Here is a 144179-nt window from a genome sequence, read left to right on the forward strand (position 1 = left end):
TTACTGTATCCCTCGGACATTCTTATTGACGATGAAACACAGAAATTGCATCGGAATTAAATAAAAAAGGCGAAATGCCGACATGAGTACACGAAGACTGACTCTTCTTACTGTCTATGCTTTGAACCATTCCTGTGACACTAGTTATAGATTCCCATGCTACACCACAGGTTTACTCCATCCCTTGGACCATCTTATTGACGATGAAACACAGAAATTGCGTCGGAATTAAATACAAAAGGCACAATGCCGACTTAAGAACAAGAAGACTGACTGTTCTTACTGACTATGTTTGAACCATTCCTGTGACACTAGTTATAGATTCCGATGCTTCACTTCAGGTTTATTGTATCCCTTTGACCATCTTATTGACGATCAAACACAGAAATTGCATCGGAATTAAATAGAAAAGGAACAATGTCGACTTAAGTACAACAAGACTTACTCTTCTTTCTGCCTATGTTTTGAACCATTCCTGTGACACTAGTTATAGATTCCGATGCTTCACTCTAGGTTTACTGTATCCCTTGGACCTTCTTATTGACGATGAACACAGAAATTGCATCGGAATTAAATAAAAAAGGCACAATGCCGACTTAAGTACAAGAAGACTGACTCTTCTTACTGACTATGTTTTGAACCATTCCTGTGACACTAGTTATAGATTCCGATGCTTCACTTCAGGTTTACTGTATACCTTGCACCATCTTATTGACGATGAAACACAGAAATTGCATCGGAATTAAATACAAAAGGCACAGTGCCGACTTAAATACAAGAAGACTGACTCTACTTACTGACTATGAATTGAACCATTCCTGTGACACTTGTTATAGTTTCCGATGCTTCACTCCAGGTTTATTGTATCCCTTGGACCTTCTTATTGACATTGAAACAAAAAATTGCATCGGAATTAAATACAAGAGGCACAATGCTGACTTATGGACCGGAAGACTGACTCTTCCTACTGACTATGTTTTGAACCATTCCTGTGACACTAGTTACAGATTCCGATGCTTCACTTCAGGTTTCCTGTATCCCTCTGACCTTCTTATTGCCGGTGAAACACAGAAATTGCATCGGAATTAAATACGAAAGGCACAATGCCAACTTAAGTACAAGAAGACTTACTCTTCTTACTGACTATGTTTTGAACCATTCCTGTGACACTAGTTATAGATTCCGATGCATCACTTCAGGTTTACTGTATCCCTTGGACCCTCTTATTGACGATGAAACACAGAAATTGCATCGGAATTAAATAGAAAAGGCACAATTAAGACTTAAGTACAAGAAGACTGACTCTTCTTACTGACTATGTTTTGAACCATCCTTGTTACACTAGTTATAGGTTCCGATGATTCACTTCAGGTTTACTGTATCCCTTGGACACTCTTATTCACGATGAAGCACAGAAATTGCATCGGAATGAAATAGAAAAGGCGAAATGAAGACTTAAGTACACGAAGACAGACTCGTCTTACTGTCTATGTTTTGAACCATTCCTGTGACACTAGTTATAGATTCCGATGCCTCACTCCAGGTTTACTGTATCTCTTGGCCCTTCTTATTGACGATGATACACAGAAATTGCATCGAAATGGAATAGAAAAGGCACAGTGCTGACTTAAGTACAAGAAGACTGACTCTTCTTACTGACTATGTTTTGAACCATTCCTGTGACACTAGTTATAGATTCCGATGCTTCACTTCAGGTTTACTGTATACCTTGAACCTTCTTATTGACGATGAAACACATAAATTGCATCGGATTTAAATACAACAGGCACAGTACCGACTTAAGTACAAAAAGACTGACTCTTCCTACTGTCTACGTTTTGAACCATTCCTGTGACACTAGTTATAGATTCCGATTCTTCACTTCAGGTTTACTGCATCCCTCTGACCTTATTGCCGATGAAACACAGAAATTGCATCGGAATTAAATACAAAAGGCACAATGCCGACATAAGGACAAGAAGACTGTCTCTTCTTACTGTCTATGTTTTGAACCGTCCCTGTGACACTAGTTATAGATTCCGATGCTTCACTTCAGGGTTACTGTATCCCGTGGACCTTCTTATAGACGATGAAACACAGAAATTGCATCGGAATTAAATACAAAAGGCAAAATGCCGTCTTAAGTACAAGAAGTCTGACTCTTCTTACTGACTATGCTTTGAACCATTCTTGTGGCACTAGTTATGGATTCCGATGCTTCACTTCAGGTTTACTGTATCCCTCTGACCTTCTTATTGCGGTGAAACACAAAAATTGCATCGGATTTAAATACGAAATGCACAATGCAAACTTAAGTAAAAGAAGTCTGACTCTTCTTACTGTCTATGATTTGAACCATTCCTGTGACACTAGTTATAGATTCCGATGCTTCACTCCAGGTTTACTGTATCCCTTGGTCCTTCTTATTGACGATGAAACACAGAAATTGCATCAGAATCTAATAGAATATGCACAATGATGACTTTAGTGCAAGAAGACTTACTATTCTTACTGACTATGTTTTGAACCATTCCTGTGACACTAGTTATAGATTCCGATGCTTCACTCCAGGTTTACTGTATCCCTTGGTCCTTCTTATTGACGATGAAACACAGAAATTGCTTCGGAATTAAATACAAAATGCACAATGCCGACTTAAGTACAAGAAGACTGACTCTTCTTACTATGTTTTGAACCTTTCCAGTGACACTAGTTATAAATTCCGATGCTTCACGTCAGGTTTACTCTATCCCTTGGACCTTCTTATTGACGATGAAACACAGAAATTGCATCTGAATTGAATACAAAGGGCACAATGCAGAATTAAGTACGAGAAGACAGACTCTTCTTACTGACTATGTTTTGAACGATTCCTGTGACACTAGTTATAGATTCCGATGCTTCACTTCAGGTTTACTATACCCCTCTGATCTTCTTATTGACGATGAAACACAGAAATTTCATCGGAATTAAATAGAAAAGGCACAATGCCGACTTAAGTACAAGAAGGCTGACTCTTCTTACTGTCTATGTTTTGAACCATTCCTGTGACATAACTTACAGATTCCGATGCTTAACTTCAGGTTTACTGTATCCTTTGCACCTTCTTATTGGCGACGAAACACAGAAATTGCATCGGAATTAAATAGGAAAGGCACAATGCCGACTTAAGTACAAGAAGACTGACACTTCCTACTGTCTATGTTTTGAACCATTCCTGTGACACTAGTTATAGATTCCGATGCTTCACCTCCGGTTTACTGTATCCCTGTGACCTTCTTATTTACGATGAAACACAGAAATTCCATCGGAATTAAAAAGAAAAGGCACAATGAAGACTTAAGTGCAAGAAGACTGACTCTTCTTACTGACTATGTTTTGAACCATCCCTGTGACACTACTTATAGATTCCAATGCTTCACAACAGGTTTACTGTATCCCTTGGACCTTCTTATTGACGATGAAACACAGAAATTGCATCGGAATTAAATAGAAAAGGCACAATGCCGACTTAAGTACGAGAAGACTGGCTCTTCTAACTGACTATGATTTCAACCATTCCTGTGACACTAGTTATAGATTCCGATGCTTCACTTCAGGTTTATCGTATACCTTGGACCTTCTTATTGACGATGAAACACAGAAATTGCATCGGAATTAAATATAAAAGCACAGTGCCGACTTAAATACAAGAAGACTGACTCTTCTTACTGACTATGTTTTGAACCATTCCTGTGACACTCGTTATACATTCCGATGCTTCACTTCAGGTTTACTGTATACCTTGGACCTTCGTATTTATGATGAAACACAGAAATTGCATCGGAATTAAATACAAAAGAAACAATGCCGACTTAAGGTCAAGAAGACTGACTGTTCTTACTGACTATGTTTGAACCATTCCTGTGACACTAGTTACAGATTCCGATGCTTCACTCCAGGTTTACTGCATTACTTGGACCTTCTTATTGACGATGAAACACAGAAATTGCATCAGAATTAAATACAAAAGCACAATGCCGACTTAAGTACAAGAAGACTGACTCTTCTTACTGTCTATGCTTTGAACCATTCCATTGACACTAGTTATAGATTCCGATGCTTCACTCCAGGTTTACTGTTTCCCTTGGACCTTCTTATTGACGATGAAACACAGAAATTGCATCGGAATTAAATAGAAAAGGCACAATGAAGACATAAGTACAAGAAGACTGACTCTTCTTACTGTTTAAGTTTTGAACCATTCCTGTGACACTAGTTACAGATTCCAATGCTTCACTTCAGGTATACTGTATCCCTCGGACCTTCTTATTGACGATGAAACACAGAAAATGCATCGGAATTAAATACAAAATGCACGATGCCTACTTAAGGACAAGAAAACTGACTCTTCATACTGACTATGTTTTGAACCATGCCTGTGACACTAGTTATAGCTTCCGATGCTTTACTTCAGGTTTACTGTTTCCCTCTGACCTTCCTATTGACGATGAAACACAGAAATTGCATCGGAATTAAATAGAAAAGGCACAATGCCGATTGAAGTACAAGAAGGCTGACTCTACTACTGTCTATGTTTTGAACCATTTCTGTGACACTAGTTATACAGTCCGATGCTTCACTTCAGGTTTACTGTATCACTTGGGGATTCTTATTGACGATGAATCACATAAATTGCATCGGAATTAATTACAAAAGGCACAATGCCGACTTAAGTACAAGAAGACTGACTCTTCTTGCTGTCTATATTTTGAACCATTCCAGGGACACTAGTTATAGATTCCGATGCTTCACTTCAGGTTTACTGTATCCCTTGGACCTTCTTATTGACGATGAAACACAGAAATTGCATCGGAAATAAATCCCAAAGGCACAATGCCTACTTAAGTACAAGACGTCTGACTCTTCTTACTGTCTATGTTATGAACCATTACTGTGACACTAGTTATAGATTCCGATGCTTCACTCCAGGTTTACAGTATCCCTTGGAACCTCTTATTGACGATGAAACACAGAAATTGCATCGGAATTAAATACAAGAGGCACAATGTCGACTTAAGGCCAAGAAGACTGACTCTTCTTTCTGTCTATGTTTGGACCATTCCTGTGACACTAGTTATAGATTCCGATGCTTCACTTCAGGTTTCCTGTATCCCTTTGACCTTCTTATTGCCGGTGAAACACAGAAATTGTATCGGAATTAAATACGAAATGCACAATGCCAACTTAAGTACAAGAAGACAGACTCTTCTTACTGACTATGTTTTGAACGATTCCTGTGACACTAGTTGTAGATTCCGATGCTGCACTTCAGGTTTACTGTACCCCTCTGACCTTCTTATTGACGATGAAACACAGAAATTGCATCGGAATTAAATAGAAAAGGCACAATGCCGACTTAAGTACAAGAGGGCTGACTCTTCTTAGTGTCTGTTCTTTGAACCATGCCTGTGACACAAGTTGTACATTCCGGTGCTTCACTTCAGGTTCACTGTATCCCTTGGACCTTCTTATTGACGATGAAACACAGAAATTGCATCAGAATTACATACAAAAGGCACAATGCCGACTTAAGGACAAGAAGACTGACTCTTCTTACTGTCTAAGTTTTGAACCATTCCTGTGACATTACTTATAGATTCCGATGCTTAACTTCAGGTTTGCTGTATCCTTTGCACCTTCTTATTGGCGACGAAACACAGAAATTGCATCGGAATTAAATAGAAAAGGCACAATGCCGACTTAAGTACTAGAAGACTGACACTTCCTACTGTCTATGTTTTGAACCATTCCTGTGACACTAGTTATAGATTCCGATGCTTCACCTCCGGTTTACTGTATCCCTGTGACCTTCTTATTTACGATGAAACACAGAAATTGCATCGGAATTAAATAGAAAAGGCACAATGCCGACTTAAGTACAAGAAGACTGGCTCTTCTTACTGACTATGATTTCAACCATTCCTGTGACACTAGTTATAGATTCCGATGCTTCACTTCAGGTTTATCGTATACCTTGGACCTTCTTATTGACGATGAAACACAGAAATGGCATCGGAATAAATTACAAAAGGCACAGTGCCGACTTAAATACAAGAAGACTGACTCTACTTACTGACTATGATTTGAATAATTCCTGTGACACTTGTTATAGATCCGATGCTTCACTTCAGGTTTACTGTATGCCTTGGACCTTCTTATTGACGATGAAACACAGAAATTGCATCGGAAATAAATCCAAAAGGCACAATGCCGACTTAAGTACAAGACGTCTGACTCTTCTTACTGTCTATGTTTTGAACCATTACTGTGACACTAGTTATAGATTCCGATGCTTCACTCCAGGTTTACAGTATCCCTTGGAACCTCTTATTGACGATGAAACACAGAAATTGCATCGGAATTAAATACAAGAGGCACAATGCCGACTTAAGGTCAAGAAGACTGACTCTTCTTACTGTCTATGTTTGGACCATTCCTGTGACACTAGTTATAGATTCCGATGCTTCACTTCAGGTTTCCTGTATTCCTTTGACCTTCTTATTGCCGGTGAAACACAGATATTGTATCGGAATTAAATACGAAATGCACAATGCCAACTTAAGTACAAGAAGACAGACTCTTCTTACTGACTATGTTTTGAACGATTCCTGTGACACAAGTTATAGATTCCGATGCTTCACTTCAGGTTTACTGTACCCCTCTGACCTTCTTATTGACGATGAAACACAGAAATTGCATCGGAATTAAATAGAAAAGGCACAATGCCGACTTAAGTACAAGAGGGCTGACTCTTCTTAGTGTCTATGGTTTGAACCATTCCTGTGACACTAGTTGTACATTCCGATGCTTCACTTCAGGTTCACTGTATCCCTTGGACCTCCTTATTGACGATGAAACACAGAAATTGCATCAGAATTAAATACAAAACGCACAATGCCGACTTAAGGACAAGAAGACTGACTCTTCTTACTGTCTATGTTTTGAACCATTCCTGTGACATTACTTATAGATTCCGATGCTTAACTTCAGGTTTACTGTATCCTTTGCACCTTCGTATTGGCGACGAAACACAGAAATTGCATCGGAATTAAATAGAAAAGGCACAATGCCGACTTAAGTACAAGAAGACTGACACTTCCTACTGTCTATGTTTTGAACCATTCCTGTGACACTAGTTATAGATTCCGATGCCTCACCTCCGGTTTACTGTATCCCTGTGACCTTCTTATTTACGATGAAACACAGAAATTGCATCGGAATAAAATAGAAAAGGCACAATGAAGACTTAAGTACAAGAAGACTGACTCTTCTTACTGACTATGCTTTGAACCATTCCTGCGACACTAGTTATAGATTCCAATGCTTCACTTCAGGTTTACTGTATCCCTTGGACCTTCTTATTGACGATGAAACACAGAAATTGCATCGGAATTAAATACAAAAGGCGAAATGCCGACATGAGTACACGAAGACTGACTCTTCTTACTGTCTATGTTTTGAACCATTCCTGTGACACTTGTTATAGATTCCCATGCTACACTCCAGGTTTACTCCATCCCTTGGACCATCTTATTGACGTTAAAACACAGAAATTGCATCGGAATTAAATAGAAAATGCACGATGCCGACTTAAGTACAAGAAGACAGACTCTTCTCACTGACTATGTTTTGAACCATTCCTGTGACACTAGTTATAGATTCCGATGCTTCGCTTCAGGTTTATCGTATACCTTGGACCTTCGTATTGATGATGAAACACAGAAATTGCATCGGAATAAAATACAAAAGGCACAATGCCGACTTAAGCGCAAGAAGACTGACTGTTCTTACTGACTATGTTTGAACCATTCCTGTGACACTAGTTATAGATTCCGATGCTTCACTCCTGGTTTACTGTATCCCTTGGACCTTCTTATTGACGATGAAACACAGAAATTGCATCGGAATTAAATATAAAAGGCACAATGCCGACTTAAGTACAAGAAGACTGACTCTTCTTACTGTCTATGCTTTGAACCATTCCATTGACACTAGTTATAGATTCCGATGCTTCACTCCAGGTTTACTGTTTCCCTTGGACCCTCTTATTGACGATGAAACACAGAAATTGCATCGGAATTAAATAGAAAAGGCACAATGAAGACATAAGTACAAGAAGACTGACTCTTCTTACTGACTATGTTTTGAACCATTCCTGTGACACTTGTTATAGATTCCCATGCTACACTCCAGGTTTACTCCATCCCTTGGACCATCTTATTGACGTTAAAACACAGAAATTGCGTCGGAATTAATTACAAAAGGCACAATGCCGACTTAAGAACAAGAATACTGACTGTTCTTACTGACCATGTTTGAACCATTCCTGTGACACTAGTTATAGATTCCGATGCTTCACTTCAGGTTTACTGTACCCCTCTGACCTTCTTATTGACGATGAACCACAGAAATTGCATCGGAATTAAATACAAGCGGCACAATGCCGACTTAAGGTCAAGAAGACTGACTCTTCTTACTGTCTATGTTTGGACCATTCCTGTGACACTAGTTATAGATTCCGATGCTTCACTTCAGGTTTCCTGTATCCCTTTGACCTTCTTATTGCCGGTGAAACACAGAAATTGTATCGGAATTAAATACGAAATGCACAATGCCAACTTAAGTACAAGAAGACAGACTCTTCTTACTGACTATGTTTTGAACGATTCCTGTGACACTAGTTATAGATTCCAATTCTTCACTTCAGGTTTACTGTACACCTCTGACCTTCTTATTGACGATGAAACACAGAAATTGCATCGGAATAAAATAGAAAAGGCACAATGCCGACTTAAGTACAAGAAGGCTGACTCTTCTTAGTGTCTCTGATTTGAACTATTCCTGTGACACTAGTTGTACATTCCGATGCTTCACTACAGGTTCACTGTACCCCTTGGACCTTCTTATTGACGATGAAACACAGAAATTGCATCAGAATTAAATACAAAAGGCACAATGCCAACTTAAGGACAAGAAGACTAACTCTTCTTACTGTCTATGTTTTGAACCATTCCTGTGACATTACTTACAGATTTCGATGCTGAACTTCAGGTTTACTGTATCCTTTGCACCTTCTTATTGGCGACGAAACACAGAAATTGCATCGGAATTGAATAGGAAAGGCAGAATGTGGACTTAAGTACAAGAAGACTGACACTTCCTACTGTTTTTTTTTTTTTTTTGAACCATTCCTGTGACACTAATTATAGATTCCGATCGATGCTTCACCTCCGGTTTACTGTATCCCTGTGACCTTCTTATTTACGATGAAACACAGAAATTGCATCGGAATTAAATAGAAAAAGCATAAGAAGACTTAAGTGCAAGAAGACTGACTCTTCTTACTGACTATGTTTTGAACCGTTCCTGTGACACTAGTTATAGATTCCAATGCTTCACTTCAGGTTTACTGTATCCCTTGGACCTTCTTCTTGACAATGAAACACAGAAATTTCGTCGGAATTAAATACAAAAGGCACAATGTCGACTTAAGTACAAGAAAACTGACTCTTCTTACTGTCTATGTTTTGAACCACTCCTGTGACACTAGTTATAGATTCCGATGCTTCACTCAAGGTTTACTGTATCTTGGACCTTCTTGTTGACGATGAAACACAGAAATTGCATCGGAATTAAATAGAAAAGGCACAATGCCGACTTAAGTACAAGAAGACTGACTCTTCTTACTGACTATGTTTTGAACCATTCCTGTGACACTAGTTATAGATTCCGATGCTTCTCTTCAGGTTTATCGTATACCTTGGACTTTCTTATTGACGATGAAACACAGAAATTGCATCGGAATTAAATACAAAAGCACAGTGCCGACTTAAATACAAGAAGACTGACCCTTGTTACTGACTATGTTTTGAACCATTCCTGTGACACTCGTTATAGATTCCGATGCTTCACTTCAGGTTTACTGTATACCTTGGACCTTCTTATTGATGATGAAACACAGAAATTGCATCGGAATTAAATACAAAAGGCACAATGTCGACTTAAGGACAAAAAGACTGACTGTTCTTACTGACTATGTTTGAACCATTCCTGTGACACTAGTTATAGATTCCGATGCTTCACTCCAGGTTTACTGTATCCCTTGGACCTTCTTATTGACGATGAAACACAGAAATTGCACCGGAATTAAATTGAAAAGGCACAATGAAGACATAAGTACAAGAAGACTGACTCTTCTAACTGACTATGTTTTGAACCATTCCTGTGACACTACTTATAGATTCCAATGCTTCACTTCAGGTTTACTGTATCCCTCGGACCTTCTTATTGACGATGAAACACAGAAATTGCATCGGAATTAAATAAAAAAGGGGAAATGCCGACATGAGTACAGGAAGACTGACTCTTCTTACTGTCTATGCTTTGAACCATTCCTGTGACACTAGTTATAGATTCCCATGCAACACTCCAGGTTTACTCCATCCCTTGGACCATCTTATTGACGACGACACACAGAAATTGCGTCGGAATTAAATACAAAAGGCACAATGCCGACTTAAGAACAAGAAGACTGACTGTTCTTACTGACTATGTTTGAACCATTCCTGTGACACTAGTTATAGATTCCGATGCTTCACTTCAGGTTTATTGTATCCCTCTGACCTTCTTATTGACGATCAAACACAGAAATTGCATCGGAATTAAATAGAAAAGGCACAATGTCGACTTAAGTACAACAAGACTTACTCTTCTTACTGTCTATGTTTTGAACCATTGCTGTGACACTAGTTATAGATTCCGATGCTTCACTCTAGGTTTACTGTATCCCTTGGACCTTCTTATTGACGATGAACACAGAAATTGCATCGGAATTAAATAAAAAAGGCACAATGCCGACTTAAGTACAAGAAGACTGACTCTTCTTACTGACTATGTTTTGAACCATTCCAGTGACGCTAGTTCTGGATTCCGATGCTTCACTTCAGGTTAACTGTATCCCTTGGACCTTCTAATTGACGATGAAGCACAGAAATTGCATCGGAATTAAATACAAAAGGCACAATGCCGACTTAAGTACATGACGTCTGACTCTTCTTACTGTCTATGTTTTGAACCATTACTGTGACACTAGTTGTAGATTCCGATGCTTCACTTCAGGTTTACTGTATACCTTGCACCTTCTTATTGACGATGAAACCCATAAATTGCATCAGATTTAAATACAACAGGCACAGTACCGACTTAAGTACAAGAAGACTGACTCTTCTTACTGACTATGTTTTGAACCATCCTTGTGACACTAGTTATAGGTTCCGATGATTCACTTCAGGTTACCTGTATCCCTCTGACCTTCTTATTGCCGGTGAAACACAGAAATTGCATCGGAATTAAATACGAAAGGCACAATGACAACTTAAGTACAAGAAGACTTACTCTTCTTACTGACTATGTTTTGAACCATTCCTGTGACACTAGTTATAGATTCCGATGCTTTACTTCAGGTTTACTCTATCCCTCTGACCTTCTTATTGACGATGAAACACAGAAATTGCATCGCAATTAAATTGAAATGGCACAATGCCGACTTTAGTACAAGAAGACTGACTCTTCTAACTGTCTATGATTTGGACCATTCCTGTGACACTAATTGTAGATTCCGATGATTCACTTCAGGTTTACTGTATCCCTTGGTCACTCTTATTCACGATGAAGCACAGAAATTGCATCGGAATTAAATAGAAAAGGCGAAATGAAGACTTAAGTACACGAAGACTGACTCGTCTTACTGTCTATGTTTTGAACCATTCCTGTGACACTAGTTATAGATTCCGATGCTTCACTCCAGGTTTACTGTATCTCTTGGCCCTTCTTATTGACGATGATACACAGAAATTGCATCGGAATGGAATAGAATAGGCACAATGCTGACTTAAGTACAAGAAGACTGACTCTTCTTACTGACTATGTTTTGAACCATTCCTGTGACACTAGTTATAGATTCCGATGCTTCACTTCAGGTTTACTGTATACCTTGCACCTTCTTATTGACGATGAAACACATAAATTGCATCGGATTTAAATACAACAGGCACAGTACCGACTTAAGTACAAGAAGACTGACTCTTCCTACTGTCTATGTTTTGAACCATTCCTGTGACACTAGTTATAGATTCCGATTCTTCACTTCAGGTTTACTGCATCCCTCTGACCTTATTGCCGATGAAACACAGAAATTGCATCGGAATTAAATACAAAAGGCACAATGCCGACATAAGGACAAGAAGACTGTCTCTTCTTACTGTCTATGTTTTGAACCGTCCCTGTGACACTAGTTATAGATTCCGATGCTTCACTTCAGGGTTACTGTATCCCGTGGACCTTCTTATAGACGATGAAACACAGAAATTGCATCGGAATTAAATACAAAAGGCAAAATGCCGTCTTAAGTACAAGAAGTCTGACTCTTCTTACTGACTATGCTTTGAACCATTCTTGTGGCACTAGTTATGGATTCCGATGCTTCACTTCAGGTTTACTGTATCCCTCTGACCTTCTTATTGCGGTGAAACACAAAAATTGCATCGGAATTAAATACGAAAGGCACAATGCAAACTTAAGTAAAAGAAGTCTGACTCTTCTTACTGTCTATGATTTGAACCATTCCTGTGACACTAGTTATAGATTCCGATGCTTCACTCCAGGTTTACTGAATCCCTTGGTCCTTCTTATTGACGATGAAACACAGAAATTGCATCAGAATCTAATAGAATATGCACAATGATGACTTTAGTGCAAGAAGACTTACTATTCTTACTGACTATGTTTTGAACCATTCCTGTGACACTAGTTATAAGTTCCGATGCTTCACTCCAGGTTTACTGTATCCCTTGGTCCTTCTTATTGACGATGAAACACAGAAATAGCTTCGGAATTAAATACAAAATGCACAATGCCGACTTAAGTACAAGAGGACTGACTCTTCTTACTATGTTTTGAACCTTTCCTGTGACACTAGTTATAAATTCCGATGCTTCACGTCAGGTTTACTCTATCCCTTGGACCTTCTTATTGACGATGAAACACAGAAATTGCATCTGAATTGAATACAAAGGGCACAATGCAGAATTAAGTACGAGAAGACTGACTCTTCTTACTGTCTATGTTTTGAACCATTCCTGTGACATTACTTACAGATTCCGATGCTGAACTTCAGGTTTACTGTATCCTTTGCACCTTCTTATTGGCGACGAAACACAGAAATTGCATCGGAATTGAATAGGAAAGGCACAATGTGGACTTAAGTACAAGAAGACTGACACTTCCTACTGTTTCTTTTTTTTTGAACCATTCCTGTGACATTAGTTATAGATTCCGATGCTTCACCTCCGGTTTACTGTATCCCTGTGACCTTCTTATTGACGATGAAACACAGAAATTGCATCGGAATTAAATAGAAAAGGCATAAGAAGACTTAAGTGCAAGAAGACTGACTCTTCTTACAGACTATGTTTTGAACCATTCCTGTGACACTAGTTATTGATTCCAATGCTTCACTTCAGGTTTACTGTATCCCTTGGACCTTCTTCTTGACGATGAAACACAGAAATTGCGTCGGAATTTAATACAAAAGGCACAATGCCGACTTAAGGACAAGAAGACTGACTGTTCTTACTGACTATGTTGGAACCATTCCTGTGACACTAGTTATAGATTCCGATGCTTCACTTCAGGTTTATTGTATCCCTCTGTCCTTCTTATTGACGATCAAAGACAGAAATTGCATCGGAATTAAGTAGAAAAGGCACAATGTCGACTTAAGTACAAGAAGACTGACTCTTCTTACTAACTATGTTTTGAACCATTCCTGTGACTCTAGTTATAGATTCCGATGCTTCACTCAAGGTTTACTGTATCCCTTGGACTTTCTTGTTGACGATGAAACACATAAATTGTATCGGAATTAAATAGAAAAGGCACAATGCCGACTTAAGTACAAGAAGACTGACTCTTCTTACTGACTATGTTTTGAACCATTCCTGTGAAACTAGTTATAGATTCCGATGCTTCTCTTCAGGTTTATCGTATACCTTGGACCTTCTTATTGACGATGAAACACAGAAATTGCATCGGAATTAAATACAAAAGCACAGTGCCGACTTAAATACAAGAAGACTGACTCTTGTTACTGACTATGTTTTGAACCATTCCTGTGACACTAGTTATAGATTCCAATGCTTCACTTCAGGTTTACTGTATCCCTCGGACATTCTTATTGACGATGAAACACAGAAATTGCATCGGAATTAAATAAAAAAGGCTAAATGCCGACATGAGTACACGAAGACTGACTCTTCTTACTGTCTATGCTTTGAACCATTCCTGTGACACTAGTTATAGATTCCCATGCTACACCACAGGTTTACTCCATCCCTTGGACCATCTTATTGACGATGAAACACAGAAATTGCGTCGGAATTAAATACAAAAGGCACAATGCCGACTTAAGAACAAGAAGACTGACTGTTCTTACTGACTATGTTTGAACCATTCCTGTGACACTAGTTATAGATTCCGATGCTTCACTTCAGGTTTATTGTATCCCTTTGACCATCTTATTGACGATCAAACACAGAAATTGCATCGGAATTAAATAGAAAAGGAACAATGTCGACTTAAGTACAACAAGACTTACTCTTCTTTCTGCCTATGTTTTGAACCATTCCTGTGACACTAGTTATAGATTCCGATGCTTCACTCTAGGTTTACTGTATCCCTTGGACCTTCTTATTGACGATGAACACAGAAATTGCATCGGAATTAAATAAAAAAGGCACAATGCCGACTTAAGTACAAGAAGACTGACTCTTCTTACTGACTATGTTTTGAACCATTCCTGTGACACTAGTTATAGATTCCGATGCTTCACTTCAGGTTTACTGTATACCTTGCACCATCTTATTGACGATGAAACACAGAAATTGCATCGGAATTAAATACAAAAGGCACAGTGCCGACTTAAATACAAGAAGACTGACTCTACTTACTGACTATGAATTGAACCATTCCTGTGACACTTGTTATAGTTTCCGATGCTTCACTCCAGGTTTATTGTATCCCTTGGACCTTCTTATTGACATTGAAACAAAGAAATTGCATCGGAATTAAATACAAGAGGCACAATGCTGACTTATGGACCGGAAGACTGACTCTTCCTACTGACTATGTTTTGAACCATTCCTGTGACACTAGTTACAGATTCCGATGCTTCACTTCAGGTTTCCTGTATCCCTCTGACCTTCTTATTGCCGGTGAAACACAGAAATTGCATCGGAATTAAATACGAAAGGCACAATGCCAACTTAAGTACAAGAAGACTTACTCTTCTTACTGACTATGTTTTGAACCATTCCTGTGACACTAGTTATAGATTCCGATGCATCACTTCAGGTTTACTGTATCCCTTGGACCCTCTTATTGACGATGAAACACAGAAATTGCATCGGAATTAAATAGAAAAGGCACAATTAAGACTTAAGTACAAGAAGACTGACTCTTCTTACTGACTATGTTTTGAACCATCCTTGTTACACTAGTTATAGGTTCCGATGATTCACTTCAGGTTTACTGTATCCCTTGGACACTCTTATTCACGATGAAGCACAGAAATTGCATCGGAATTAAATAGAAAAGGCGAAATGAAGACTTAAGTACACGAAGACAGACTCGTCTTACTGTCTATGTTTTGAACCATTCCTGTGACACTAGTTATAGATTCCGATGCCTCACTCCAGGTTTACTGTATCTCTTGGCCCTTCTTATTGACGATGAAACACAGAAAATGCATCGGAATGGAATAGAAAAAGCACAGTGCTGACTTAAGTACAAGAAGACTGACTCTTCTTACTGACTATGTTTTGAACCATTCCTGTGACACTAGTTATAGATTCCGATGCTTCACTTCAGGTTTACTGTATACCTTGAACCTTCTTATTGACGATGAAACACATAAATTGCATCGGATTTAAATACAACAGGCACAGTACCGACTTAAGTACAAAAAGACTGACTCTTCCTACTGTCTACGTTTTGAACCATTCCTGTGACACTAGTTATAGATTCCGATTCTTCACTTCAGGTTTACTGCATCCCTCTGACCTTATTGCCGATGAAACACAGAAATTGCATCGGAATTAAATACAAAAGGCACAATGCCGACATAAGGACAAGAAGACTGTCTCTTCTTACTGTCTATGTTTTGAACCGTCCCTGTGACACTAGTTATAGATTCCGATGCTTCACTTCAGGGTTACTGTATCCCGTGGACCTTCTTATAGACGATGAAACACAGAAATTGCATCGGAATTAAATACAAAAGGCAAAATGCCGTCTTAAGTACAAGACGTCTGACTCTTCTTACTGACTATGCTTTGAACCATTCTTGTGGCACTAGTTATGGATTCCGATGCTTCACTTTAGGTTTACTGTATCCCTCTGACCTTCTTATTGCGGTGAAACACAAAAATTGCATCGGATTTAAATACGAAATGCACAATGCAAACTTAAGTAAAAGAAGTCTGACTCTTCTTACTGTCTATGATTTGAACCATTCCTGTGACACTAGTTATAGATTCCGATGCTTCACTCCAGGTTTACTGTATCCCTTGGTCCTTCTTATTGACGATGAAACACAGAAATTGCATCAGAATCTAATAGAATATGCACAATGATGACTTTAGTGCAAGAAGACTTACTATTCTTACTGACTATGTTTTGAACCATTCCTGTGACACTAGTTATAGATTCCGATGCTTCACTCCAGGTTTACTGTATCCCTTGGTCCTTCTTATTGACGATGAAACACAGAAATTGCTTCGGAATTAAATACAAAATGCACAATGCCGACTTAAGTACAAGAAGACTGACTCTTCTTACTATGTTTTGAACCTTTCCAGTGACACTAGTTATAAATTCCGATGCTTCACGTCAGGTTTACTCTATCCCTTGGACCTTCTTATTGACGATGAAACACAGAAATTGCATCTGAATTGAATACAAAGGGCACAATGCAGAATTAAGTACGAGAAGACTGACTCTTCTTACTGTCTATGTTTTGAACCATTCCTGTGACATTACTTACAGATTCCGATGCTGAACTTCAGGTTTACTGTATCCTTTGCACCTTCTTATTGGCGACGAAACACAGAAATTGCATCGGAATTGAATAGGAAAGGCACAATGTGGACTTAAATACAAGAAGACTGACACTTCCTACTGTTTTTTTTTTTTTTTGAACCATTCCTGTGACGCTAGTTATAGATTCCGATGCTTCACCTCCGGTTTACTGTATCCCTGTGACCTTCTTATTTACGATGAAACACAGAAATTGCATCGGAATTAAATAGAAAAGGCATAAGAAGACTTAAGTGCAAGAAGACTGACTCTTCTTACAGACTATGTTTTGAACCATTCCTGTGACACTAGTTATAGATTCCAATGCTTCACTTCAGGTTTACTGTATCCCTTGGACCTTCTTCTTGACGATGAAACACAGAAATTGCGTCGGAATTAAATACAAAAGGCACAATGCCGACTTAAGGACAAGAAGACTGACTGTTCTTACTGACTATGTTTGAACCATTCCTGTGACACTAGTTATAGATTCCGATGCTTCACTTCAGGTTTATTGTATCCCTCTGTCCTTCTTATTGACGATCAAAGACAGAAATTGCATCGGAATTAAGTAGAAAAGGCACAATGTCGACTTAAGTACAAGAAGACTGACTCTTCTTATTGACTATGTTTTGAACCATTCCTGTGACACTAGTTATAGATTCCGATGCTTCACTCAAGGTTTACTGTATCCCTTGGACCTTCGTGTTGACGATGAAACACAGAAATTGTATCGGAATTAAATAGAAAAGGCACAATGCCGACTTAAGTACAAGAAGACTGACTCTTCTTACTGACTATGTTTTGAACCATTTCTGTGACACTAGTTATAGATTCCGATGCTTCTCTTCAGGTTTATCGTATACCTTGGACCTTCTTATTGACGATGAAACACAGAAATTGCATCGGAATTAAATACAAAAGCACAGTGCCGACTTAAATACAAGAAGACTGACTCTTGTTACTGACTATGTTTTGAACCATTCCTGTGACACTAGTTATAGATTCCAATGCTTCACTTCAGGTTTACTGTATCCCTCGGACCTTCTTATTGACGATGAAACACAGAAATTGCATCGGAATTAAATAAAAAAGGCGAAATGCCGACATGAGTACACGAAGACTGACTCTTCTTACTGTCTATGCTTTGAACCATTCCAGTGACACTAGTTATAGATTCCCATGCTACACTCCAGGTTTACTCCATCCCTTGGACCACCTTATTGACGATGAAACACAGAAATTGCGTCGGAATTAAATACAAAAGGCACAATGCCGACTTAAGATCAAGAAGACTGACGGTTCTTACTGACTATGTTTGAACCATTCCTGTGACACTAGTTATAGATTCCGATGCTTCACTTCAGGTTTATTGTATCCCTCTGACCTTCTTATTGACGATCAAACACAGAAATTGCATCGGAATTAAATAGAAAAGGCACAATGTCGACTTAAGTACAACAAGACTTACTCTTCTTACTGCCTATGTTTTGAACCATTCCTGTGACACTAGTTATAGATTCCGATGCTTCACTCTAGGTTTACTGTATCCCTTGGACCTTCTTATTGACGATGAACACAGAAATTGCATCGGAATTAAATAAAAAAGGCACAATGCCGACTTAAGTACAAGAAGACTGACTCTTCTTACTGACTATGTTTGAACCATTCCTGTGACACTAGTTATAGATTCCGATGCTTCACTTCAGGTTTACTGTATACCTTGCACCTTCTTATTGACGATGAAACACAGAAATTGCATCGGAATTAAATACAAAAGGCACAGTGCCGACTTAAATACAAGAAGACTGACTCCACTTACTGACTATGATTTGAACCATTCCTGTGACACTTGTTATAGTTTCCGATGCTTCACTCCAGGTTTACTGTATCCCTTGGACCTTCTTATTGACATTGAAACAAAGAAATTGCATCGGAATTAAATACAAGAGGCACAATGCTGACTTATGGACCGGAAGACTGACTCTTCCTACTGACTATGTTTTGAACCATTCCTGTGACACTAGTCATAGATTCCGATGCTTCACTTCAGGTTTACTGTATCCCTCTGACTTCCCTATTGACGATGAAACATAGAAATTGCATCGGAATTAAAAACAAAAGGCACAATGCCGACTTAAGTACATGAAGACTGACTCTTCTTACTGTCTACGTATGAACCATTCCTGTGACTCTAGTTATAGATTCCGGTGCTTCACTTCAGGTTTCCTGTATCCCTCTGACCTTCTTATTGCCGGTGAAACACAGAAATTGCATCGGAATTAAATACGAAAGGCACAATGCCAACTTAAGTACAAGAAGACTTACTCTTCTTACTGACTATGTTTTGAACCATTCCTGTGACACTAGTTATAGATTCCGATGCTTTACTTCAGGTTTACTCTATCCCGCTGACCTTCTTATTGACGATGAAACACAGAAATTGCATCGGAATTAAATAGAAATGGCACAATGCCGACTTAAGTACAAGAAGACTGACTCATCTAAGTGTCTATGATTTGAACCATTCCTGCGACACTAGTTGTAGATTCCGATGCATCACTTCAGGTTTACTGTATCCCTTGGACCCTCTTATTGACGATGAAACACAGAATTTGCATCGGAATTAAATAGAAAAGGCACAATTAAGACTTAAGTACAAGAAGACTGACTCTTCTTACTGACTATGTTTTGAACCATCCTTGTTACACTAGTTATAGGTTCCGATGATTCACTTCAGGTTTACTGTATCCCTTGGACACTCTTATTCACGATGAAGCACAGAAATTGCATCGGAATTAAATAGAAAAGGCGAAATGAAGACTTAAGTACACGAAGACTGACTCTTCTTACTGACTATGCTTTGAACCATTCTTGTGGCACTAGTTATAGATTCCGATGCTTCACTTCAGGTTTACTGTATCCCTCTGACCTTCTTATTGCGGTGAAACACAGAAATTGCATCGGAATTAAATACGAAAGGCACAATGCAAACTTAAGTAAAAGAAGTCTGACTCTTCTTACTGTCTATGATTTGAACCATTCCTGTGACACTAGTTATAGATTCCGATGTTTCACTCCAGGTTTACTGTATCCCTAGGTCCTTCTTATTGATGATGAAACACCGAAATTGCATCAGAATCTAATAGAATATGCACAATGATGACTTTAGTGCAAGAAGACTTACTATTCTTACTGACTATGATTTGAACCATTCCTGTGACACTAGTTATAGATTCCGATGCTTCACTCCATGTTTACTGTATCCCTTGGTCCTTCTTAATGACGATGAAACACAGAAATAGCTTCGGAATTAAATACAAAATGCACAATGCCGACTTAAGTACAAGAAGACTGACTCTTCTTACTGTCTATGTTTAGAACCACTCCTGAGACACTAGTTGTAGATTCCGATGCTTCACTTCAGGTTTACTGTATCCCTTGGACCTTCTTATTGACGATGAAACACAGAAAATGCATCGGAATTGAATACAAAGGGCACAATGCAGAATTAAGTACGAGAAGACTGACTCTTCTTACTGTCTATGTTTTGAACCACTTCTGTGACTCTAGTTATGGATTCCGATGCTTCAATCCATGTTTACTGTATCCCTTGGACCTTCTTATTGACGATGAAACACAGAAATTGCATCGGAATCAAATAGAAAAGGCACAATGCCGACTTAAGTACAAGAAGACTGACTCTTCTTACTGTCTATGTTTAGAACCACTCCTGAGACACTAGTTGTAGATTCCGATGCTTCACTTCAGGTTTACTGTATCCCTTGGACCTTCTTATTGACGATGAAACACAGAAATTGCATCGGAATTAAATACAAAAGGCATAATGCCGACTTAAGTATAAGAAGACTGACTCTTCTTACTCTCTATGCTTTGAACCATACCTGTGACACTAGTTATAGTTTCCGATGCTTCACTTCAGGGTTACTGTATCCCTCTGACCGTCCTATTTACGATGAAACATAGAAATTGCATCGGAATTAAATTGAAAAGGCACAATGCCGACTTAAGTACTAGAACTCTGACTCTTCCTACTGTCTATGCCTTGAACCATACCTGTGACACTAGTTATAGATTCCGATGTTTCACTTCAGGTTTACTGTATCACTTGGACCTACTTATTGACGATGAAACACAGAAATTGCATCGGAATTCAATACAAAAGGCACAATGCCGACTTAAGCACAAGAAGACTGACTCTTCTTACTGACTATGTTTTGAACCATTCCATTGACACTTGTTATAGATTCCGATGCTTCACTCCAGATTTACTGTATCCCTTGGACCTTGTTATTGACGAAGAAATATAGAAATCGCGTCGGAATTAAATAGAAAAGGTACAATGCCGACTTAAGTACAAGAAGACTGACTCTTATTACTGACTATGTTTTGAACCATTCCTGTGACAATAGTTATAGATTCCGATGCTTCACCTCAGGTTTACTGTATCCCTTGGACCTGCTTATTGACGATGAAACACAGAAATTTCCTCGGAATTAAATACAGAAGGCACAATGCCGACTTAAGTACAAGAAGACTGACTCTTCCTACTGTCTATGTTTGAACCATACCTGTGACACTAGTTTTAGATTCCGATGCTTCACTTCAGGTTTGCTGTATCCCTCTGACCTTCTTAATGACGATAAAACACAGAAATTGCAGCGGAATTAAATAGAAAAGGCACAATGCCGACTTAAGTACAAGAAGACTGACTCTTCCTACTGTCTATGTTTTGAACCATTCCTGTGACACTAGTTATGGATTCCGATGCTTCACTTCAGGTTTACTGTATCCCTTGGACCTGCTTATTGACGATGAAACACAGAAATTTCCTCGGAATTAAATACAGAAGGCACAATGCCGACTTAAGTACAAGAAGACTGACTCTTCCTACTGTCTATGTTTGAACCATACCTGTGACACTAGTTTTAGATTCCGATGCTTCACTTCAGGTTTGCTGTATCCCTCTGACCTTCTTATTGACGATGACACACAGAAATTGCATCGGAATTAAATAGAAAAGGCACAATGCCGACTTAAGTACATGAAGACCGACTCTTCCTACTGACGATGTTTTGAACCATTCCTGTGACACTAGTTATAGATTCCGATGCTTCACTTGAGGTTTACTGTATCCCTTGGACCTTCTTATTGACGATGAGACACAGAAATTGCATCGGAATTAAATACAAAAGCCATAATGCCGACTTAAGTACACGAAGACTGACTCTTCTTACAGTCTATGATTTGAACCATTCCTGTGACACTAGTTATAGACTCCGATGCTACACTCCAGGTTTACTGTATCCCATGGACCTTCTTATTGACGATGAAACACAGAAATTGCATCGCAATTAAATCCAAAAGGCACAATGCCGACTTAAAGATAAGAAGACTGGCTCTTTTTACTGACTTTGCTTCAACCATTCCTGTGACACTAGTTATACATTCCGATGCTTCACTTCAGGTTTACTGTATCGCTTGGACCGTCCTACTGACGATGAAACACGGAAATTGCATCGGAATTAAATACAAAAGGCACAGTGTCGACTTAAGTACAAGAAGACTGACACTTCCGACAGTCTATGTTTGAACCATTCCGGTGTCACTAGTTCCAGATTACGATGCTTCACTTCAGGTTCACTGTATCCCTTGGACCTTCTTATTGACGATGAAACATAGAAATTGCATCGGAAATAAATACAAAAGGCACAATGCAGACATAAGTACATGAAGACCAACTCTTCCTACTGACTATGTTTGAACCGTTCCTGTGACACTAGTTATAGATTCCGATGCTTCACTTGAGGTTTACTGTATCCCTTGGACCTTCTTATTGACGATGAAACACAGATATTGCATCGGAATTAAATACAAAAGGCACAACGCCGACTTAAGTACAAGAAGACTGACTCTTCCCACTGTCTATGTTTTGAACCATTCCTGTGACACTAGTTATAGATTCCGATGCTTCACTTGAGGTTTACTGTATCCCTTGGACCTTCTTATTGACGATGAAACACAGAAATTGCATCGGAATTAAATAGAAAAGGCACAATGCCGTTTTAAGTACAAGAAGACTGATCCTTCTTAGTGTCTATGATTTGAACCATTCCTGTGACACTAGTTATAGATTCCGATGCGTCATTTCAGGTTTACTGTATCCCTCGGACCTTCTTATTGACGATGAAACACAGAAATTGCATCGGAATTAAATACAAAAGGCTCAATGCCGACTTAAGTACAAGAAGACTGACTCTTCTTACTGACTATGATTTGAACAATTCCTGTGACACTAGTTATAGATTGCAATGCTTCACTTCAGGTTTACTGTATCCATCTGACCTTCTTATTGACGATGAAACACAGAAATTGCATCGGAATTAAATACAAAAGTCTCAATGCCGACTTAAGTACAAGAAGACTGACTCTTCTTACTGACTATGATTTGAACCATTCCTGTGACACTGGTTATAGATTGCAATGCTTCACTTCAGGTTTACTGTACCCCTCTGACCTTCTTATTGACGATGAAACACAGAAATTGCATCGGAATTAAATAGAAAAGGCACAATGCCGACTTAAGTACAAGAAGACTGACTCTTATACTGTCTATGTTTTGAACCATTTCTGTGGCACTAGTTATAGAGTCCGATGCTTCACTTCAGGTTTACTGTATCCCTTGGGCCATCTTAGTGACGATGAATCACAGAAATTGCATCGGAATTAAATACAAAGGGCACAATGCCGACTTAAGTACAAGAAGACCGACTCTTCTTACTGTCTATATTTTGAACCATTCCAGTGACACTAGTAATGGATTCCGATGCTTCACTGCAGGTCTACTGTATCCCTTGGGTCTTCTTTTTGACGATAATACACAGATATTGCATCGGAATTAAATACAAAAGGCACAATGCCGACTTAAGTACAAGACGTCTGACTCTTCTTACTGTCTATCTTTTGAACCATTGCTGTGACACTAGTTATAGATTCCGATGCTTCACTCCAGGTTTACTGTAACCCCTTGCACCTTCTTATTGACGATGAAACACAGAAATTTCATCGGAATTAAATACAAAAGGAAGAATGCCGTCTTAAGTACTAGAAGACTGACTCTTCTTACTTTCTATGTTTTGAAACATTCCATTGACACTAGTTATAGATTCCGATGCTTCACTCCAGGTTTGTTGTATCCCTGGGACCTTGTTATTGACGATGAAACACAGAAATTGCATCGGAATTAAATAGAAAAGGCACAATGCCGACGTAAGTACAAGAAGACTGACTCTTCTTACTGACTATGTTTTGACCATTCCTGTGACACTAGTTACAGATTCCGATGCTACACTTCGGGTTTACTGTATCCCCTGGACCTCCTTATTGACGATGAAACACAGAAATTGCATCGGAATTAAAAACAAAAGGCACAATGCCGACTTAAGGATAAGAAGACTGGCTCTTCTTACTGACTATGTTTTGAACCATTCCATTGACACTAGTTATAGATTCCGATGCTTCACTCCAGGTTTACTGTATCCCTTGGATATCGTTATTGACGATGAAACACAGAAAGTGCATCGGAATTAAATAGAAAAGGCACAATGCCGACTTAAGTACAAGAAGACTGACTCTTCTTACTGACTTTGTTTTGAACCATTCCTGTGACACTAGTTATAGATTCCGATGTTTCAATTCAGGTTTACTGTATCGCTTGGACCGTCCTATTGACGATGAAACACAGAAATTGCATCGGAATTAAATACAAAAGGCACAGTGCCGACTTAAGTACAAGAAGACTGACTCTTCCTACAGTCTATGTTTGAAACCATTCCTGTGTCACTAGTTATAGATTACGATGCTTCACTTCAGGTTTACTGTATCCCTTGGACCTTCTTATTGACGATGAAACACAGAAATTGCATCGGAATTAAATACAAAAGGCACAATGCCGACATAAGTACATGAAGACTAACTCTTCCTACTGACTATGTTTGAACCGTTCCTGTGACACTAGTTATAGATTTCGATGCTTCACTTGAGGTTTACTGTATCCCTTGGACCTTCTTATTGACGATGAAACACAGAAATTGCATCGGAATTAAATACAAAAGGCACAATGCCGACTTAAGTGGAAGAAGACTGACTCTTCTTACTGTCTATGTTTTTAACCATTCCTGTGACCCTAGTTATAGATTCGGATGCTTCACTTCAGGTTTACTGTATCCCTCTGACCTTCTTATTGACGATGAAACACAGAAATTGCATCGGAATTGATTAGAAAAGGCACAATGCCGACTTAAGTACAAGACGACTGACTTTTCTTACTGTCTATATTTTGAACCATTGCAGTGACACTAGTAATCGATTCCGATGCTTCCCTGCAGGTCTACTGTATCCCTTGGGTCTTCGTTTTGACGATGAAACACAGAAATTGCATCGGAATTAAATACAAAAGGCACAATGCCGACTTAAGTACAAGACGTCTGACTCTTTTTACTGTCTATGTTTTGAACCATTACTGTGACACTAGTTATAGATTCCGATGCTTTACTCCAGGTTTACTGTAACCCCTTGGACCTTGTTATTGACGATGAAACACAGAAATTGCATCGGAATTAAATAGAAAAGGCACAATGGCGACGTAAGTACAAGAAGACTGACTCTTCTTACTGACTATGTTTTGACCATTCCTGTGACAATAGTTATAGATTCCGATGCTTCACTTGAGGTTTACTGTATCCCCTGGACCTTCGTATTGACGATGAAACACAGAAATTGCATCGGAATTAAAAACAAAAGGCACAATGCCGACTTAAGGATAAGAAGACTGGCTCTTCTTACTGACTTTGTTTTGAACCATTCCTGTGACACTAGTTATAGATTCCGATGCTTCATTTGAGGTTTACTGTATCCCTTGGACCTTCTTATTGACGATGAAACACAGAAATTGCATCGGAATTAAATACAAAAGGCACAGTGCCGACTTAAGTACAAGAAGACTGACTCTTCATACAGTCCATGTTTTGAACCATTCCTGTGTCACTAGTTATAGATTACGATGCTTCACTTCAGGTTTACTGTAGCCCTTGGACCTTCTTATTGACGATGAAACACAGATATTGCATCGGAATGAAATACAAAAGGCACAATGCCGACATAAGTACATGAAGACCAACTCTTCCTACTGACTATGTTTGAACCGTTCCTGTGACACTAGTTATAGATTCCGATGCTTCATTTGAGGTTTACTGTATCCCTTGGACCTTCTTATTGACGATGAAACACAGAAATTGCATCGGAATTAAATACAAAATGCACAATGCCGACTTAAGTTAAAGAAAACTGACTCTTCTTACTGTCTATGATTTGAACCATTCCTGTGACCCTAGTTATAGATTCGGATGCTTCACTTCAGGTTTATTGTATCCCTCGGACCTTCTTATTGATGATGAAACACAGAAATTGCATCGGAATTAAATAGAAAAGGCACAATGCCGACTTAAGTACAAGACGACTGACTTTTCTTACTGTCTATGTTTTGAACCATTCCTGTGACACTAGTAATAGATTCTGATGCTTCACTTCAGGTTTACTGTATCCCTTTGACCTTCTTATTGACGATGAAACACAGAAATTGCATCGGAATTAAATACAAAAGGCACAATGCCGTCTTAAGTACAAGAAGACTGACCCTTCTTACTGTCTATGCTTTGAACCATTCCTGTGACACTAGTTATAGATTGCGATGCGTCATTTCAGGTTTACTGTATCCCTCGGACCTTCTTAGTGTCGATGAATCACTAAAATTGCATCGGAACTAAATGCAAAAGGCACAATGCCGACTTAAGTACAAGAAGACTGACTCTTATTACTGACTATGTTTTGAACCATTCCTGTGACACTAGTTATAGATTCCGATGCGTCATTTCAGGTTTACTGTATCCCTCGGACCTTCTTATTGACGATGAAACACAGAAATTGCATCGGAATTAAATACAAAAGGCTCAATGCCGACTTAAGTACAAGAAGACTGACTCTTCTTACTGACTATGATTTGAACCATTCCTGTGACACTAGTTATAGATTGCAATGCTTCACTTCAGGTTTACTGTATCCATCTGACCTTCTTATTGACGATGAAACACAGAAATTGCATCGGAATTAAATCCAAAAGGCTCAATGCCGACTTAAGTACAAGAAGACTGACTCTTCTTACTGTCTATGATTTGAACCATTCCTGTGACACTAGTTATAGATTGCAATGCTTCACTTCAGGTTTACTGTATCCCTCTGACCTTCTTATTGACGATGAAACACAGAAATTGCATCGGAATTAAATAGAAAAGGCACAATACCGACTTAAGTACAAGAAGACTGACTCTTATACTGTCTATGCTTTGAACCATTTCTGTGGCACTAGTTATAGAGTCCGATGCTTCACTTCAGGTTTACTGTATCCCTTGGGCCTTCTTAGTGACGATGAATCACATAAATTGCATCGGAATTGAATACAAAGTGCACAATGCCGACTTAAGTACAAGAAGACCGACTCTTCTTACTGTCTATATTTTGAACCATTCCAGTGACACTAGTAATCGATTCCGATGCTTCACTGCAGGTCTACTGTATCCCTTGGGTCTTCTTTTTGACGATAAAACACAGAAATTGCATCGGAATTAAATACAAAAGGCACAATGCCGACTTAAGTACAAGACGTCTGCCTCTTCTTACTGTCTATCTTTTGAACCATTGCTGTGACACTACTTATAGATTCCGATGCTTCACTCCAGGTTTACTGTAACTCCTTGCACCTTCTTATTGACGATGAAACACAGAAATTTCATCGGAATTAAATACAAAAGGAAGAATGCCGTCTTAAGTACAAGAAGACTGACTCTTCTTACTGTCTATGTTTTGAACCATTCCATTGACACTAGTTATAGATTCCGATGCTTCACTCCAGGTTTGTTGTATCCCTGGGACCTTGTTATTGACGATGAAACACAGAAATTGCATCGGAATTAAATAGAAAAGGCACAATGCCGACGTAAGTACAAGAAGACTGACTCTTCTTACTGACTATGTTTTGACCATTCCTGTGACACTAGTTATAGATTCCGATGCTTCACTTCGGGTTTACTGTATCCCCTGGACCTTCTTATTGACTATGAAACACAGAAATTGCATCGGAATTAAAAACAAAAGGCACAATGCCGACTTAAGGATAAGAAGACTGGCTCTTCTTACTGACTATGTTTTGAACCATTCCATTGACACTAGTTATAGATTCCGATGCATCACTCCAGGTTTACTGTATCCCTTGGACATCGTTATTGACGATGAAACACAGAAAGTGCATCGGAATTAAATAGAAAAGGCACAATGCCGACTTAAGTACATGAAGACCTACTCTTCCTACTGACTATGTTTGAACCGTTCCTGTGACACTAGTTATAGATTTCGATGCTTCACTTGAGGTTTACTGTATCCCTTGGACCTTCTTATTGACGATGAAACACAGAAATTGCATCGGAATTAAATACAAAAGGCACAATGCCGACTTAAGTGGAAGAAGACTGACTCTTCTTACTGTCGATGTTTTGAACCATTCCTGTGACCCTAGATATAGATTCGGATGCTTCACTTCAGGTTTACTGTATCCCTCTGACCTTCTTATTGACGATGAAACACAGAAATTGCATCGGAATTAATTAGAAAAGGCACAATGCCGACTTAAGTACAAGACGACTGACTTTTCTTACTGTCTATGTTTTGAACCATTCCTGTGACACTAGTAATTGATTCTGATACTTCACTTCAGGTTTACTGTACCCCTTGGACCTTCTTATTGACGATGAAACAAAGAAATTGCATCGGAACTAAATACAAAAGGCACAATGCCGACTTAAGTACAAGAAGACTGACTCTTCTTACTGTCTATGATTTGAACCATTCCTGTGACACTAGTTGTAGATTGCAATGCTTCACTTCAGGTTTACTGTATCCCTCTGACCTTTTTATTGACGATGAAACACAGAAATTTGATCGGAATTAAATACAAAAGGCACAATGCCGACTTAAGTACAAGAAGACTGACTCTTATACTGTCTATGTTTTGAACCATTTCTGTGACACTAGTTATAGAGTCCGATGCTTCATTTCAGGTTTACTGTATCCCTTGGGCCTTCTTAGTGGCGATGAATCACAGAAATTGCATCGGAATTAAATACAAAACGCACAATGCCGACTTAAGTACAAGAAGACTGACTCTTCTTACTGTCTATATTTTGAACCATTCCAGTGACACTAGTAATCGATTCCGATGCTTCACTGCAGGTCTACTGTATCCCTTGGGTCTTCGTTTTGACGGTGAAACACAGACATTGCATCGGAATTAAATACAAAAGGCACAATGCGCACTTAAGTACAAGACGTCTGACTCTTCTTACTGTCTATGCTTTGCACCATTACTGTGACACTAGTTATAGATTCCGATGCTTTACTCCAGGTTTACTGTAACACCTTGGACCTTCTTATTGACGATGAAACTCAGAAATTGCATCGGAATTAAATACAAAAGGCACAATGCCGACTTAAGTACAAGACGTCTGACTCTGCTTACTGTCTATGTTTTGAACCATTCCATTGACACTAGTTATAGATTCCGATGCTCCACTCCAGGTTTACAGTATCCCTTGGACCTTGTTATTGACGATGAAACACAGAAATTGCTTCGGAATTAAATAGAAAAGGCACAATGGCGACGTAAGTACAAGAAGACTGACTCTTCTTACTGACTATGTTTTGACCATTCCTGTGACAATAGTTATAGATTCCGATGCTTCACTTGACGTTTTCTGTATCCCCTGGACCTTCGTATTGACGATGAAATACAGAAATTGCATCGGAATTAAAAACAAAAGGCACAATGCCGACTTAAGGATAAGAAGACTGGCTCTTCTTACTAACTTTGTTTTGAACCATTCCTGTGACACTAGTTATAGATTCCGATGCTTCACTTCAGGTTTACTGTATCGCTTGGACCGTCCTATTGACGATGAAACACAGAAATTGCATTGGAATTAAATACAAAAGGCACAGTGCCGACTTAAGTACAAGAAGACTGACTCTTCATACAGTCCATGTTTTGAACCATTCCTGTGTCACTAGTTATAGATTACGATGCTTCACTTCAGGTTTACTGTAGCCCTTGGACCTTCTTATTGACGATGAAACACAGATATTGCATCGGAATGAAATACAAAAGGCACAATGCCGACATAAGTACATGAAGACCAACTCTTCCTACTGACTATGTTTGAACCGTTCCTGTGACACTAGTTATAGATTCCGATGCTTCACTTGAGGTTTACTGTATCCATTGGACCTTCTTATTGACGATGAAACACAGAAATTGCATCGGAATTAAATACAAAAGGCACAATGCCGACTTAACTGGAAGAAACTGACTCTTCTTAGTCTCTATGTTTTGAACCATTCCTGTGACCCTAGTTATAGATTCGGATGCTTCTCTTCAGGTTTACTGTATCCCTCTGACCTTCTTATTGATGATGAAACACAGAAATTGCATCGGAATTAAATAGAAAAGGCACAATGCCGACTTAAGTACAAGACGACTGACTTTTCTTACTGTCTATGTTTTGAACCATTCCTGTGACACTAGTAATAGATTCTGATGCTTCACTTCAGGTTTACTGTATCCCTCTGACCTTCTTATTGACGATGAAACTCAGAAATTGCATCGGAATTAAATACAAAAGGCACAATGCCGACTTAAGTACAAGACGTCTGACTCTGCTTACTGTCTATGCTTTGAACCATTCCTGTGACACTAGTTGTAGATTCCGATGCGTCATTTCAGGTTTACTGTATCCCTCGGACCTTCTTAGTGTCGATGAATCACTGAAATTGCATCGGATCTAAATACAAATGGCACAATGCCGACTTAAGTACAAGAAGACTGACTCTTATTACTGACTATGTTTTGAACCGTTCCTGTGACACTAGTTATAGGTTCCGACGCTTCACTCCTGGTTTACTGTATCCCTTGGACCTTGTTATTGACCTTGAAACACAGAAATTGCATCGGAATTGAATACAAAAGGCACAATGCCGACTTAAGTACAAGAAGACTGACTCTTCCTACTGTCTATTTTGAACCATACCTGTGACACTAGTTTTAGATTCCGATGCTTCACTTCAGGTTTGCTGTATCCCTCTGACCTTCTTATTGACGATGACACACAGAAATTGCATCGGAATTAAATAGAAAAGGCACAATGCCGACTTAAGTACATGAAGACCGACTCTTCCTACTGACGATGTTTTGAACCATTCCTGTGACACTAGTTATAGATTCCGATGCTTCACTTGAGGTTTACTGTATCCCTTGGACCTTCTTATTGACGATGAGACACAGAAATTGCATCGGAATTAAATACAAAAGGCATAATGCCGACTTAAGTACACGAAGACTGACTCTTCTTACAGTCTATGATTTGAACCATTCCTGTGACACTAGTTATAGACTCCGATGCTACACTCCAGGTTTACTGTATCCCATGGACCTTCTTATTGACGATGAAACACAGAAATTGCATCGCAATTAAATCCAAAAGGCACAATGCCGACTTAAAGATAAGAAGACTGGCTCTTTTTACTGACTTTGCTTGAACCATTCCTGTGACACTAGTTATACATTCCGATGCTTCACTTCAGGTTTACTGTATCGCTTGGACAGTCCTACTGACGATGAAACACGGAAATTGCATCGGAATTAAATACAAAAGGCACAGTGTCGACTTAAGTACAAGAAGACTGACTCTTCCTACAGTCTATGTTTTGAACCATTCCTGTGTCACTAGTTACAGATTACGATGCTTCACTTCAGGTTCACTGTATCCCTTGGACCTTCTTATTGACGATGAAACATAGAAATTGCATCGGAAATAAATACAAAAGGCACAATGCCAACATAAGTACATGAAGACCAACTCTTCCTACTGACTATGTTTGAACCGTTCCTGTGACACTAGTTATAGATTCCGATGCTTCACTTGAGGTTTACTGTATCCCTTGGACTTCTTATTGACGATGAAACACAGATATTGCATCGGAATTAAATACAAAAGGCACAATGCCGACTTAAGTACAAGAAGACTGACTCTTAACACTGTCTATGTTTTGAACCATTCCTGTGACACTAGTTATAGATTCCGATGCTTCACTTGAGGTTTACTGTATCCCTTGGACCTTCTTATTGACGATGAAACACAGAAATTGCATCGGAATTAAATAGAAAAGGCACAATGCCGTTTTAAGTACAAGAAGACTGATCCTTCTTAGTGTCTATGTTTTGAACCATTCCTGTGACACTAGTTATAGATTCCGATGCGTCATTTCAGCTTTACTGTATCCCTCGGACCTTCTTATTGACGATGAAACACAGAAATTGCATCGGAATTAAATACAAAAGGCTCAATGCCGACTTAAGTACAAGAAGACTGACTCTTCTTACTGACTATGATTTGAACCATTCCTGTGACACTAGTTATAGATTGCAATGCTTCACTTCAGGTTTACTGTATCCATCTGACCTTCTTATTGACGATGAAACACAGAAATTGCATCGGAATTAAATACAAAAGGCTCAATGCCGACTTAAGTACAAGAAGACTGACTCTTCTTACTGACTATGATTTGAACCATTCCTGTGACACTAGTTATAGATTGCAATGCTTCACTTCAGGTTTACTGTATCCCTCTGACCTTCTTACTGACGATGAAACACAACAATGGCATCGGAATTAAATAGAAAAGGCACAATGCCGACTTAAGTACAAGAAGACTGACTCTTATACTGTCTATGATTTGAACCATTTCTGTGGCACTAGTTATAGAGTCCGATGCTTCACTTCAGGTATACTGTATCCCTTGGGCCGTCTTAGTGACGCTGAATCACAGAAATTGCATCGGAATTAAATACAAAGGGCACAACGCCGACTTAAGTACAAGAAGACCGACTCTTCTTACTGTCTATATTTTGAACCATTCCAGTGACACTAGTAATCGATTCCGATGCTTCACTGCAGGTCTACTGTATCCCTTGGATCTTCTTTTTGACGATAAAACACAGAAATTGCATCGGAATTAAATACAAAAGGCACAATGCCGACTTAAGTACAAGACGTCTGACTCTTCTTACTGTCTATCTTTTGAACCATTGCTGTGACACTAGTTATAGATTCCGATGCTTCACTCCAGGTTTACTGTAACCCCTTGCACCTTCTTATTGACGATGAAACACAGAAATTTCATCGGATTTAAATACGAAAGGAAGAATGCCGTCTTAAGTACAAGGAGACTGACTCTTCTTACTGTCTATGTTTTGAACCATTCCATTGACACTTGTTATAGATTCCGATGCTTCACTCCAGGTTTGTTGTATCCCTGGGACCATGTTATTGACGATGAAACACAGAAATTGCATCGGAATTAAATAGAAAAGGCACAATGCCGACGTAAGTACAAGAAGACTGACTCTTCTTACTGACTATGTTTTGACCATTCCTGTGACACTAGTTATTGATTCCGATGCTTCACTTCGGGTTTACTGTATCCCCTGGACCTTCTTAATGACGATGAAACACAGAAATTGCATCGGAATTAAAAATAAAAGGCACAATGCCGACTTAAGGATAAGAAGACAGGCTCTTCTTACTGACTATGTTTTGAACCATTCCATTGACACTAGTTATAGATTCCGATGCTTCACTCCAGGTTTACTGTATCCCTTGGACATCGTTATTGACGATGAAACACAGAAAGTGCATCGGAATTAAATAGAAAAGGCACAATGCCGACTTAAGTACAAGAAGACTGACTCTTCTAACTGACTTTGTTTTGAACCATTCCTGTGACACTAGTTATAGATTCCGATGCTTCAATTCAGGTTTACTGTATCGCTTGGACCGTCCTATTGACGATGAAACACAGAAATTGCATCGGAATTAAATACAAAAGGCACAGTGCCGACTTAAGTTCAAGAAGACTGACTCTTCCTACAGTCTATGTTTTAAACCATTCCTGTGTCACTAGTTATAGATTACGATGCTTCACTTCAGGTTTACTGTATCCCTTGGACCTTCTTATTGACGATGAAACACAGAAATTGCATCGGAATTAAATACAAAAGGCACAATGCCGACATAAGTACATGAAGACTAACTCTTCCTACTGACTATGTTGGAACCGTTTCTGTGACACTAGTTATAGATTTCGATGCTTCACTTGAGGTTTACTGTATCCCTTGGACCTTCTTATTGACGATGAAACACAGAAATTGCATCGGAATTAAATACAAAAGGCACAATGCCGACTTAAGTGGAAGAAGACTGACTCTTCTTACTGTCTATGCTTTGAACCATTCGTGTGACCCTAGTTATAGATTCGGATGCTTCACTTCAGGTTTACTGTATCCCTCTGACTTTCTTACTGACGATGAAACACAGAAATTGCATCGGAATTAATTAGAAAAGGTACAATGCCGACTTAAGTACAAGACGACTGACTTTTCTTACTGCCTATGTTTTGAACCATTCCTGTGACACTAGTAATTGATTCTAATACTTCACTTCAGGTTTACTGTACCCCTTGGACCTTCTAATTGACGATGAAACACAGAAATTGCATCGGAATTAAATACAAAAGGCACAATGCCGACTTAAGTACAAGAAGACTGACTCTTCTTACTGACTATGATTTGAACCATTCCTGTGACACTAGTTGTAGATTGCAATACTTCACTTCAGGTTTACTGTATCCCTCTGACCTTCTTATTGACGATGAAACACAGAAATTTCATCGGAATTAAATACAAAAGGCACAATGCCGACTTAAGTACAAGAAGACTGACTCTTATACTGTCTATGTTTTGAACCTTTTCTGTGACACTAGTTATAGATTCCGATGCTTCAATTCAGGTTTACTGTATCGCTTGGACCGTCCTATTGACGATGAAACACAGAAATTGCATCGGAATTAAATACAAAAGGCACAGTGCCGACTTAAGTTCAAGAAGACTGACTCTTCCTACAGTCTATGTTTTAAACCATTCCTGTGTCACTAGTTATAGATTACGATGCTTCACTTCAGGTTTACTGTATCCCTTGGACCTTCTTATTGACGATGAAACACAGAAATTGCATCGGAATTAAATACAAAAGGCACAATGCCGACTTAAGTACAAGAAGACTGACTCTTCTTACTGTCTATATTTTGAACCATTCCAGTGACACTAGTAATCGATTCCGATGCTTCACTGCAGGTCTACTGTTTCCCTTGGGTCTTCGTTTTGACAATGAAACACAGAAATTGCATCGGAATTAAATACATAAGGCACAATGCCGACTTAAGTACAAGACGTCTGACTCTTCTTACTGTCTATTTTTTGAACCATTACTGTGACACTAGTTATAGATTCCGATGCTTTACTCCAGGTTTACTGTAACCCCTTGGGCCTTCTTATTGACGATGAAACACAGAAGTTGCATCGGAATAAAATACAAAAGGCACAATGCCGACTTAAGTACAAGACGTCTGACTCTGCTTACTGTCTATGTTTTGAACCATTCCATTGACACTAGTTATAGATTCCGATGCTCCACTCCAGGTTTACTGTATCCCTTGGACCTTGTTATTGACGATGAAACACAGAAATTGCATCGGAATTAAATAGAAAAGGCACAATGGCGACGTAAGTACAAGAAGACTGACTCTTCTTACTGACTATGTTTTGACCATTCCTGTGACAATAGTTATAGATTCCGATGCTTCACTTGAGGTTTACTGTATCCCCTGGACCTTCGTATTGATGATGACACACTAGAATTGCATCGGAATTAAAAACAAAAGGCACAATGCCGACTTAAGGATAAGAAGACTGGCTCTTCTTACTGACTTTGTTTTGAACCATTCCTGTGACACTAGTTATAGATTCCGATGCTTCACTTCAGGTTTACTGTATCGCTTGGACTGTCCTATTGACGATGAAACACAGATATTGCATCGGAATTAAATACAAAAGGCACAGTGCCGACTTCAGTACAAGAAGAATGACTCTTCATACAGTCCATGTTTTGAACCATTCCTGTGTCACTAGTTATAGATTACGATGCTTCACTTCAGGTTTACTGTAGCCCTTGGACCTTCTTATTGACGATGAAACACAGATATTGCATCGGAATGAAATACAAAAGGCACAATGCCGACATAAGTACATGAAGACCAACTCTTCCTACTGACTATGTTTGAACCGTTCCTGTGACACTAGTTATAGATTCCGATGCTTCACTTGAGGTTTACTGTATCCCTTGGACCTTCTTATTGACGATGAAACACAGAAATTGCATCGGAATTAAATACAAAAGGCACAACGCCGTCTTAAGTACAAGAAGACTGACTCTTCTTACTGTCTATGTTTGAACCATTCCATTGACACTAGTTATAGATTCCGATGCTTCACTCCAGGTTTACTGTATCCCTTGGACCTTGTTATTGACGATGAAACATAGAAATCGCATCGGAATTAAATAGAAAAGGTACAATGCCGACTTAAGTACAAGAAGACTGACTCTTATTACTGACTATGTTTTGAACCATTCCTGTGACAATAGTTATAGTTTTCGATGCTTCACCTCAGGTTTACTGTATCCCTTGAATCTTCTTATTGACGATGAACCACAGAAATTGCATCGGAATTAAATACAAAAGGCAAAATGCCGACTTAAGTACACGAGGACTGACTCTTCTTACTGTCTATGATTTAAACCGTTCCTGTGACACTAGTTATAGATTCCGATCCTACACTTCAGGTTTACTGTATCCCTCTGACCTTGTTATTGACGATGAAACACAGAAATTGCATCGGAATTAAATACAAAAGGCACAATGCCGTCTTAAGTACAAGAAGACTGACCCTTCTTACTGTCTATGCTTTGAACCATTCCTGTGACACTAGTTATAGATTCCGATGCGTCATTTCAGGTTTACTGTATCCCTCGGACCTTCTTAGTGTCGATGAATCACTGAAATTGCATCGGAACTAAATACAAAAGGCACAATGCCGACTTAAGTACAAGAAGACTGACTCTTATTACTGACTATGTTTTGAACCATTCCTGTGACTCTAGTTATAGGTTCCGATGCTTCACTCCAGGTTTACTGTATCCCTTGGACCTTGTTATTGACGATGAAACACAGAAATTGCATCGGAATTAAATAGAAAAGGCACAATGCCGATTTAAGTACAAGAAGACTGACTCTTCCTACTGACTATGTTTTGACCATTCCTGTGACACTAGTTCTAGATTCCGATGCTTCACTTCAGGTTTACTGTATCCCCTGGACCTTCTTTCTGACGACGAAACACTGAAATTGCTTCGGAATTAAATACAAAAGGCAAAATGCCGACTTAAGTACACGAAGACTGACTCTTCTTACTGTCTATGTTTTGAACCATTCCATTGACACTAGTTATTGGTTCCGATGCTTCACTCCAGGTTTACTGTATCCCTTGGACCTTGTTATTGACGATGAAACACAGGAATTGCATCGGAATTAAATAGAAAAGGCACAATGGCGACGTAAGTACAAGAAGACTGACTCTTCTTACTGACTATGTTTTGACCATTCCTGTGACAATAGTTATAGATTCCGATGCTTCACTTGAGGTTTACTGTATCCCCTGGACCTTCGTATTGATGATGACACACTAGAATTGCATCGGAATTAAAAACAAAAGGCACAATGCCGACTTAAGGATAAGAAGACTGGCTCTTCTTACTGACTTTGTTTTGAACCATTCCTGTGACACTAGTTATAGATTCCGATGCTTCACTTCAGGTTTACTGTATCGCTTGGACTGTCCTATTGACGATGAAACACAGATATTGCATCGGAATTAAATACAAAAGGCACAGTGCCGACTTCAGTACAAGAAGAATGACTCTTCATACAGTCCATGTTTTGAACCATTCCTGTGTCACTAGTTATAGATTACGATGCTTCACTTCAGGTTTACTGTAGCCCTTGGACCTTCTTATTGACGATGAAACACAGATATTGCATCGGAATGAAATACAAAAGGCACAATGCCGACATAAGTACATGAAGACCAACTCTTCCTACTGACTATGTTTGAACCGTTCCTGTGACACTAGTTATAGATTCCGATGCTTCACTTGAGGTTTACTGTATCCCTTGGACCTTCTTATTGACGATGAAACACAGAAATTGCATCGGAATTAAATACAAAAGGCACAACGCCGTCTTAAGTACAAGAAGACTGACTCTTCTTACTGTCTATGTTTGAACCATTCCATTGACACTAGTTATAGATTCCGATGCTTCACTCCAGGTTTACTGTATCCCTTGGACCTTGTTATTGACGATGAAACATAGAAATCGCATCGGAATTAAATAGAAAAGGTACAATGCCGACTTAAGTACAAGAAGACTGACTCTTATTACTGACTATGTTTTGAACCATTCCTGTGACAATAGTTATAGTTTTCGATGCTTCACCTCAGGTTTACTGTATCCCTTGAATCTTCTTATTGACGATGAACCACAGAAATTGCATCGGAATTAAATACAAAAGGCAAAATGCCGACTTAAGTACACGAGGACTGACTCTTCTTACTGTCTATGATTTAAACCGTTCCTGTGACACTAGTTATAGATTCCGATCCTACACTTCAGGTTTACTGTATCCCTCTGACCTTGTTATTGACGATGAAACACAGAAATTGCATCGGAATTAAATACAAAAGGCACAATGCCGTCTTAAGTACAAGAAGACTGACCCTTCTTACTGTCTATGCTTTGAACCATTCCTGTGACACTAGTTATAGATTCCGATGCGTCATTTCAGGTTTACTGTATCCCTCGGACCTTCTTAGTGTCGATGAATCACTGAAATTGCATCGGAACTAAATACAAAAGGCACAATGCCGACTTAAGTACAAGAAGACTGACTCTTATTACTGACTATGTTTTGAACCATTCCTGTGACTCTAGTTATAGGTTCCGATGCTTCACTCCAGGTTTACTGTATCCCTTGGACCTTGTTATTGACGATGAAACACAGAAATTGCATCGGAATTAAATAGAAAAGGCACAATGCCGATTTAAGTACAAGAAGACTGACTCTTCCTACTGACTATGTTTTGACCATTCCTGTGACACTAGTTCTAGATTCCGATGCTTCACTTCAGGTTTACTGTATCCCCTGGACCTTCTTTCTGACGACGAAACACTGAAATTGCTTCGGAATTAAATACAAAAGGCAAAATGCCGACTTAAGTACACGAAGACTGACTCTTCTTACTGTCTATGTTTTGAACCATTCCATTGACACTAGTTATTGGTTCCGATGCTTCACTCCAGGTTTACTGTATCCCTTGGACCTTGTTATTGACGATGAAACACAGGAATTGCACCGGAATTAAATAGAAAAGGCACAATGCCGACTTAAGTACAAGAAGACTGACTCTTCCTACTGACTATGTTTTGACCATTCCTGTGGTTCTAGTTATAGATTCCGATGCTTCACTTCAGGTTTACTGTATTCCCTGGACCTTCTTATTGACGATGAAACACAGAAATTGCATCGGAATTAAATACAAAAAGCAAAATGCCGACTTAAGTACACGAAGACTGACTCTTCTTACAGTCATTGATTTGAACCATTCCTGAGACACTAGTTACAGACTCCGATGCTACACTCCAGGTTTACTGTATCCCATGGACCTTTTTATTGACGATGAAACACAGAAATTGCATCGGAATTAAATACAAAAGGCACAATGCCGACGTAAGGATAAGAAGACTGGCTCTTCTTACTGACTTTCCTTTGAACCATTCCTGTGACACTAGTTACAGATTCCGATGCTTCACTTCAGGTTTACTGTATCGCTTGGACCGTCCTATTGACGATGAAACACAGAAGTTGCATCGGAATTAAATACAAAAGGCACAGTGCCGACTTAAGTAGAAGAAGCCTGACTCTTCCTACAGTCTATGTTTTGAACCATTCCTGTGTTACTAGTTATAGATTACGATGCTTCACTTCAGGTTTACTGTATCCCTTGGACCTTCTTATTGACGATGAAACACAGAAATTGCATCGGAATTAATTATAAAAGGCACAATGCCGACATAAGTACATGAAGACCAACTCTTCCTACTGACTATGTTTGAACCGTTCCTGTGACACTAGTTATAGATTCCGATGCTTCACTTGAGGTTTACTGTATCCCTTGGACCTACTTATTGACGATGAAACACAGAAATTGCATCGGAATTAAATACAAAAGGCACAACGCCGTCTTAAGTACAAGAAGACTGACTCTTCTTACTGTCTATGTTTGAACCATTCCATTGACACTAGTTATAGATTCCGATGCTTCACTCCAGGTTTACTGTATCCCTTGGACCTTGTTATTGACGATGAAACATAGAAATCGCATCGGAATTAAATAGAAAAGGTACAATGCCGACTTAAGTACAAGAAGACTGACTCTTATTACTGACTATGTTTTGAACCATTCCTGTGACAATAGTTATAGATTTCGATGCTTCACCTCAGGTTTACTGTATCCCTTGAATCTTCTTATTGACGATGAACCACAGAAATTGCATCGGAATTAAATACAAAAGGCAAAATGCCGACTTAAGTACACGAGGACTGACTCTTCTTACTGTCTATGATTTAAACCGTTCCTGTGACACTAGTTATAGATTCCGATCCTACACTCCAGGTTTACTGTATCCCTCTGACCTTGTTATTGACGATGAAACACAGAAATTGCATCGGAATTAAATACAAAAGGCACAACGCCGTCTTAAGTACAAGAAGACTGACTCTTCTTACTGTCTATGTTTGAACCATTCCATTGACACTAGTTATAGATTCCGATGCTTCACTCCAGGTTTACTGTATCCCTCTGACCTTCTTATTGACGATGCAACACAGAAATTGCATCGGAATTAAATAGAAAAGGCACAATGTCGACTTATGTACAAGAAGACTGACTCTTCCCACAGTCTATGTTTTGGACCATTCCTGTGACACTAGTTATACATTCCAAAGCTTCACTCCAGGTTTACCGTATCCGTTGGACCTGCTTATTGACGATGAAACACAGAAATTGCATCGGAATTAAATACAAAAGGCACAATGCCGACATAAGTACATGAAGACCGACTCTTCCTACTGACGATGATTTGAACCATTCCTGTGACACTAGTTATAGATTCCGATGTTTCACTTGAGGGTTACTGTATCCCTTGGACCTTCTTATTGACGATGAAACACAGAAAATGCATCGGAATTAAATGCAAAAGGCACAATGCCGACTTAAGTACAAGAAGACTGACTCTTCTTACTGTCTATGTTTTGAACCACTCCTGCGACACTAGTTATAGATTGCGATGCTTCACTCCAGGTTTACTGTATCCCTTGGACCTTCTTATTGACGATGAAACACAGAAATTGCATCGGGATTAAATTGACGATGAAACACAGAAATTGCATCGGAATTAAATACAAAAGGCACAATGCCGACTTATGGACAAGACGACTGACTCTTATTACTGACTATATTTTGAACCATTCCTGTGACACTAGCTATAGATTCCGATGCTTCACTTCAGGTTTACTGTATCAATCTGACCTTCTTATTGTCGATGAAACACAGAAATTGCATCAGAATTAAATACAAAAGGAAGAATGCCGACTTAAGTACAAGAAGACTGACTCTTCTTATTGTCTATGCTTTGAACCATTCCATTGACACTAGTTATAGCTTCTGATGCTTCACTCCAGGTTTACTGTATCCCTTGGACCTTGTTATTGACGATGAAACACAGAAATTGCATCGGAATTAAATAGAAAAGGCACAATGCCTTCTTAAGTACAAGAAGACTGACTCTTCTTACTGACTATGTTTTGACCATTCCTGTGACACTAGTTATAGATTCCGATGCTTCAATTCTGGTTTACTGTATCCCCTGGACCTTGTTATTAAAGATGAAACACAGAAATTGCATCGGAATTAAATACAAAAGGCAAAATGCCCACTTAAGTACACGAAGACTGACTCTTCTTACAGTCTATGATGTGAACCATTCCTGTGACACTAGTTATAGACTCCGATGCTACACTCCAGGTTTACTGTATGCCATGGACCTTCTTATTGAGGATGAAACACAGAAATTGCATCGGAATTAAATACAAAAAGCACAATGCCGACTTAAGGATAAGAAGACTGGCTCTTCTTACCGACTTTGTTTTGAACCATTCCTGTGACACTAGTTATAGATTCCGATGCCTCACTTCAGGTTTACTGTATCGCGTGGACCGTCCTATTGACGATGAAACACAGAAATTGCATCGGAATTAAATACAAAAGGCACAGTGCCGACTTAAGTACAAGAAGACTGACTCTTCCTACAGTCTATGTTTTGAACCATTCCTGTGTCACTAGTTATAGATTACGATGCTTCACTTCAGGTTTACTGTATCCCTTGGACCTTCTTATTGACGATGAAACACAGAAATTGCATCGGAATTAAATACAAAAGGCACAATGCCGACATAAGTACATGAAGACCAACTCTTCCTACTGGCAATGTTTGAACCGTTCCTGTGACACTAGTTATGGTTTCCGATGCTTCACTTGAGGTTTACTGTATCCCTTGGACCTTCTTATTGACGATGAAACACAGAAATTGCATCTTAATTAAATACAATAGGCACAACGCCGTCTTAAGTACAGGAAGATTGACTCTTCTTACTGTCTATGTTTCGAACCATTCCTGTGACACTAGTTATAGATTCCGATGCTTCACTCCAGATTTACTGTATCCCTTGGACCTTCTTATTGACGATGAAGCACAGAAATTGCATCGGAATTACATACAAAAGGCACAACGCCGTCTTAAGTACAAGAAGACTGACCCTTCTTACTGTCTATGTTTTGAACCATTCCTGTGACACTAGTTATAGATTCCGATGCGTCATTTCAGGTTTACTATATCCCTTGGACCCTCTTATTTACGATGAAATACAGAAATTGCATCGGTATTAAACACAAAAGGCACAATGCCAACTTAAGTACAAAAAGACTGACTCCTCTTACTGACTATGATTTGAACCATGCCTGTGACACTAGTTATAGATTCCGATGCCTCACTTCAGGTTTACTGTATCCCTCTGACCTTCTTTTTGACGATAAAACACAGAAATTGCATCTGAATTAAATAGAAAAGGCACAATGCCGACTTAAGTACAAGAAGACTGACTCTTCCCAGTGTCTATATATTGAACCGTTCCTGTGACACTAGTTATAGAATCCGATGCTTCTCTTGAGGTTTACTGTATCCCTTGGACCTTCTTATTGATGATGAAACACAGAAATTGCATCGGAATTAAATACAAAAGGCACAATGCCGACTTACGTGGAAGAACACTGACTCTTCTTACTGTCTATATTTTGAACCACTCCTGTGACCCTAGATATAGATTCGGATCCTTCACTTCAGGTTTACTGTATCCCTCTGACCTTCTTATTGACGATGAAACACAGTAATTGCATCGGAATTAAATAGAAAAGGCACAATGCCGACTTAAGTACAAGAAGACTGACTCTTCTTACTGTCTATGTTTTGAACCACTCCTGCGACACTAGTTATAGATTGCGATGCTTCACTCCAGGTTTACTGTATCCCTTGGACCTTCTTATTGACGATGAAACACAGAAATTGCATCGGGATTAAATTGACGATGAAACACAGAAATTGCATCGGAATTAAATACAAAAGGCACAATGCCGACTTATGGACAAGACGACTGACTCTTATTACTGACTATATTTTGAACCATTCCTGTGACACTAGCTATAGATTCCGATGCTTCACTTCAGGTTTACTGTATCAATCTGACCTTCTTATTGTCGATGAAACACAGAAATTGCATCAGAATTAAATACAAAAGGAAGAATGCCGACTTAAGTACAAGAAGACTGACTCTTCTTATTGTCTATGCTTTGAACCATTCCATTGACACTAGTTATAGCTTCTGATGCTTCACTCCAGGTTTACTGTATCCCTTGGACCTTGTTATTGACGATGAAACACAGAAATTGCATCGGAATTAAATAGAAAAAGCACAATGCCTTCTTAAGTACAAGAAGACTGACTCTTCTTACTGACTATGTTTTGACCATTCCTGTGACACTAGTTATAGATTCCGATGCTTCAATTCTGGTTTACTGTATCCCCTGGACCTTGTTATTAAAGATGAAACACAGAAATTGCATCGGAATTAAATACAAAAGGCAAAATGCCCACTTAAGTACACGAAGACTGACTCTTCTTACAGTCTATGATGTGAACCATTCCTGTGACACTAGTTATAGACTCCGATGCTACACTCCAGGTTTACTGTATGCCATGGACCTTCTTATTGAGGATGAAACACAGAAATTGCATCGGAATTAAATACAAAAAGCACAATGCCGACTTAAGGATAAGAAGACTGGCTCTTCTTACCGACTTTGTTTTGAACCATTCCTGTGACACTAGTTATAGATTCCGATGCCTCACTTCAGGTTTACTGTATCGCGTGGACCGTCCTATTGACGATGAAACACAGAAATTGCATCGGAATTAAATACAAAAGGCACAGTGCCGACTTAAGTACAAGAAGACTGACTCTTCCTACAGTCTATGTTTTGAACCATTCCTGTGTCACTAGTTATAGATTACGATGCTTCACTTCAGGTTTACTGTATCCCTTGGACCTTCTTATTGACGATGAAACACAGAAATTGCATCGGAATTAAATACAAAAGGCACAATGCCGACATAAGTACATGAAGACCAACTCTTCCTACTGGCAATGTTTGAACCGTTCCTGTGACACTAGTTATGGTTTCCGATGCTTCACTTGAGGTTTACTGTATCCCTTGGACCTTCTTATTGACGATGAAACACAGAAATTGCATCTTAATTAAATACAATAGGCACAACGCCGTCTTAAGTACAGGAAGATTGACTCTTCTTACTGTCTATGTTTCGAACCATTCCTGTGACACTAGTTATAGATTCCGATGCTTCACTCCAGATTTACTGTATCCCTTGGACCTTCTTATTGACGATGAAGCACAGAAATTGCATCGGAATTACATACAAAAGGCACAACGCCGTCTTAAGTACAAGAAGACTGACCCTTCTTACTGTCTATGTTTTGAACCATTCCTGTGACACTAGTTATAGATTCCGATGCGTCATTTCAGGTTTACTATATCCCTTGGACCCTCTTATTTACGATGAAATACAGAAATTGCATCGGTATTAAACACAAAAGGCACAATGCCAACTTAAGTACAAAAAGACTGACTCCTCTTACTGACTATGATTTGAACCATGCCTGTGACACTAGTTATAGATTCCGATGCCTCACTTCAGGTTTACTGTATCCCTCTGACCTTCTTTTTGACGATAAAACACAGAAATTGCATCTGAATTAAATAGAAAAGGCACAATGCCGACTTAAGTACAAGAAGACTGACTCTTCCCAGTGTCTATATATTGAACCGTTCCTGTGACACTAGTTATAGAATCCGATGCTTCTCTTGAGGTTTACTGTATCCCTTGGACCTTCTTATTGACGATGAAACACAGAAATTGCATCGGAATTAAATACAAAAGGCACAATGCCGACTTACGTGGAAGAACACTGACTCTTCTTACTGTCTATATTTTGAACCACTCCTGTGACCCTAGATATAGATTCGGATGCTTCACTTCAGGTTTACTGTATCCCTCTGACCTTCTTATTGACGATGAAACACAGTAATTGCATCGGAATTAAATAGAAAAGGCACAATGCCGACTTAAGTACAAGACGACTGACTTTTCTTACTGTCTATGTTATGAACCATTCCTGTGACACTAGTTATAGATTCCGATGCTTCACTCCAGGTTTACTGTATCCCTTGGACCTTCTTATTGACAATGAAACACATAAATTGTATCAGATTTCAATAGAAAATGCACAATGATGACTTTAGTACAAGAAGACTTACTGTTCTTACAGACTATGTTTTGAACCATTCCTGTGACACTTGTTATAGATTACGATGCTTCACTTCAGGATTACTGTATCCCTCTGACCTTCTTACTGACGATGAAACACAGAAATTGAATCGGAATTAAATACAAAAGGCACAATGTCGACATAAGTACAAGAAGACTGACTCTTCTTACTGTCTATGCTTTGAACCATCCCTGTGATACTAGTTATAGATTCCGATGCTTCACTCCAGGTTTACTGTATCCCTTGGACCTTCTTATTGACGAAGAAACACAGAAATTGCATCGGAATTAAATACAAACGGCACAATGCAGAATTAAGTACGAGAAGACTGACTCTTCTTACTGTCTATGTTTTGAACCATTCCATTGACACTAATTACAGATTCCGATGCTTCACTCCAGGTTTACTGTATCCCTTGGACCTTCTTATTGACGATAAAAGAAAGAAATTGCATCGGAATTAAATACAATAAGCACAATGCCGACTTAAGTACAAGAAGACTGACTCTTCTTACGTTCTATGTTTTGAACCATTCCTGTGACACTAGTTATAGATTCCGATGCTTTACTCCAAGTTTACTGTATCCCTTGGGATCTCTTATTGACGATGAAACACAGAAATTGCATCGGAATTAAATACAGAAGGCACAATGCCGACTTAAGGCCAAGAAGACTGATTCTCCTTACTGACTTTGATTTGAACCATTCCTGTGACACTAGTTATAGATTCCGATGCTTCACTTCAGGTTTATTGTGTCCCTCTGACCTTCTTATTGACGATGAAACACAGAAATTGCATCGGAATTAAATAGAAAAGGCACAATGTCGACTTAAGTACAAGAAGACTGACTCATCTTACTATCTATGATTGGAACCATTCCTGTCACACTAGTTATAGATTCCGATGCTTCACTCCAGGTTTACTGTATCCCTTGGACCTTATTATTGACGGTGAAGCACAGAAATTGCATCGGAATTAAATACAATAGGCACAATGCCGACTTAAGTACAAGAAGACTGACTCTTCTTACGTTCTATGTTTTGAAGCATTCCTGTGACACTAGTTATAGATTCCGATGCATTACTCCAAGTTTACTGTATCCCTTGGACCCTCTTATTGACGATGAAACACAGAAATTGCATCGGAATTAAATAGAAAAGGCACAATGCCGACTTAAGTACAAGAAGACTGACTCATCTTACTGTCTATGATTTGAACCATTCCTGTCACACTAGTTATAGATTCCGATGCTTCACTCCAGGTTTACTGTATCCCTTGGACCTGCTTATTGACGATGAAACACAGAAATTGCATCGGAATTTAATACAAAAGGCACAATGCCGACTTAAGTATATGAAGACCGACTCTTCCTACTGACTATATTTTGAACCATTCCTGTGACACTAGTTATAGATTCCGATGCTTCACTTGAGGTTTACTGTATCCCATGGACCTTCCTATTGACAATGAAACACAGAAATTGCATCGGAATTAAATACAAAAGGCACAATGCCGACTTAAGGATAAGAAGACTGACTCTTCTTACTGACTTTGTTTTGAACCATTCCTGTGACAGTAGTAATAGAATCCGATGCTTCACTTCAGGTTTACTGTATCCCTTGGACCGCCATATTGACGATGAAACACAGAAATTGTATGGGAATTAAATACAAAAGGCACAGTGACGACTTAAGTACAAGAAGACTGACTCTTCCTACAGCCTATGTTTTGAACCATTCCTGTGTCACTAGTTATAGATTACGATGCTTCACTTCAGGTTTACTGTACCCCTTGGACCTTCTTATTGACGATGAAACACAGAAATTGCATCGGAATTAAATACAAGAGGCACAATGCCGACATAAGTACATGAAGACCAACTCTTCCTACTGGCAATGTTTGAACCGTTCCTGTGACACTAGTTATAGATTCCGATGCTTCACTTGAGGTTTACTGCATGCCTTGGACCTTCATATTGACGATGAAACACAGAAATTGCATCGGAATTAAATACAATAGGCACAACGCCGTCTTAAGTACAAGAAGGCTGACTCTTCTTACTGTCTATGTTTCGAACCATTCCTGTGACACTAGTTATAGATTCCGATGCTTCACTCCAGATTTTCTGTATCCCTTGGACCTTCGTATTGACGATGAAGCACAGAAATTGCATCGGAATTATATACAAGAGGCACAACGCCGTCTTAAGTACAAGAAGACTGACCCTTCTTACTGTCTATGTTTTGAACCATTCCTGTGACACTAGTTATAGAATCCGATGCGTCATTTCAGGTTTACTATATCCCTTGGACCTTCTTATTTACGATGAAATACAGAAATTGCATCGGAAATAAACACAAAAGGCACAATTCCGACTTAAGTACAAAAAGACTGACTCCTCTTACTGACTATGATTTGAACCATTCCTGTGACACTAGTTATAGATCCGATGCTTCACTTCAGGTTTACTGTATCCCTTGGACCTCCTTATTGACGATGAAACACAGAAATTGCATCGGAATTAAATACAATAGGCACAACGCCGTCTTAAGTACAAGAAGGCTGACTCTTCTTACTGTCTATGTTTCCAACCATTCCTGTGACACTAGTTATAGATTCCGATGCTTCACTCCAGATTTTCTGTATCCCTTGGACCTTCTTACCGACGATGAAGCACGGAAATTGCATCGGAATTATATACAAAAATCACAACGCCGTCTTAAGTACAAGATGACTGACTTTTCTTACTGTCCATGTTATGAACCATATCTGTGACACTAGTAATAGATTCTGATGCTTCACTTCAGGTTTACTGTATTCTTTGGACTTTCTTATTGACGATGAAACACAGAAATTGCATCGGAATTAAATACAAAAGGCACAATTCCGTCTTAAGTACAAGAAGACTGACCCCTCTTACTGTCTATGTTTTGAACCATTCCTGTGACACTAGTTATAGATCCCGATGCGTCATTTCAGGTTTACTGTATCCCTCGGACCTTCTTATTGACGATGAAACACAGAAATTGCATCGGAATTAAATACAAAAGGCTCAATGCCGACTTAAGTACAAGAAGACTGACTCTTCTTACTCACTATGATTTGAACCATTCCTGTGACACTAGTTATAGATTGCAATGCTTCACTTCAGGTTTACTGTATCCCCCTGACCTTCTTATTGACGATGAAACACAGAAATTGCATCGGAATTAAATACAAAAGGCACAATGCCGAATTAAGTACAAGAAGACTGACTCTTATACTGTCTATGTTTTGAACCATTTCTGTGACACTAGTTATAGAGTCCGATGCTTCACTTCAGGTTTACTGTATCCCTTGTGCCTTCTTAGTGACGATGAATCACAGAAATTGCATCGGAATTAAATACAAAAGGCACAATGCCGACTTAAGGACAAGAAGACTGACTCTTCTTACTGACTATGCTTTGAACCATTCCTGTGAAACTAGTTATAGATTCCGATGCTTCACTTCAGGTTTACTGTATCCCTTGGACCTTCGTATAGACGACGAAACACAGATATTGCATCGGAATTTAATACAAAAGGCACGATGCCGACGTAACTACAAGAAGACTGACTCTTCTTACTCACTATGCTTTGAACAATTCCTGTGACACTAGTTATGGATCCCGATGCTTAGCTTCAGGATTACCGTATCCCTCTGACCTTCTTAGTGACGATGAAACACAGAAATTGCATCGGAAATAAATACAGAAAGCATAACGCCGACTTAAGTACAAGAATACTGACTCATCTTACTGTTTATGTTTTGAACCGTCCCTATGACACTAGTTAAAGATTACGATGCTTCACTCGAGGTTTACTGTATCCCTTGGACCTTCTTATTGACGATTAAACACAGAAATTGCATCGGAATTAAATACAAAAGGCACAATGCCGACTTAAGTACACTAGGACTGACTCTTCTTACTGACTATGATTTGAACCATTCCTGTGACACTAGTTATGGTTTCCGATGCTTCACTTCAGGATTACTGTATCCCTCTGACCTTCTTATTGACGATGAAACACAGAAATTGAATCGAAATTAAATACAAAAGGCACAATGTCGACTTAAGTACAAGAAGACTGACTCTTCTTACTGTCTATGTTTTGAACCATCCCTGTGATACTAGTTATAGATTCCGATGCTTCACTCCAGGTTTACTGTATCCCTTGGTCCTTCTTATTGACGATGAAACACAGAAATTGCGTCTGAATTAAATACAAAAGGCACAATGCCGACTTAAGTACAAGAAGACTGACTCTTCTCACTGTCTATGTTTTGAACCATTCCATTGACACTAATTATAAATTCCGATGCTTCACTCCAGGTTTACTGTATCCCTTGGACCTTCTTATTGACGATAATACACAGAAATTGCATCGGAATTAAATACAATAGGCACATTGCCGACTTAAGTACAAGAAGTCTGACTCTTCTTACGTTCTATGTTTTGAACCATTCCTGTGACACTAGTTATAGATTCCGATGCTTTACTCCAAGTTTACCGTATCCCTTGGACCCTCGTATTGACGATGAAACACAGAAATTGCATCGGAATTAAATACAGAAGGCACAATGCCGACTTAAGGACAAGAAGACTGACTCTCCTTACTGACTTTGCTTTGAACCATTCCTGTGACACTAGTTATAGATTCCGATGCTTCACTTCAGGTTTATTGTGTCCCTCTGACCTTCTTATTGACGATGAAACACAGAAATTGCATCAAAATTAAATAGAAAAGGCACAATGTCGACTTAAGTACGAGAAGACTGACTCATCTTACTGTCTATGATTTGAGCCATTCCTGTCACACTAGTTATAGATTCCGATTCTTCACTCAAGGTTTACTGTATCCCTTGGACCTTCTTATTGACGATGAAACACAGAAATTGCATCGGAATTTAATACAAAAGGCACAATGCCGACTTAAGTATATGAAGACCGACTCCTCCTACTGACTATAATTTGAACCATTCCTGTGACACTAGTTATAGATTCCGATGCTTCACTTGAGGTTTACTGTATCCCTTGGACCTTCTTATTGACGATGAAGCACAGAAATTGCATCGGAATTAAATACAATAGGCACAATGCCGACTTAAGTACAAGAAGACTGACTCTTCTTACTGTCTATGTTTCGAACCATTCCTGTGACACTAGTTATAGATTCCGATGCTTCACTCCAGATTTTCTGTATCCCTTGGACCTTCTTATTGACGATGAAGCACAGAAATTGCATCGGAATTATATACAAAAATCACAGCGCCGTCTTGAATACAAGACGACTGACTTTTCTTACTGTCTATGTTATGAACCATTCCTGTGACACTAGTAATAGATTCTGATGCTTCACTTCAGGTTTACTGTATCCCTTGGACCTTCTTATTGATGATGAAACACAGAAATTGCATCGGAATTAAATACAATAGGCACAATGCCGACTTAAGTACAAGAAGACTGACTCTTCTTACGTTCTATGTTTTGAACCATTCCTGTGACACTAGTTATAGATTCCGATGCTTTACTCCAAGTTTACTGTATCCCTTGGACCCTCTTATTGACGATGAAACACAGAAATTGCATCGGAATTAAAAACAGAAGGCACAATGCCGACTTAAGGACAAGAAGACTGACTCTCCTTACTGGCTTTGTTTTGAACCATTCCTGTGACACTAGTTATAGATTCCGATGCTTCACTTCAGGTTTATTGTGTCCCTCTGACCTTCTTATTGACGATGATACACAGAAATTACATCGGAATTAAATAGAAAAGGCACAATGTCGACTTATGTACAAGAAGACTGACTCATTTTATTTTATTTATTTATTTATTTATTGTTCCGTGGGACCACATTTAGGAGAAGTCTCCATGGTCATGGAACGAGTCAATACATGAAATTATAACACGATTGTAGAAACAGATAAAATGAAATATAAGAAACATATTCAGGCGACAAGTCGTTAGTTTAAATAAAGAAAATCAAAAATGTACACTGGAATTTGCTTAATTTTGTATCTCTTCCAGGAGCTCCTCGACAGAATAGAAGGAGTGAGCCATGAGGAAACTCTTCAGTTTAGACTTAAAAGTGTTTGGGCTACTGCTAAGATTTTTGAGTTCTTGTGGTAGCTTATTGAAAATGGATGCAGCAGAATACTGCACTCCTTTCTGCACAAGAGTCAAAGAAGTGCATTCCACATGCAGATTTGATTTCTGCCTAGTATTAACTGAGTGAAAGCTGCTAACTCTTGGGAATAAGCTAATATTGCTAACAACAAACGACATTAAAGAAAATACATACTGTGAGGGCAATGTCAAAATTCCCAGACTATTGAATAGGGGTCGACAAGAGGTTTTCGAACTTACACCATACATAGCTCGCACAGCCCGTTTTTGAGCCAAAAATACCCTTTTTGAATCAGAAGAATTACCCCAAAAAATAATACCATATGACATAAGCGTATGAAAATATGCGAAGTATACTACTTTTCGTGTTGAAATGTCACTTATTTCAGATACTGTTCTAATGGTAAATAAAGCGGCATTTAGTTTCTGAACAAGATCCTGAACATGGGCTTTCCACAACAGCTTACTATCTATCTGTACGCCTAGGAACTTGAACTGTTCCGTCTCGCTTATAACATGCCCATCCTGTCTGATTAAAATGTCAGTTCTTGTTGAATTGTGGGTTAGAAACTGTAAAAACTGAGTCTTACTGTGATTTAGCATCAAATTATTTTCCACAAGCCACGAACTTATATCATGAACTACATTATTTGATAATGTTTCAATATTACACACAAGATCCTTCACTACCAAGGTGGTGTCATCAGCAAACAGAAATATTTTTGAATCACCTGTAATACTAGAAGGCATATCATTTACATAAATAAGGAACAGCAGTGGCCCCAGCACCGACCCTTGGGGAACGCCCCATTTAACAGTGCCCCATTGGGACTGAACATCATTACCACTCTCAATATTGCGGAGGATTACCTTCTGCTTTCTGTTCTTAAAGTAAGAGGCGAACCAATTGTAAGCTACTCCCCTTACTCCATAATGTTCCAACTTCTGCAGTAATATTTTGTGGTCAACACAGTCAAAAGCCTTCGTTAAATCAAAGAAAACACCTAACGTTCGCAACCTTTTATTTAATCCGTCCAAAACCTCACAGAGAAAAGAGACTATAGCATTTTCAGTTGTTAAGCCATTTCTAAAACCAAACTGTACATTTGACAGCAAATTATGTGAATTTAAATGCTGCAGTAACCTTGTATACACAACCCTCTCAATAACTTTAGCAAACACCGATGGCATAGAAATAGGTCTATAATTGTCAACATTATCCCTGTCTCCCTTTTTATAAAGTGGCTTCACTACCGAGTACTTTAATCGGTCAGGAAACCGACCACTCCTAAAGGAAAAATTGCAGATATGGCTAAGTACTGAGCTAACAAACGTGGAACAATACTTCAGTATTCTGCTAGATACCCCGTCATATCCATGAGAGTTCTTGGTCTTTAGTGATTTAATTATTAACTCAATCTCCCTCTTGTCAGTATCATGGAGGAGCATTTCAGGTGACAGTCTCGGAACACTTTTTTCTAAGAGCGCTATATGATTCCCTGCTGGGACTAGGTTTCTATTTAGTTCACCTGCTATATTCAGAAAGTGATTATTAAGTACTGTACATATATGCGACTTATCAGTAACACGGACATCTCCACTACGCACTGATTCTATATTCTCGACCTGTCTCTGCAGACCAGCCACTTCCTTTACGACTGACCATATGGTTTTAATTTTATCCTGAGACTTAGCTATTCTATCTGCATACCACATACTTTTTGCCTTCCTAATAACTTTTTTAAGCACCTTACAATACTGTTTGTAATGGGCTGCTGCATTTAGATTTTGACTGATTCTAACGTTTTGATATAATTGCCACTTTGTTCTACAAGATATTCTTATCCCTTTAGTCAGCCACCCAGGCTGCCTGTTTGTGCTAGTACCCTGTTTTGAACGTTTTAACGGAAAGCAACTTTCAAAGAGCACGAGAAAAGTCTTGAGGAAAGCATTATATTTATCGTCTACTGTATCAGCACTATAAACATCTTGCCACTCTTGTTCCTTGATAAGGTTTACAAAAGTCTGTACAGCAACTGGATCAGCTTTCCTAAACCGTTGGTAACTATATTTAACATGTGTTGCAGCACAAAAAACTTTTAGACTTAAAATTTGTGCATCATGATCTGAAAGGCCATTCACCTTTTTGCTAACAGAATGCCCTTCTAATAATGACGAATGAACAAAAATATTGTCTATGGTTGTTCTACTGTTCCCTTGCACTCTCGTTGGAAAGAATACGGTTTGCATAAGATTATATGAATTAAGGAGGTCTACCAGCATCCTTTTCCTTGCACAGTCACTTATACAATTAATATTGAAGTCACCACATATAACTAACTTTTTGTATTTCCTATAAAGTGAACCAACAACCTCCTCTAGCTTTAGCAAAAATGTTGTGAAATCGGAGTCTGGGGATCTATAAATAACAACAGTAAGAAGTTTAGCTCCACTAAATTTAACCGCACCTGCACAACATTCAAACACCTTTTCAGTGCAGTACTTTGAAACATCAATTGACTCAAATGGGATACCGTTTTTCACATACATGGCTACTCCCCCACACCGCAAAGAGCTCCTAGAAAAGCTGCCAGCCAACCTGTATCCTGGTAAAGGAAGCCTCTGAATTATCTCCTTATTTAAGAAGTGTTCAGATATACCAATAATTTCAGAGTCAACATCTATAAGCAGTTCACTAACTTTATCTCTAATACCTTGTATATTTTGATGAAATATACTAATTCCCTCATTAATCGGATACCCAAGCTTTGTAGAAAGTGGTTTCTTTGTTAGAGAGACTTCCCTTAAGCAGGAATGCCTATCAGCTGACTTCAATCTAAAAAAGGTACAGCTCTAACACCCACAACTACCGGAATTTTCCCACGAGTGATCCCACCACCCCCACCTATGCTGTCACCTATAAGTTTTGCCAACCTCCCCTTCCCATACCTGTTGAGGTGCAGGCCATGTCTAGTGAAACCCGTCCTACTGATAGACTCCACCGACACCACTGAAATGTGACTCATGCCTTCTGTCATCAGCGCACCCCCAAGTCTCATGTTATTACGCCTGACGGCTGTATTAAGATGAGGCCGATCGTGACGCTGAAACAGTTCCACGAAATGCACATTCGTGTTGCCAGTCTGAGTGGCTATCTTTTCCAGGTCACCATCTATGTCATACTCCCCATCCCTATCAATACTATTACCAGCCCCACCCACAATCACTACCTGATCCTCTTTAGTAAAATCCCTACATAACCCCCCTATGTTAAAAGTCACCTGAGCCAATCCTGCATTAGGCTTCACAATGCTGGTGACCTGGTACTCACTCCCCAAAACTTCCTGCAACTGCTGGCCTACACCTCTACCATGAGAACTACCTAACAGCAGAACCTTCTTCTTTCTCTTAGACTTTGCAACTGTCCTAGCCACCGTAACTGCTGAGGTCTGCTGCATACTTCCTACATCTACAGCTACTAGAGATTCCTCTCCACTAGACTCTGACAGTTGGTCAGAGTCTGTCTATGATTTGAACCATTCCTGTCACACTCGTTATAGATTCCGATGCTTTACTCCAAGTTTACTGTATCCCATGGACCCTCTTATTGACGATGAAACACAGAAATTGCATCGGAATTAAATACAAAAGGCACAATGCCAACTTAAGTATAAGAAGGCTGACTCTTCTTACTGAATTTGTTTTGAACCATTCCTGTGATAGTAGTAATAGAATCCGATGCTTCACTTCAGGTTTACTGTATCCCTTGGACCGTCATATTGACGATGAAACACAGAAATTGCATCGGAATTAAATACAAAAGGCACAGTGACGACTTAAGTACTAGAAGACTGACTCTTCCTACAGTCTATGTTTTAAACCATTCCCGTGTCACTAGTTATAGATTACGATGCTTCACTTCAGGTTTACTGTATCCCTTGGACCTTCTTATTGACGATGAAACACAGAAATTGCATCGGAATTTAATACAAAAGGCACAATGCCGACTTAAGTATATGAAGACCGACTCCTCCTACTGACTATAATTTGAACCATTCCTGTGACACTAGTTATAGATTCCGATGCTTCACTTGAGGTTTACTGTATCCCTTGGACCTTCTTATTGACGATGAAGCACAGAAATTGCATCGGAATTAAATACAATAGGCACAATGCCGACTTAAGTACAAGAAGACTGACTCTTCTTACTGTCTATGTTTCGAACCATTCCTGTGACACTAGTTATAGATTCCGATGCTTCACTCCAGATTTTCTGTATCCCTTGGACCTTCTTATTGACGATGAAGCACAGAAATTGCATCGGAATTATATACAAAAATCACAGCGCCGTCTTGAATACAAGACGACTGACTTTTCTTACTGTCTATGTTATGAACCATTCCTGTGACACTAGTAATAGATTCTGATGCTTCACTTCAGGTTTACTGTATCCCTTGGACCTTCTTATTGATGATGAAACACAGAAATTGCATCGGAATTAAATACAATAGGCACAATGCCGACTTAAGTACAAGAAGACTGACTCTTCTTACGTTCTATGTTTTGAACCATTCCTGTGACACTAGTTATAGATTCCGATGCTTTACTCCAAGTTTACTGTATCCCTTGGACCCTCTTATTGACGATGAAACACAGAAATTGCATCGGAATTAAAAACAGAAGGCACAATGCCGACTTAAGGACAAGAAGACTGACTCTCCTTACTGGCTTTGTTTTGAACCATTCCTGTGACACTAGTTATAGATTCCGATGCTTCACTTCAGGTTTATTGTGTCCCTCTGACCTTCTTATTGACGATGATACACAGAAATTACATCGGAATTAAATAGAAAAGGCACAATGTCGACTTATGTACAAGAAGACTGACTCATCTTACTGTCTATGATTTGAACCATTCCTGTCACACTCGTTATAGATTCCGATGCTTTACTCCAAGTTTACTGTATCCCATGGACCCTCTTATTGACGATGAAACACAGAAATTGCATCGGAATTAAATACAAAAGGCACAATGCCAACTTAAGTATAAGAAGGCTGACTCTTCTTACTGACTTTGTTTTGAACCATTCCTGTGATAGTAGTAATAGAATCCGATGCTTCACTTCAGGTTTACTGTATCCCTTGGACCGTCATATTGACGATGAAACACAGAAATTGCATCGGAATTAAATACAAAAGGCACAGTGACGACTTAAGTACTAGAAGACTGACTCTTCCTACAGTCTATGTTTTAAACCATTCCCGTGTCACTAGTTATAGATTACGATGCTTCACTTCAGGTTTACTGTATCCCTTGGACCTTCTTATTGACGATGAAACACAGAAATTGCATCGGAATTAAATACAAAAGGGACAATGCCGACTTAGATACATGAAGACCAACACTTCCTACTGACTATGTTTGATCCGTTCCTGTGACACTAGTTAAAGATTCCGATTCTTCACTCAGGTTTACTGTATCCCTTGGACCTTCTTCTTGACGATGAAACACAGAAATTGCATCGGAATTAAATACCAAAGGCACAATGCCGATTAAGGTACAAGGAAGACTGACTCTTCTTACTGTCTATGTTTGGAACCATTCCTGTGAAACTAGTTATAGATTCCGATGCTTAACTCCAGGCTTACTGTATCCCTTGGACCCTATTATTGACGATGAAACACAGAAATTGCATCGGAATTAAATACAAAGGGCACAATGCCGACTTAAGGGCAAGGAGACTGACTCTTCTTACTGACTATGATTTGAACCATTCCTGTGACACTAGCTATAGATTCCGATGCTTCACTTCAGGTTTACTGTATCCCTCTGACTTTCTTAATGACGATGAAACACAGAAATGTCATCGGAATTAAATGCAAAAGGCACAATGCCGACTGAAGTACAAGAAGACTGACTCTTCCTACTGTTTATGTTTTGAACCATTCCTGTGACACTAGTTAATGATTCCGATGCTTCACTTGAGGTTTACTGTATCCCTTGGACCTTCTTATTGACGATGAAACACAGAAATTACATCGGAATTAAATACAAAAGGCACAATGCCGACTTAAGTACATTAAGACCGACTCTTCCTACTGACTATGTTTTGAACCATTCCTGAGACACTAGTTATAGATTCCGATGCTTCACTTGAGGTTTACTGTATCCCTTGGACCTTCTTATTGACGATGATACACAGAAATTGCATCGGAATTAAATACAAAAGGCTCAATGCCGACTCAAGTACAAGAAGACTGACCCTTCTTACTGACTATAATTTGAACCATTCATGTGACACTAGTTATAGATTGCGATGCTTCACTTCAGGTTTACTGTATCCCTCTAGCCTTCTTGTTGACGATGAAACACAGAAATTGCATCGGAATTAAATACAAAAGGCAAAATGCCGACTTAAGTACAAGAAGACTGACTCTTCTTACTGTCTATGTTTTGAACCATTCCTGTGACACTAGTTATAGATTCGGATGCTTCACCTCAGGTATACTGTATCCCTCTGACCTTCTGATTGACGATGAAACACAGAACTTGCATCGGAATAAAATAGTAGAGGCACAATGCCGACTTAAGTACAAGACGACTGACTTTTCTTACTGTCTAAGTTTTGAACCATTCCTGTGACACTAGTTATAGATTGCGATGCGTCACTTCAGGTTTCCTGTATCCCTCTGACCTTCTTATTGACGATGAAACACAGAAATTGCATCGGAATTAAATACAAAAGGCACAATGCCGACTTAAGTACAAGAAGACTGACTCTTCCTACTGTCAATGTTTTGAAAAATTCCTGTGACACTAGTTATAGATTCCGTTGGTTCACTTTAGGTTTACTGTATCCCTCTGACCTTCTTATTGACGATGAAACACAGAAATTGCATCGGTATTAAATACAAAATGCACAATGCCGACTTATGTACAATAAGACTGACTCTTCTTACTGTCTGTGTTTTGAACCATTCCATTGACACTAGTTATAGATTCCGATGCTTCACTCCAGGTTTACTGTATCCCTTGGACCTTGTTATTGACGATGAAACACAGAAATTGCATCGGAATTAAATAGAAATGGCACAATGGCGACTTAAGTACAAGAAGACTGACTCTTCTTACTGACTATGTTTTGAACCATTCCTGTGACACTACTTATAGATTCCGATGCTTCACTTCAGGTTTTTGTATCCCCTGGACCTTTTTATTGACGATGGAACACAATATTAAATCGGAATTAAATACAAAAGGCACAAGCAGACTTTAGTACACGAAGACTGACTCTTCTTACAGTCTATGATTTCAACCATTCCTGTAACACTAGTTATAGATTCCGATGTTACACTCGAGGTTTACTGTATCCCATGGACCTTCCTATTGACGATGAAACACAGAAATTGCATCGGAATTAAATACAAAAGGCACAATGCCAACTTAAGTATAAGAAGACTGACTCTTCTTACTGACTTTGTTTTGAACCATTCCTGTGACAGTAGTAATAGAATCCGATGCTTCACTTCAGGTTTACTGTATCCCTTGGACCGTCATATTGACGATGAAACACAGAAATTGCATCGGAATTAAATACAAAAGGCACAGTGACGACTTAAGTACTAGAAGACTGACTCTTCCTACGGTCTATGTTTTAAACCATTCCCGTGTCACTAGTTATAGATTACGATGCTTCACTTCAGGTTTACTGTATCCCTTGGACCTTCTTATTGACGATGAAACACAGAAATTGCATCGGAATTAAATACAAAAGGCACAATGCCGACTTAGGTACATGAAGACCAACACTTCCTACTGACTATGTTTGATCCGTTCCTGTGACACTAGTTAAAGATTCCGATTCTTCACTGAGGTTTACTGTATCCCTTGGACCTTCTTCTTGACGATGAAACACAGAAATTGCATCGGAATTAAATACCAAAGGCACAATGCCGATTAAGATACAAGGAAGACTGACTCTTCTTACTGTCTATGTTTGGAACCATTCCTGTGAAACTAGTTATAGATTCCGATGCTTAACTCCAGGCTTACTGTATCCCTTGGACCCTATTATTGACGATGAAACACAGAAATTGCATCGGAATTAAATACAAAAGGCACAATGCCGACTTAAGGGCAAGAAGACTGACTCTTCTTACTGACTATGATTTGAACCATTCCTGTGACACTAGCTATAGATTCCGATGCTTCACTTCAGGTTTACTGTATCCCTCTGACTTTCTTAATGACGATGAAACACAGAAATGTCATCGGAATTAAATGCAAAAGGCACAATGCCGACTGAAGTACAAGAAGACTGACTCTTCCTACTGTTTATGTTTTGAACCATTCCTGTGACACTAGTTAATGATTCCGATGCTTCACTTGAGGTTTACTGTATCCCTTGGACCTTCTTATTGACGATGAAACACAGAAATTGCATCGGAATTAAATACAAAAGGCACAATGCCGACTTAAGTACATTTAGACCGACTCTTCCTACTGACTATGTTTTGAACCATTCCTGAGACACTAGATATTGATTCCGATGCTTCACTTGAGGTTTACTGTATCCCTTGGACCTTCTTATTGACGATGATACACAGAAATTGCATCGGAATTAAATACAAAAGGCTCAATGCCGACTCAAGTACAAGAAGACTGACCCTTCTTACTGACTATAATTTGAACCATTCATGTGACACTAGTTATAGATTGCGATGCTTCACTTCAGGTTTACTGTATCCCTCTGGCCATCTTGTTGACGATGAAACACAGAAATTGCATCGGAATTAAATACAAAAGGCAAAATGCCGACTTAAGTACAAGAAGACTGACTCTTCTTACTGTCTATGTTTTGAACCATTCCTGTGACACTAGTTATAGATTCGGATGCTTCACCTCAGGTATACTGTATCCCTCTGACCTTCTTATTGACGATGAAACACAGAACTTGCATCGGAATAAAATAGTAGAGGCACAATGCCGACTTAAGTACAAGACGACTGACTTTTCTTACTGTCTAAGTTTTGAACCATTCCTGTGACACTAGTCATAGATTCCGATGCTTCACTTCAAGTTGACTGTATCCCTTGGACCTTCTTATTGACGATGATACACAGAAATTGCATCGGAATTAAATACAAAAGGCTCAATGGAGACTCAAGTACAAGAAGACTGACTCTTCTTACTGACTATAATTTGAACCATTCATGTAACACTAGTTATAGATTGCGATGCTTCACTTCAGGTTTACTGTATCCCTCTGGCCTTCTTATTGACGGTGAAACACAGAAATTGCATCGGAATTAAATACAAAAGCCACAATGCCGACTTAAGTACATGAAGACTGACTCTTCTTACTGTCTATGATTTGAACCATTCCTGTGACACTAGTTATAGATCCTGATGCTTCACTTCAGGTTTACTGTATCCCTTGGACCTTCTTAGTGACGATGAAACACAGAAATTGCATCGAAATTAAATACAAAAGGCACAATGCCGACTTAAGTACAAGAAGACTGACTCTTCCTACTGTCTATGATTTGAACCATTCCTGTGACACTAGTTATAGATTCCGATGCTACACTCCAGGTTTACAGTACCCTTTGGACCTTCTTATTGACGATGAAACACAGAAATTGCATCGGAAATAAATAGAAAAGGCACAATGTCAACTTAAGTACAAGAAGACTGACTCTTCTTACTGTCGATGATTTGAACCATTCCTGTGACACTAGTTATAGATTCCGATGCTTCACTCCAGGTTTACTGTATCCCTTGGACCTTGTTATTGACGATGAAACACAGAAATTGCATCGGAAATAAATAGAAAAGGCACAATGCCGACTTAAGTACAAGAAGACTGACTCTTCTTACTGACTATGTTTTGAACCATATCTGTGACACTAGTTATAGATTCCGATGCTTCACATCAGGATTACTGTATACCTTGGACCTTCTTATTGACGATGAAACACAGAAATTGCATCGGAATTAAATACAAAAGGCACAATGCCGACTTAAGTACAAGAAGACTGACCCTTCCTACTGTCTATGATTTGAACTATTCCTGTGACACTAGTTTTGGATTCCGATGCTTCACTTCAGGTTTACTGTATCCCTATGACCTTCTTATTGACGATGAAACACAGAAATTGCATCGGAATTAAATACAAAAGGCACAATGCCGACTTAAGTACAAGAAGACTGGCTCTTCCTACTGTCTATGATTTGAACCATTCCTGTGACAATAGTTATAGATTCCGATGCTTCACTTCAGGTTTAGTTTATCCCTCTGACCTTATTGCCGATGAAACACAGAAATTGCATCGGTGTTAAATACAAAAGGCACAATGCCGACTTAAGGACAAGAAGACAGACTATTCTTACTGACTATGTTTTGAACCATTCCTGTGACACTAGTTATAGATTCCGATGCTTCACTTTAGTTTTACTGTTTCCCTTGGACCTTCTTATTGACGATGAAACACAGAAATTGAATCGGAATTAAATACAATAGGCACAATGCCGACTTAAGTACAAGACGACTGATTCTTCTACTGTCTATGTTTTGAATCATTTCTGTGACACTAGTTATAGAGTCCGATGCTTCACCTCAGGTTTACTGTATTCCTTGGGCCTTCTTATTGACGATGAATCACAGAAATTGCATCGGAATTAAACACAAAAGGCACAATGCCGACTTAAGTACAAAAAGACTGACTCTTCTTACTGTCTATATTTTGAACCATTCCAGTGACACTAGTTATAGATTCCCATGCTTCACTTTAGGTTTACTGTATACCTTGGACCTTCTTATTGACGATGAAACACAGATGTTGCTTCGGAATTAAATACAAAAGGCACAATGCCGACTTAAGTACAAGACGACGGACTCCTCTACTGTCTATGTTTTGAACCATTTCTGTGACACTAGTTATAGAGTGCGATGCTTCACTTCAGGTTTACTGTATCCCTTGGCCTTCTTATTGACGATGATCCACAGAAATTGCATCGGAATTAAATACAAAAGGCACAATGTCGACTTAAGTACAAGAAGACTGACTCTTCTTACTGTCTATATTTTGAACCATTCCAGTGACACTAGTTATAGATTCCGATGCTTCATTTCAGGTTTACTGTATACCTTGGACCTTCTTATTGACGATGAAACACAGAAATTGCATCGGAATTAAATACAAAAGGCACAATGCCGGCTTAAGTACAAGAAGACTGACTCTTCCTAGTGTCTATGTTTGAACCATTCCTGTGACACTAGTTTTGGAATCCGATGCCTCACTTAAGGTTTACTGTATCCCTCTGACCTTCTAATTGACGATGAAACACAGAAATTGCATCGGAATTAAATACAAAAAGCACAATGAAGACTTAAGTACAAGAAGACTGCCTCTTCCTACTGTCTATGTTTTGAACCATTCCTGTGACACTAGTTATAGATTCCGATGCTTCACTTCAGGTTTACTGTATCCCTGTGACCTTATTGCCGATGAAACACAGAAATTGCATCGGTATTAAATACAAAAGGCACAATGCCGACTTAAGAACAAGAAGACAAACTCTTCTTACTGACTATGTTTTGAACCATTCCTGTGACACTAGTTATAGATTCCGATGCTTCACTTCAGGTTTACTGTTTCCCTTGGACCTTCTTATTGACGATGAAACACAGAAATTGCATCGGAATTAAATGCAAAATGCACAATGCCGACTTAACTTCAAGAAGACTGATTCCTCTACGATCTATGTTTGAACCACTTCTGTGACACTAGTTATAGAGTCCGATGCTTCACTTCAGGTTTACTGTATCCCTTGGGCCTTCTTATTGACGATGAATCACAGAAATTGCATCGGAATTAAATACAAAAGGCACAATGCCGACTTAAGTACAAGAAGACTGACTCTTCTTACTGTCTATATTTTGAACCATCCCAGAGACACTAGTTATAGATTCTGATGCTTCAATTCAGGTTTACTGTATACCTTGGACCTTCTTATTGACGATGAAACACAGAAATTGCATCGGAATTAAATACAAAAATGCACAATGCCGGCTTAAGTACAAGAAGACTGACTCTCCCTATTGTCTATGTTTTGAACCATTCCTGTGATCCTAGTTTTGGGATCCGTTGCTTCACTTCAGGTTTACTGTATCCCTCTGACCTTCTTATTGACGATGAAACAGAAATTGCATCGGAATTAAATAGAAAAGGCACAATGTCAACTTAAGTACAAGAAGACTGACTCGTCTTACTTCCCATACCTTGAACCATTCCTGTGACACTAGTTATAGATTCCGATGCTTCACTTGAGGTTAACTGTATCCCTTGGACCTTGTTATTAACGAAGTAACACAGAAATTGCATCGGATTTAAATACAAAAGTCACAATGCCGACTTAAGGACAAGAAGACTGACTCTTCTTACTGACTATCTTTTGAACCATTCCTGTGACACTAGCTATAGATTCCGATGCTTCACTTCAGGTTTACTGTATCCCTCTGACCTTCTTATTGACGATGAAACACAGAAATTGCATCGGAATTAAATACAAATTCCACAATGCCGACTTAAGTACAAGAAGACTGACTCTTTTTACTGTCTATGTTTTGAACCATTCCAGTGACACTAGTTATAGATTCCGATGCTACACTCCAGGTTTACTGTATCCCTTGGACCTTGTTATTGACGATGAAACACAGAAATTGCATCTGAATTAAATAGAAAAGGCACAATGCCGACTTAAGTACAAGAAGACTTACTCTCCTTACTGTCTATGTTTTGAACCATTCCTGTGACACTAGTTATAGATTCCGATGCTTCACTTCATGTTTACTGTATCCCTTGGACCGTCTTATTTGCAATGAAACACAGAAATAACCTCGGAATTAAATGCAAAAGGCACAGTGCCGACTTAAGTACAAGAAGACTGACTCTTCCTAATGTCTACGATTTGAACCATTCCTGTGTCACTAGTTATAGATTACGATGCTTCACTTCAGGTTTACTGTTTCCCTTGGACCTTCTTATTGACGATGAAACACAGAAATTGCATCGGAATTAAATACAAAAGGCACAATGCCGACTTAAGTACATGAAGACCAACTCTTCCTACTGACTATGTTTGAACCGTTCCTGAGACACTAGTTATAGATTCCAATGCTTCACTTGAGGTTTACTGTATCCCTTGGATCTTCTTATTGACTATGAAAACACAGAAATTGCATCGGAATTAAATGCAAAAGGCACAATGCCGACTTAAGTACAAGAAGACTGACTCATCTTACTGTCTATGTTCTGAACCATTCCTGTGACACTAGTTATAGATTCCGACGCTTCACTCCAGGTTTACTGTATCCCTTGGACCTTGTTATTGACGATGAAGCACAGAAATTGCATCGGAAATAAATACAAAAAGCACAATGCCGACTTAAGTACAAGAAGACTGACTCATCCCACTGTCTATGTTCTGAACCATTCCTGTGACACTAGTTATAGATTCCGATGCGTCACTTCAGGTTTACTGTATCCCTTGGACCTTCTTATTGACGATGAAATACAGAAATCGCATCGGAATTAACACAATAGGCACACTGCCGACTTAAGTACAAAAAGATTGACTCCTCTTACTGACTATAATTTGAACCATTCCTGTGAGACTAGTTATAGATTCCGATTCTTCACTTCAGCTTTACTGTACCCCTCTGACCTACATTTTGACGATGAAACACTGAAATTGCATCGGAATTAAATCGAAAAGGCACAATGCCGACTTAAGTACAAGAACACTGACTCTTCCTACTGTCTATGTTTTGAACCATTCCTGTGAGACTAGTTATAGATTGCGATGCTTCCCTTCATGTTTACTGTATCCCTCTGACCTTCTTATTGACGATGAAACACAGAAATTGCATCGGAATTAAATACAAAAGCCACAATGCCGACTTAAGTACATGAAGACCGACACTACCTACTGACTATGATTTGAACCATTCCTGTGACACTAGTTATAGATTCCGATCCGTCACTTCAGGTTTACTGTATCCCTCTGACCTTCTTATTGACGGTGAAACACAGAAATTGCATCGGAATTAAATACAAGAGGCACAATGCCGACATAAGTACATGAAGACTGACTATTTTTCCTGACTATGATTTGAACCATTCCTGTGAGACTGGTTATAGATTGCGATGCTTCCCTTCAGGTTTACTTTATCCCTCTGACCTTCTTATTGACGATGAAACACAGAAATTGCATCGGAATTAAATACAAAAGGCACAATGCCGACTTAAGTACATGAAGACCGACACTTCCTACTGACTATGATTTGAACCATTCCTGTGACACTAGTTATAGGTTCCGATGCTTCACTTGAGGTTTACTGTATCCCTTGGACATTTTATAGACGATGAAACACAGAAATTGCCTCGGAATGAAATACAAAAGGCACAATGCCGTCTTAAGTACAAGAAGACTGACCCTTCTTATTGTCTATGATTTGAACCATTCCCGTGACACTAGTTATAGATTCCGATGCGTCACTTCAGGTTTCCTGTATCCCTCTGACCTTCTTATTGACGATGAAACACAGAAATTGCATCGGAATCAAGTACAAAAGGCTCAATGCCGACTCAAGTACAAGAAGACTGACACTTCTTACTGACTATAATTTGAACCATTCATGTGACACTAGTTATAGATTGCGATGCTTCACTTCAGGTTTACTGTATCCCTCTGGCCTTCTTATTGACGATGAAACACAGAAATTGCATCGGAATTAAATACAAAAGGCACAATGCCTACTTAAGTACAAGAAGACTGACTCTTCTTACTGTCAATGATTTGAACCATTCCTGTGACACTAGTTATAGATCCCGATGCTCACTTCAGGTTTACTGTATCCCTTGGACCTTCTTAGGGACGATGAAACACAGAAATTGCAATGGAATTAAATACAAAAGGCACATTGCCGACTTAAGTACAAGGAGACTGACTCTTCTTACTGTCTATGTTTTGAACCATTCCTGTGACACTAGTTATAGATTCCGATGCTTCACTCCAGGTTTACTGTATCCCTTGGACCTTGTTATTGACGATGAAACACAGAAATTGCATCGGAAATAGATAGAAAAGGCACAATGGCGACTGAAGTACAAGAAGACTGACACTTCCTACTGTCTATGTTTTGAACTATTCCTGTGACACTAGTTTTGGATTCCGATGCTTCACTTCAGGTTTACTGTATCCCTATGACCTTCTTATTGACGATGAAACACAGAAATTGCATCGGAATTAAATACAAAAGGCACAATGCCGACTTAAGTACAAGAAGACTGCCTCTTCCTACTGTCTATGATTTGAACCATTCCTGTGACAATAGTTATAGATTCCGATGCTTCACTTCAGGTTTAGTTTATCCCTCTGACCTTATTGCCTATGAAACACAGAAATTGCATCGGTGTTAAATACAAAAGGCACAATGCCGACTTAAGGACAAGAAGACAGACTCTTCTTACTGACTATGGTTTGAACCATTCCTGTGACACTAGTTATAGATTCCGATGCTTCACTTTAGTTTTACTGTTTCCCTTGGACCTTCTTATTGACGATGAAACACAGAAATTGAATCGGAATTAAATACAATAGGCACAATGCCGACTTAAGTACAAGACGACTGATTTTTCTACTGTCTATGTTTTGAACCATTTCTGTGACACTAGTTATAGAGTCCGATGCTTCACTTCAGGTCTACTGTATCCCTTGGGCCTTCTTATTGACGATGAATCACAGAAATTGCATCGGAATTAAACACAAAAGGCACATTGCCGACTTAAGTACAAAAAGGCTGACTCTTCTTACTGTCCATATTTTGAACCATTCCAGTGACACTAGTTATAGATTCCCATGCTTCACTTTAGGTTTACTGTATACCTTGGACCTTCTTATTGACGATGAAACACAGAAATTGCATCGGAATTAAAGAGAAAAGGCACAATGTCGACATAAGTACAAGAAGATTGACTCGTCTTACTGACTATGATTTGAACCATTCCTGTGACACTAGTTATAGATTCCGATGCTTCACTTCAGGTTTACTGTATACCTTGGACCTTCTTATTGACGATGAAACACAGAAATTGCTTCGGAATTAAATGCAAAATGCACAATGCCGACTTAACTACAAGAAGACTGATTCCTCTACTGTCTATGTTTGAACCACTTCTGTGACACTAGTTATAGAGTCCGATGCTTCACTTCAGGTTTACTGTATCCCTTGAGCCTTCTTATTGACGATGAAACACAGAAATTGCATCGGAATTAAATACAAAAGCACAATGCCGGCTTAAGTACAAGAAGACTGACTCTTCCTAGTGTCTATGTTTGAACCATTCCTGTGACACTAGTTATAGATTCCGATGCTTCACTCCAGGTTTACTGTATACCTTGGACCTTCTTATTGACGATGAAACACAGAAATTGCATCGGAATTAAATACAAAAGGCACAATGCCGACTTAAGTACAAGAAGACTGCCTCTTCCTACTGTCTATGTTTTGAACCATTCCTGTGACACTAGTTATAGATTCCGATGCTTCACTTCAGCTTTACTGTATCCCTGTGACCTTATTGCCGATGAAACACAGAAATTGCATCGGTATTAAATACCAAAGGCACAATGCCGACTTAAGAACAAGAAGACAAACTCTTCTTACTGACTATGTTTTGAACCATTCCTGTGACACTAGTTATAGATCCCGATGCTTCACTTCAGGTTTACTGTTTCCCTTGGACCTTCTTATTGACGATGAAACACAGAAATTGCATCGGAATTAAATGCAAAATGCACAATGCCGACTTAACTACAAGAAGACTGATTCCTCTACTGTCTATGTTTGAACCACTTCTGTGACACTAGTTATAGAGTCCGATGCTTCACTTCAGGTTTACTGTATCCCTTGGGCCTTCTTATTGACGATGAATCACAGAAATTGCATCGGAATTAAATACAAAAGGCACAATGCCGACTTAAGTACAAGAAGACCGACTCTTCTTACTGTCTATATTTTGAACCATCCTAGAGACACGAGTTATAGTTTCTGATGCTTCAATTCAGGTTTACTGTATACCTTGGACCTTCTTATTGACGATGAAACACAGAAATTGCATCGGAATTAATTACAAAAGGCACAATGCCGGCATAAGTACAAGAAGACTGACTCTCCCTACTGTCTATGTTTTGAACCATTCCTGTGATCCTAGTTTTGGGATCCGATGCTTCACTTCAGGGTTACTGTATCCCTCTGACCTTATTGACGATGAAACACAGAAATTGCATCGGAATTAAATACAAATTCCACAATGCCGACTTAAGTACAAGAAGACTGACTCTTCTTACTGTCTATGTTTTGAACCACTCCTGTGACACTAGTTATAGATTCCGATGCTTCACTTCATGTTTACTGTATCCCTTGGACCGTCTTATTTGCAATGAAACTCAGAAATTGCATCGGAATTAAATACAAAAGGCACAGTGCCGACTTAAGTACAGGAATTCTGACTCTTCCTAATGTCTATGTTTTGAACCATTCCTGTGTCACTAGTTATAGATTACGATGCTTGACTTCAGGTTTACTGTTTCCTTTGAACCTTCGTATTGACGATGAAACACAGAAATTGCATCGGAATTAAATACAAAAGGCACAATGCCGACATAAGTACATGAAGACCAACTCTTCCTACTGACTATGTTTGAACCGTTCCTGTGACACTAGTTATAGATTCCGATGTTTCACTTGAGGTTTACTGTATCCCTTTGACCTTCTTGTTGACGATGAAACACAGAAATTGCATCGGAATTTAATACCAAAGGCACAATGATGATTTAAGTACAAGGAAGACTGACTCGTCTTACTGTCTATGTTTTAACCATTCCTGTGACACTAGTTATAGATTCCGACGCTTCACTCCAGTTTTACTGTATCCCTTGGACCTTCTTATTGATGATGAAGCACAGAAATTGCATCGGAATTAAATAGAAAAGGCACAATGCCGGCTTAAGTACATGAAGACCGACTCTTCCTACTGACTATGTTTTGAACCATTCCTGTGACACTAGTTATAGAATCCGATGCTTCACTTGAGGTTTACTGTCTCCCTTGGACCTTCTTATAGACGAAGAAACACAGAAATTGCATCGGAATGAAATACAAAAGGCACAATGCCGACTTAAGTACAAGAAGACTGACTGATCCTACTGTCTATGTTCTGAACCATTCCTGTGACACTAGTTATAGATTCCGATGCTTCACTTCAGGTTTACTGTATCCCTTGGACCTTCTTATTGACGATGAAATAGAGAAATCGCATCGGAATTAACACAATAGGCACACTGCCGACTTAAGTACAAAAAGACTGACTCCTCTTACTGACTATGATTTGAACCATTCCTGTGACACTAGTTATAGAATCCCATGCTTCACTTCAGCTTTACTGTACCCCTCTGACTTACATTTAGACGATGAAACACAGAAATTGCATCGGAATTAAATAGAAAAGGCACAATGCCGACTTAAGTACAAGAAGACTGACTCTTGCTACTGTCTATGTTTTATCCATTCCTGTGAGACTAGTTATAGATTGCGATGCTTCCCTTCAGGTTTACTGTATCCCTCTGACCTTCTTATTGACGATGAAACACAGAAATTGCATCGGAATTAAATACAAAAGGCACAATGCCGACTTAAGTACATGAAGACCGACACTACCTACTGACTATGATTTGAACCATTCCTGTGACACTAGTTATAGATTCCGATGCGTCACTTCAGGTTTACTGTATCCCTCTGACCTTCTTATTGACGGTGAAACACAGATATTGCATCGCAATTAAATACAAGAGGCACAATGCCGTCTTAAGTACAAGAAGACTGACACTTCTTACTGACTATAATTTGAACCATTCATGTGACACTAGTTATAGATTGCGATGCTTCACTTCTGGTTTACTGTATCCCTCTGACCTTCTTATTGACGATGAAACACAGAAATTGCATCGGAATTAAATACAAAAGGCTCAATGCCGACTCAAGTACAAGAAGACTGACACTTCTTACTGACTATAATTTGAACCATTCATGTGACACTAGTTATAGATTGCGATGCTTCACTTCTGGTTTACTGTATCCCTCTGGCCTTCTTATTGACGATGAAACACAGAAATTGCATCGGAATTAAATACTAAAGGCACAATGCCGACTTAAGTACAAGAAGACTGACTCTTCTTACTGTCTATGATTTGAACCATTCCTGTGACACTAGTTATAGATCCCGATGCTTCACTTCAGGTTTACTGTATCCCTTGGACCTTCTTAGGGACGATGAAACACAGAAATTGCATCGGAATTAAATACAAAAGACACAATGCAGACTTAAATACAAGAAGACTGACTCTTCCTACTGTCTATGTTTTGAACCATTCTTGTGCCACTAGTTTTAGATTCCGATGCTTCGCTTCACTTTTACTGTATCCCTTGGACCTTCTTATTGACGATGAAACACAGAAATTGCAATGGAATTAAATACAAAAGGCACATTGCCGACTTAAGTACAAGAAGACTGACTCTTCTTACTGTCTATGTTTTGAACCATTCCATTGACACCAGTTATAGATTCCGATGCTTCACTCCAGGGTTACTGTATCCCTTGGACCTTCTTATTGACGATGAAACACAGAAATTACATCGGAATTAAATAGAAAAGGCACAATGTCAACTTAAGTACAAGAAGACTGACTCTTCTTACTGTCGATGTTTTGAACCATTCCTGTGACACTAGTTATAGATTCCGATGCTTCACTCCAGGTTTACTGTATCCCTTGGACCTTGTTATTGACGATGAAACACAGAAATTGCATCGGAAATAAATAGAAAAGGCACAATGCCGACTTAAGTACAAGAAGACTGACTCTTCTTACTGTCTATGTTTTGAACCATATCTGTGACACTAGTTATAGATTCCGATGCTTCACTTCAGGTTTACTGTATACCTTAGACCTTCTTATTGACGATGAAACACAGAAATTGCATCGGAGTTAAATACAAAAGGCACAATGCCGACTTAAGTACAAGAAGACTGACCCTTCCTACTGTCTATGTTTTGAACTATTCCTGTGACACTAGTTTTGGATTCCGATGCTTCACTTCAGGTTTACTGTATCCCTATGACCTTCTTATTGACGATGAAACACAGAAATTGCATCGGAATTAAATACAAAAGGCACAATGCCGACTTAAGTACAAGAAGACTGCCTCTTCCTACTGTCTATGATTTGAACCATTCCTGTGACAATATTTATAGATTCCGATGCTTCACTTCAGGTTTAGTTTATCCCTCTCACCTTATTGCCGATGAAACACAGATATTGCATCGGTGTTACATACAAAAGGCACAATGACGACTTAAGGACAAGAAGACAGACCCTTCTTACTGACTATGTTTTGAACCATTCCTGTGACACTAGTTATAGATTCCAATGCTTCACTTTAGTTTTACTGTTTCCCTTGGACCTTCTTATTGACGATGAAACACAGAAATTGAATCGGAACTAAATACAATAAGAACAATGCCGACTTAAGTACAAGACGACTGATTCTTCTACTGTCTATGTTTTGAACCATTTCTGTGACACTAGTTATAGAGTCCGATGCTTCACTTCAGGTTTACTGTATCCCTTGGACTTTCTTATTGACGATGATTCACAGATATTGCATCGGAATTAAACACAAAAGCACAATGCCGACTTAAGTACAAAAAGACTGACTCTTCTTACTTTCTATATTTTGAACAATTCCAGTGCCACTAGTTATAGATTCCCATGCTTCACTTTAGGTTTACTGTATACCTTGGACCTTCTTATTGACGATGAAACACAGAAATTGCAATGGAATAAAATAGAAAAGGCATAATGTCGACTTAAGTACTAGAAGATTGACTCGTCTTACTGACTATGATCTGAACCATTCCTGTGACACTAGTTATAGATTCCGATGCTTCACTTCAGGTTTACTGTATACCTTGGACCTTCTTATTGACGATGAAACACAGAAATTGCTTCGGAATTAAATACAAAAGGCACAATGCTGACTTACGTACAAGAAGACGGACTCCTCTACTGTGTAAGCTTTGAACCATTTCTGTGACACTAGTTATAGAGTCCGATGCTTCACTTCAGGTTTACTGTATCCCTTGGACCTTCTTATTGACGATGAAACACAGAAATTGTATCGGAATTAAATACAAAAGGCACAATGCCGGCTTAAGTACAGGAAGACTGACTCTTCCTAGTGTCAATGTTTCAACCATTCCTGTGACACTAGTTTTGGAATCCGATGCTTCACTTAAGGTTTACTGTATCCCTCTGACCTTCTTATTGATGATGAAACACAGAAATTGCATCGGAATTAAATACAAAAGGCACAATGCCGACTTAAGAGCACGAAGACAATCTCTTCTTACTGACCATGTTTTGAACCATTCCTGTGACACTAGTTATAGATTCCGATGCTTCACTTCCGGTTTACTGTTTCCCTTGGACCTTCTTATTGACGATGAAACACTGAAATTGCATCGCAATTAAATACAAAATGCACAATGCCGACTTAACTACAAGAAGACTGACTCCTCTACTGTCTATGTTTGAACCACTTCTGTGACACTAGTTATAGAGTCCGATGCTTCACTTCAGGTTTACTGTATCCCTTGGGATTTCTTATTGACGATGAATCACAGAAATTGCATCGGAATTAAATACAAAAGGCACAATGCCGACTTAAGTACAAGAAGACTGACTCTTCTTACTGTCTATATTTTGAACCATTCCAGTGACACGAGTTATAGATTCTGATGCTTCATTTCAGGTTTACTGTATACCTTGGACCTTCTTATTGAGGATGAAACACAGAAATTGCATCGGAAATAAATACAAAAGCCACAATGCCGGCTTAAGTACAAGAAGACTGACTCTCCCTACTATCTATGTTTTGAACCATTCCTGTGACCCTAGTTTTGGAATCCGATGCTTCACTTTAGGTTTACTGTATCCCTCTGACCTTCAATATTGACGATGAAACACAGAAATTGCATCGGAATTAAATAGAAAAGGCACAATGTCAACTTAAGTACAAGATGACTGACTCGTCCTGCTTCCTATGTCTTGAACCATTCCTGTGACACTAGTAATAGATTCCGATGCTTCACTTGAGGTTTACTGTATCCCTAGGACCTTGTTATTGACGACGTAACACAGAAATTGCATCGGAATTAAATACAAAAGTCACAATGCCGACTTAAGGACAAGAAGACTGACTCTTCTTACTGACTATTCTTTGAACCATTCCTGTGACACTAGCTATAGATTCCGATGCTTCACTTCAGGTTTACTGTATCCCTCTGATCTTCTTATTGACGATGAAACACAGAAATTGCGTCGGAATTAAATACAAATTGCACAAAGCCGACTTAAGTACAAGAAGACTGACTCTTCTTACTGTCTATGTTTTGAACCATTTCAGTGACACTAGTTATAGATTCCGATGCTACACTCCAGGTTTACTGTATCCCTTGGACCTTGTTATTGACGATGAAACACAGAAATTGCATCGGGATTAAATAGAAAAGGCACAATGCCAACTTAAGTACAAGAAGACTATCTCTTCTTACTGTCTATGTTTTGAACCATTCCTGTGACACTAGTTATAAATTCCGATGCTTCACCTCAGGTGTACTGTATCCCTTGGCCCTTCTTATTGACGATGAAGCACAGAAATTGCATCGGAATTAAATAGAAAAGGCCAAATTCCGACTTAAGTACACGAAGACTGACACTTCTTACTGTCTATGATTTGAACCATTTTTGTGACACTAGTTATAGGTTCCGATGCTACACTCCAGGCTTACTATATCCCATGGACTATCTTATTGACAATGAAACACAGAAATTGCATCGGAATATCATACAAGAGGCACAATGCAGACTTAAGGATAAGAAGACAGACTCTTCTTACTTACTTTGTTTTGAACCATTCCTGTGACACTAGTTATAGATTCCTATGCTTCACTTCAGGTTTACTGTATCCCTTGGACCGTCTTATTTGAAATGAAACACAGAAATTGCATCGGAATTAAATACAAAAGGCACAGTGCCGACTTAAGTACAAGAAGACTGACTCTTCCTAATGTCTATGTTTTGAACCATTCCTGTGTCACTAGTTATAGATTACGATGCTTCACTTCAGGTTTACTGTATCCCTTGGACCTTCTTATTGACGATAAAACACAGAAATGGCATCGGAATTAAATACAAAAGGCACAATGCCGAATTAAGTACATGAAGACCAACTCTTCCTACTGACTATGTTTGAACCGTTCCTGTGACACTAGTTATAGATTCCGATGTTTCACTCGAGGTTTACTGTATTCCTTGGACCTTCTTATTGACGATGAAACACAGAAATTGCATCAGAATTTAATACCAAGGGAACAATGCCGATTTAAGTACAAGGAAGACTGATTCTTCTTACTGTCTATGTTTTAACCATTCCTGTGACACTAGTTATAGATTCCGACGCTTCACTCCAGGTTTACTGTTTCCCTTGGACCTTCTTATTGACGATGAAACACAGAAATTGCATCGGAATTAAATACAAAAGGCACAATGAGGACTTAAGTACATGAAGACCGACACTTCCTACTGACTATGGTTTGAACCATTCCTGTGACACTAGTCATAGATTCCGATGCTTCACTTGAGGTTTACTGTATCGCTTGGACCTTCTTATTGACGATGAAACACAGAAATTGCATCGGAATTAAATACAAAAGGCACAATGCCGACTTAAGTACATGAAGACCGACACTTCCTACTGACTATGATTTGAACCATTCCAGTGACACTAGTTATAGATTCCGATGAGTCACTTGAGGTTTACTGATTCCCTTGGACCTTCTTATTGACGATGAAACACAGAAATTGCATCGGAATTAAATGCAAAAGTCACAATGAAGACTTAAGTACAAGAAGACTGACTCATCTTACTGTCTATGTTCTGAACCATTCCTGTGACACTAGTTATAGATTCCGACGCTTCACTCCAGGTTTACTGTATCCCTCGGACCTTCTTATTGACGATGAAGCACAGAAATTGCATCGGAATTAAATACAAAAGGCACAATGCCGACTTAAGTACAAGAAGAGTGACTCCTTTTACTGACTGTGTTTTGAACCATTCCTGTGAGACTAGTTATAGATTGCGATGCTTCCCTTCAGGTTTACTGTATGACTCTGACCTTCTTATTGACGATGAAACACAGAAATCGCATCGGAATTAAATGCAAAAGGCACAATGCCGACTTAAGTACATGAAGAACGACACTTCCTACTGACTATGATTTGAACCATTCCTGTGACACTAGTTATAGATTTCGATGCGTCACTTCAGGTTTACTGTATCCCTCTGACCTTGTTATTGACGATGAAACACAGGAATTGCATCGGAATTAAATACAAGAGGGACAATGCCGAGTTAAGTACAAGAAGACTGACTCTTCTTACTGACTATGATTCCTACTATTCCTGTGAGACTAGTTATAGATAGTGATGCTTCCCTTCAGGTTTACTGTATCCCTCTGACCTTCTTATTGACGATGAAACACAGAAATTGCATCGGAATTAAATACAAAAGGCACAATGCCGACTTAAGTACATGAAGACCGAAACTTCCTACTGACTATGATTTGAACCATTCCTGTGACACTAGTTATAGATTCCGATGCTTCACTTGAGGTTTACTGTATCCCTTGGACCTTCTTATGGACGATGAAACACAGAAATTGCCTCGGAATTAAATACAAAAGGCACAATGCCGACTTAAGTACAAGAAGACTAACTCCTTTTACTGACTATGTTTTGAACCACTCCTGTGAGATTAGTTATAGATTGCGATGCTTCACTTCAGGTTTACTGTATCCCTGTGACCTTCTTATTGACTATGAAACACAGAAATCGCATCGGAATTATATACAAAAGGCACAATGCCGACTTAAGTACATGAAGACCGACACTTCCCACTGACTATGATTTGAACCATTCCTGTGACACTAGTTATAGATTCCGATGCGTCACTTCAGGTTTACTGTATCCCTCTGACCTTGTTATTGACGATGAAACACAGAAATTGCATCGGAATTAAATACAAGAGGGACAATGCCGACTTAAGTACAAGAAGACTGACTCTTCTTACTGACTATGATTTGAACTATTCCTGTGAGACTAGTTATAGATTGTGATGCTTCTCTTCAGGTTTACTGTATCCCTCTGACCTTCTTATTGACGATGAAGCACAGAAATTGCATCGGAATTAAATACAAAAGGCGCAAGGCCGACTTAAGTACATGAAGACCGACTCTTCCTACTGACTATGTTTTGAACCATTCCTGTGACACTAGTTATAGATTCCGACACTTCACTCCAGGTTTACTGTTTCCCTTGGACCTTCTTATTGACGATGAAACACAGAAATTGCATCGGAATTAAATACAAAAGGCACAATGCCGACTTAAGTACATGAAGACCGACACTTCCTACTGACTATGATTTGAACCATTCCTGTGACACTAGTTATAGATTCCGATGAGTCACTTGAGGTTTACTGTGTCCGTTGGACCTTCTTATTCACGATGAAACACAGAAATTGCATCGGAATTAAATGCAAAAGTCACAATGAAGACTTAAGTACAAGAAGACTGACTCATCTTACTGTCTATGTTCTGAACCATTCCTGTGACACTAGTTATAGATTGCGATGCTTCCCTTCAGGTTTACTGTATGCCTTTGAGCTTCTTATTGACGATGAAACACAGAAATCGCATCGGAATTAAATACAAAAGGCACAATGCCGACTTAAGTACATGAAGAACGACACTTCCTACTGACTATGATTTGAACCATTCCTGTGACACTAGTTATAGATTCCGATGCGTCACTTCAGGTTTACTGTATCCCTCTGACCTTGTTATTGACGATGAAACACAGAAATTGCATCGGAATTAAATACAAGAGGGACAATGCCGAGTTAAGTACAAGAAGACTGACTCTTCTTACTGACTATGATTCCTACTATTCCTGTGAGACTAGTTATAGATAGTGATGCTTCCCTTCAGGTTTACTGTATCCCTCTGACCTTCTTATTGACGATGAAACACAGAAATTGCATCGGAATTAAATACAAAAGGCACAATGCCGACTTAAGTACATGAAGACCGACACTTCCTACTGACTATGATTTGAACCATTCCTGTGACACTAGTTATAGATTCCGATGCTTCACTTGAGGTTTACTGTATCCCTTGGACCCTCTTATGGACGATGAAACACAGAAATTGCATCGGAATTAAATGCAAAAGTCACAGTGAAGACTTAAGTAAGAGAAGACTGACTCATCTTACTGTCTATGTTCTGAAGCATTCCTGTGACACTAGTTATCGATTCCGATGCTTCCCTTGAGGTTTACTCTATCCCTTGGACCTTCTTATTGACGATGAAACACAGAAATTGCATCGGAATTAAATGCAAGAGGCACAATGCAGACTTAAGTATAAGAAGACTGACTCTTCTTACTTACTTTGTTTTGAACCATTTCTGTGACACTAGTTATAGATTGCGATGCTTCACTTCAGGTTTACTGTATCCCTCTGACCTAGTTATTGACGATGAAACACAGAAATTGCATCGGAATTAAATACAAGAGGGACAATGCCGAGTTAAGTACAAGAAGACTGACTCTTCTTACTGACTATGATTCCTACTATTCCTGTGAGACTAGTTATAGATTGTGATGCTTCCCTTCAGGTTTACTGTATCCCTCTGACCTTCTTATTGACGATGAAACACAGAAATTGCATCGGAATTAAATACGAAAGGCACAATGCCGACTTAAGTACATGAAGACCGACACTTCCTACTGACTATGATTTGAACCATTCCTGTGACACTAGTTATAGATTCCGATGCTTCACTTGAGGTTTACTGTATCCCTTGGACCTTCTTATTGACGATGAAACACAGAAGTTGCCTCGGAATTAAATACAAAACGCACAATGCCGACTTAAGTACAAGAAGACTAACTCCTTTTACTGACTATGTTTTGAACCACTCCTGTGAGACTAGTTATAGATTGCGATGCTTCACTTCAGGTTTACTGTATCCCTCTGACCTTCTTATTGACGATGAAACACAGAAATCGCATCGGAATTAAATACAAATGGCACAAAGCCGACTTAAGTACATGAAAACCGACACTTCCTACTGACTATGATTTGAACCATTCCTGTGACACTAGTTATAGATTCCGATGCTTCACTTGTGGTTTACTGTATCCCTTGGACCTTCTTATTGACGATGAAATACATAAATTGCCTCGGAATTAAATACGAAAGGCACAATGCCGACTTAAGTACAAGAAGACTAACTCCTTTTACTGACTATGTTTTGAACCATTCCTGTGAGACTAGTTATAGATTGCGATGCTTCACTTCAGGTTTACTGTATCCCTGTGACCTTCGTATTGACTATGAAACACAGAAATCGCATCGGAATTATATACAAAAGGCACAATGCCGACTTAAGTACATGAAGACCGACAGTTCCTACTGACTATGATTTGAACCATTCCTGTGACATTAGTTATACATTCCGATGCGTCACTTCGGGTTTACTGTATCCCTCTGACCTTGTTATTGACGATGAAACACAGAAATTGCATCGGAATTAAATACAAGAGGGACAATGCCGACTTAAGTACAAGAAGTCTGACTCTTCTTACTGACTATGATTTGAACTATTCCTGTGAGACTAGTTATAGATTGCGATGCTTCACTTCAGGTTTACTGTATCCCTCTGACCTTCTTATTGACGATGAAACACAGAAATTGCATCGGAATTAAATAGAAGAGGCACAATGCCGACTTAAGTACAAGAAGACTGTCTCTTCCTACTGTCTATGCTTTGAACCATTCCTGTGACACTAGTTATAGATTCCAATGCTTCACTTCTGGTTTACTGTGTTCCTTGGACCATCTTATTGACGATGAAACACAGAAATGGCCTCGGAATTAAATACAAAAGGCACAATGCCGACTTAAGTACATGAAGACCGACACTTCCTTTTGACTATGATTTGAACCATTCCTGTGACACTAGTTATAGATTCCGATGCGTCACTTCAGGTGTACTGTATCCCTCTGACCTTCTTATTGACGATGAAACACAGAAATTGCATCGGAATTAAATACAAGAGGCACAAGCCGACTTAAGTACAAGAAGACTGACACGTCTTACTGACTATGATTTTAACCATTCCTGTGAGACTAGTTATAGATTGCTATGCTTCCCTTTAGGTTTACTGTATCCCTCTGACCTTCTTATTGACGATGAAACACAGAAATTACATCGGAATTAAATACAAAAGGCACAATGCCGACTTAAGTACAAGAAGACTAACTCCTTTTACTGACTATGTTTTGAACCACTCCTGTGAGATTAGTTATAGATTGCGATGCTTCACTTCAGGTTTACTGTATCCCTGTGACCTTCTTATTGACTATGAAACACAGAAATCGCATCGGAATTATATACAAAAGGCACAATGCCGACTTAAGTACATGAAGACCGACACTTCCCACTGACTATGATTTGAACCATTCCTGTGACACTAGTTATAGATTCCGATGCGTCACTTCAGGTTTACTGTATCCCTCTGACCTTGTTATTGACGATGAAACACAGAAATTGCATCGGAATTAAATACAAGAGGGACAATGCCGACTTAAGTACAAGAAGACTGACTCTTCTTACTGACTATGATTTGAACTATTCCTGTGAGACTAGTTATAGATTGTGATGCTTCTCTTCAGGTTTACTGTATCCCTCTGACCTTCTTATTGACGATGAAGCACAGAAATTGCATCGGAATTAAATACAAAAGGCGCAAGGCCGACTTAAGTACATGAAGACCGACTCTTCCTACTGACTATGTTTTGAACCATTCCTGTGACACTAGTTATAGATTCCGACACTTCACTCCAGGTTTACTGTTTCCCTTGGACCTTCTTATTGACGATGAAACACAGAAATTGCATCGGAATTAAATACAAAAGGCACAATGCCGACTTAAGTACATGAAGACCGACACTTCCTACTGACTATGATTTGAACCATTCCTGTGACACTAGTTATAGATTCCGATGAGTCACTTGAGGTTTACTGTGTCCGTTGGACCTTCTTATTCACGATGAAACACAGAAATTGCATCGGAATTAAATGCAAAAGTCACAATGAAGACTTAAGTACAAGAAGACTGACTCATCTTACTGTCTATGTTCTGAACCATTCCTGTGACACTAGTTATAGATTGCGATGCTTCCCTTCAGGTTTACTGTATGCCTTTGAGCTTCTTATTGACGATGAAACACAGAAATCGCATCGGAATTAAATACAAAAGGCACAATGCCGACTTAAGTACATGAAGAACGACACTTCCTACTGACTATGATTTGAACCATTCCTGTGACACTAGTTATAGATTCCGATGCGTCACTTCAGGTTTACTGTATCCCTCTGACCTTGTTATTGACGATGAAACACAGAAATTGCATCGGAATTAAATACAAGAGGGACAATGCCGAGTTAAGTACAAGAAGACTGACTCTTCTTACTGACTATGATTCCTACTATTCCTGTGAGACTAGTTATAGATAGTGATGCTTCCCTTCAGGTTTACTGTATCCCTCTGACCTTCTTATTGACGATGAAACACAGAAATTGCATCGGAATTAAATACAAAAGGCACAATGCCGACTTAAGTACATGAAGACCGACACTTCCTACTGACTATGATTTGAACCATTCCTGTGACACTAGTTATAGATTCCGATGCTTCACTTGAGGTTTACTGTATCCCTTGGACCCTCTTATGGACGATGAAACACAGAAATTGCATCGGAATTAAATGCAAAAGTCACAGTGAAGACTTAAGTAAGAGAAGACTGACTCATCTTACTGTCTATGTTCTGAAGCATTCCTGTGACACTAGTTATCGATTCCGATGCTTCCCTTGAGGTTTACTCTATCCCTTGGACCTTCTTATTGACGATGAAACACAGAAATTGCATCGGAATTAAATGCAAGAGGCACAATGCAGACTTAAGTATAAGAAGACTGACTCTTCTTACTTACTTTGTTTTGAACCATTTCTGTGACACTAGTTATAGATTGCGATGCTTCACTTCAGGTTTACTGTATCCCTCTGACCTAGTTATTGACGATGAAACACAGAAATTGCATCGGAATTAAATACAAGAGGGACAATGCCGAGTTAAGTACAAGAAGACTGACTCTTCTTACTGACTATGATTCCTACTATTCCTGTGAGACTAGTTATAGATTGTGATGCTTCCCTTCAGGTTTACTGTATCCCTCTGACCTTCTTATTGACGATGAAACACAGAAATTGCATCGGAATTAAATACGAAAGGCACAATGCCGACTTAAGTACATGAAGACCGACACTTCCTACTGACTATGATTTGAACCATTCCTGTGACACTAGTTATAGATTCCGATGCTTCACTTGAGGTTTACTGTATCCCTTGGACCTTCTTATTGACGATGAAACACAGAAGTTGCCTCGGAATTAAATACAAAACGCACAATGCCGACTTAAGTACAAGAAGACTAACTCCTTTTACTGACTATGTTTTGAACCACTCCTGTGAGACTAGTTATAGATTGCGATGCTTCACTTCAGGTTTACTGTATCCCTCTGACCTTCTTATTGACGATGAAACACAGAAATCGCATCGGAATTAAATACAAATGGCACAAAGCCGACTTAAGTACATGAAAACCGACACTTCCTACTGACTATGATTTGAACCATTCCTGTGACACTAGTTATAGATTCCGATGCTTCACTTGTGGTTTACTGTATCCCTTGGACCTTCTTATTGACGATGAAATACAGATATTGCCTCGGAATTAAATACGAAAGGCACAATGCCGACTTAAGTACAAGAAGACTAACTCCTTTTACTGACTATGTTTTGAACCATTCCTGTGAGACTAGTTATAGATTGCGATGCTTCACTTCAGGTTTACTGTATCCCTGTGACCTTCGTATTGACTATGAAACACAGAAATCGCATCGGAATTATATACAAAAGGCACAATGCCGACTTAAGTACATGAAGACCGACAGTTCCTACTGACTATGATTTGAACCATTCCTGTGACATTAGTTATACATTCCGATGCGTCACTTCGGGTTTACTGTATCCCTCTGACCTTGTTATTGACGATGAAACACAGAAATTGCATCGGAATTAAATACAAGAGGGACAATGCCGACTTAAGTACAAGAAGTCTGACTCTTCTTACTGACTATGATTTGAACTATTCCTGTGAGACTAGTTATAGATTGCGATGCTTCACTTCAGGTTTACTGTATCCCTCTGACCTTCTTATTGACGATGAAACACAGAAATTGCATCGGAATTAAATAGAAGAGGCACAATGCCGACTTAAGTACAAGAAGACTGTCTCTTCCTACTGTCTATGCTTTGAACCATTCCTGTGACACTAGTTATAGATTCCAATGCTTCACTTCTGGTTTACTGTGTTCCTTGGACCATCTTATTGACGATGAAACACAGAAATGGCCTCGGAATTAAATACAAAAGGCACAATGCCGACTTAAGTACATGAAGACCGACACTTCCTTTTGACTATGATTTGAACCATTCCTGTGACACTAGTTATAGATTCCGATGCGTCACTTCAGGTGTACTGTATCCCTCTGACCTTCTTATTGACGATGAAACACAGAAATTGCATCGGAATTAAATACAAGAGGCACAAGCCGACTTAAGTACAAGAAGACTGACACGTCTTACTGACTATGATTTTAACCATTCCTGTGAGACTAGTTATAGATTGCTATGCTTCCCTTTAGGTTTACTGTATCCCTCTGACCTTCTTATTGACGATGAAACACAGAAATTACATCGGAATTAAATACAAAAGGCACAATGCCGACTTAAGTACATGAAGACCGACACTTCCTTTTAGACTATGATTTGATCCATTCCTGTGACACTAGTTATAGATTCCGATGCGTCACTTCAGGTTTACTGTATCCCTCTGACCTTCTTATTGACGATGAAACACAGAAATCGCATCGGAATTAAATACAAGAGGAACAATGCCGACTTAAGTACAAGAAGACTGACTCCTTTTACTGACTATGTTTTGAACCATTCCTGTGAGACTAGTTATGGATTGCGATGCTTCCCTTCAGGGTTACTGTATCCCTCTGACCTTCTTATTGACGATGAAACACAGAAATTACATCGGAATTAAATACAAAAAGCACAACGCCGACATAAGTACATCAAGACCGACACTTCCCACTGACTATGATTTTAACCATTCCTGTGACACTACTTATAGATTCCGATGCTTCACTTGAGGTTTACTGTATCCATTGGACCTTCTTTTGACGATGAACACAGAAATTGCCTCGGAATTAAATACAAAAGGCACAATGCCGACTTAAGTACAAGAACACTGACTCCTTTTACTGAATATGTTTTGAACCATTCCTGTGAGACTAGTTATAGATTGCGATGCTTCACTTCAGGTTTACTGTTTCCCTCTGACCTTCTTATTGACGATGAAGCACAGAAATTGCATCGGAATTAAATACAAAAGGCACAATGCCGACTTACGTACATGAAGACTGACACTTCCTACTGACTATGATTTGAACCATTCCTGTGACACTAGTTATAGATTCCGATGCGTCACTTCAGGTTTACTGCATCCCTCTGACCTTCTTATTGACGATGAAACATAGAAATTGCATCGGAAATAAATAGAAAAGGCACAATGCCGACTTAAGTACATGAGGACGGACACTTCCTACTGACTATGATTTAAACCATTCCTGTGACACTAGTTATAGATTCCGATGCTTCACTTGAGGTTTACTGTATCCCTTGGACCTACGTATTGACGATGAAACACAGAAATTGCATCGGAATTTAATACCAAGGGCACAATGCCGATTTAAGTACAAGAAAAGACTGACTCTTCTTACTGTCTATGTTTTAACCATTCCTGTGACACTAGTTATAGATTCCGACGCTTCACTCCAGGTTTACTGTTTCCCTTGGACCTTCTTATTGACGATGAAACACAGAAATGGCATCGGAATTAAATACAAAAGACACAATGCCGACTTAAGTACATGAAGACCGACACTTCCTACTGACTATGGTTTGAACCATTCCTGTGACACTAGTCATAGATTCCGATGCTTCACTTGAGGTTTACTGTATCCCATGGACCTTCTTATTGACGATGAAACACAGAAATTCCGTCGGAATTAAATGCAAAAGGCACAATGCCGACTTAAGTACAAGAAGATTGACTCATCTTACTGTCTATGTTCTGAACCATTCCTGTGACACTAGTTAAAGATTGCGATGCTACCCTTCAGGTTTACTGTATCCCTCTGACCTTCTTATTGACGATGAAACACAGAAATTGCATCGGAATTAAATGCAAAAGGCACAATGCCGACTTAAGTACATGAAGACCGACACTTCCTACTGACTATGATTTGAACCATTCCTGTGACACTAGTTATAGATTACGATGTGTCACTTCAGGTTCACTGTATCCCTCTGACCTTCTTATTGACGATGAAACACAGAAATTGCATCGGAATTAAATACAAGAGGCACAATGCCGACTTAAGTACAAGAAGACTGACTCTTCTTACTGACTATGATTTGAACCATTCCTGTGACACTAGTTATAGATTCCGATGCTTCACTTGAGGTTTACTGTATCCCTTGGACCTTCTTATTGACGATGAAACACAGAAATTGCATCGGAATTTAATACCAAGGGCACAATGCCGTTTTAAGTACAAGGAAGACTGACTCTACTTACTGTCTATGTTTTAACCATTCCTGTGACACTAGTTATAGATTCCGACGCTTCACTCCAGGTTTACTGTTTCCCTTGGACCTTCTTATTGACGATGAAACACAGAAATTGCATCGGAATTAAATACAAAAGGCACAATGCCGACTTACGTACATGAGGACCGACACTTCCTACTGACTATGATTTGAACCATTCCTGTGACACTAGTTATAGATTACGATGCTTCACTTGAGGTTTACTGTGTCCCTTGGACCTTCTTATTGACGATGAAACACAGAAATTGCATCGGAATTAAATGCAAAAGTCACAATGCCGACTTAAGTACAAGAAGACTGACTCATTTTACTGTCTATGTTCTGAACCATTCCTGTGACACTAGTTATAGATTCCGACGCTTCACTCCAGGTTTACTGTATCCCTTGGACCTTCTTATTGACGATGAAGCACAGAAATTGCATCGGAATTAAATACAAAAGGCACAATGCCGACTTAAGTACATGAAGACCGACTCTTCCTACTGACTATGTTTTGAACCATTCCTGTGACACTAGTTATATATTCCGATGCTACACTTGAGGTTTACTGTATCCCTTGGACCTTCTTATTGACGATGAAACACAGAAATTGCATCGGAATTAAACACAAAAGGCACAATGCCGACTTAAGTACAAGAAGACTGACTCCTTTTACTGACTATGATTTGAACCATTCCTGTGAGACTAGTTATAGATTGCGATGCTTACCTTCAGGTTTACTGTATCGCTCTGACCTTCTTATTGACGATGAAACACAGAAATCGCATCGGAAGTAAATACAAAAGGCACAATGCCGACTTAAGTACATGAAGACCGGCACTTCCTACTGACTATGATTTGAACCATGCCTGTGACACTAGATATAGATTCCGATGCGTCACTTCCGGTTCACTGTATCCCTCTGACCTTGTTATTGACGATGAAACACAGAAATTGCATCGGAATTAAATACAAGAGGGTCAATGCCGAGTTAAGTACAAGAAGACTGACTCTTCTTACTGACTATGATTCCTACTATTCCTGTGAGACTAGTTATAGATTGTGATGCTTCCCTTCAGGTTTACTGTATCCCTCTGACCTTCTTATTGACGATGAAACACAGAAATTGCATCGGAATTAAATACAAAAGGCACAATGCCGACTTAAGTACATGAAGACCGACACTTCCTACTGACTATGATTTGAACCATTCCTGTGGCACTAGTTATAGATTCCGATGCTTCCCTTGAGGTTTACTGTATTCCTTGGACCTTCTTATTGACGATGAAACACAGAAATTGCCTCAGAATTAAATACAAAAGGCACAATGCCGACTTAAGTACAAGAAGACTAACTCCTTTTACTGACTATGTTTTGAACCACTCCTGTGAGACTAGTTATAGATTGCGATGCTTCACTTCAGGTTTACTGTATCCCTCTGACCTTCTTATTGACGATGAAACACAGAAATCGCATCGGAAATAAATACAAATGGCACAATCCGACTTAAGTACATGAAGACCGACACTTCCTACTGACTATGATTTGAACCATTCCTGTGACACTAGTTATAGATTCCGATGCGTCACTTCAGGTTAACTGTATCCCTCTGACCTTGTTATTGACGATGAAACACAGAAATTGCATCGGAATTAAATACAAGAGGGACAATGCCGACTTAAGTACAAGAAGACTGACGCTTCTTACTGACTATGATTTGAACTATTTCTGTGAGACTTGTTATAGATTGTGATGCTTCCCTTCAGGTTTACTGTATCCCTCTGACCTTCTTATTGACGATGAAACACAGAAATCGCATCGGAATTAAATACAAAAGTCACAATGCCGGCTTAAGTACATGAAGACCGACACTTCCTACTGACTAAGATTTGAACCATTCCTGTGACACTAGTTATAGATTCCGATGCTTCACTTGTGGTTTACTGTATCCCTTGGACCTTCTTATTGACGATGAAACACAGAAATTGCCTCGGAATTAAATACAAAAGGCACAATGCCGACTTAAGTACAAGAAGACTAACTCCTTTTACTGACTATGTTTTGAACCATTCCTGTGAGACTAGTTATAGATTGCGATGCTTCACTTCAGGTTTACTGTATCCCTCTGACCTTCTTATTGACGATGAAACACAGAAATCGCATCGCAATTATATACAAAAGGCACAATGCCGACTTAAGTACATGAAGACCGACACTTCCTACTGACTATGATTTGAACCATTCCTGTGACACTAGTTATAGATTCCGATGCGTCACTTCAGGTTTACTGTATCCCTCTGACCTTGTTATTGACGATGAAACACAGAAATTGCATCGGAATTAAATACAAGAGGGACAATGCCGACTTAAGTACAAGAAGACTGACTCTTCTTACTGACTATGATTTGAACTATTCCTGTGAGACTAGTTATAGATTGTGATGCTTCCCTTCAGGTTTACTGTATCCCTCTGACCTTCTTATTGACGATGAATCACAGAAATTGCATCGGAATTAAATACAAAAGGCACAATGCCGACTTAAGTACATGAAGACCGACACTTCCTACTGACTATGATTTGAACCATTCCTGTGACACTAGTTATAGATTCCGATGCTTCACTTGAGGTTTACTGTATCCCTTGGACCTTCTTATTGACGATGAAACACAGAAATTGCCTCGGAATTAAATACAGAAGGCACAATGCCGACTTAAGTACAAGAAGACTAACACCTGTTACTGACTATGTTTTGAACCATTTCTGTGAGACTAGTTATAGATTGCGATGCTTCACTTCAGGTTTACTGTATCCCTCTGACCTTCTTATTGACGATGAAACACAGAAATTGCATCGGAATTAAATACAAAAGGCACAATGCCGACTTACGTACATGAAGACCGACACTTCCTACTGACTATGATTTGAACCATTCCTGTGACACTAGTTATAGATTCCGATGCGTCACTTGAGGTTTACTGTATCCCTCTGACTTTCTTATTGACGATGAAACACAGAAATTGCATCGGAATTAAATACAAGAGGCACAATGCCGACTTAAGTACAAGAAGCCTGACTCTTCTTACTGACTATAATTTCAACCATTCCTGTGAGACTAGTTATAGATTGCGATGCTTCCCTTCAGGTTAACTGTATCCCTCTGACCTTCTTATTGACGATGAAACACAGAAATTGCATCGGAATTAAATACAAAAGGCACAATGCCGCCTTAAGTACATGAAGACCGACACTTCCTAGTGACTATGATTTGAACCATTCCTGTTACACTAGTTATAGATTCTGATGCTTCACTTGAGGTTTACTGTATCCCTTGGACCTTCTTATTGACGATGAAACACAGAGATTGCATCGGAATTAAATACAAAAGGCACAATGCCGCCTTAAGTACATGAAGACCGACACTTCCTACTGACTATGATTTGAACCATTCCTGTGACACTAGTTATAGATTCCGATGCGTCACTTGAGGTTTACTGTATCCCTCTGACTTTCTTATTGACGATGAAACACAGAAATTGCATCGGAATTAAATACAAGAGGCACAATGCCGACTTAAGTACAAGAAGCCTGACTCTTCTTACTGACTATAATTTCAACCATTCCTGTGACACTAGTTATAGATTCCGAAGCTTCACTTGAGGTTTACTGTATCCCTTGGACCTTCTTATTGACGATGAAACACAGAAATTGCATCGGAATTGAATACCAAGGGCACAATGCCGATTTAAGTACAAGGAAGACTGACTCTTCATACTGTCTTTGTTTTAACCATTCCTGTGACACTACTTATAGATTCCGACGCTCCACCCCGGGTTTACTGTTTCCCTTGGAACTTCTTATTGACGATGAAGCACAGAAATTGCATCGGAATTAAATACAAAAGGCACAATGCCGACTTAAGTACATGAAGAACGACTCTTCCTACTGACTATGTTTTGAACCATTCCTGTGACACTAGTTATAGATTCCGATGCTTCACTTGAGGTCTTCTGTATCCCTTGGACCTTCTTATTGACGATGAAATACAGAAATCGCATCGGAATTAACACAATAGGAACACTGCCGACTTAAGTACAAAAAGACTGACTCCACTTACTGACTATGTTTTGAACCATTCCTGTGACACTAGTTATAGATTCCGATGCTTCACTTCAGGTTTACTGTATCCCTTGGACCTTCTTATTGACGATGAAATACAGAAATCGCATCGGAATTAACATAATAGGCACACTGCCGACTTAAGTACAAAAAGACTGACTCCTCTTACTGACTATGCTTTTAACCGTTCCTGTGACACTAGTTATAGATTCCGATGCTTCACTTGAGGTTTACTGTGTCCCTTGGACCATCTTATTGACGATGAAACACAGACATTGCCTCGGAATTAAATACAAAAGGCACAATGCCGACTTAAGTACAAGAAGACTGACTCCTTTTACTGACTATGTTTTGAACCATTCCTGTGAAACTAGTTATAGATTCCGATGCTTCACTTCAGCTTTACTGTACCCGTCTGACCTACTTTTTGACGATGAAACACAGAAATTGCATCGGAATTAAATAGAAAAGGCACAGTGCCGACTTAAGTACAAGAACACTGACTCTTACTACTGTCTATGATTAGAACCATTCCTGTGACACAAGTTATAGATTCCGATGCTTCACTTCAGGTTTACTGTATCCCTTGGACCTTCTTATTGACGATAAAACACAGAAATTGCCTCGGAATTAAATACAAAAGGCACAATGCCGACAAAAGTACATGAAGACCGACACTTCCTTTTGACTATGATTTGAACCATTCCTGTGACACTAGTTATAGATTCCGATGCGTCGCTTCAGGTTTACTGTATCCCTCTGACCTTCTTATTGACGATGAAACACAGAAATTGCATCGGAATTAAATACAAGAGGCACAATGCCGACTTAAGTACAAGAAGACTGACTCTTCTTACTGACTATGATTTCAATCATTCCTGTGAGACTAGTTATAGATTGCGATGCTTCCCTTCAGGTTAACTGTATCCCTCTGACTTTCTTAATGACGATGAAACACTGAAATTGCATCGGAATTAAACACAAAATGCACAATGCCGCCTTAAGTACATGTAGACCGACTCTTCCTACCGACAATGATTTGAACCATTCCTGTGACACTAGTTATAGATTCCGATGCTTCACTTGGGGTTTACTGTATCCCTTGGACCTTCTTATTGACGATGAAACACAGAAATTGCATCGGAATTAAATACAAGAGGCACAATGCCGACTTAAGTACAAGAAGACTGACTCTTCTTACTGACTATGATTTCAACCATTCCTGTGAGACTAGTTATAGATTGCGATGCTTCACTTCAGGTTTACTGTATCCCTCTGACCTTCCAATTGACGATGAAACACAGAAATTGCATCGGAATTAAATACAAAATGCACAATGCCGACTTACGTACATGAAGACCGACACTTCCTACTGACTATGATTTGAACCATTCCTGTGACACTAGTTATAGATTACGATGCGTCACTTCAGGTTTACTGTATCCCTCTGACCTTCTTATTGACGATGAAGCACAGAAATTGCATCGGAATTAAATACAAGAGGCACAATGCCGACTTAAGTACAAGAAGACTGACTCTTCTTACTGACTATGATTTCAACCATTCCTGTGAGACTAGTTATAGATTGCGATGCTTCCCTTCAGGTTAACTGTATCCCTCTGACCTTCTTATTGACGATGAAACACTGAAATTGCATCGGAATTAAATACAAAAGGCACAATGCCGCCTTAAGTACATGAAGACCGACTTTTCCTACCGACAATGATTTGAACCATTCCTGTGACACTAGTTATAGATTCCGATGCTTCACTTGAGGTTTACTGTATCCCTTGGACCTTCTTATTGACGATGAAACACAGAAATTGCATCGGAATTAATTGCAAAAGGCACAATGCCGACTTAAGTACAAGGAGACTTACTCATCTTACTGTCTATGTTCTGAACCATTCCTGTGACACTAGTTATAGATTCCGATGCTTCACTCCAGGTTTACTGTATCCCTTGGACCTTCTTATTAACGATTAAGCACAGAAATTGCATCGGAATTAAATACAAAAGGCTCAATGCCGATTTAAGTACATGAAGACCAACCCTTCCTACTGACTATGTTTGAACCGTTACTGTGACACTAGTTATAGATTCCGATGCTTCACTTGAGGTTTACTGTATCCCTTGGACCTTCTTATTGACGATGAAACACAGAAATTGCATCGGAATTTAATACCAAGGGCACAATGCCGATTTAAGTACAAGGAAGACTGACTCTTCTTACTGTCTATGTTTTAACCATTCCTGTGGCACTAGTTATAGATTCCGATGCTTCACTTGAGGTTTACTGTATCCCTTGGACCTTCTTATTGACGATGAAACACAGAAATTGCATCGGAATTAAATACAAAAGGCACAATGCCGACTTAAGTACAAGAAGACTGACTCATCTTACTGTCTATGTTCTGAACCATTCCTGTGACAGTAGTTATAGATTCCGATGCTTCACTTCAGGTTTACTGTATCCCTTGGACCTTCTTATTGACGATGAAACACAGATATTGCCTCGGAATTAAATACAAAAGGCACAATGCCGACTTAAGTACAAGAAGAGTGACTCCTTTTACTGACTATGATTTGAACCATTCCTGTGAGACTAGTTATAGATTGCGATGCTTCCCTTCAGGTTTACTGTATCCCTCTGACCTTCTTATTGACGATGAAACACAGAAATCGCATCGGAATTAAATACAAAAGGAACAATGCCGACTTAAGTACATGAAGACCGACACTTCCTACTGACTATGATTTGAACCATTCCTGTGACACTAGATATAGATTCCGATGCGTCACTTCCGGTTTACTGTATCCCTCTGACCTTGTTATTGACGATGAAACACAGAAATTGCATCGGAATTAAATACAAGAGGGACAAAGCCGAGTTAAGTACAAGAAGACTGACTCTTCTTACTGACTAAGATTCCTACTATTCCTGTGAGACTAGTTATAGATTGTGATGCTTCCCTTCAGGTTTACTGTATCCCCCTGACCTTCCTATTGACGATGAAACACAGAAATTGCATCGGAATTAAATACAAAGGGCACAATGCCGACTTAAGTACATGAAGACCGACACTTCCTACTGACTATGATTTGAACCATTCCTGTGGCACTAGTTATAGATTCCGATGCTTTACTTGAGGTTTACTGTATCCCTTGGACCTTCTTATTGACGATGAAACACAGAAATTGCACAAGAATTACATACAAAAGGCACAATGCCGACTTAAGTACAAGAAGACTAACTCCTTTTACTGACTATGTTTTGAACCATTCCTGTGAGACTAGTTATAGATTGCGATGCTTCACTTCAGGTTTACTGTATCCCTCTGACCTTCTTATTGACGATGAAACACAGACATTGCATCGGAATTCAATAGAAAAGGCACAATGCCGACTTACGTACATGAAGACCGACACTTCCTACTGACTATGATTTGAACCATTACTGTGACACTAGTTATAGATTCCGATGCGTCACTTCAGGTTTACTGTATCCCTCTGACCTTCTTATTGACGATGAAACACAGAAATTGCATCGGAATTAAATACAAGAGGCACAATGCAGACTTAAGTACAAGAAGCCTGACTCTTCTTACTGACTATGATTTCAACCATTGCTGTGAGACTAGTAATAGATTGCGATGCTTCCCTTCAGGTTAACTGTATCCCTCTGACCTTCTTATTGACGATGAAACACAGAAATTGCATCGGAATTAAATACAAAAGGCACAATGCCGCCTTAAGTACATGAAGACCGACACTTCCTAGTGACTATGATTTGAACCATTCCTGTTACACTAGTTATAGATTCCGATGCTTCACTTGAGGTTTACTGTATCCCTTGGACCTTCTTATTGACGATGAAACACAGAAATTGCATTGGAATTAAATGCAACAGGCACAATGCCCACTTAAGTACAAGGAGACTGACTCATCTTACTGTCTATGTTCTGAACCATTCCTGTGACACTAGTTATAGATTCCGACGCTTCACTCCAGGTTTACTGTGTCCCTTGGACCTTCGTATTGACGATGAAGCACAGAAATTGCATCGGAATTAAATACAAATGGCACAATGCCGACTTAAGTACATGAAGACCGACTCTTCCTACTGACTATGTTTTTAACCATTCCTGTGACACTAGTTATAGATTCCGACGCTTCACTCCAGGTTTACTGTATCCCTTGGACCTTCGTATTGACGATGAAGCACAGAAATTGCATCGGAATTAAATACAAAAGGCACAAAGCCGACTTAAGTACAAGGAGACTGACTCATCTTACTGACTATGTTTTGAACCATTCCTGTGAGACTAGTTATAGATTCCGATGCTTCACTTGAGGTTTACTGTATCCCTTGGACCTTCTTATTGACGATGAAACACAGACATTGCTTCGGAATTAAATGCAAGAGGCACAATGCAGACTTAAGGATAAGAAGACTGACTCTTCTTACTTACTTTGTTTTGAACCATTCCTGTGACACTAGTTATAGATTCCGATGCTTCACTTCAGGTTTACTGTATCCCCTGGACCGTCTTATTTGCAATGAAACACAGAAGCTGCATCGGAATTAAATACAAAAGGCACAGTGCCGACTTATGTACAAGAAGACTGACTCTTCCTAATGTCTATGCTTTGAACCATTCCTGTGTCACTAGTTAATGATTACGTTGCTTCACTTCCGGTTTACTGTATCCCTTGGACCTTCTTATTGACGATGAAACACAGAAATTGCATCGGAATTAAATACAAAAGGCACAATGCCGATTTAAGGACATGAAGACCAACTCTTCCTACTGACTATGTTTGAACCGTTCCTGTGACACTAGTTATAGATTCCGAAGCTTCACTTGAGGTTTACTGTATCCCTTGGACCTTCTTATTGACGATGAAACACAGAAATTGCATCGGAATTTAATACCAAGGGCACAATGGCGATTTAAGTACAAGAAGACTGACTCATCTTACTGTCTATGTTCTGAACCATTCCTGTGACACTAGTTATAGATTCCGACGTTTCACTCCCGGTTTACTGTATCCCTTGGACCTTCTTATTGACGATGAAGCACAGAAATTGCATCGGAATTAAATACAAAAGGCACAATGCCGACTTAAGTACATGAAGACCGACTCTTCCTACTGACTATGTTTTGAACCATTCCTGTGACACTAGTTATCGATTCCGATGCTTCACTTGAGGTTTACTGTATACCTTGGACCTTCTTATTGACGATGAAACACAGACATTGCTTCGGAATTAAATGCAAGAGGCACAATGCAGACTTAAGGATAAGAAGACTGACTCTTCTTACTTAGTTTGTTTTGAACCATTCCTGTGACACTAGTTATAGATTCCGATGCTTCACTTCACGTTTACTGTATCCCCTGGACCTTCTTATTGACGATGAAACACAGAAATTGCATCGGAATTAAATACAAGAGGCACAATGCAGACTTAAGTACAAGAAGCCTGACTCTTCTTACTGACTATGATTTCAACCATTCCTGTGAGACTAGTAATAGATTGCGATGCTTCCCTTCAGGTTAACTGTATCCCTCTGACCTTCTTATTGACGATGAAACACAGAAATTGCATCGGAATTAAATACAAAAGGCACAATGCCGCCTTAAGTACATGAAGACCGACACTTCCTACTGACTATGATTTGAACCATTCCTGTGACACTAGAAATAGATCCCGATGCGTCACTTCCGGTTTACTGTATCCCTCTGACCTTGTTATTGACGATGAAACACTGAAATTGCATCGGAATTAAATACAAGAGGGACAATGCCGAGTTAAGTACAAGAAGACTGACTCTTCTTACTGACTATGATTCCTACTATTCCTGTGAGACTAGTTATAGATTGTGATGCTTCCCTTCAGGTTTACTGTATCCCCCTGACCTTCTAATTGACGATGAAACACAGAAATTGCATCGGAATTAAATACAAAAGGCACAATGCCGACTTAAGTACATGAAGACCGACACTTCCTACTGACTATGATTTGAACCATTCCTGTGGCACTAGCTATAGATTCCGATGCTTTACTTGAGGTTTACTGTATCCCTTGGACCTTCTTATTGACGATGAAACACAGAAATTGCCTCAGAATTAAATACAAAAGGCACAATGCCGACTTAAGTACAAGAAGACTAACTCCTTTTACTGACTATGTTTTGAACCACTCCTGTGAGACTAGTTATAGATTGCGATGCTTCACTTCAGGTTTACTGTATCCCTCTGACCTTCTTATTGACGATGAAACACAGAAATCGCATCGGAAATAAATACAAATGGCACAATGCCGACTTAAGTACATGAAGACCGACACTTCCTACTGACTATGATTTGAACCATTCCTGTGACACTAGTTATAGATTCCGATGCGTCACTTCAGGTTAACTGTATCCCTCTGACCTTGTTATTGACGATGAAACACAGAAATTGCATCGGAATTAAATACAAGAGGGACAATGCCGACTTAAGTACAAGAAGACTGACCCTTCTTACTGACTATGATTTGAACTATTCCTGTGAGACTAGTTATAGATTGTGATGCTTCCCTTCAGGTTTACTGTATCCCTCTGACCTTCTTATTGACGATGAAACACAGAAATTGCATCGGAATTAAATACAAAAGGCACAATGCCGACTTAAGTACATGAAGACTGATACTTCCTACTGACTAAGATCTGAACCATTCCTGTGACACTAGTTATAGATTCCGATGCTTCACTTGTGGTTTACTGTATCCCTTGGACCTTCGTATTGACGATGAAACACAGAAATTGCCTCGGAATTAATTAAAAAAGGCACAATGCCGACTTAAGTACAAGAAGACTAACTCCTTTTACTGACTATGTTTTGAACCATTCCTGTGAGAGTAGTTATAGATTGCGATGCTTCACTTCAGGTTTACTGTATCCCTCTGACCTTCTAATTGACGATGAAACACAGAAATCGCATCGGAATTATATACAAAAGGCACAATGCCGACTTAAGTACATGAAGACCGACACTTCCTACTGACTATGATTTGAACCATTCCTGTGCCACTAGTTATAGATTCCGATGCGTCACTTCAGGTTTACTGTATCCCTCTGACCTTGTTATTGACGATGAAACACAGAAATTGCCTCGGAATTAATTACAAAAGGCACAATGCCGACTTAAGTACAAGAAGACTACCTCCTTTTACTGACTATGTTTTGAACCATTCCTGTGAGACTAGTTATAGATTGCGATGCTTCACTTTAGGTTTACTGTATCCCTCTGACCTTCTTATTGACGATGAAACACAGAAATCGCATCGGAATTATATACAAAAGGCACAATGCCGACTTAAGTACATGAAGACCGACACTTCCTACTGACTATGATTTGAACCATTCCTGTGCCACTAGTTATAGATTCCGATGCGCCACTTCAGGTTTACTGTATCCCTCTGACCTTGTTATTGACGATGAAACACAGAAATTGCATCGGAATTAGATACAAAAGGCACAATGCCGACTTACGTACATGAAGACCGACACTTCCTACTGACTATGATTTGAACCATTCCTGTGACACTAGTTATAGATTCCGATGCGTCACTTCAGGTTTACTGTATCCCTCTGACCTTCTTATTGACGATGAAACACAGAAATTGCATCGGAATTAAATACAAGAGGCACAATGCAGACTTAAGTACAAGAAGCCTGACTCTTCTTACTGACTATGATTTCAACCATTCCTGTGAGACTAGTAATAGATTGCGATGCTTCCCTTCAGGTTAACTGTATCCCTCTGACCTTCTTATTGACGATGAAACACAGAAATTGCATCGGAATTAAATACAAAAGGCACAATGCCGCCTTAAGTACATGAAGACCGACACTTCCTAGTGACTATGATTTGAACCATTCCTGTGACACTAGTTATAGATTCCGATACTTCACTTGACGTTTACTGTATCCCTTGGACCTTCTTATTGACGATGAAACACAGAAATTGCATCGGAATTAAATGCAACAGGCACAATGCCGACTTAAGTACAAGGAGACTGACTCATCTTACTGTCTATGTTCTGAACCATTCCTGTGACACTAGTTATAGATTCCGACGCTTCACTCCATGTTTACTGTATCCCTTGGACCTTCTTATTGACGATGAAGCACAGAAATTGCATCGGAATTAAATACAAATGGCACAATGCCGACTTAAGTACATGAAGACCGACTCTTCCTACTGACTATGTTTTGAACCATTCCTGTGACACTAGTTATCGATTCCGATGCTTCACTTGAGGTTTACTGTATACCTTGGACCTTCTTATTGACGATGAAACACAGACATTGCTTCGGAATTAAATGCAAGAGGCACAATGCAGACTTAAGGATAAGAAGACTGACTCTTCTTACTTACTTTGTTTTGAACCATTCCTGTGACACTAGTTATAGATTCCGATGCTTCACTTCAGGTTTACTGTATCCCCTGGACCGTCTTATTTGCAATGAAACACAGAAGCTGCATCGGAATTAAATACAAAAGGCACAGTGCCGACTTATGTACAAGAAGACTGACTCTTCCTAATGTCTATGCTTTGAACCATTCCTGTGTCACTAGTTAATGATTACGATGCTTCACTTCAGGTTTACTGTATCCCTTGGACCTTCTTATTGACGATGAAACAGAGAAATTGCATCGGAATTAAATACAAAAGGCACAATGCCGATTTAAGGACATGAAGACCAACTCTTCCTACTGACTATGTTTGAACCGTTCCTGTGACACTAGTTATAGACTCCGAAGCTTCACTTGAGGTTTACTGTATCCCTTGGACCTTCTTATTGACGATGAAACACAGAAATTGCATCGGAATTTAATACCAAGGGCACAATGGCGATTTAAGTACAACGAAGACTGACTCTTCTTACTGTCTTTGTTTTAACCATTCCTGTGACACTACTTATAGATTCCGACGCTTCACCCCAGGTTTACTGTTTCCCTTGGACCTTCTTATTGACGATGAAGCACAGAAATTGCATCGGAATTAAATACAAAAGGCACAATGCCGACTTAAGTACATGAAGACCGACTCTTCCTACTGACTATGTTTTGAACCATTCCTGTGACACTAGTTATAGATTCCGATGCTTCACTTGAGGGTTTCTGTATCCCTTGGACCTTCTTATTGACGATGAAATACAGAAATCGCATCGGAATTAACACAATAGGAACACTGCCGACTTAAGTACAAAAAGACTGACTCCTCTTACTGACTATGTTTTGAACCATTCCTGTGACACTAGTTATAGATTCCGATGCTTCACTTCAGGTTTACTGTATCCCTTGGACCTTCTTATTGACGATGAAATACAGAAATCGCATCGGAATTAACACAATAGGCACACTGCCGACTTAAGTACAAAAAGACTGACTCCTCTTACTGACTATGTTTTGAACCATTCCTGTGACACTAGTTATAGATTCCGATGCTTCACTTCAGCTTTACTGTACCCCTCTGTCCTACTTTTTGACGATGAAACACAGAAATTGCATCGGAATTAAATAGAAAAGGCACAATGCCGACTTAAGTACAAGAAGACTGACTCTTCCTACTGTCTATGCTTTGAACCATTCCTGTGACACTAGTTATAGATTCCGATACTTCACTTCAGGTTTACTGTGTCTCTTGGACCATCTTATTGACGATGAAACACAGAAATTGCCTCGGAATTAAATGCAAAAGGCACAATGCCGACTTAAGTACAAGAAGACTGACTCCTTTTACTGACTATGTTTTGAACCATTCCTGTGACACTAGTTATAGATTCCGATGCTTCACTTCAGCTTTACTGTACCCGTCTGACCTACTTTTTGACGATGAAACACAGAAATTGCATCGGAATTAAATAGAAAAGGCACAGTGCCGACTTAAGTACAAGAAGACTGACTCTTACTACTGTCTATGTTTTGAACCAATCCTGTGACACTAGTTATAGATTCCGATGCTTCACTTGTGGTTTACTGTATCCCTTGGACCTTCGTATTGACGATGAAACACAGAAATTGCCTCGGAATTAATTACAAAAGGCACAATGCCGACTTAAGTACAAGAAGACTAACTCCTTTTACTGACTATGGTTTGAACCATTCCTGTGAGAGTAGTTATAGATTGCGATGCTTCACTTCAGGTTTACTGTATCCCTCTGACCTTCTAATTGACGATGAAACACAGAAATCGCATCGGAATTATATACAAAAGGCACAATGCCGACTTAAGTACATGAAGACCGACACTTCCTACTGACTATGATTTGAACCATTCCTGTGCCACTAGTTATAGATTCCGATGCGTCACTTCAGGTTTACTGTATCCCTCTGACCTTGTTATTGACGATGAAACACAGAAATTGCCTCGGAATTAATTACAAAAGGCACAATGCCGACTTAAGTACAAGAAGACTAACTCCTTTTACTGACTATGTTTTGAACCATTCCTGTGAGACTAGTTATAGATTGCGATGCTTCACTTTAGGTTTACTGTATCCCTCTGACCTTCTTATTGACGATGAAACACAGAAATCGCATCGGAATTATATACAAAAGGCACAATGCCGACTTAAGTACATGAAGACCGACACTTCCTACTGACTATGATTTGAACCATTCCTGTGCCACTAGTTATAGATTCCGATGCGCCACTTCAGGTTTACTGTATCCCTCTGACCTTGTTATTGACGATGAAACACAGAAATTGCATCGGAATTAAATACAAAAGGCACAATGCCGACTTACGTACATGAAGACCGACACTTCCTACTGACTATGATTTGAACCATTCCTGTGACACTAGTTATAGATTCCGATGCGTCACTTCAGGTTTACTGTATCCCTCTGACCTTCTTATTGACGATGAAACACAGAAATTGCATCGGAATTAAATACAAGAGGCACAATGCAGACTTAAGTACAAGAAGCCTGACTCTTCTTACTGACTATGATTTCAACCATTCCTGTGAGACTAGTAATAGATTGCGATGCTTCCCTTCAGGTTAACTGTATCCCTCTGACCTTCTTATTGACGATGAAACACAGAAAATGCATCGGAATTAAATACAAAAGGCACAATGCCGCCTTAAGTACATGAAGACCGACACTTCCTAGTGACTATGATTTGAACCATTCCTGTGACACTAGTTATAGATTCCGATACTTCACTTGACGTTTACTGTATCCCTTGGACCTTCTTATTGACGATGAAACACAGAAATTGCATCGGAATTAAATGCAACAGGCACAATGCCGACTTAAGTACAAGGAGACTGACTCATCTTACTGTCTATGTTCTGAACCATTCCTGTGACACTAGTTATAGATTCCGACGCTTCACTCCATGTTTACTGTATCCCTTGGACCTTCTTATTGACGATGAAGCACAGAAATTGCATCGGAATTAAATACAAATGGCACAATGCCGACTTAAGTACATGAAGACCGACTCTTCCTACTGACTATGTTTTGAACCATTCCTGTGACACTAGTTATCGATTCCGATGCTTCACTTGAGGTTTACTGTATACCTTGGACCTTCTTATTGACGATGAAACACAGACATTGCTTCGGAATTAAATGCAAGAGGCACAATGCAGACTTAAGGATAAGAAGACTGACTCTTCTTACTTACTTTGTTTTGAACCATTCCTGTGACACTAGTTATAGATTCCGATGCTTCACTTCAGGTTTACTGTATCCCCTGGACCGTCTTATTTGCAATGAAACACAGAAGCTGCATCGGAATTAAATACAAAAGGCACAGTGCCGACTTATGTACAAGAAGGCTGACTCTTCCTAATGTCTATGCTTTGAACCATTCCTGTGTCACTAGTTAATGATTACGATGCTTCACTTCAGGTTTACTGTATCCCTTGGACCTTCTTATTGACGATGAAACAGAGAAATTGCATCGGAATTAAATACAAAAGGCACAATGCCGATTTAAGGACATGAAGACCAACTCTTCCTACTGACTATGTTTGAACCGTTCCTGTGACACTAGTTATAGACTCCGAAGCTTCACTTGAGGTTTACTGTATCCCTTGGACCTTCTTATTGACGATGAAACACAGAAATTGCATCGGAATTTAATACCAAGGGCACAATGGCGATTTAAGTACAAGGAAGACTGACTCTTCTTACTGTCTTTGTTTTAACCATTCCTGTGACACTACTTATAGATTCCGACGCTTCACCCCAGGTTTACTGTTTCCCTTGGACCTTCTTATTGACGATGAAGCACAGAAATTGCATCGGAATTAAATACAAAAGGCACAATGCCGACTTAAGTACATGAAGACCGACTCTTCCTACTGACTATGTTTTGAACCATTCCTGTGACACTAGTTATAGATTCCGATGCTTCACTTGAGGGTTTCTGTATCCCTTGGACCTTCTTATTGACGATGAAATACAGAAATCGCATCGGAATTAACACAATAGGAACACTGCCGACTTAAGTACAAAAAGACTGACTCCTCTTACTGACTATGTTTTGAACCATTCCTGTGACACTAGTTATAGATTCCGATGCTTCACTTCAGGTTTACTGTATCCCTTGGACCTTCTTATTGACGATGAAATACAGAAATCGCATCGGAATTAACACAATAGGCACACTGCCGACTTAAGTACAAAAAGACTGACTCCTCTTACTGACTATGTTTTGAACCATTCCTGTGACACTAGTTATAGATTCCGATGCTTCACTTCAGCTTTACTGTACCCCTCTGTCCTACTTTTTGACGATGAAACACAGAAATTGCATCGGAATTAAATAGAAAAGGCACAATGCCGACTTAAGTACAAGAAGACTGACTCTTCCTACTGTCTATGCTTTGAACCATTCCTGTGACACTAGTTATAGATTCCGATACTTCACTTCAGGTTTACTGTGTCTCTTGGACCATCTTATTGACGATGAAACACAGAAATTGCCTCGGAATTAAATGCAAAAGGCACAATGCCGACTTAAGTACAAGAAGACTGACTCCTTTTACTGACTATGTTTTGAACCATTCCTGTGACACTAGTTATAGATTCCGATGCTTCACTTCAGCTTTACTGTACCCGTCTGACCTACTTTTTGACGATGAAACACAGAAATTGCATCGGAATTAAATAGAAAAGGCACAGTGCCGACTTAAGTACAAGAAGACTGACTCTTACTACTGTCTATGTTTTGAACCAATCCTGTGACACTAGTTATAGATTCCGATGCTTCACTTGTGGTTTACTGTATCCCTTGGACCTTCGTATTGACGATGAAACACAGAAATTGCCTCGGAATTAATTACAAAAGGCACAATGCCGACTTAAGTACAAGAAGACTAACTCCTTTTACTGACTATGGTTTGAACCATTCCTGTGAGAGTAGTTATAGATTGCGATGCTTCACTTCAGGTTTACTGTATCCCTCTGACCTTCTAATTGACGATGAAACACAGAAATCGCATCGGAATTATATACAAAAGGCACAATGCCGACTTAAGTACATGAAGACCGACACTTCCTACTGACTATGATTTGAACCATTCCTGTGCCACTAGTTATAGATTCCGATGCGTCACTTCAGGTTTACTGTATCCCTCTGACCTTGTTATTGACGATGAAACACAGAAATTGCCTCGGAATTAATTACAAAAGGCACAATGCCGACTTAAGTACAAGAAGACTAACTCCTTTTACTGACTATGTTTTGAACCATTCCTGTGAGACTAGTTATAGATTGCGATGCTTCACTTTAGGTTTACTGTATCCCTCTGACCTTCTTATTGACGATGAAACACAGAAATCGCATCGGAATTATATACAAAAGGCACAATGCCGACTTAAGTACATGAAGACCGACACTTCCTACTGACTATGATTTGAACCATTCCTGTGCCACTAGATATAGATTCCGATGCGCCACTTCAGGTTTACTGTATCCCTCTGACCTTGTTATTGACGATGAAACACAGAAATTGCATCGGAATTAAATACAAAAGGCACAATGCCGACTTACGTACATGAAGACCGACACTTCCTACTGACTATGATTTGAACCATTCCTGTGACACTAGTTATAGATTCCGATGCGTCACTTCAGGTTTACTGTATCCCTCTGACCTTCTTATTGACGATGAAACACAGAAATTGCATCGGAATTAAATACAAGAGGCACAATGCAGACTTCAGTACAAGAAGCCTGACTCTTCTTACTGACTATGATTTCAACCATTCCTGTGAGACTAGTAATAGATTGCGATGCTTCCCTTCAGGTTAACTGTATCCCTCTGACCTTCTTATTGACGATGAAACACAGAAATTGCATCGGAATTAAATACAAAAGGCACAATGCCGCCTTAAGTACATGAAGACCGACACTTCCTAGTGACTATGATTTGAACCATTCCTGTGACACTAGTTATAGATTCCGATACTTCACTTGAGGTTTACTGTATCCCTTGGACCTTCTTATTGACGATGAAACACAGAAATTGCATCGGAATTAAATGCAACAGGCACAATGCCGACTTAAGTACAAGGAGACTGACTCATCTTACTGTCTATGTTCTGAACCATTCCTGTGACACTAGTTATAGATTCCGACGCTTCACTCCATGTTTACTGTATCCCTTGGACCTTCTTATTGACGATGAAGCACAGAAATTGCATTGGAATTAAATACAAATGGCACAATGCCGACTTAAGTACATGAAGACCGACTCTTCCTACTGACTATGTTTTGAACCATTCCTGTGACACTAGTTATCGATTCCGATGCTTCACTTGAGGTTTACTGTATACCTTGGACCTTCTTATTGACGATGAAACACAGACATTGCTTCGGAATTAAATGCAAGAGGCACAATGCAGACTTAAGAATAAGAAGACTGACTCTTCTTACTTACTTTGTTTTGAACCATTCCTGTGACACTAGTTATAGATTCCGATGCTTCACTTCAGGTTTACTGTATCCCCTGGACCGTCTTATTTGCAATGAAACACAGAAGCTGCATCGGAATTAAATACAAAAGGCACAGTGCCGACTTATGTACAAGAAGACTGACTCTTCCTAATGTCTATGCTTTGAACCATTCCTGTGTCACTAGTTAATGATTACGATGCTTCACTTCAGGTTTACTGTATCCCTTGGACCTTCTTATTGACGATGAAACACAGAAATTGCATCGGAATTAAATACAAAAGGCACAATGCCGATTTAAGGACATGAAGACCAACTCTTCCTACTGACTATGTTTGAACCGTTCCTGTGACACTAGTTATAGACTCCGAAGCTTCACTTGAGGTTTACTGTATCCCTTGGACCTTCTTATTGACGATGAAACACAGAAATTGCATCGGAATTTAATACCAAGGGCACAATGGCGATTTACGTACAAGGAAGACTGACTCTTCTTACTGTCTTTGTTTTAACCATTCCTGTGACACTACTTATAGATTCCGACGCTTCACCCCAGGTTTACTGTTTCCCTTGGACCTTCTTATTGACGATGAAGCACAGAAATTGCATCGGAATTAAATACAAAAGGCACAATGCCGACTTAAGTACATGAAGACCGACTCTTCCTACTGACTATGTTTTGAACCATTCCTGTGACACTAGTTATAGATTCCGATGCTTCACTTGAGGGTTTCTGTATCCCTTGGACCTTCTTATTGACGATGAAATACAGAAATCGCATCGGAATTAACACAATAGGAACACTGCCGACTTAAGTACAAAAAGACTGACTCCTCTTACTGACTATGTTTTGAACCATTCCTGTGACACTAGTTATAGATTCCGATGCTTCACTTCAGGTTTACTGTATCCCTTGGACCTTCTTATTGACGATGAAATACAGAAATCGCATCGGAATTAACACAATAGGCACACTGCCGACTTAAGTACGAAAAGACTGACTCCTCTTACTGACTATGTTTTGAACCATTCCTGTGACACTAGTTATAGATTCCGATGCTTCACTTCAGCTTTACTGTACCCCTCTGTCCTACTTTTTGACGATGAAACACAGAAATTGCATCGGAATTAAATAGAAAAGGCACAATGCCGACTTAAGTACAAGAAGACTGACTCTTCCTACTGTCTATGCTTTGAACCATTCCTGTGACACTAGTTATAGATTCCGATACTTCACTTCAGGTTTACTGTGTCTCTTGGACCATCTTATTGACGATGAAACACAGAAATTGCCTCGGAATTAAATGCAAAAGGCACAATGCCGACTTAAGTACAAGAAGACTGACTCCTTTTACTGACTATGTTTTGAACCATTCCTGTGACACTAGTTATAGATTCCGATGCTTCACTTCAGCTTTACTGTACCCGTCTGACCTACTTTTTGACGATGAAACACAGAAATTGCATCGGAATTAAATAGAAAAGGCACAGTGCCGACTTAAGTACAAGAAGACTGACTCTTACTACTGTCTATGTTTTGAACCAATCCTGTGACACTAGTTATAGATTCCGATGCTTCACTTCAGGTTTACTGTATCCCTTGGACCTTCTTATTGACAATGAAACACAGAAATTGCCTCGGAATTAAATACAAAAGGCACAATGCCGACTTAAGTTCATGAAGACCGACACTTCCTTTTGACTATGATTTGAACCATTTGTGTGATACTAGTTATAGATTCCGATGCGTCACTTCAGGTTTACTGTATCCCTCTGACCTTCTTATTGACGATGAAACACAGAAATTGCATCGGAATTAAATACAAGAGGCACAAGCCGACTTAAGTACAAGAAGACTGACACTTCTTACAGACTATGATCTGAACCATTCTTGTGAGACTAGTTATAGATTGCGATGCTTCCCTTCAGGTTTACTGTATCCCTCTGACCTTCTTATTGACGATGAAACACAGAAATTACATCGGAATTAAATACAAAAGGCACAATGCCGACTTAAGTACATGAAGACCGACACTTCCTTTTGACTATGATTTGATCCATTCCTGTGACACTAGTTATAGATTCCGATGCGTCACTTCAGGTTTACTGTATCCCTCTGACCTTCTTATTGACGATGAAATACAGAAATTGCATCGGAATTAAATACAAGAGGCACAATGCCGACTTAAGTACAAGAAGACTGACTCCTCTTACTGACTATGATTTGAACCATTCCTGTGAGACTAGTTATAGATTGCGATGCTTCCCTTCAGGTTAACTGTATCCCTCTGACCTTCGTATTGACGATGAAACACAGAAATTGCATCGGAATGAAATACAAAAGGCACAATGCCGACTTAAGAACATGAAGACCGACACTTCCTACTGACTATGATTTGAACCATTCCTGTGACACTAGTTATAGATTCCGATGCTTCACTTCAGGTTTACTGTATCTCTTGGACCTTCTTATTGACGATGAAACACAGAAATTGCATCGGAATTAAATGCGAAAGGCACAATGCCGACTTATGTACAAGAAGACTGACTCATCTTACTGTCTATGTTCTGAACCATTCCTCTGACACTAGTTATAGATTCCGACGCTTCACTCCAGGTTTACTGTATCCCTTGGACCTTCTTATTGACGATGAAGCACAGAAATTGCATCGAAATTAAATACAAAAGGCACAATGCCGACTTAAGTACATGAAGACCGACTCTTCCTACTGACTATGTTTTGAACCATTCCTGTGACACTAGTTATAGATTCCGATGCTTAACTTGAGGTTTACTGTATCTCTTGGACCTACTTATTGACGATGAAACACAGAAATTGCATCGAAATTAAATACAAAAGGCACAATGCCGACTTAAGTACAAGTAGACTGACTTATCTTACTCTCAATGTTCTGAACCATTCCTGTGACACTAGTTATAGATTCCGATGCTTCACTTCAGGTTTACTGTATCCCTTGGACCTTCTTATTGACGATGAAATACAGAAATCGCATCGGAATTATCACAATAGGCACACTGCCGACTTAAGTACAAAAAGACTGACTCCTCTTACTGACTATGTTTTGAAACATTCCTGTGACACTAGTTATAGATTCCGATGCTTCACTTCAGCTTTACTGTACCCCTCTGACCTACTTTTTGACGATGAAAGACAGAAATTGCATCGGAATTAAATAGAAAAGGCACAATGCCGACTTAAGTACAAGAAGACTGACTCTTCCTACTGTCTATGTTTTGAACCATTCCTGTGACACTAGTTATAGATTCCGATGCTTCACTTCAGGTTTACTGTATCCCTTGGACCTTCTTATTGACGATGAAACACAGAAATTGCCTCGGAATTAAATACAAAAGGCACAATGCCGACTTAAGTACAAGAAGACTGACTCCTTTTACTGACTATGCTTTGAACCATTCCTGTGAGACTAGTTATAGATTGCGATGTTTCCCTTCAGGTTTACTGTATCCCTCTGACCTTCTTATTGACGATGAAACACAGAAATTGCATCGGAATTAAATACAAAAGGGACAATGCCGACTTAAGTACATGAAGACCGACACTTCCTTTTCACTATGATTTGAACCTTTCCTGTGACACTAGTTATAGATTCCGATGCGTCACTTCAGGTTTACTGTATCCCTCTGACCTTCTTATTGACGATGAAACACAGAAATTGCATCAGAATTAAATACAAGAGGCACAATGCCGACCTAAGTACAAGAAGACTGACTCTTCTTACTGACTATGATTTGAACCATTCCTGTGAGACTAGTTATAGATTGCGATGCTTCCCTTCAGGTTTACTGTATCCCTCTGACCTTCTTATTGACGATGAAACACAGAAATTACATCGGAATTAAATACAAAAGGCACAATGCCGACTTAAGTACATGAAGACCGACACTTCCTACAGACTATGATTTGAACCATTCCTGTGACACTAGTTATTGATTCCGATGCTTCACTTGAGGTTTACTGTATCCCTTGGACCTTCTTATTGACGATGAAACACAGAAATTGCCTCGGAATTAAATACAAAAGGCGCAATGCCGACTTAAGTACAAGAAGACTGACTCCTTTTACTGACTATGTTTTGAACCATTCCTGTGAGACTAGTTATGTATTGCGATCCTTCACTTCAGGTTTACTGTATCCCTCTGACCTTCTTATTGACGATGAAACACAGAAATTGCATTGGAATTAAATACAAAAGGCAAAATGCCGACTTACGTACATGAAGACCGACACTTCCTACTGACTATGATTTGAACCATTCCTGTGACACTAGTTATAGATTCCGATGCGTCACTTCAGGTTTACTGTATCCCTCTGACCTTCTTATTGACGATGAAACACAGAAATGGCATCGGAATTAAATACAAGAGGCACAATGCCGACTTAAGTACAAGAAGACAGACTCTTCTTACTGACTATGATTTGAACCATTCCTGTGAGACTAGTTACAGATTGCGATGCTTCCCTTCAGGTTAGATGTATCCATCTGACCTTCTTATTGACGATGAAACACAGAAATTGCATCGGAATTAAATACAAAAGGCACAATGCCGACTTAAGTACATGAAGACCGACACTTCCTACTGACTATGATTTGAACCATTCCTGTGACACTAGTTATAGATTCCGATGCTTCACTTCAGGTTTACTGTATCCCTCTGACCTTCTTATTGACGATGAAACACAGAAATTGCATTGGAATTAAATACAAAAGGCACAATGCCGACTTAAGTACATGAACACTGACTCTTCCTACTGTCTATGTTTTGAACCATTCCTGTGACACTAGTTATAGATTCCGAAGCTTCACTACAGCTTTACTGTATCCCTTGGACCTTCTTATTGACGATGAAACACAGAAATTGCCTCGGAATTAAATACAAGAGGCACAATGCCGACTTAAGTACAAGAAGAATGACTCCTTTTACTGACTATGCTTTGAACCATTCATGTGACACTAGTTATAGATTCGGATGCTTCACTTCAGGTTTACTGTATCCCTTGGACCTTCTTATTGACGATGAAACACAGAAATTGCATCGGAATTAAATACAAAAGGCACAATGCCGACTTAAGTACAAGAAGACTGACTCTTCCTACTGTCTACGTTTTAAACAATTCTTGTGGCACTAGTTATAGATTCCGATGCTTCACTTCTGGTTTACCGTATCCCTTGGACCTTCTTATAGACGATGAAACACAGAAATTGCATCGGAATTAAATACAAAAGGCACAATGTCGACTTAAGGACAAGAAGACTGACTCTTCTTACTGACTGTGTTTTGAACCATTCCTGTGACACTAGCTATAGATTCCGATGCTTCACATCAGGTTTACTGTATCCCTTCGTCCTTCTTATTGACGATGGAACACAGAAATTGCATCGGAATTAAATACAAAAGGCACAATTCCGACTTAAGTACAAGAAGACTGACTCTTCTTACTGTCTATGTTTTGAACCATTCCATTGACACTAGTTATAGGTTACGATGCTTCACTTCAGGTTTCCCTTATCCCTTGGACCTTCTTATTGACGATGAAACACAGAAATTGCTTCGGAATTAAATACAAAAAGCAAAATTCCGACTTAAGGACAAGGAGACTGACTGTTCTTACTGACTATGTATTGAACCATTCCTGTGACAATAGTTATAGATTCTGATGCTACACTTCAGGTTATTGTATCCCTCTGACCTTCTTATTGACGATGAAACACTGAAATTGCATCGGAATTAAATAGAAAATGCACTATGTCGACTTAAGTACAAGATGAATGCCTCTTCTTACTGTCTATGTTTTGAACCATTCCTGTGACACTAGTTATAGACTCCGATGCTTCACTCCAGGTTTACTGTATACCTTGGACATCCTTATTGACGATGAAACACAGAAATTGCATCGGAATTAAATACAAAGTGCACAGTGCCGACATAAGTACAAGAACACTGGCCCTTCCTACTGTCCATGATTTGAACCATTCCTGTGACACTAGTTTTGGATTCCGATGCTTCACTTCAGGTTTACTCTACCCCTCTGACCTTGTTATTGACGATGAAACACAGAAATTGCATCGGAATTAAATACAAAAGGCACAATGCCGACTTAAGTACTAGAAAACTGACTCTTCCTACTGTCTACGTTTTGTACCATTACTGTGACACTAGTTATAGATTCCGATGCATCACTCCAGATTTACTGTATCCCTTGGACCTTCTCATTGACAATGAAACACAGCAATTGTATCGGAATTAAATACAAGAGGCACAATACCGACTTAAGGACAAGAAGACTGACTCTTCTTACTGACTATGTTTTGAACCATTCCTGTGACCCTAGTTATAGATTCCGATGCTTCACTTCAGGTTTACTGTATCCCTCTGACCTTCTTATAGCCGGTGAAATACAGAAATTGCATCGGAATTAAATACGAAAGGCACAATGCCAACTTAAGTACAAGAAGACTGACTCTTCTTACTGACTATGTTTGAACAATTATTGTGACACTAGTTATAGATTCGGTTACTTCACTTCCGGTTTACTGTATCCCTCTGACCTTCTTATTGACGATGAACACAGAAATTGCATCGGAATTAAATTGAAATGGCACAATTCTGACTTAAATACAAGAAGACTGACTCTTCTTACTGTCTATGTTTTGATCCATTCCTGTGACACTAGTTGTAGATTCCGATGCTTCTCTTCAGGTATACTGTATCCCTTGGACCTTCGTATTGACGATGAAACAGAGAAATTGAATCGGAAATAAATACAGAAGACACAATGCCGAATTAAGTACAAGAAGACTGACTCTTCTTACTGACTATGTTTGAAACATTCCTGTGACACTAGTTATAGATTCCGATGCTTTACTTCAGGATTACTGTATCCCTCTGACCGTCTTATTGACGATGAAAAACAGAAATTGCAGCGGAACTAAATAGAAAAGGCACAATGCCGACTTAAGTACTAGAAGACTGACTCTTCCTACTGTCTATGTTTTGAACTATTCCTGTGACACTAGTCATAGATTCCGATGCTTCACATCAGATTTACTGTATCCCTTGGACCTTCTTATTGACGATGAAACACAGAATTCACATCGGAATTCAATACAAAAGGCACAATGCCGACTTAACTACATGAAGACTGACTCTTCTAACTGACTATGCTTTGAAAAATTTCTGTGACACAAGTTATGGATTCCGATGCTTAACGTCTGGATTACTGTATCCCTCTGACCTTCTTAGAGACGATGAAACACAGATATTGCATCGGAAATAAATACAAAAAGCGCAATGCCGACTTAAGTACAAGAGTACTGACTCATCTTACTGTCTATGTTTTGAACAGTCCCTGTGACACTAGTTATAGATTCTGATGCTTCACTCCAGGTTTACTGTATCCCTTGGACCTTCTTCTTGACGATGAAACACAGAAATTGCATCGGAATTAAATACAAAAGTCACAATGCCGACATAAGTACAAGAAAACTGACTCTTCTCACTGACTATGTTTTGAACCATTTCTGTGACACTAGTTATGGATTCCGTTGCTTCACTTCAGGTTTACTGTATCCCTCTGACCTCTATATTGACGATGAAACACAGAAATTGCATCGGAATTAAATACAAAAGGCACAATGCCGAATTAAGTACAAGAAGACTGACTCTTCTTACTGTCTATTTTTGAACCAGTCCTGTAACACTACTTATTGACTCCGATGCTTTACTCCAAGTTTACTGTATCCCTTGGACCTTCTTATTGACGATGAAACACAGAAATTGCATCGGAATTAAATACAAAACACAATGTCGATTTAAGTAAAAGAAGTCTTTCTCTTCTTACTGTCTATGATTTGTACCATTCCTTTGACACTAGTTATAGACTCAGATGCGTCACTCGAGGTTTACTGTATCCGTTGGACCTTCTTATTGACGATGAAACACCGAAATTGTATTGGAATTAAATACAAAAAGCACAATGCCGACTTAAGGACAAGAAGACTGACTCTTCTTACTGACAATGATTTGAACCATTCCTGTGACACTAGCTATAGATTCCAATGCTTCACTTCAGGTTTACTGTATCCCTCTGAGCATCTTATTGACGATGAAACACAGATATTGTATCGGAATTAAATACAAAAGGAACAATGCCGACTTAAGTACAAGAAGACTGACTCTTCTTACTGTCTTTGTTTTGAAACATTCCTGTGACACTAGTTATAGATTCCGATGCTACACTCCAGGTTTACTGTATCCCTTGGACCTTCTTATTAACTATGAAACACAGAAATTGCATCGGAATTAAATACAAAAGGCACAATGCCGACTTAAGGGCGAGAAGACTGACTCCTCTAACTGACTTTGTTTTGAACAATTCCTGTGACACTAGTTATAGGTTCCGATGCTTCACTTCAGTTTAATTATATCCCTCTGACCTTCTTATTGACGATGAAACACAGAAATTGCATCGGAATTAAATAGAAAAGGCACAATGCAAAAATAAGTACAATAAGACTGACTCATCTTACTGTCCATGATTTGAACCATTCCTGTGACACTAGTTATAGATTCCGATGCTGCACTTCAGGTTTACTCTATACCTAGGACCTTCTTATTGACGAAGAAACACAGAAATTGCAGCGGAATTAAATACAAAAGGCACAATGCCGACTTAAGTACAAGAAAACTGACTCTTCCTACTGTCTATGTTTTGTACCATTACTGAGACACTAGTTATAGATTCCGATGCTTCACTCCAGATTTACTGTATCCCTTGGACCTTCTCATTGACATTGAAACACAGCAATTGTATCGGAATTTAATACATGAGGCACAATGCCGACTTAAGGACAAGAAGACTGACTCTTCTTACTGACTATGTTTTGAACCATTCCTGTGACACTAGTTATAGATTCCGATGCTTCACTTCAGGTTTACTGTATCCCTCTGACCTTCTTATAGCCGGTGAAATACAGAAATCGCATCGGAATTAAATACGAAAGGAACAATGCCAACTTAAGTACAAGAAGACTGACTCTTCTTACTGACTATGTTTGAACAATTCCTGTGACACTAGTTATAGATTCGGATACTTCACTTCCGGTTTACTGTATCCCTCTGACCTTCTTATTGACGATGAACACAGAAATTGCATCGGAATTAAACACAAAAGGCACAATGCCGACTTAAGAACAAGAAGACTGACTCTTCTTACTGTCTATGATTTGAACCATTCCTGTGACACCAGTTATAGATTCCGATGCTTCACTCCCGGTTTACTGTATCCCTTGGACCTTCTTATTGACGATGAAGCACAGAAATTGCATCGGAATAAAATACAAAAGGCACAATGCCGACTTAAGGACAAGAAGACTGTCTCTTCTCACTGACTACGTTTTGAACCATTCATGTGACACTAGCTATAGATTCCGATGCTTCACTTCAGGTTTACTGTATCCCTCTGACTTTCTTATTGACGATGAAACACAGAAATTGCATCGGAGTTAAATACAAAAGGAACCAAGCCGACTTAAGTACAAGAAGACTGACTCTTCTTAATGTCTATGCTTTGAACCATTCCATTGACACTTGTTATAGATTCCGATGCTTCACTCCTGGTTTACTGTATCCGTTTGACCTTGTTATTGACGATGAAACACAGAAATTGCATCGGAATTAAATAGAAAAGGCACAATGCAGACTTAAGTACAAGAAGACTGACTCTTCTTACTGACTATGTTTTGAACCATTCCTGTGACACTAGTTATAGATTCCGATGCTTCACTTCAGGTTTACTGTATCCCTTGGACCTTCTTATTGACGATGAAACACACAGATATTGCATCGGAAATTAATACAAAAAGCACAATGCCGACATAAGTACAAGAATACTGACTCATCTAACAGTCTATATTTTGAACCGTCGCTGTGACACTAGTTATAGATTCTGATGCTTCACTCCAGGTTTACTGTATCCCTTGGACCTTCTTATTAACGATGAAACACAGGAATTGCATCGGAATTAAATACAAAAGGCACAATGCCGACATAAGTACAAGAAAACTGCCTCTTCTTATTGACTATGTTTTGAACCATTTCTGTGACACTAGTTATGGATTCCGATGCTTCACTTCAGGTTTACTGTATCCCTCTGACCTCCTTATTGACGATGAAACACAGAAATTACATCGGAATTAAATACAAAAGGCACAATGCCGAATTAAGTACAAGAAGACTGACTCTTCTTACTGTCAATTTTTGAACCAGTCCTGTGACACTACTTATTGACTCCGATGCTTCACTCCAAGTTTACTGTATCCCTTGGACCTTCTTATTGACGATGAAACACAGAAATTGCATCGGAATTAAATACAAAATGCACAATGCCGACATAAGAACGAGAAGACTGACTCTTCATACTGTCTAAGGTTTGAACCATCCCTGTGACACTAGTTATAGATTCCGATGCTTCACTCCAGGTTTACTGTATCCCTTGGTCCTTCTTATTGACAATGAAACACAGATATTGCATCGGAATTCAATACAAAAGGCACAATGCCGACTTAAGGACAAGAAGACTGGCTCTTCTTACTGACTATGATATGAAACATTCCTGTGACACTAGCTCCAGATTCCGATGCTTCACTTCTGGTTTACTGTATCCCTCTGAGCATCTTATTGACGATGAAACACATATATTGTATCGGAATTAAATACAAAAGGCACAATGCCGACTTAAGTTCAAGAAGACTGACTCTTCTGACTGATTATGTTTTGAAGCATTCCGTTGACACTAGGTATAGATTCGGATGCTTCACTCCGGGTTCACTGTATCCCTTGGACCTTGTTATTGACGATGAAACACAGAAATTGCATCGGAATTAAATACAAAGGGCAAAATGCCGACATAAGTACACGAAGACTGACTCTTCCTACTGTCTCTGTTTTGAACCATTCCTGTGACACTACTTATAGATTCCGATCCTACACTCCAGGTTTACTGTATCCCCTGGACCTTCTTATTGACGATGAAACACAGAAATTGCATCGGAAATAAATACAAAAGGCACAATGCCGACTTAAAGACAAGAAGACTGACTCCTCTTACTGACTATGTTTGAACCATTCCTGTGACACTAGTTATAGATTCCGATGCTTCATTTCGGGTTTACTGTATACCTTGGACCTTCATATTGACGATGAAACCCAGAAATTGCACCGGAATTAAACACAAAAGGCACAATGCCGACTTAAGTACAAGAAGACTGACTCTTCTTACTGTCTATGTTTTGAACCATTCCTGTGACACTATTTATAGATTCCGATGCTTCACTCCAGGTTTACTGTATCCCTTGGACCTTCTTATTGACGATGAAACACAGAAATTGCATCGGAATTAAATACAAAAGGCAAAATGCCGACTTAAGTACACGAGGACTGACTCTTCTTACTGTCTATGATTTGAAGCATTCCTGTGACACTAGTTATAGATTCCATTGCTACACTCCTGGTTTTCTGCATCCCTTGGACCTTCATATTGACGATGAAACACAGAAATGGCATCGGAATTAAATACAAAATCCACAATGCCGACTTAAGTACAAGGAGACTGACTCTTCTTACTGACTATGTTTTGAACCATTCCTGTGACACTAGTTATAGATCCCGATGCTTCATTCAGGTTTACTGTATCCCTCTGACCTTCTTATTGATGATGAACCACGGAAATTGCATCGGAATTAAATAGAAACGCCACAATTTCTACTTAGGTACAAGAAGGCTGACTCTTCTTACTGGCTACGTTTTGAACAATTTCTGTGACACTAGTTATAGATTCCGTTGCTTGACTTCAGTTTTTCTGTATCCCTTGGACCTTCTTGTTGACGATGAAACACAGAAATTGCATCGGAATTAAATACAATAGGCACAATGCCGACTTAGGTACAAGAAGACTGACTCTTCCCACTGTCTATGTTTTGAACCATTCCTGTGACACTAGTTATAGATTCCGATGCTTCACTTGAGGTTTACTTTATCCCACTGACCTTCTTATTGACGATGACACACAAAAATTGCGTCGGAATTTAATACAGAAGGCACAATGCCGACTTTAGTACATGAAGACCGACTCTTCTTACTGACTATGCTTTGAACCTTTCCTGTGACACTAGTTATAGATTCCGATGCTTCACTTGAGGTTTACTGTTTCCCTTAGACCTTCTTATTGACGATGAAACACCGAAATTGCATCGGAATTAAATACAAAAGGCACAATGCCGACTTATGTACAATAAGACTGACTCATCTTACTGACTATGCTTTGAACCATTCCTGTGACACTAGTTATAGATTCCGATGCTACACTTCAGGTTTAGTGTACCCCTCTGATCTTCTTATTGACGATGAAACACAAAAATTGCATCGAAATTAAATACAAAGGGCACAATGCCGACATAAGTACAAGAAGACTGACTCTTTTTACTGACTATGTTTCGAACCATTCGTGTGACACTAGTTATAGATTTGGATGCTTGACTTTAGGTTTACTGTATCCCTCTGACCTTGTAATTGACGATGAAACACAGAAATTGCATCGGAATGAAGTAGAAAAGACACAATGCCGACTTAAGTACAAGACGACTGACTTTTCTTACTGTCTATACTTTGAACCATTCCTGTGGCACTAGTTATAGAATCAGATGCTTCATTTCAGGTTTACTGTATCCCTTGGACCTTCTTATTGACAATGAAACACAGAAATTGCATCGGAATTAAATACGAAAGGCACAATGCCGACTTAAGTACAAGAAGACTGACTCTTCTTACTGACTATGTTTTGAACCATTCCTGTGGCACTAGTTATAGATTGCGATGCTTCCCTTCAGGTTTACTGTATACCTGTGACCTTCTTATTGACGATGAAACACAAAAATTGCATCGGAATTAAATACAAAACGCACAATGCCGACTTAGTACAAGAGGACTGACTCTTCTTACTGTCTATGTTTGAACCATTCCTGTGACACTAGTTATAGATTCCGATGCTTGACTTCAGGTTTACTGTATCCCTTGGACCTTCTTATTGACGATGAAACACAGAAATTGCATCGGAATTAAATACGAAAGGCACAATGCCGACTTAAGTACAAGAAGACTGAATCTTCTTACTGACTATGTTTTGAACCATTCCTGAGACACTAGTTATAGATTCCGATGCTTCACTCCAGGTTAACTGTATCCCTTGTACCTTCTCATTGACAATGAAACAGAGCAATTGCATCGGAATTAAATACAAGAGGCACAATGCCGACTTAAGGACAAGAAGACTGACTCTCCTTACTGACTATGCTTTGAACCATTCCTGTGACACTAGTTATAGATTCCGATGCTTCACTTCAGGTTTACTGTATCCCTCCGACCTTCTTATAGCCGGTGAAATACAGAAATTGCATCGGAATTAAATACGAAAGGCACAATGCCAACTTAAGTACAAGAAGACTGACTCTTCCTACTGACTATGTTAGAACCATTCCTGTGACACTAGTTATAGATTCCGATGCTTCACTTGAGGTTTACTGTATCCCTTAGACCTTCTTATTGACGATGAAACACAGAAACTGCATCGGAATTAAATCCAAAAGCACAATGCCGACTTAAGTACAAGAAGACTGACTCATCTTACCGACTATGTTTGAACCATTCCTGTGACACTAGTTATAGATTCCGATGCTACACTCCAGGTTTACTGTATCCCTTGGACCTTCTTATTGTCGATGAAACACAGAAATTGCATCGGAATTAAACACAAAAGGCACAATGCCGACTTATATACAAGAAAACTGACTCTTCTTACTGACTATGCTTTGAACCATTCCTGTGACACTAGTTATAGAATCCGATGCTTCACTTCAGGTTTGCTGTACCCCTCTGATCTTCTTATTGACGATGAAACACAAAAATTGCATCGAAATTAAATACAAAGGGCGCAATACTGACTTAAGTAAAAGAAGACTGACTCTTCTTACTGACTATGTTTTGAACCATTCCTGTGACACTAGTTATAGTTCCCGATGCTTCATTCAGGTTTACTGTATCCCTCTGACCTTCTTATTGATGATGAACCACGGAAATTGCATCGGAATTAAATAGAAACGCCACAATTTCTACTTAGGTACAAGAAGGCTGACTCTTCTTACTGGCTACGTTTTGAACAATTCCTGTGACACTAGTTATAGATTCCGTTGCTTGACTTCAGTTTTTCTGTATCCCTTGGACCTTCTTGTTGACGATGAAACACAGAAATTGCATCGGAATTAAATACAATAGGCACAATGCCGACTTAGGTACAAGAAGACTGACTCTTCCCACTGTCTATGTTTTGAACCATTCCTGTGACACTAGTTATAGATTCCGATGCTTCACTTGAGGTTTAGTTTATCCCACTGACCTTCTTATTGACGATGACACACAAAAATTGCGTCGGAATTTAATACAGAAGGCACAATGCCGACTTTAGTACATGAAGACCGACTCTTCTTACTGACTATGCTTTGAACCATTCCTGTGACACTAGTTATAGATTCCGATGCTTCACTTCAGGTTTACTGTATCCCTCCGACCTTCTTATAGCCGGTGAAATACAGAAATTGCATCGGAATTAAATACGAAAGGCACAATGCCAACTTAAGTACAAGAAGACTGACTCTTCCTACTGACTATGTTAGAACCATTCCTGTGACACTAGTTATAGATTCCGATGCTTCACTTCAGGTTTACTGTATCCCTCTGACCTTCTTATTGACTATGAACACAGAAATTGTATCGGAATTAAATAGAAAAGGCACAATGCTGACTTAAGTTTAAGAAGACTGACTCTTCTTACTGTCTATGTTTTGATCCATTCCTGTGACAATAGTTGTAGATTCCGATGCTTTTCTACAGGTTTACTGTATCACTTGGACCTTCTTATTGACGATGAAACACAGAAATTGCATCGGAATTCAATACAAAAGGCACAATGCCCACTTAACTACATGGAGACTGACTCTTCTTTCTGACTATGCTTTGAAAAATTTCTGTGACACTAGTTATAGATTCCGATGCTTAACTTCTGGATTACTGTATCCCTCTGACCTTCTTAGAGACGAAAAAAACACACCGATATTGCATCGGAAATAAATACAAAAAGCACAATGCCGACTTAACTACAAGAATACTGACTCATCTTACGGTCTATGTTTTGAACCGTCGCTGTGACACTAGTTATAGATTCCGATGCTTCACTCCAGGTTTAATGTATCCCTTGGAACTTCTTATTGACGATGAAACACAGAAATTGCATTGGAATTAAATACAAAAGTTACAATGCCGATTTAAGTACAAGAAGACTGACTCTTCCTACTTTCTATGTTTTGAACCATTCCTGTGACACTAGTTATAGATTCCGATGCTTCACTTCAGGTTTACTGTATCCCTCTGACCTTCCTGTTGACGATGAAACACAGAAATTGCATCGGAATTAAATACAAAAGGCACAATGCCGACTGAAGTACAAGAAGACTGACTCTATTTACTAACTATGTTTTGAACCATTCCTGTGACACTAGTTATGGATTCGGATGCTTCACTTCAGGTTTACTGTATCCCCCTGACCTTCTTATTGTCGATGAAGCACAGAAATTGCATCGGAATTAAATAGAAAAGGCACAATGCCGACTTAAGTACAAGACGACTGACTTTTCGTACTGTCTGTGTTTTGAACCATTCCTGTGACACTAGTTATAGATGCCGATGCTTCACTTCAGGTTTACTGTATCCCTCGGACCTCCTTATTGAAGATGAAAAACAGAAATTGCATCGGAATTAAATACAAAAGGCACAATGCCGACTTAAGTACAAGATGACTGACTCTTCTTACTGACTATGTTTTGAACCATTCCTGTGACGCTAGTTATAGATCCCGATGCTTCATTCAGGTTTACTGTATCCCTCTGACCTTCTTATTGATGATGAAACACAGAAATTGCATCGGAATAAAATAGAAACGCCACAATTCCTATTTAGGTTCAAGAAGACTGACTCTTCTTACTGGCTACGTTTTGAACCATTCCTGTGACACTACTTATAGATTCCGATGCTTGACTTCAGTTTTTCTGTATCCCTTGGACCTTCTTATTGACGATGAAACACAGAAATTGCATTGGAATTAAATACAAAAGTTACAATGCCGATTTAAGTACAAGAAGACTGACTCTTCCTACTTTCTATGTTTTGAACCATTCCTGTGACACTAGTTATAGATTCCGATGCCTCACTTGAGGTTTACTGTATCCCTTAGACCTTCTTATTGACGATGAAACACAGAAACTGCATCGGAATTAAATCCAAAAGCACAATGCCGACTTAAGTACAAGAAGACTGACTCATCTTACCGACTATGTTTGAACCATTCCTGTGACACTAGTTATAGATTCCGATGCTACACTCCAGGTTTACTGTATCCCTTGGACCTTCTTATTGTCGATGAAACACAGAAATTGCATCGGAATTAAACACAAAAGGCACAATGCCGACTTATATACAAGAAGACTGACTCTTCTTACTGACTATGTTTTGAACCATTCCTGTGACACTAGTTATAGAATCCGATGCTTCACTTCAGGTTTGTTGTACCCCTCTGATCTTCTTATTGACGATGAAACACAAAAATTGCATCGAAATTAAATACAAAGGGCGCAATGCCGACTTAAGTAAAAGAAGACTGACTCTTCTTACTGACTATGTTTTGAACCATTCCTGTGACACTAGTTATAGATTCGGATGCTTGACTTCAGGTTTACTGTATCCCTCTGACCTTCTAATTGACGATGAAACACAGAAATTGCATCGGAATTAAATAGAAAAGGCACAATGCCGACTTAAGTACGAGACGACTGACTTTTCTTACTGTCTATGTTTTGAACCATTCCTGTGACACTAGTTATAGAATCAGATGCTTCATTTCAGGTTTACTGTATCCCTTGGACCTTCTTATTGACGATGAAACACAGAAATTGCATCGGAATTAAATACGAAAGGCACAATGCCGACTTAAGTACAAGAAGACTGACTCTTCTACTGACTATGTTTTGAACTATTCCTATGACACTAGTTATAGATTACGATGCTTCACTTCAGGTTTACTGTATCCCTCTGACCTTCTTATTGACGATGAAACACAGAAATTGCATCGGAATTAAATACAAAAGGCACAATGCCGACTTAAGTACAAGAAGACTGACTCTTCTTACTGTCTATGTTTGAACCATTCCTGTGACACTAGTTATAGATTCCGATGCTTGACTTCAGGTTTACTGTATCCCTCTGACCTTCTTATTGACGATGAAACACAGAAATTGCATCGGAATTAAATACGAAAGGCACAATGCCGACTTAAGTACAAGAAGACTGACTCTTCTTACTGACTATGTTTTGAACCATTCCTGTGACACTAGTTATAGATTCCGATGCTTGACTTCAGGTTTAATGCATCCCTCCGACCTTCTTGTTGACGATGAAACACAGAAATTGCATCGGAATTACATACAAAAGGCACAATGCCTACTTAAGTACAAGAAGACTGACTCTTCCTACTGTCTATGTTTTGAACCATTGCTGTGACACTAGTTATAGATTCCGAAGCTTTACTTCGGATTTACTGTATCCCTCTGACCTTCTTATTGACGATGAAACACAGAAATTGCATCGGAATTAAATACAAGAGGCACAATGCCGACTTAAGTACAAGAAGAATGACTCTTCTTACTGTCTATGTTTGAACCATTCCTGTGACACTAGTTATAGATTCCGTTGGTTCACTTTAGGTATACTGTATTCCTTGGACCTTCTTATTGACGATGAAACACAGAAATTGCATCGGAATTAAATACAAAAAGCAAAATGCCGACTTAAGTACACGAGGACTGACTCTTCTTACTGTCTATGATTTGAAGCATTCCTGTGACACTAGTTATAGATTCCGATGCTACACTCCCGGTTTACTGCATCCCTTGGTCCATCTTATTGACGATGTAACACAGAAATGGCATCGGTATTAAATACAAAAGGCACAATGCCACCTTAAGTACAAGAAGACTGACTCTTCCTACTGTCTATGTTTTGAACCATTCCTGTGACACTAGTTATAGATTCCGATGCTTCACTTCAGGTTTACTGTATCCCTTGGACCTCATTATTGACGATGAAACACAGAAATTGCATCGGAATTAAACACAAAAGGCACAATGCAGACTCAGGTACATAAAGACTGACTCTTCATACTGACTATGTTTTGAACCATTCCTGTGACACTAGTTATAGATTCCGATGCTTCACTTCAGGTTTACTGTATCCCTCTGACCTTCTTATTGATGATGAAACACAGAAATTGCATCGGAATTAATTACAAAAGGCACAATGCCGACTGAAGTACAAGAAGACTGACTCTATTTACTAACTATGTTTGAACCATTCCTGTGACACTAGTTATATATTCGGATGCTTCACTTCAGGTTTACTGTATCCCTATGACCTTCTTATTGATGATGAAACACAGAAATTGCATCGGAATTAAATAGAAACGCCACAATTCCTACTTAGGTACAAGAAGACAGACTCTTCTTACTGGCTACGTTTTGAACCATTCCTGTGACACTAGTTATAGATTCCGATGCTTGACTTCAGTTTTTCTGTATCCCTCGGACCTTCTTATTGACGATGAAACACAGAAATTGCATCGGAATTAAATAGAAAAGGCACAATGCCGACTTAAGTACAAGACGACTGACTTTCGAACTGTCTATGTCTTGATCCATTCCTGTGACACTAGTTATAGATTCCGATGCTTCACTTGAGGTTTTCTGTATCCCACTGACCTTCTTATTGACGATGACACACAGAAATTGTGTCGGAACTTAATACAAAAGGCACAATGCCGACTTCAGTACATGAAGACCGACTCTTCCTACTGACTATGCTTTGAACCTTTCCTGTGACACTAGTTATAGATTCCGAAGCTTCACTTGAGGTTTACTGTATCCCTTAGACCTTCTTATTGACGATGAAACACAGAAATTGCATCGGAATTAAATACAAAAGGCACAATGCCGACTTAAGTACAGGAAGACTGACTCATCTTACCGTCAATGTTTTGACCCACTCGTGTGACACTAGTTATAGATTCCGATGCTTCACTTCAGGTTTACTGTATCCCTTGGACCTTCTGATTGTCGATGAAACACAGAAATTGCATCGGAATTAAACACAAAAGGCACAATGCCGACTTATGTACAAGAAGACTGACTTTTCTTACTGACTATGTTTGAACCATTCCTGTGACACTAGTTATAGATTCCGATGCTTCACTTCAGGTTTACTGTACCCCTCTCATCTTCTTATTGCCGATGAAACACAGAAATTGCATCGAAATTAAATACAAAGGGCACAATGCCAACTTAAGTACAAGAAGACTGACTCTTTTTACTGACTATGTTTTGAACCATTCCTGTGACAATAGTTATAGATTCGGATGCTTGACTTCAGGTTTACTGTATCCCTCTGACCTTCTAATTGACGATGAAACACAGAAATTGCATCGGAATTAAATAGAAAAGGCACAATGCCGACTTAAGTACAAGAAGACTGACTCTTCTTACTGACTATGTTTGAACCATTCCTGTGACACTAGTTATAGATTCCGATGCTCACTTCAGGTTTACTGTATCCCTCTGACCTTCTTATTGACGATGAAACACAGAAATTGCATCGCAATTAAATACAAAAGGCAAAATGCAGACTTAAGTACACGAGGACTGACTCTTCTTACTGTCTATGATTTGAAGCATTCCTGTGACACTAGTTATAGATTCCGCTGCTACACTCCTGGTTTACTGCATCCCTTGGACCTTCTTATTGACGATGAAACACAGAAATGGCATCGGAATTAAATACAAAAGGCACAATGCCGACTTAAGTACAAGAAGACTTACTCTTCCTACTGTCTATGTTTTAAACATTCCTGTGACACAACCTATAGATTCCGATGCTTCACTTCAGGTTTACTGTATCCCTCTGACCTCCTTATTGACGATGAAACACAGAAATTGCATCGGAATTAAATACAAGGGGCACAATGCCGACTTAAGTACAGGAAGACTGACTCTTCTTACTGTCTATGTTTGATCCATTCCTGTGACACTAGTTATAGATTCCGATGCTTCACTTCAGGTTTACTGTATTCCTTGGACCTTCTTATTGACGATGAAACACAGAAATTGCATCGGAATTAAATACAAAAGGCAAAATGCCGACTTAAGTACACGAGGACTGACTCTTCTTACTGTCTATGATTTGAAGCATTCCTGTGACACTAGTTATAGATTCCGATGCTACACTCCTGGTTTACTGCATCCCTTGGACCTTCTTATTGACGATGAAACACAGAAATTGCACCGGAATTAAACACAAAAGGCACAATGCAGACTTAGGTACATAAAGACTGACTCTTCATACTGACTATGCTTTGAACCACTCCTGTGACACTAGTTATAGATTCCGATGCTTCACTTCAGGTTTACTGTATGCCTCTGACCTTCTTATTGACGATGAAACACAGAAATTGCATCGGAATTAAATACAAAAGGCACAATGCCGACTTTAGTACATGAAGACCGACTCTTCCTACTGACTATGTTTGAACCTTTCCTGTGACACTAGTTATAGATTCCGATGCTTCACTTGAGGTTTACTGTATCCCTTAGACCTTCTTATTGAAGATGAAACACAGAAATTGCATCGGAATTAAATACAAAAGGCACAATGCCGACTTAAGTACAAGAAGACTGACTCATCTTACCGTCTATGCTTTTAACCATTCCTGTGACACTAGTTATAAATTCCGATGCTTCACTTCAGGTTTACTATATCCCTTGCACCTTCTTATTGACGATGAAACACAGAAATTGCATCGGAATTAAACACAAAAGGCACAATGCCGACTTATGTACAAGAAGAGTGACTCTTCTTTCTGACTATGCTTTGAACCATTCCTGTGACACTAGTTATAGATCCCGATGCTTCATTCAGGTTTACTGTATCCCACTGACCTTCTTATTGACGATGACACACAGAAATTGCGTCGGAATTTAATACAAAAGGCACAATGCCGACTTAAGTACAAGAAGACTGACTCTTCTTACTGTCTATGTTTCAACCATTCCTGTGACACTAGTTATAGATTCCGATGCTTCACTTCAGGTTTACTGTATTCCTTGGACCTTCTTATTGACGATGAAACACAGAAACTGCATCGGAATTAAATACAAAAGCACAATGCCAACTTAAGTACATGAAGATCGACTCTTCCTACTGACTATGTTCTGAACCATTCCTGTGACACTAGTTATAGATTCCGATGCTTCACCTCAGGTTTACTGTATCCCCTGGGCCTTCTTATTGACGATGAAACACAGAAATTGCATCGGAATTAAATACAAAAGGCACAATGCCGAATTAAGTACAAGAAGACAGACTCTTCTTACTGTCTATATTTTGAACCATTCCATTGACATTAGTTATAGATTCCGATGCTTCACTCCAGTTTTACTGTATCCCTTGTACCTTCTTATTGACGATGAAACGAGAAATTGCATCGGAATTAAATAGAAAAGGCACAATGCCGACTTAAGTACAAGAAGACTGACTCTTCGTACTGTCTATGTTTTGAACCATTGCTGTGACACTTGTTATAGATTCCGATGCTTCACTCCAGGTTAACTGTATCCCTTGGACCTTCTTATTGACGATGAAAGACAGAAAATTCATCGGAATTATATACAAAAGGCACAATGCCGACTTAAGGACAAGAAGACTGACTCTTCTTACTGACTATGTTTTGAACCACTCCTGTGACACTAGTTATAGATCCCGATGCTTCACTTCAGGTTTACTGTATCCCTCTGACCCTCTTATTGACGATGAAACACAGAAATTGCATCGGAATTAAATAGAAACGCCACAATGGCTACTTAAGTACAAGAAGACTAACTCATCTTACTGGCTATGCTTTGAACCATTCCTGTGACACTGGTTATAGATTCCGATGCTTGACTTCAGTTTTACTGTATCCCTTGGACCTTCTTATTGACGATGAATCACAGAAATTGCATCGGAGTTAAATACAAAGGGCAAAATGCCTACTTAAGTACTCAAAAACTGACTCTTCTAAGTGTCTATGATTTGAACCATTCCTGTGACACTAGTTATAGATTCCGATGCTTCACTAAAGGTTTACTGTATCCCTTGGACCTTCTTATTGACGATGAAACACAGAAATTGCATCGGAATTAAATAAAAAAGGCACAATGCCGACTTATGGACAAGAAGACTGACTGTTCTTACTGACTATGTGTTGAACCATTCCTGTGACACTAGTTATAGATTCCGATGCTTCACTTCATGTTTATTGTATCCCTCTGACCTTCTTATTGACGATGAAACACAGAAATTGCATCGGAAATAAACAGAAAAGGCTCAATGCCGACTTAAGTACAAGAACATTGACTCTTCTTACTGTCTATGTTTTCAACAATTCCTGTGACACTAGTTATAGATTCCGATGCTTCACTGCAGGTTTACTTATCCCTCTGACCATATTGCCGATGAAACACAGAAATTGCCTCGGAATTAAATACAAAAGGCACAATGCCGACTTAAGGACAAGAAGACTCACTCTTCTTACTGAAGATGATTTGAACCATTCTTGTGACACTAGTTATAGATTCCGATGCTTCACTTCAGGTTTACTGTTTCCCTGGACCTTCTTATTGCCGATGAAACTCAGAAATTGCATCGGAATTAAATACAAAAGGCAAAATGCCGACATAAGTACAAGAAGACTGACTCTTCTACTGTCTATGTTTTGAACCATTTCTGTGACACTAGTTGCAGAGTCCGATGCTTCACGTCAGGTTTACTGTATCCCTTGGGATTTCTTATAGACGATGAATCACAGAAATTGAATCTGAATTAAACACAAAAGGCACAATGCCGACTAAAGTACAAGAAGACTGACTCTTCTTACTGTCCATATTTTGAACCATTCCAGTGACACTAGTTATAGATTCCGATGCTTCACTTCAGGTTTACTGTATCCCTTGGTCCTTCTTATTGACGATCAAAGACAGAAATTGCATCGGAATTATATACAAAATGCACAATGCCGACTTAAGTACATGAAGACCGACACTTCCTACTGACTATGTTTTGAACCATTCTTGTGACACTAGTTATAGATTCCGATGCTTCACTTGAGGTTTACTGTATTTCTTGAACCTTCTTACTGACGATGAAACACAGATTTCGCATCGGAATTAAACACAAAAGGCACAATGCCGACTTAAGTACAAGACGACTGACTCATCTTACTGTCTATGTTTTGAACCATTCCTGTGACACTAGTTATAGATTCCGATGCTTCACTTCAGGTTTACTGTATCCCTCTGACCTTCTTATTGACGATGAAGCACTGAAATTGCATCAGAATTAAATAGAAGAGGCACAATGCCAACTTAAGTACAAGACGACTGACTTTTCTTACTGTCTATGTTTTGAACCATTCCTGTGACACTAGTTATAGATTCCAAGGCTTCACTTCAGGTTTATTGTATCCCTTGGACCTTTTTATTGACGATGAAACCAGAAATTGTGCCGGAATTTAATACAAAAGGCACAATGCCGACTTAAGTACATGAAGACCGACTCTTCCTACTGACTATGCTTTGAACTTTTCCTGTGACACTAGTTATAGATTCCGATGCTCCTCTTGAGGTTTACTGTATCCCTCTGTCCTCCTTATTGACGATGAAACACAGAAATTGCATCGGAATTAAATAGAAAAGGCACAATGCCGACTTAAGTACAAGACGACTGACTTTTCGTACTGTCTATGTTTTGAACCATTCCTGTGACACTAGCTATAGATTCCGATGCTTCACTTCAGGTTTACTGTATCCCTTGGACCTTCTTATTGACGATGAAAGACAGAAATTGCATCGGAATTATATACAACAGGCACAATGCCGACTTAAGTACATGAAGACCGACCTTCCTACTGACTATGATTTGAACCATTCCTATGACACTAGTTATAGATTCCGATGCTTCACTTGAGGTTTACTGTATTTCTTGGACATTCTTACTGACGATGAAACACAGAAATTGCATCGGAATTAAACACAAAAGGCACAATGCAAACTTAGGTACATAAGACTGACTCTTCATACTGACTATGTTTTGAACCATTCCTGTGACACTAGTTGTAGATTCCGATGCTGCACTTCAGGTTTACTGTTTCCCTCTGACCTTCTTATTGACGATGAAACACAGAAATTGCATCGGAATTAAATAGAAAAGGCACAATGCCGACTTAAGTACAAGACGACTGACTTTTCGTACTGTCTATGTTTTGAACCATTCCTGTGACACTAGTTATAGGTTCCGATGCTTCACTTCAGGTTTACTGTATCCCTTGGACCTTCTTATTGACGATGAAAAACAGAAATTGCATCGGAATAAAATACAAGAGGCTCAATTCCGACTTAAGTACAAGAAGACTGACTCTTCTTACTGACTATGTTTTGAACCATTCCTGTGATACTAGTTATAGATACCGATGCTTCACTTCAGGTTTACTGTATCCCTCTGACCTTCTTATTGACGATGAAACACAGAAATTGCATCGGAATTAAATAGAAACGCCACAATTCCTACTTAGGTACAAGAAGACTGACTTATCTTACTGGCTACGTTTTGAACCATTCCTGTGACACTAGTTATAGATTCCGATGCTCGACTTCAGTTTTTCTGTATCCCTTGGACCTTCTTATTGACGATGAAACACAGAAATTGCACCGGAATTAAATACAAAAGGCACAATGCCGACTTATGTACAAGAAGACTGACTCTTCCTACTGTCTATGTTTTGAACCACTCCTGTGACACTAGTTATAGATTCCGATGCTTCACTTGAGGTTTACTGTATCCCTTGGACCTTCTTGTTGACGATGAAACACAGAAATTGCGCCGGAATTTAATACAAAAGGCACAATGCCGTCTTAAGTACATGAAGACCGACTCTTCCTACTGTCTATGCTTTGAATCTTTCCTGTGACACTAGTTATAGATTCCGATGCTTCTCTTGAGGTTTACTGTATCCCTTAGACCTTCTTATTGACGATGAAACACAGGAATTGCATCGGAATTAAATACAAAAGGCACAAGCCCGACGTAAGTACAAGAAGACTGACTCATCTCACCGTCTATGTTTTGAACCATTCCTGTGACACTAGATATAGATTCCGATGCTTCACTTCAGATTTACTGTGTCCCTTGGACCTTCTTATTGACGATGAAACACAAAATTGCATCGGAATTAAACACAAAAGGCACAATGCCGACTTATGTACAAGAAGACCGACTCTTCTTAATGACTATGCTTTGAACCATTCCTGTGACACTAGTTATAGATTCCGATGCTTCACTTCAGGTTTACTGTAACCCTCTGACCTTCTTATTGACGATAAAACACTAAAATTGCATCGGAATTAACTACAAAGGGAACAATGCCGACTTACGTACAAGAAGATTGACTCTTTTTACTGACTGTGTTTTCAACCATCCCTGTGACACTAGTTATAGATTCGGATGCTTAACTTCAGGTTTACTGTATCCCTCTGACCTTCTAATTGACGATGAAACACAGAAATTGCATCGGAATTAAATGGAAAAGTCACAATGCCGACTTAAGTACAAGACGACTGACTTTTCTAACTGTATATGCTTTGAACCATTCGTGTGACACTAGTTATAGAATCCGATGCTTCACTTCAGGTTTACTGTATCCCTTGGACCTTCTTATTGACGATGAAACACAAAATATGCTTCGGAATTAAATACAATAGGCACAATGCCGACATAAGTACAAGAAACTGACTCTTCTTACTGACTATGTTTTGAACCATTCCTGTGACACTAGTTATAGATCCCGATGCTTCACTTCAGGTTTACTGCATCCCTTGGACCTTCTTATTGACGATGAAACACAGAAATTGCATCGGAATTAAATACAAAAGGCACAATGCCGACTTAAGTACAAGAAGACTGACTCTTCTTACTGGCTACGCTTTGAACCATTCCTGCGACACTAGTTATAGATTCCGATGCTTGACTTCAGTTTTACTGTATCCCTTGGACCTTCTTATTGACGATGAATCACAAAAATTGCATCGGAATTAAATACAAAGGGCTAACTGCCGACTTAAGTTTACGAAAACTGACTCTTCTAACTGTCTATGTTTTGAACCATTCCTGTGACACTAGTTATAGATTCCGATGCTTCACTCCAGGTTTACTGTATCCCTTGGACCTTCCTATTGACGATGAAAACACAGAAATTGCGAGTGAATTAAATAGAAAAGGTACAATGCCGACTTAAGTACAAGAAGATTGACTCTTATTACTGACTATGTTTTGAACCATTCCTGTGACACTAGTTATAGATTCCGATGTTTCACTTCAGGTTTACTGTATACTTTGGACCTTCTTATTGACCATGAAACACAGAAATTGCATCGGAATTAAATACAAAAGGCACAATGCCGACTTAAGTACAAGAAGACTGACTCTTCCTACTGTCTATGCTTTGAACCATTCCTGTGACACTAGTTATAGATTCCGATGCTTCACTTCAGGTTTACTGTTTGCCTGGACCTTCTTATTGACGATGAAACTCAGAAATTGCATCGGAATTAATTACAAAAGGCAAATTGCCGACTTAAGTACAAGAAGACTGACTCTTCAACCGTCTATGTTTTGAACCATTTCTGTGACACTAGTTGCAGAGTCCGATGCTTCACTTCAGGTTTACTGAATCCCTTGGGGCTTCTTATTGACGATGAATCACAGAAAGTGAATCGGAATTAAACACAAAAGGCACAATGCCGGCTAAAGTACAAGAAGACTGACTCTTCTTACTGTCCATATTTTGAACCATTCCAGTGACGCTAGTTATGGATTCCAATGCTTCACTTTAGGTATACTGTATCCCTTGGTATTTCTTATTGACGATGAGACACAGAAATTGCATCGGAATTAAACACAAAAGGCACAATGCCGACTTAAGTACAAGAAGACTGACTCTTCTTACTGTCTATGTTTGAACCATTCCTGTGACACTAGTTATAGATTCCGATGCTTAACTTCAGGTTTACTGTATCCCTCTGACCTTCTTATTGACGATGAAACACAGAAATTGCATCGGAATGAAATACAAAAGGCACAATGCCGACTTAAGTACAAGAAGTCTGACTCTTCCTAATGTCTATGGTTTGAACCATTCCTGTGACACTAGTTATAGATTCCGATGCTTCACTTCATGTTTACTGGATCCCTTGGACCTTCTTATTGACGATGAAACACAGAAATTGCATCGGAATTAAATACAAAAGGCACAATGCCGACTTAAGTACATGAAGACTGACTCTTCCTACTGACTATGTTTTTGAACCATTCCTGTGACACTAGTTATAGATTCCGATGCTTCACCTCAGGTTTACTGTATCCCCTGGACCTTCTTATTGACGATGAAACACAGAAATTGCATCGCAATTAAATACAAAAGGCACAATGCCGACTTAAGTACATGAAGACCGACACTTCCTACTGACTATGTTATGAACCATTCCTGTGACACTAGTTATAGATTCCGATGCTTGACTTCAGTTTTACTGTATCCCTTGGACCTTCTTATTGACGATGAAACACAGAAATTGCATCGGAATTAAATTAAAAAGCACAATGCCGACTTAGGGACAAGAAGACTGACTGTTCTTACTGACTATGTTTTCAACCATTCCTGTGACACTAGTTATAGTTCCCGATCCTTCACTTCAGGTTTACTGTATCCCTCTGACCTTGTTATTGACGATGAAACACAGAAATTGCATCGGAATTAAATCGAAACGCCACAATGGCTACTTAAGTACAAGAAGACTGACTCTTCTTACTGGCTACGCTTTGAACCATTCCTGTGACTCTAGTTATAGATTCCGATGCTTGACTTCAGTTTTACTGTATCCCTTAGACCTTCTTATTGACGATGAATCACAGAAATTGCATCGGAATTAAATACAAAGGGCTAACTGCCGACTTAAGTTAACGAAAACTGACTCTTCTAACTGTCTATGTTTTGAACCATTCCTGTGACACTAGTTATAGATTCCGATGCTTCACTCCAGGTTTACTGTATCCCTTGGACCTTCTTATTGACGATGAAGACACAGAAATTGCAAGTGAATTAAATAGAAAACGTACAATGCCGACTTAAGTACAAGAAGATTGACTCTTATTACTGACTATGTTTTGAACCATTCCTGTGACACTAGTTATAGATTCCGATGTTTCACTTCAGGTTTACTGTATACCTTGGACCTTCTTATTGACGATGAAACACAGAAATTGCATCGGAATTAAACACAAAAGGCACAATGCCGACTTAAGTACAAGAAGACTGACTCTTCCTACTGTCTATGTTTTGAACCATTCCTGTGACATCAGTTATAGATTCCGATGCTTCACTTCAGGTTTACTGTTTGCCTGGACCTTCTTATTGACGATGAAAGTCAGAAATTGCATCGGAATTAAATACAAAAGGCAAATTGCCGACTTAAGTACAAGAAGACTGACTCTTCAACCGTCTATGTTTTGAACCATTTCTGTGACACTAGTTGCAGAGTCCGATGCTTCACTTCAGGTTTACTGAATCCCTTGGGGCTTCTTATTGACGATGAATCACAGAAATTGAATCAGAATTAAACACAAAAGGCACAATGCCGGCTAAAGTACAAGAAGACTGACTCTTCTTATTGTCCATATTTTGAACCATTCCAGTGACGCTAGTTATGGATTCCAATGCTTCACTTTAGGTATACTGTATCCCCTGGTATTTCTTATTGACGATGAGACACAGAAATTGCATCGGAATTAAACACAAAAGGCACAATGCCGACTTAAGTACAAGAAGACTGACTCATCTTACTGTCTGTGTTTTGAACCATTCCTGTAACACTAGTTATAGATTCCGATGCTTCACTTCAGGTTTACTGTATCCCTCTCACCTTATTATTGACGATGAAACACTGAAATTGCATCAGAATTAAATAGAAAAGGCACAATGCCGACTTAAGTACAAGACGACTGACTTTTCTTACTGTCTATGCTTTGAACCATTCCTGTGACACTAGTTATGGATTCCGATGCTTCACTTCAGGTTAACTGTATCCCTTGGACCTTCTTATTGACGATGAAACACAGAAATTGCATCGGAATTAAATACAAAAGGCACGATGCCGACTTAAGGACAAGAAGACTGACTCTTCTTACTGACTATGATTTGAACCATTCCTGTGACACTAGCTATAGATTCCGATGCTTCACTTCAGGTTTACTGTATCCCTGTGACCTTCTTATTGACGATGAATCACAGAAATTGTATCGGAATTAAATACAAAAGGCACAATGCCGAATTAAGTACAAGAAAACTGACTCTTCTTACTGTCTATGTTTTGAACCATTCCATTGACACTAGGTATAGATTCCGATGCTTTACTCCAGGTTTACTGTATCCCTTGGACCTTCTTATTGACGATGAAACACAGAACTTGCATCGGAAATAAATACAAAGGGCAAAATGCCGACTTAAGTACACGAAGACTGACTCTTCTTACTGTCTATGCTTTGAACCATTCCTGTGACACTAGTTATAGATCCGATGCTTCACTCCAGGTTTACTATATCCCTTGGACCTTCTTATTGAGGATGAAACTCAGTAATTGCATCGGAATTAAACACAAGAGGCACAATGCCGAATTAAGTACAAAACGACTGACTCTTCTTACTGACTATGTTTTGAACCATTACTGTGACACTAGTTATAGATCCCGATGCTTCATTCAGGTTTACTGTATCCCTCGGACCTTCTTATTGACGATGAAACACTGAAATTGCATCGGAATTAAATAGAAACGCCACAATGCCGACTTAGGTACAAGAAGACTGACTCTTCTTACTGTCTATGTTTTGATCCATTCCTGTGCCACTAGTTATAGATTCCGATGCTACACTCCAGGTTTATTGTATCCCTTTGACCTTCTTATTGACGATGAAACACAGATATTGCATCGGAATTAAAAATCAAAAGGCACAATGCCGACTTAAGTACACGAAGACTGACTCTTCTTACTGTCTATGCTTTGATCCATTCCTGTGCCACTAGTTATAGATTCCGATGCTACACTCCAGGTTTTACTGTATCCCTTGGACCTTCGAATTGACGATGAAACACAGATATTGCATCGGAATTAAATACAAAAGGCAAAATGCCGACTTAAGTTCAAGAAGACTGACTCTTCCACTGTCTCTGTTTTGAGCCATTTCTGTGACACTAGTTGTAGAGTCCGATGCTTCACTCCAGGTTTACTGTATCCCTTGGATCTTCTTATTGACGACGAAACACAGAAATTGCAACTGAATTAAATAGAAAAGGCACAATGCCGACTTAAGTACAAGAAGACTGACTTTTATTACAGACTATGTTTTGAACCATCCCTGTGACACTAGTTATAGATTCCGATGTTTCACTTCAGGTTTACTGTATACCTTGGACCTTCTTATTGACAATGAAACACAGAAATTGCATCGGAATTAAATACAAAACACACAATGTCGACTTAAGTACAAGAAGACTGACACTTCCTACTGTCTATGTTTCGAACCATTCCTGTGACACTAGTTATAGATTCCGATGCTTCACTTCAGGTTTACTGTATCCCTCTGACCTTATTGCCGATGAAACACAGGAATTGCATCGGGATTAAATACAAATGGCACAATGCCGACTTAAGGACAAGAAGACTGACTCTTCTTACTGACTATGATTTGAACCATTCCTGTGACATTAGTTATAGATTCCGATGCTTCACTTCAGGTTTACTGTTTCCCTTGGACCTTCTTATTGACGATGAAACACAGAAATTGCATCGGAATTAAATACAAAAGGCAAAATGCCGACTTAAGTACAAGAAGACTGACTCTTCTTACTGACTATGTTTTGATCCATTCCTGTGCCACTAGTTATAGATTCCGATGCTACACTCCAGGTTTACTGTATCCCTTGGACCTTCGAATTGACGATGAAACACAGAAATTGCATCGGAATTAAATACAAAAGGCACAATGCCGACTTAAGGACAAGAAGACTGACTGTTCTTACTGACTATGTTTTGAACATTTCCTGTGACAGTAGTTATAGATTCCGATGCTTCACTTCGGGTTTATTGTATACCTCTGACCTTCTTATTGACGATGAAACACTGAAATTGCATCGGAATTAAATAGAAAAGCACATTGTCCACTCAAGTACAAGAAGACTGACTCTTCTTACTGTCTATGTTTTGAACCATTCCTGTGACACTAGTTATAGATTCCGATGCTTCACTTCAGGTTTACTGTATCCCTCTGACCTTCTTATTGATGATGAAACACAGAAATTGGATCGGAATTATATACAAAAGGCACAATGCCGACTGAAGTACACGAAGACCGACTCTTCCTACTGACTATGTATTGAACCATTCCTGTGACACTAGTTATAGATTCCGATGCTTCACTTTAGGTTTACTGTATCCCTTGGACCTTCTTATTGACGATGAAACACAAAAATTGCATCGGAATTAAATACAAAAGGCAAAATGCCGACTTAAGTACAAGAAGACTGACTCTTCTACTGTCTATGTTTTGAACCATTTCTGTGACACTAGTTGTAGAGTCCAATGCTTCACTTCAGGTTTACTGTATCCCTTGGGCCTTCTTATTGACGATGAATCACAGAAATTGCATCGGAATTAAATACAAAAGGCACAATGTCGACTTAAGTACAAGAAGACAGACTCTTTTTACTGACTATGTTTTGAACCATTCCTGAGACACTAGTTATAGATTCGGATGCTTCACTTCAGGTTTACTGTATCCCTCGGACCTTCTTGTTGACGATGAAACACAGAAATTGCATCGGAATTAAATACAAAAGGCACAATGCCGACTTAAGAACACGAAGGCTGACTCTTCTTACTGTCTATGTTTTGGTCCATTCCTGTGCCACTAGTTATTGATTCCGATGCTACACCCCAGGATTACTGTATCCCTCTGACCTTATTGCCAAAGAAACACAGATATTGCATCGGAATTAAATACAGAAGGGACAATGCCGACTTAAGGACAAGAAGACTGGCTGTTCTTACTGACTGTGCTTTGAACATTTCCTGTGACACTAGTTATAGATTCCGATGCTTCACTTCGGGTTTATTGTATTCCTCTGACCTTCTTATTGACGATGAAACACTGAAATTGCATCGGAATTAAATAGAAAAGCACATTGTCCACTTAAGTACAAGAAGACTGACTCTTCTTACTGTCTATGTTTTGAACCATTCCTGTGACACTAGTTATAGATTCCGATGCTTCACTCCACTTTTACTATATCCCTTGGAACTTCTTATTGACGATGAATTACAGAAATAGCATCGGAATTAAATAGAAATGGCACAATGCCGACTTAAGTACAAGAAGACTGACTCTTCTTACTGACTATGTTTTGAACCATTCCTGTGACACTAGTTATATATTCCGATGCTTCACTTCAGGTTTACTGTATACCTTGGACCTTCTTATTGACGATGAAACACAGAAATTGCATTGGAATTAAATACAAAAGGCACAATGCGGACTTAAGTACAAGAAGAGTGACTCTTCCTACTGTCTATGTTTTGAACCAATCCTGTGACACTAGTTTTGGATTCCGATGCTTCACTTTAGGTATACTGTATCCCTCTGACCTTATTGCTGAAGAAACACAGATATTGCATCGGAATTAAATACAGAAGAGACAATGCCGACTTAAGGACAAGAAGACTGACTCTTCTTGCTGACTATGAAGTGGACCATTCCTGTGACACTAGTTATAGATTCCGATGTTTCACTTCAGGTTTACTGTTTCCCTTGGACATTCTTATTAACGATGAATCACAGAAATTGCATCGGAATTTTAATACAAAAGGCACAATGCCGACTTAAGTACAAGAAGACTGACTCTTATACTGTCTATGATTTGAACCATTTCTGTGACACTAGTTATAGAGTCCGATGCTTCACTTCAGGTTTACTGTATCCCTTGGACCTTCTTATTGACGATGAAACACAGAAATTGCATCGGAATTAAATACAAAAGGCACAATTCCGAATTAAGTACAAGAAGACTGACTCTTCTAACTGTCTATGTTTTGAACCATTCCATTGACACTAGGTGTAGATTCCGATGCTTTACTCCAGGTTCACTGTATCCCTTGGACCTTTCATATTGACGATGAAACACAGAACTTGCATCGGAATTAAATACAAAGGGCAAAATGCCGACTTAAGTACACGAAGACTGACTCTTCTTACTGTCTATGTTTTGAACCATTCCTGTGACACTAGTTATAGATTCCGATGCTACACTCCAGGTTTACTGTATCCCTTGGACCTTCGTATTGACGATGAAACACAGAAATTGCATCGGAATTAAATACAAAAGGCAAAATGCCGACTTAAGTACAAGAAGACTGACTCTTCTACTGTCTATGTTTGAACCATTTCTGTGTCACTAGTTGTAGATTCCGATGTTTCACTTCAGGTTTACTATATACCTTGGACCTTCTTATTGACGATGAAACACAGAAATTGCATCGGAATTAAATACAAAAGGCACAATGTCGACTTAAGTACAAGAAGACTGACTCTTCCTACTGTCTATATTTCGAACCATTCCTGTGACACTAGTTATAGATTCTGATGCTTCAATTCTGGTTTACTGTATCCCACTGACCTTATTGCCGATGAAACACAGAAATTGCATCGGGATTAAATTCAAAAGGCACAATGCCGACTTAAGGACAAGAAGACTGACTCTTCTTACTGTCTACGTTTTGAACCATTCCTGTGACACTAGTTATAGATTCGGATGCTTCACTTGAGGTTTACTGTTTCCCTCTGACCATCTTATTGATGATGAAACACAGAAATTGCATCGGAATTAAATTCAAAAGGCACAATGCCGACTGAAGTACCTGAAGACCGACTCTTCCTACTGACTATGTATTGAACCATTCCTGTGGCACTAGTTATAGATTCCGATGCTCCACTTTAGGTTTACTGTATCCCTTGGACCTTCTTATTGACGATGAAACACAGTAATTGCATCGGAATTAAACACAAACGGCACAACTCCGAATTAAGTACAAAACGACTGACTCTTCTTACTGACTATGTTTTGAACCATTACTGTGACACTAGTTATAGATTCCGATGCTTCACTTCAGGTTTACTGTATCCCTCTGACCTTCTTATTGACCATGAAATACAGAAATTGCGTCGGAATTAAATAGAAAAGGCACTATGAAGACTTAAGTACAAGAAGACTGACTCTTCTTACTGACTATGTTTTGAACCATTCCTGTGACACCAGATATAGATTCCGATGCTTCACTTCAGGATTACTATCCCCCTTGGACCTTCTTATTGACGGTGAAACACAGAAACTGCATCGGAATTAAATACAAAAGGCACAATGCCGACTTAAGGACAAGAAGACTGACCGTTCTTACTGACTATGCTTTGAACATTTCCTGTGACACTAGTTATGGATTCCGATGCTTCACTTCGTTTTTATTGGATCCCTCTGACCTTCTTCTTGACGATGAAACACTGAAATTGCATCGGAATTAAATAGAAAAGCACATTGTCCACTTAAGTACAAGAAGACTGACTCTTCTTACTTACTATGTTTTGAACCATTCCATTGACACTAGTTATATATTCCGATGCTTCACTTCTGGTTTACTGTATACCTTGCAACTTCTTATTGACGATGAAACACAGAAATTGCATTGGAATTAAATACAAAAGGCACAATGCGGTCTTAAGTACAAGAAGAGTGACTCTTCCTACAGTCTATGTTTTGAACCATTCCTGTGACACTAGTTTTGGATTCCGATGCTTCACTTCAGGTACACTGTATCCCTCTGACCTTATTGCCGAAGAAACACAGATACTGCATCGGAATTAAATACAAAAGGGACAATGCCGACTTAAGGACAAGAAGAGAGACTCTTATACTGACTATGATGTGAACCATTCCTGTGACACTAGTTATAGATTCCGATGTTTCACTTCAGGTTTACTGTTTCCCTTGGACATTCTTATTAACGATGAATCACAGAAATTGCATCGGAATTTTAATACAAAAGGCACAATGCCGACTTAAATACAAGAAGACTGACTCTTATACTGTCTCTGATTTGAACCATTTCTGTGACACTAGTTATAGAGTCCGATGCTTCACTTCAGGTTTACTGTATCCCTTGGTCCTTCTTATTGACGATGAAACACAGAAATTGCATCGGAATTAAATACAAGAGGCACAATGCCGACTTAAGTATAAGAAGACTGACTCTTCTTACTGACTATGTTTTGAACCATTCCTGTGACACTAGTTATAGATTCCGATGCTTCACTTTAGGTTTACTGTATGCCTCTGACCTTATTATTGACGATGAAACACAGAAATAACCTCGGAATTAAATAGAAAAGGCACAATGCCGACTTAAGTACATGAAGACTGATTCTTCTTACTGTCTATGTTTTGAACCATTCCTGTGACACTACTTGTAGAATCCGATGCTTCACTTCAGGTTTACTGTATCCCTTGGACCTTCTTATTGACGATGAAACACAGAAATTGCATCGGAATTAAATACAAAAGACACAATGCCGACTTAAGTACAAGAAGACTGACCTTTCCAACTGTCTATGTTTTGAACCATTCCTGTGACACTAGTTATAGATTCCAATGCGTCACTTCAGGTTTACTGTATCCCTCTGACCTTCATATTGATGGAGAAACACAGAAATTGCATCGGAACTAAATACGAAAGGCACAATGCCAACTTAAGTACAAGAAGACTGACTCTTCTTACTGACTATGTTTTGAACCATATCTGTGTCACTAGCTATGGATTCCGATGCTTCACTTCAGGTTTACTGTATCCCTCTGACCTTCTTATTGACGATGAAACACAGAAATAACCTCGGAATTAAATGGAAAAGGCACAACGCCGACTTAAGTACATGAAGACTGATTCTTCTTACTGTCTATGTTTTGAACCATTCCTGTGACACTACTTGTAGAATCCGATGCTTCACTTCAGGTTTACTGAATCCCTTGGTCCTTCTTATTGACGATGAAACACAGAAATTGCATCGGAGTTAAATACAAAAGGCACAATGCCGACTTAAGTATAAGAAGACTGACTCTTCCTACTGTCTATGTTTTGAACCATTCCAGTGACACTAGTTATGGATTCCGATGCTTTATTTCAGGTTTACTGTGTACCTTGGACCTTCTTATTGACGGTGAAACACAGAAATTGCATCGGAATTAAATACGAAAGGCACAATGCCAACTTAAGTATAAGAAGACTGACTCTTCTTACTGACTATGTTTTGAACCATTCCTGTGACACTAGTTATAGATTCCGATGCTTCAATTTAGGTTTACTGTATCTCTCTGACCTTATTATTGACGATGAAACACAGAAATAACCTCGGAATTAAATAGAAAAGGCACAATGCCGACTTAAGTACTTGAAGACTGATTCTTCTTACTGTCTATGTTTTGAACCATTCCTGTGACACTACTTGTAGAATCCGATGCTTCACTTCAGGTTTACTGTATCCCTTGGACCTTCTTATTGACGATGAAACACAGAAATTGCATCGGAATTAAATACAAAAGACACAATGCCGTTTTGAGGACAAGAAGACTGACCTTTCCAACTGTCTATGTTTTGAACCATTCCTTTGACACTAGTTATAGATTCCGATGCTTCACTTCAGGTTTACTGTATCCCTCTGACCTTCATATTGATGGTGAAACACAGAAATTGCATCGGAACTAAATACGAAAGGCACAATGCCAACTTAAGTACAAGAAGACTGACTCTTCTTACTGACTATGTTTTGAACCATATCTGTGTCACTAGCTATGGATTCCGATGCTTCACTTCTGGTTTACTGTATCCCTCTGACATTCTTATTGACGATGAAACACAGAAATAACCTCGGAATTAAATGGAAAAGGCACAATGCCGACTTAAGTACATGAAGACTGATTCTTCTTACTGTCTATGTTTTGAACCACTCCGGTGACACTAGATATAGATTCCGATGCTTCATTTCAGGTTTACTGTATCCCTTGGACCGTCTTATGGACGATGAAACAAAGATATTGCATCGGAATTCAATTCAAAAGGCACAATGCCGACTTAACTACAAGCAGACTGACTCTTCTTACTGACTATGCTTTGAACCATTCCTGTGACACTAGTTATTGATTCCGATGCTTAGCTTCAGGATTACTGTATCCCTCTGACCTTCTTCGTGACTATGAAACACAGAAATTGCATCGGAAATAAATTCAAAAACACAATGCCGACTTAAGTACAAGAATACTGACTCTTCTTACTGTCTATTTTTGAACCAGTCCTGTGACACTAGTTATAGACTCTGATGGTTCACTCCAGGTTTACTGTATCCCACGGACCTTGTTATTGACGATGAGACACAGAAATTGCATCGGAATAAAATGCAAAGGGCACAATGCCGACATAAGTAAGAGAAGACTGACTCTTCTTACTGTCTATGATATGAACCATTCCTGTGACACTAGTTATAGATTCCGATGCTTCACTCCTGGATTACAGTATACCTTGGACCTTCTTTTTGACGATGAAACACAGAAATTGCATCGGAATTAAATACAAAAGGCAAAATGCCGACTTAAGTACACGAAGACTGACTTTTCTTACTGTCTATGATTTGAACCATTCCTGTGACACTAGTTATAGATTCCGATGCTTCACTTTAGGTTTACTGTATCCCTTGGACCTTCTTATTGACGATGAAACGCAGTAATTGCATCGGAATTAAACACAAAAGGCACAATGCCGAATTAAGTACAAAACGACTGACTCATCTTACTGACTATGTTTTGAACCATTACTGTGACACTAGTTATAGATTCCGATGCTTCACTTCAGGTTTACTGTATCCCTCTGACCTTCTTATTGACGATGAAACACAGAAATTGCATCGGAATTAAATACTAAAGGCACAATGCCGACTTAAGTACAAGAAGACTCACTCTTCTTAATGTCTATGTTTTGATCCATTCCATTGACAC

Source organism: Schistocerca piceifrons, unplaced genomic scaffold (assembly GCF_021461385.2).
Source record: "Schistocerca piceifrons isolate TAMUIC-IGC-003096 unplaced genomic scaffold, iqSchPice1.1 HiC_scaffold_1796, whole genome shotgun sequence".
Taxonomy (NCBI): Eukaryota; Metazoa; Arthropoda; class Insecta; order Orthoptera; family Acrididae; genus Schistocerca; species Schistocerca piceifrons.